General features: G+C 40.3%; 6 protein-coding genes and 3 long non-coding RNA genes across 15 annotated transcripts in view; 5 read left to right on the plus strand and 4 right to left on the minus strand.

Annotated features, from left to right (window-relative positions):
• Nucleotides 1–4,705, minus strand: part of LOC109630576 (hyaluronidase-1) — a 13,610-nt gene extending 8,905 nt beyond the window's left edge. The window contains exons 1-2 of one of the 2 annotated variants that reach the window (XM_020088840.2): nt 4,520–4,705; nt 4,030–4,222 (exon numbers count right to left, since the gene is read on the minus strand). The gene's annotated coding sequence lies outside the window, so the exon portion shown is untranslated. Of the gene's footprint in view, nt 1–4,029; nt 4,500–4,519 lie in introns of those variants that run through there. The other variant, XM_069526726.1, reaches the window with a different exon arrangement.
• A 7,968-nt stretch (nt 4,706–12,673) lies between these two features.
• Nucleotides 12,674–47,607, plus strand: LOC138410487 (uncharacterized). 2 transcript variants are annotated; one of them, XR_011243197.1, is made up of 5 exons: nt 12,674–12,819; nt 37,978–38,059; nt 41,298–41,452; nt 42,313–42,431; nt 42,914–47,607. It is a non-coding gene; the product is annotated as an uncharacterized lncRNA (long non-coding RNA). The 2 variants fall into 2 exon arrangements; XR_011243196.1 differs by lacking the exon at nt 12,674–12,819 and adding an exon at nt 33,716–36,359 and having other exon boundaries at nt 37,048–38,059.
• LOC138410488 (uncharacterized) lies at nt 29,923–37,117 on the minus strand. Of its 2 annotated transcripts, none has more exons than XR_011243199.1 (3): nt 36,953–37,117; nt 32,470–32,533; nt 29,923–30,881 (listed from the first exon to the last, which is right to left on the minus strand). It is a non-coding gene; the product is annotated as an uncharacterized lncRNA (long non-coding RNA). The 2 variants fall into 2 exon arrangements; XR_011243198.1 differs by having other exon boundaries at nt 29,924–30,874.
• Nucleotides 47,608–57,229: 9,622 nt separating the features above from the next.
• xpc (xeroderma pigmentosum, complementation group C) lies at nt 57,230–67,002 on the plus strand. The gene is made up of 14 exons (XM_020089517.2): nt 57,230–57,546; nt 58,263–58,559; nt 58,913–59,009; nt 59,330–59,414; nt 59,538–59,695; nt 59,816–59,936; nt 60,047–60,136; nt 60,806–61,630; nt 62,366–62,526; nt 63,732–63,813; nt 64,694–64,825; nt 65,025–65,194; nt 65,305–65,398; nt 65,706–67,002. The coding sequence occupies exons 1-14, from the start codon at nt 57,432–57,434 to the stop codon at nt 66,039–66,041; spliced, it is 2,763 nt and encodes a 920-aa protein (XP_019945076.2). The 5' UTR covers nt 57,230–57,431; the 3' UTR covers nt 66,042–67,002.
• A 1,133-nt stretch (nt 67,003–68,135) lies between these two features.
• arih2 (ariadne homolog 2 (Drosophila)) lies at nt 68,136–83,693 on the plus strand. 2 transcript variants are annotated; one of them, XM_020089245.2, is made up of 15 exons: nt 68,136–68,274; nt 71,560–72,114; nt 73,887–73,954; nt 74,260–74,332; nt 74,972–75,113; nt 76,625–76,746; nt 77,274–77,383; nt 77,512–77,629; nt 77,815–77,865; nt 78,362–78,383; nt 78,770–78,921; nt 79,190–79,333; nt 79,941–80,009; nt 80,229–80,354; nt 81,620–83,693. In XM_020089245.2, exons 2-15 carry the CDS (start codon nt 71,845–71,847, stop codon nt 81,689–81,691), a joined length of 1,539 nt encoding a protein of 512 aa, XP_019944804.1. In that variant the 5' UTR covers nt 68,136–68,274; nt 71,560–71,844; the 3' UTR covers nt 81,692–83,693. The 2 variants fall into 2 exon arrangements, with proteins under 2 accessions (XP_019944804.1, XP_019944805.1); XM_020089246.2 differs by having other exon boundaries at nt 68,137–68,274; nt 71,578–72,114.
• A 1,828-nt stretch (nt 83,694–85,521) lies between these two features.
• Nucleotides 85,522–99,216, plus strand: impdh2 (IMP (inosine 5'-monophosphate) dehydrogenase 2). 2 transcript variants are annotated; one of them, XM_020089171.2, is made up of 15 exons: nt 85,538–85,945; nt 88,913–88,961; nt 89,681–89,782; nt 90,103–90,177; nt 90,589–90,795; nt 91,098–91,185; nt 91,325–91,524; nt 91,963–92,053; nt 92,856–92,951; nt 93,868–93,939; nt 96,272–96,415; nt 96,752–96,896; nt 97,302–97,445; nt 98,600–98,683; nt 98,821–99,216. In XM_020089171.2, the coding sequence occupies exons 1-15, from the start codon at nt 85,848–85,850 to the stop codon at nt 98,840–98,842; spliced, it is 1,617 nt and encodes a 538-aa protein (XP_019944730.1). In that variant the 5' UTR covers nt 85,538–85,847; the 3' UTR covers nt 98,843–99,216. The 2 variants fall into 2 exon arrangements, with proteins under 2 accessions (XP_019944731.1, XP_019944730.1); XM_020089172.2 differs by lacking the exon at nt 93,868–93,939 and having other exon boundaries at nt 85,522–85,945.
• On the minus strand, nt 97,172–103,635 carry LOC109630786 (uncharacterized). Of its 2 annotated transcripts, none has more exons than XR_011243161.1 (4): nt 103,485–103,635; nt 101,866–101,973; nt 100,597–100,814; nt 97,172–98,621 (listed from the first exon to the last, which is right to left on the minus strand). It is a non-coding gene; the product is annotated as an uncharacterized lncRNA (long non-coding RNA). The 2 variants fall into 2 exon arrangements; XR_011243162.1 differs by lacking the exon at nt 103,485–103,635 and adding an exon at nt 102,148–102,912.
• Nucleotides 103,636–104,804: 1,169 nt separating this feature from the next.
• LOC138404794 (uncharacterized) lies at nt 104,805–110,037 on the minus strand. Its single transcript, XM_020089173.2, has 2 exons — nt 109,425–110,037; nt 104,805–107,277 (listed from the first exon to the last, which is right to left on the minus strand). Exons 1-2 carry the CDS (start codon nt 109,942–109,944, stop codon nt 106,988–106,990), a joined length of 810 nt encoding a protein of 269 aa, XP_019944732.1. The 5' UTR covers nt 109,945–110,037; the 3' UTR covers nt 104,805–106,987.
• A 1,639-nt stretch (nt 110,038–111,676) lies between these two features.
• dalrd3 (DALR anticodon binding domain containing 3) lies at nt 111,677–121,239 on the plus strand. Its single transcript, XM_069526215.1, has 13 exons — nt 111,677–112,118; nt 114,285–114,592; nt 114,874–115,184; nt 116,015–116,073; nt 116,162–116,263; nt 116,357–116,421; nt 116,710–116,768; nt 116,873–116,955; nt 117,257–117,383; nt 117,664–117,722; nt 118,097–118,213; nt 118,308–118,376; nt 118,694–121,239. The coding sequence occupies exons 1-13, from the start codon at nt 111,885–111,887 to the stop codon at nt 118,811–118,813; spliced, it is 1,713 nt and encodes a 570-aa protein (XP_069382316.1). The 5' UTR covers nt 111,677–111,884; the 3' UTR covers nt 118,814–121,239.
• Nucleotides 121,240–121,896: the final 657 nt, after the last annotated feature.

Consider the following 121,896-nt stretch of genomic DNA (forward strand, 5'->3'; position numbering starts at 1 on the left):
TTTCTGTTTTTAGATAAATTATATTTAACTCTGTTCTATGCTCCTTGATAAAGAACTGCAGCATTTTATGTTTTCCATCTTATCTCACATAATATATATATATATATATTCATATGTATAAATAAAACACTGCTTTTCAATTTCACTACAGATTAAACAAAGCATGTTAATTACTGTAGCTAACCAACCTTACCTTAGCCCGTCAACACAAATAGCTGCACAATTAAAAACAAATCAAAGGAATCAAAGGGGAAATGTTCCATCACAATATGTGACTATTGTCTGGAGTAAAGAAAGTACAACATGTTGAGAGATTTCTCCAACATGAAGAGAAAACTTCAGAACAAGGTCCTGCACATCCACACTGAGGTGTTCAGTTCTCAGTCTGGCTGAATACACCTCCGCTCAGGTGGAAGTTATCTGATGTGGAGTCAAATTACAAATAATATGCAACAAAACTGTGGTAATTCACTGTTAATCTGTACCAGGCCACACAGTCATGATGGATGTTTAAACAGGCAGAATGAGTGAGTGATAACTGCTGGTGGGTGGGACACGCAGGTGTTTTCAGGGACATCTTAATAAATAGTTTAATGATGAAGTTTGATTTGTTTACAAGAAGAGAGAAACAGTGATGAAAGCGGCTTCACTTCATTATTGGATTTCAATGTTGCTGTAGTTTAGTAAATTTTCTAGTATTTTGTAGCATTTTTTACTAAATAAATCTTTAACATGAATGCATGACTGACTGATTATAACACAGCACCAACTACATTGATTAATGAGCAAATTGAATGTAAAATCATTCAGTATAAAAACCTGTCACTACTTTTATATTTTCCAATACCTACATTGCACATTTGTACATTCATTAACAGTAATCCATCAGACTTCCACCTCAGTGCATTTTAAGCGTGTTCTTATCCACAGTGACTGGGTAGGAACAGTTGTATAAGCTACCAGATCTCCAACATAATAAGCCACTAATACTCAGGAGGTCAGAGGTCATAGAATGCACAGTGTTTCTGTTTCTAAAAAAAACTGATTTAGAATCTGTTGAGTCTGAGATAAGATGATTTGATGACTCTCTCAGCATGTTTCTTTCTTTATCCAGTTTTTAAACATCTTTAAGGAGAGTCTCAGCTACAACAGTAACTGTTGTGAAAGAATTAACATATAGTAATTATTCATTAAGGGCATGTTTCCTCCCTTGCTAGTACCTGTCGGTTCTCACTACAAATTATTTTAAGTGTGACTACAATGCTGTCAGAGCATATTTGCAGAAACACACAAATAAGAGAATAGATAGAAGTCCTATATTTCTTCTCTTGCACCATTCACACAGTATGATACCGTGTTCGTCTACAGACACGAGTAGGGAACTATCACTTCATGTTATCATCGCCTGCTTTCAACAGTGTTCATAATCTGGTCTTTATCTGTTACCTATTTTATTCCAATAGCTGTAATCTCATCATACTGTATGTAATCCTGCAGTTACTGTTAGTAGTGAATGGTAAACGTGATATGTGGATAATCTGGTCAGACTAAGCTGCTGGTCTGTGTTTACTCCTCTGTCTGGGCACAGGCTGATCCTGAGCCCAACGCCTCCACAGCTCACCGGCAAAAAACCCCCCACCTCAGCCTTATTAGTTACATGTAACCGATAACACACCCAATGTGTCAGCATGTATGTTACATAGAGGTTAAAAAAATATATCTCACTTTTTATTATATTTTCTAAACAGATTGATTATTTAAGTCCCTCAGCCAAGATGGAATGGTTGAATTTGTAAACACAGCAAATTCTTGTGTTCATCCCAGAGTTCATTTGTCTGCTCCTCGCCCATAATCGCCACCATGCTGAGCCAAGAACACAAAGAAAAATCTTGTTTTAGCCTGCAGGGACTCTGATTTGATCTAGTCGCCATCTGACAGTTTGTAAATATGTTATTTTGCACTTGAGGAGAAAAGTATTTTTGAAAAAACAAAAACACAACAAAGAACACAAATCACTTAAATGTAGACATTGAGCTCTTCCATCAAATGTAAGCTGCAGAATCACTGTTCCTTTAATGTTTGACAATGAGCACCAAACATCAACCAGATTGCCGTGCAACAGGTTTATTTTTCTTTTTTTGTGTATTCATAGACACTCTTTGAGAAAGTCTTTGCTGTACTTTCTCCCCAAACTTAGAAAACACAGGTTTGTTTTGTTTTCAATTGTCGACACTTCAGAGACCGATGCCTCCTGATTGTGGGCAGATTAAAGTGCTGCTCTGCCTCCTCATGTTCCCTCACCGTGCTGCTGCTCAATGAAGCGAGAGGAAACGGTGGTAGGATCCAATCAGTGAAATCAGCAGAGATTAGGGTGATACATGCGTCACTCCTATCTGATGCCCAGAAAAGAACCACTGCAGTCGATCTAAAGCAAATCACTGCTCAGGCTCAACAGTGGTTTCAGTTTTTAGGTGTTAAAAGAACATTTGCTCAAAGAAAAGAAACCTTCAAAGTGCAGAACTCACTTTACTCAGTGTTTTTGTCATCAAGTTGTGGACATTCATTCTTTTTTCTTCATGATGCAAAACCTTGAGCAGTGTGATAACAGTATACATAAGTAAGACAGATCAGGTATATTTAGGAGGGTGGTGGTCGATTGTGTTTGCTCTGAAGATTGTTGCCAAGTGGTCAAGACCATAAATAACTACAAGAGTCCCATTTTAATTTTGGCTATCTCTTTCTCTCCCTCTCTCTTATTTTCTGTCGATACCTACTGTGATTTTCAATAAAGCCTTAAACATGCAGATGAACCTCCCTGCAGTGACTGACATTAAAACACAGCAGTAATGTTCCTGTTTTCACCCAATCAAACACTTTTTGTAACCAAAAACAATGACAATATCAGATGCTGGTCGAGTCGCCTTCATTTCATATTTTCCTCTTTTCTTGCTCTCAGGAAATGTGCTGGGACTTTTCATGGCCTCCAGTGATGGAGTCCAAATTGTTTTCTGGTGACCCTCTGACCTTTCCTGCTCTGCCAGTAGCATCATCCCCTCTCTCCTCACATAGTTATCAAAACAACCTGAGATGAATCACTGGCACTTAGATGTGATTCAATATACAGGAGAAATACAGTACCAGCTAAGCTTACTTACTTCACACCTGTAATACTCATACATGTGTCGGTCACATCTGCAAGTTTAGTAAATCAGTTTCCTGCTGCAGAGCCACAAGACAGAAACGTGTAGATGTGTTGATGTAGTTGTGTACATCGCTGTATTAGTGATGAAATATGTTAATGTTTCATGTCAAAATGTTTTTCCACTGACTTTGGAATGCGGAAATTATTTATTGTATATACTAGTATTATTTCTCAGTCTTCTCTATAACTTGATTATCTTCATATAGAAACAATGATATTCGATATGATATTTTTGCAATTTGGACATTTTTTATTTTAACTGTCATATAGTTTTTGGCTAGAAACAGTCAAAAGTACAATTTACACCACAAACAGCAGGTTAGTTAAGACAGTCAACACAGTGATGTAGAAAGGTGTTTTGCCTAAGAAAACAAATGTGTTTTCTTTAACCTTCTCTGAGCTGTAGTGTGGCCATGTCATAGTTTTATAAGCTGAGGTTATACGCGATCCACAGCTTCAGCCTCTCCAATACAACGGTGCTCGAAATCACTGAACAGTCAGTTCAATAGTTCAAATGTAAAACCACTTAATACACTTTTTCTGAAGACAAGGTTTAGTTACTATCAGGAAGGTTTTCTTTACATCATTTGCTACAGTAGTTTTTTTTAGGGCTTGTTTGTTCATGTTTGAATTAACCACTACTGACAAAACACAAACATTAACTTCAAAAAAAAATCTCCACATCTCAGAGTTTTTAGTCATTCAAACTGAAAATGTTGCTTAAATTAGCTGGATTAAATGAAACCAAATCAAAAGTGCTAAAGCACTCAAACTGGATAAATGCTGATCGGAAGCCAAACCAAGTCATCAGGACAAGTGAAACTTACCGAGGCCGGAGTTGCTCCTGTATTTACTCCTCACAGTCCGGACACCGTCTGACTCTCTGCTCCTGACATTAAGATGTTTAATTCCTCTGTCTTTTGTTTTATTCTTCACTCGTCCATGTTGGAAATTCAAATCCTGTTGGATTTGCGAGGGCATAGATAAGCTTTGCATGTGAAACATGCAGCGAACAGGAGCCTGACATCCGGAAGAGAGAGATCGAGAAGGGAGGGAGGAGGGAGGTGTAGAGACAGAAATAGACAAGAGAATTAAAAAGAGAGATAAAATGTGACAGGAGAGAAAGAGAGGGAGGAGGAATGAAATAAAAGACAGAAATAGCTGCAAAAAGTTAAGTTAGAAAAGTAAAGAGTGGTAGAGGAGGCGATGAGACTCAGTTGGAGATAGAGAGATGGTTGGGCAGGTGTGTGTGCGTGTGTGTGTGTGTGTGTGTGTGTGTGTGTGTGTGTGTGTGTGTGTGTGTGTGTGTGACCTCACCTTCACAGCCAGGCTAAGCTTACTTACTGAGAGAAGGTAAGCAGGGTCAGTGTCGCCCCCGCCGGCTCACATGACCAACGACACTGACCGTAATCCCATAATCCTCTTCTATACTGCTGCCGCTCTTGGCTAAACAAACACCCGAGCTGTGGAGGATCACACCTGTCTTCCTCCCACCCCCCACCTTCACTCGTACTCACTTCCTTCCACCTCTTCATCTTTTTTTGTCTTCTCAGCCTCCTCTTCCGCTCTGTCACCTTCCTCCCCTACTTCATCTGTTTGTTTTTTAATCATCTGTGTAAATTTTAATTTCTTTAACTCTCCTCCTCCTTCTCCTCCCCCTCCAGCTCCTTTCTTCCCTCCCAAATCCCTTACTCCCTAATCTCTTTTCTTCCACAGTTGATTCTGTTGTTTTTCATTGACCTTTCCTTCAAGGATGCAGCTGCCACAAAAAAAACACACCAGCATTGTCTGGGTTGGTATGACACAGCAATAACCAATGCTCCCTCTTTCTCCATGTCCTTTTCTTTTTCTGCTCTTTATTTTACTCTCATGCATTTGTTTTTTATACCCTCTTTCATTGTTGTCTAATCATGAATCTTGTAATGTTATATTGAGTGAAAAAGAATCTTGGAACAGCCACAACATTTAATGGGCTCTATCTAATCATGTTCCATCCTTCCATCAGGTTTCATGGATTTTCATCTGTTTAGTTACTACTTGAGGTACTCTCTGTGTAATCGTGCTGACAGACAGACAGACAGACAGACAGACAGACAGGAGTGAAAACATAACCTCCCTGTCGGAGGTAAAAATGTGAACAAATCAGTGGAGGAATGTGTATCATGACACCAGTAAAGATTTAAGCCAAAAAGGAGTCTGTACAAATGTCTCCATGCTCAGAAACTACATGAAAGATCTTCACAACTTCTGGACAGTAATTTTCCACTAATAATGAGAAACATAAAATGTTTAAGTCACTAATGAAATGTGAGTTACATCCTCCGTCATGTGGCACAATCTCTTTATCACACAGTAATGAGTAAGCAATAATAAAATGAAGACATATGGAGTATTCTGACCTTTGTCAAATGATGTCAACATGTTTACGTCTCAATCACAGTACAACATCCTGTTCGATTTTTAGAAGCATTTTGTGACAATGACATACAACAGTTTAATGACATCATCACATTATGCTCTGCAACACGTAAAAGGGATTATTAATGTAATATTAATTATTATATTCTATTAGCAACTCATGTAAACATCATGATCCCAATAAGGTCTCATTCAGAATAAGGTCTAAAGCCAGATCCAAAACTTAATGAGATTTTTTAACTCAACACAGAATTCTGTCATCGGGTCCCTGCTCATTTATAAAAGCACATTACTTTAGTTTTACATTTACAAACTGTCCCTCAGGATAATACATGCTGCTGTGTTAATGGAAGCCTGCATGGGCCAGTCATACATCATATGAGTTGCACTGAAGGAAGGTAAAACTCCACCTTGTCTGTCTTTTGCATCAAAACACATTGATATTCTCCATGTACCTCAATCATTTCTGCCTATATTCTGTTCCCCCCGACATTATCTTTTTCTTCATTGTTTTTCTCTTTTTTTCATGTTTGTCTCTTATAGATTTCCATCCCAGCTCTTTATTTAGGCTCCATACCTTTTACATTCCATCTATCTCTTCTAAGTCATCTGTCATTTTTTCCATTAGAGCTGTCACTGCACATAATAGCTAATAACCTGGTCAGGGAATAACACCTGTGCTCTCATGCTTTTTCTATAAATTCACCTGTTTTCATCCCTCTTCTTGCTGCCGGTCTTTTCTTGAGATTTTTTTTACTTTCTTCAGTTTCTCTCTGTGCTCCATGTAGCCATTATGTGTATTAAAATTAGCAACCATTATACTCAATATCTGCTGCATATCCTTTCATGATGATGTTAGTGACCTTATGGCACAGCTCCCCCCCATGAAAATGAAAATATGCCGCTAGTGGAACAGGAATAAATTCTGTGTCACTCTCAATATAAAATGTAACTATTTTGCTCACTTTTTATCGTGCCAGATTTTTTATCAATTCCATCAATTATTCTCCTTGGAAATCTGTGAAAATGTTGAAAAATCTGACAATGCTTTAAAAAGGGAAAGAAAAAATTCTCGACCTGCTTCCTCATCCAGGTACTTAATTTTAAAAGCTTCTACACTGACCCATGCCACACCCTTCTGCTACATTTCGTGGACATCTGTCAAGTAGTTTTTGTGTAATTCTGCTAACAAACAAACCAAGTAACGAACAGCGGTGAAAACATTGGCGGAGGTAAAAATGTAGTTTACAGTATGAAGGCTGTCAGTCCTAAAACTCGGTAAAGTCGGTAACTAATTACTAAGTTATTTATTTTACCTTGCATGATTTATACTTAATATTAAAAATGTTCCATATGCAGTCTGATGTGAACAACATTTGTAAGCAGAAAGATGCTTTTATATCTGTGAGTATGCGTTTGTGGTTTCAGTGCGTTCCTCACTGTAGCTAATGCTCGTGAATCTTACATATTCCGGCCTCTTATTTTATTCCCACTGAGGCCTCACACACTATAAATACATGTTCATGCATCACGCCACAGGGAGTTAGAGATAAAAGCATCCAGCGCATGACAAGTGGCAGAAGACTACACATGAAAACTGTGTGTCTCTGTGGGGCATTTGTGTTACATCTGTGTGCTTGCATGTGTTTTCCAGTTCTCCAGTTATATGTACAGCATATGCTTTGTTTTCTCTGCATGCATCTGTGTTCTTTACAATTATCACTCAGATTGCATTGTGCATCTGGTTTATTTGCAGTTATATTCACTTTCTGTAGATGAAAAGTGTAAATTTACATCTCTAGATCTCTACAGCCTCAGATATACACACTCACATGGGGAAGTTGCCCACTTCAGCCTCAGGCAGGTTGTTTGTGCATGTACATCTTTTTGTGTGTTTTTCGTGCGTTCTGTGTTACACCGTCGATTGTTGCGTGCTCATTCCTCTTGATTCTGGTCTGGTGAGTTACAGGCGTTTTTACGCATAAAGGAAATTGTATGTACCTGTGCTATGATTGCGTGAGGAGGTCCCCTGCACTCCTTAAGGTAGAGCACTCAGAGCACATGGATTATACAAAGGTCACCAACAATACCTTTAGGTTAAACACACATGTGCCATCACAGACACACGTACACACCAATGCACCAGTCAGATTAAATGTATTCAATACCCTGAGGTCATCCGATTTGCTCCGAGGCCACGTTTCCCTGGAAACAGATCAGCGAGGGGATGATGATAATGATGGGGATCTCACAAGCCACCGCATTCGGATAGAAATAGGACACACTGGGAGCAGATAAGGGGACAGGGCGCAGATAAAGAGACAGGAAACAAATACGAAGTGAGGAGGCAGATAAGGAGCTTGAAGCCGTGGAGGAGCAAGGAGGATTTGCTCAAAGTTTATGTAAAGAAAAAGGTAAATCAATTCCCATACTGCTGGATGAGGACACCAGCCTTTGAGATTAACCCTGATTTTGATCCCAGCTATTTCTGTTTAATGGTAACATGTAGTTTGTACAGATACTCCTCAACAAATGTAACATCTGGACACCGCTGGGAGCCAGACTCAGTTTAAAACATGTGTTTTACCTTCTGCATCTTATTGATTATAAAAGGTGGATTAAGGTGATGGGAGTGACATCAAATCTTTTTCATGTCACGTTGTTTACTTCCTAAGTGCAGTGCCTCTAATTTCATAGAAACATGGTTATTGATTGTGACCCTTCCTGTCGATGGCAGTGATGTCATAGACTCCTCATCAACCACCCACACAAACAAATGGTCTCTTTCGATGTTTTTCTTTATCTAGTCGTACCTGGAGCTTGTAAAGCTTGTTAAGATCTCTGGGACCAATTAGGATTTGGGAATATGAACTAAACCTTTACTTTTAATAGTAAAAAGTTTCTGTTTGACCACTTTTTATCAGTTATCAGAATTTTTTATTTCTTTGTTTCTCTGATTTAGAGCTGTCATACTATCTCTTAGCAGAGTGAATGATGCCCGTAGGTTTAAGGTAAGATGAGATAAGATAAACTTTATTGATCCCACGTCAGGGAAATTCACTTGTTACAACACCCCATCATCACTTCCCTGACTGACATGTACTCTGTGTGATGCCAGTCAAACCAGATACTGTGTCACTGTTTTTATCAACCTCTTATGAAATGTATGGACCGTCTCTTATGTTCTCCACTAAGTGGATGTCTCAATTGAGCAGCACAGAAATGTAAGACCAGAGAAACGTTAGTCTTCACAGTTTAGTTCAATGACTACGTTTGCATGGACTCCGATTTCCAACTATTGACGTGATTCAGGATTAGACTTTATTTTTATTATGGTCTCTACATGAGTTACTAATGGAATATTCCATTCACATGTCTGTTAACATGTTGCAGAGCGTAGTCTGATTATGTCTCACGTCATCATATTATTCCACCAGTTTTAAAACCTCCACCTGAAATCGTTGAATGTATCATGCTACTGTTTACCCTTTGGGGTGTTTATTGTCTTATTTTGCTATTTTTCCATCTTGTTTACAACCAGGTGTCATCAAGCAGTTGGTAACTGCTGTATGTCGATGGTAGTATAGTAATATTAATAATAAAATACCCCACATGTCTTAATTTGATTATTGCATAAGCATGTTAACTAAATAGACTATTGTCTTAATCAGGTTAATATTGGAATATAGCTTTCCATGTCAGAAAAGCAGAAGGCACACACTGTTTAGAGGCAACCATGAAACATCATGTAATATGTTGTAATCTTTAATGATTTGTTGGTAATTTTCACACAGTGTGAACGCTCCCCTTCTGAAGCACCAACGACTACACAAGAACCAATCACTGGTCCTTAAGAAACAGTGATTGTGGGGAGTGATTGCAGTGTTTGAATTCAGCAGTTGGCTCCTATATATATATCAAGTTTGTAATATATGACAAGGACTAATAACTTTATCGATATAAGCTCTCTCCAGAATAATAATTCCAGTTCTGAAAATGGCAGTTTGCATCGTCTGAAAACGTGTATGCAATAAGAAAATCCTGTGCATTGTAGAGAGAAGAGTGGAATTGTGGAATTACATTTCAATCTTCTGTCACACATGCATCTTTTTATTTAACTGTATTGCCATTAGAGCCAGAACGATGTGGATTTTAGGGACCAATACTAATATTAACAAGAAAAAAAATGTGTAGTACTGATTGTTACGTGCCGTTTGTTTTTTGTTTCTCTCTCTATCTCATCTCCTCTTGGTGTGTGCTCTTGCCAGCCCCTCCACTGGCACAGCTGAAGCCACTCTGGGATCAGAGTGGAGGCATAAAGCCCTCCGCAGAGCTTCAGAAGTTGCCAGTGGGCCAAGCGGCCACGTGGAACAAGCTGCGAGCGAACGGTGTGGTAGTGTGCATTGGAGGTTTGTGTCTTTGTGAGTTTTAGAACGCTTCGATTAACTTTTGTTCGTGCTCTTTTGTTGTCCTGGTTAGTCTTCAGTTTGTTGGAGATTGTTTTCAGTTGGTTGTTCTTTGTTTGTTTAGTCCTTCTTCAGTTTTGTGCAGATTTTACATTTGTTAATAAAATACTGGATTTTCAACATTTAATCATGCTGGTCACCTGTTTTTCCCCCGGTTTATTTTTTAATTGTTCGTCCCTCATCTCCTAGACCTCTTAGGGACGTAACACTGATATATCGGCCGATATATATGTATATATATATATATGTATATATATATATATATTTAGAAATAGAAATTCTTAAGATGTCATTATCAAATTGTAATTGAGACATGCTATTTTACAGTTTAACCATAAAATAGAAATAAATACAATCAAATAGAGAAGGAACGTGAAGTAAGATAATGAACACATTGAAATTTAAATATAAACACAGATGCACATGTTTTCTGCATTGTTTATTCTGTAAAATGAAAAATTTAATTTCTGTACTTCACTTCTACAAACATAAGCACAGATAACGATATGATATAGAACTCTAGTTTATTTTTGTTTTGCAGACAACTACATCACCATCTTTAGATAAATCCTATAACTTACTGCCCATTCATAGTTGCTTTTCAGCCACCTATAAGGGATAGTGAAGACATGCCGCATTATAAGTAAGTATGAAAGTATTGCAGGCAGTATCTGTGACACATTCAGCACATCTTAATATTTAAGTGCTGTCACATTAATGCAAAGACAATAGTAAAAACCTAACTTAAGGATATTACCAGTAAGAAATTTGCAATTTAGCCATTGCATTTTATGCACATGAAAATATTTTAAATTATACATATATATAATTCTATGTGAGAATTCAAAATAAAAAGTTGCACAGGAGAGTTTTCAGCTCTGATCAGTTCATAAAAATGTGATTTCATCTATGTAATGCCTCAATAATCATTACACCATCTGTGTCCCCTTCAGCATTCAGTCATACCAACTGCTCACAGAATCCAATTCTTTATGTTAAGTGAGAATAAAGACTGAGATCCCGACCTTTAATGAAGACTATTTTATCTTATAATGATGATGCCAATCTGTAAAAATGTATCACTGATGTCGTGTTAACTGGATCTGTTTGAAGTTGTGGTGGTGCTGGCGCTGGTCATTATTGTAGCTTTGGAGATAAACACTCATTGAACTGGATCATTTCAGAAGCCACCAGTGATGCGAGCTGTGAGTGAGCAGAGAACGCTCTTCTTCATTCAGATGATTGTTCTGCAGCTCACCGCTGTTTTCCTGCAGCTCTGCCGCTCTCTCTCGCGCATCAGGTCCCAAATATTGTATGATCATCCATATCTGAACATTTATCGTACACCGAAATGCATGAGAAAAAAACACCACTTTAGCCGAGAGATGCATGACTGAAAAGTGAATTCAGCTCACTCTCAAGCATTTATAGTAAGTCAGTACACTGTTACATACAGTCAGATGACACATGAAAATGAGTGAAGAAACATGTTGACAGTACTTCCATCTGTGGCAGTCACAGGATCCTAGCTCAGTTTAACAATCCAGTACAGTTGTAGCATCAATGCCTGGAGGTCCGACACCTTTCTGGGTCCCTTTATCTTGATTTTTCCTTTAACTCAAATAGTGATAGTAAAGACACACATGGTGTCCTGAGCTGTACACTGAGGATTTCTGTCACCAGCAAGTTGACGGTGATGTAGATTTAGCTGGATTTGGAGTAATCTGGTTGCAGATAGAGGGCTCCCTCTGATGGTTAGAGCGAGAGCGAGAGAGACGTGCAGAGAGAGCAAAAGAAAGAGCAGGTAAACACACACACACACACACACACACACACACACAAACAGACACACCAGACTGGTATTACAGTTTGGCTGACGTTGCTGCTCTGAACTAAAAGATTTGCAGTGTGAAAGCACCTCTATTGTGCTCTTTAGTGTGACAGTATCCAGCAGGAATGTGAAGCTAACTGGTCTTTTTTACACACAATAGATATGATCGAGTTCAGCGGGGACACCAGCCGCACAGTTTAGAGCTGACGCCCAAAAAAAGATTAGAAAAGAGAGAAACCAGAGGAGGCGAAAGTGGAGCTTCTGTGTTTGAATAAATTATTAAAGAAATCACAACTGCACAGTCAACAGTTCAATGTTAGCATGTTTAACCCTGGCCGAGTGCTGAGGACCTCTTCTGAAACCCAATGTTTTCATACATAATCCTTCTAAAGTATTTTTTTTAATGACACATGAACAAAAGCTGCAAATTGGAATTTAAAGAGGAAAAACATCAATGATTCAACCTGAAAGAGGATATAGTTCTGAGGCAAATACCTTAAACTCTTAATCCCTAATGAGTTTAATTTGCTGTTGGAGATAATTCAGTGAGAGGAGAGAGAAAGTGAGGAGCAGAGAGACAGATAGCACTGGAAGAGGAGGTGAAAGGGTTAGATGAAGAGGGAAGAAGGAGAAAGGCAGTTGAGGTGAAGAAAAGAGGAAAGAAGGGTGGAAGGAGAAACAGGGGGGAGTGGAGGAAGGAAAATGCTTTGAGGTGCACCGGTCAATTTGGAGGAGGGAAATATGGAGGGAGGGAAAAGAGGAGGAGTCATTCGGGCCGTCTTTGATCTGTGTGTCGTTAAAAAGGAAAAGAATTAGTGTGTGTGTGTGTGTGTGTGTGTGTGTGTGTATACGTGTACCCATCAAATAGGCCTCCATCTTGGTTTGTCAAATCTGCAGTCGAAGTAAGTGACGACTTGAGGGTTTGGATGTGTGTGTTCCTACTTGTTCTGTGAGAGTGTGTGTGCATGTGTGTGTGTGTGTTGAGGCCTAGGCGGATGTTTTCCGAGCTCAGCATCCGTGTCGGGGTAAGGACACACAGAGAGAGAGGGGTAGGTGCAAAAGGGGAAAAAAAGGGTGGAAGGGAAAAAAAAGCGTGTCCCAGGAATTTACAAATGAAAAGAGAAGGTTTTTCTCTTAATGCGATTAAATTTTTCCATTTCACCGCTTCCCCGGCCGACAGTTTCAGCTCTTTAGGAGCACAGAGCCGCAACGCAACGCTGTCTTCAAGACGGGACGGCGGGTGGTGAGGGGGAGGCGGGGGGAGCTGGTGGGGGGTAAACAGGAGGCAGTGGAGAAACGCTCGAGACGGTGGGAGAAAGGCGAGACAGGCAGAAATTGTACATTTCATAAACCACTTTGGCAGTGTTTTGTCTGGTGAACAGTCGAGCCAGTGCAATGATTCAAGCTGAGAAATTAAATTGAGAGAGTGACAGACAGACAGAGAAAATAATGCTAAAGGATTAACAGGCCGCACATGTTTGCAGTGAATGAAGTTCTTTTAACTGTTTCAATCAGTTTTATTGAATGCTGAGCACCAGAGGAGGAGCGTGCAGTTTGAAGTTTGCTTTGGTTTATTTGATTGGACACAGTCACATAAACTTTATATTTGATCTCAGTGATGGAAAATACATTGTGATTACCATTCTGCACTTTCAAACCCCAACTGTGTAACAACCATGATCAATAAGCCCCATGTCATTAACAAAACTAGGGGAGATATTTCACTCCCAGCGCAAAGTAGCACCAATGCTAGTGTTTTTGCTGTAGATCAGATCTACACAGCTAACACTTGCACTTATCTGAGCACCTGTGAACATGTTAGTCCCAAAATGAGGTGTGGTCAGGCACAAAGTTGGAGCATTGCTGTAGTGAGGCCATGAAAAGAAAACCCTGGTCTAAAGTCAGTGGTGCAGTGTTAGTGCTCCTACAGGAACCTTTTATTTTCACCTCTGTGGACAGAAGCGGTGGTGTATCCACTGTCACCTGTCGTAAAAACCTTGGTCTGACCAGCTTGTGCGTTTTTTTGGAAGAAGTGAAAAAAAGACACAGCTGTGTGCAGGATGCATAGCAATGAGGTAATGTATCTTTGTGTTGCTGTATGATTGAAACTGTCGTATGACAACATTATAGTTTGTTTTAGTATCGCTCATACACTAACCCTGACATAAATCGTTTTGTCTGACCTCGCTGGTGGTCTGACTCAGACACTCGACCACAGGCATTGAGAATTGTTTATAGAAAAATGCCAATTTTCCCCCAGATTGTCTCCTTCGCTGTCCAAGCTCATAAAAAGCCAGTAATATTAAAATGAGACAGTTTCACAACCAGTTAAAAACTCCTTGGCGTGGGTCTTCCAGCAGTGGCCGCGGGTTCAGTTCAGACCGGCTCATTGCTGCATGATCAAATGTAAAATCCTGACACTCATGGAAACTGACAAAGGCTGCAGTTTATGTTAACACCAATTGGCGTGATCTCACCAGTAACACCCCACCACCCATACAATTAAAACCCCCTGTTGGTCAGTGCACATCAACAACACAATGTGAAGTAAGTCTAACACTTTTGTTGATGCTTTACACAAAGAGCTTCAGCTATCACATCTGTAAAAATGATTAAATGCTTTTAGATCAATCATGTTCAGGAACTTGTGCTGAGTGAGCTGTTTCATTGTTAAATACATTTTTACCAACATCAAAACACAAGTAATCATGGGTATTAGGAACTGGATATCAACATCTTTTGAAAAGAAATAAGCTGTGAAAAACTAGGGCTCGTGGTCCTACTTTCTCCTCCCCTGTGTATTTGCTCATTTTTACCTTTTTGTTCTGTGTTGCATTAAACATTCAGTGGATCAGATGTGCTGCTGTGAAGGGTTGAGAAACCTGCGTGTGCAACATCGTCAAGTTCTTCTTTGAAAACAAGAGTTCAGAATTGTTAAATGAGTTTTATGCAGAAGTTGCTACTGTGATCACTGTGGTGTTTCCATACGTCACTGCTCTGATGGTTTCCACACAGGATGTAGAGCATTGATTTTGTTCTGGAGAAAACACTGGGATATTTTCACTTTGAATTCACTCCTGGTTGGTTGGTAATTGTGTAACTGGGCCTAAATAAACAAATACACACAAACAATGAACTTTTTTCCCGTGCTTTTCATCTTTACTGACAGGACAGTAAGGGGTATAGTATATAGTACAGTATATGGGGAGAGAGAGAATGGGGGCAGACGTACAGCAAAGGGCCAGGTCAGAGCTGAACCTGCAGCCGCTGCAGGCTATATTCTTTATTCTTGTGTCTTCTGAGGAATTTATCCCATTTATTCTATATATAAAACTACATTTTTTGAGATTTTGGCCTTTATTCATTGCAGTGCTGTAGATATACAGGAAAGGCAGCAGAGAGAGTGGCTGACAAAGGACAAAGCAGCAAAGGACCTGAGCCCGATTCGTACCCAGGCAGCTGCAGTTTAAGGACTCAGACGTAATGGTACACACTCAACCAGACACCACACACACACGCAAGGTTTCAGAGAAAGCGAGAGAGAGGAAGAGCTGAGTTGAAGTGAGAACCTCTAGTTTCGACAGCAGCTGATATGTGAGATTTTTGAAAGGCGGTTCAGACTTTTAAGAAACAAGTACTTGAAGATGGAGATGAACGATGTGCCATCTGTGTGTTTCTGAGAGGTTTAAACAGCAGCAGACTGAAACCGCACATCCCAACTTTCTGATAGATGCTGCTTGCTAACAGCTCTCTAAAGTAATTTGTTGAAGTGTTGTTAGAAGCATGGAGTGAGAGCAGGAGAGTGTTTAACTGTGTGTTGGTCTTTCTCACTCATTTGCAATGATAACAACAAAGATAGGTAAATCAATTTTTATTAAAGGTTCCCTCAATGTGATGTTATTTTTAATATGTAGTAATATACAACACACAATGTTTTTCTTCACACTGAAATTAACCATCCTAAGCTCCACTCACAGTAAGTAGCATGAAGCCTGAGCAGTGCTCAGCTCCTAAGTGCCTGTTTGGCCACTTTCCCTTCCTCTGCTGCTATTTGCAGTTTTGGCCACAGCGCCCATCTCTGTTGTCAGACAGAAACCACTTAACTGTGAACAATACCATGTTTTTTATTTGGCTTTAAACACCAGAAAGGTCACACAAGAGGACATTGATTGAGGTTCCACAGGTCAATTCTGCATCTAGTGAGCTGCCAGCTGGCAAAGGAATGTAGACATTTCAAGTAACTGACTTCCTCACACACTGGCTGCATGTTGGTTTTATAGTTTGGGTTTGGTGCATTATACATGCAGAATAGATCAGGACCTGACTTATTTCTATACACTGTGTTGCATGAAGCAAAAACAAGCAAATAACTGTTCCCAGTCTGTAGTGAGCTCTGTGCATCAGGTGAACAACCCTTCATGCAGCTGCTATTAAAATGTATTTCATTACCGGTGGATCACGTGATCACCTGCATGTGACAAGGATCCCTGATGAACTAACAGAGAATGGTAAATGGTCTGTATTCATACAGCGCATCTCTCGTCTTCAGGTGCCTTGCGAAAACAGTTTTGTCATTTACCCATGCATTCATACAGTGCATCGATGTGCAGCACTTTTATTATGCAGCATTTTGGAACACCGAATGGAGGAGACGGGGATCAACCCACTCTCCCTTAAACCACCCCAGAATCATCACCTGACTCTAAAGTCTCTCACATCTCTACAGCATCCTCTAGCTCACTGCTGCTGTTTTGTAGTCTCCAGTCTATGATGCAGGACTGATCTGTTCCCCACTGCGTCTTTTAGTAATTACAGGCTGCTGCTCACCAACCTCTGTTTAAAAGACAGAGAGAAAACCAAGAGCAGGAATAATGGAGCCTGTCGGAACAGAACTGTCACAATATTTGAATCCATTTGTTGGTGAGTAAACAGAAAAGCTGCAGAGGAGCAGTCATCTCCATCCTTGTGCAGAGGCAGAAAATTTTGCCCGAGACTTTGGCAACATTGTAATGCATTGTTGCTCTTTAGTGCTCGGGACACAGCGGCCAGCAGAGTCCAGTCTGGGCCCAAATCCCCCAATTACTAACAGTCTGGTTTGGTGCCAGCATGTGGACTGGAACTCATCGTGCCAAACAGTGAGCGCCCACATTTGGCCCTCGTGGTGCTCTGTGGATGTTGCTCAGTAACTCCTGTGTCTGTGCCAGCTGGACGGCTGAAGTGGCACACATCGAACCATAGAGATGCCATGGAAAAAAAAACACTGAAGTGGATGAAGCCTGTAGTCTGTCTGGTCCAGAGAGGCCACAGCTACAACTGTTATCGCTGTGTTTGAAATGTATTTGACAGAATGATACTGGCACGGACTTATCAAGAGTGCGAAAAATACATCACTACCTGAATAAATGTACCCATACAGTAAATGAAAGGTTAAGCGATGTAAAGCGATGAGAGGATTAAATATGTGGATCACAATTGTACAAATATGCAACATGTATATATGTATGTGTATGTGTGTATATACATGCACCATCATACTATTTTCTTTCTTTCTTTCTTTTTTAGTTTCCTTAGTTGCCATTATTTTTATTATCATATATGTGAATATATATATTGTAAAGACTGCCATAAGTACGATTAACAATGTCATACAAGCAAATGTAAAATTACAATTTACAGTAAAGTATGAAAAAAAACATGCATCCTGTAAGATCCGACCTCAAGAAGAGTTGGGTGCATTCAGTTCTGACCTCAGGACAGATGTTCATACCAGGTGCTGGCGTCTTTAGTTTTGTCCTAGTTTATAAAGCAATAAATACACACGGTTAAAAACTGTTTTTTCTTTGCCTGTTTAAATCCTGCTCATCTCTCTCTAGCACATTACCTTGAAATCTAACACTTCCTCCACCCAGTGGTTTCATTTTTCTGAGTCTGTGTTAATGCAGCCGAAGACAAACTGTGTGTGACAAAAATGAAACAAACAAAATGTTTTGCAGTGGAATGAAATGAAATCTTTTATTTCAGTAAAGTGTCCGTACAAATGATAATGCAGTTTTCAAAGCACGGCGCAGCTTTCAGACCATCTCTGCATCTGTGAGTGATTTGTGGCACTCAAATACAAAACACAAGGGTCATTACCTCCTGAAGACAAGCCCCACTACGTGTTGTTATTGTGTGCAGCAGCATATTTCAGACAAAACAGACAAACTCACAATTGCATTTAAATTACAAGGTCCCTTTTTTGTCATTTGTTATTCTCTCACCCCCTGAGGCTTTTCCATGCCCAATTTTTTGGCATGTCTGTCCACTGGAGTGTAACATACAGCCATACAGCCAGTCAACCAGTAAGCCAGCCATCCTACCAGCTCTCTCCTCTCAGGCCGGCAGATAGTGGAGGACTGGGCTGGCTTCTGTAAGCTAATGGTTCATGCCCTCCTCCCAATGCTGAACGTGGACCGGAATGTTGTTTACCTTAAACGCAGCATGGCACAGCGCAGCAAAAAAGATCAAAATACAGACTCGTCACTCTGAGATTTAGGTAATCTTCTTCAAGGGTGAGACACGCTGATGTAAAACAATCTCATTCACTTTTTTACATTCGTAACAAAAGTAAACTAAGCATGACAGCAACAGAATAGGTTCAAATATAACACTGGAAACACAGTGTTGTATAGTCATCAAAAACAATAAGAGATTGAAAAGATCAGTCCCATTAAAAGAACACAGCCAACAGTGGAGTTGTTTGATGGGCAGATATTTCTTTTTGTTAAGGGGACAATAAACAGAACAATTTGAACACTTGCAAAAAGCGCCACACAAATATATGCATCTATATTTGTATATTATATTATTAGAGGAATGATAATTATTATAGTTTTACCAGTGTTTCTTAGAAGTCCAGTTGCCCTAGATTTTGTTTCATCGATGAAGAAGCAGATCTCTAATATTTTGCTGTCAATGTGTAAGAGTCCAAAACACTATGAGGTATATGACAGACAGAATGAGCCTGACAGCTCTAGTGACATGAACATTGAATTTCTTTGATTGACTGTTAGTAATTGTCTTCAACTGTGACGTTGATTTATTTTTTTGTTTTTCTGTCTTCCTTTGAGGACAGACGAAGTCCAGGTGGAGTCATCTTGGCGCCAGAAGTGACATTTGACTAAAATTCCTGACTTTCTTTTTTATTTGAAACACTGTAGACGTCCAGCTTGACATGTGTGATAGTTAGTGTTTGTCACTGAAGACAGGCAGTCTGACCCCACAAAAACAGAAAAGCTGACAGAGGGGCCATCGTGGCGCCGAAAGGGACATTAGATATGAGCTCCTTGTCTCAAATATAATTGGAGGAGCCTCAAGTGTCATTATATAGCAACCAGGGTGTTTTCAGAAAGACTGTTGATGTCTGTGTTGATGAATTTAAAGCCTTTCTGTGTCCATCATGCGATGCAGCCCAATGCATTCAAGATGGGGCCCAACAAACCATTGAGAGCCCGGATCAAGCCTGAGTGACAATAAAGGTGAAGTGAGAGGTCCATTCTTTTCCTTTCAAAGGCCTTTCAGAGCACACACAAGGGATCAAGCTTGATGATAAATGGTGTCACAAGGGTCAAAGGTGATTTGTAGAGCTGGAGAGATGTGTGTCAGAGCGAGGTCAAGGGCAAGATCATGAGAGTTCAAGTTCAAGTTTGACTTTGTGGTCGTCCGAGGTTGAGACAATACAAACACCAAAAAGAATCTGTATGTATAAGCTTTTTTTGTTGGAACGAACTGGTGCTAAAATCACAAAATTCATAAGATACAGACGTGCTGTTATTTGATCTGATAGTGATATAAAAATCAGGGAGTAATAAATAAAAGACACCACATATTTCTTTCAACATATCCACCAGTGACAAGCTAACAGGCTAAAGCTAAAAATAGACATAATTAATAATAATGAGTCCCACCACATCTGATCTCAGACCAAAGGTCTGTCCCATGAAGGATCTGATGCATAGACTGTTTTTAAAGATGGACAATGCCTTTCCAATTCCAAACTATCCCTGTTACGAACGCTGCCCTCTTGCACAATTGAAGTGAGAGTCTGTGCAGTAGATGTGTGATTGGGGGATGGGGCAGCAGGGTAGCGAGGTCCTGCAGATACATGTATCATGACGTCTCAGCCCATTTTTATATGATCGAAAACATGAACACTTGAACATACTTCAGGGTGAAAGAACCACCTAAAATGACTGAAATCAAATTTATTAGACTGCCATTTAGATTTTTAAGTTTGTTCCATGTCCCATCCACTAACGAGGCAGGATAACTACATTTATTACCCTCTTGTAGCAGCAGCAGGCAGTTGTCACAGGAAGCTAGCATGACTTTCAGCCGTTGTATCTAGCATTTCTGTCTTTTTTATGGGTGTGACTGTGCCGCGTAAATATTAGACATTTTTATGAACACTGCATGAGACATTTTTTCTTTTATTCTTTTAATACGAAACAAAAAGATTGAGGAAGGGGAACAGAAAAACTAGTTTCATACTAAGTAGAAAACAGTTAAATAGTTCACTTTTTCTTTGGCTGTTGTGAATTGAAGTGCACAAGTAGCTGATGTGTGAAAGGGTATGATGTGTGCCAGGGAGGTGAAAGTGAGTGAACAGTGCAACACTTAAATATTTACTGGAGTAGAAATCCCTCCTGAATGTCAGGTCAGAGCTAGAAAGGGCAGCAGGCTGAGTACTAGTGGTACCCGAGCTGACTCAACCAGGCATCCTGTGTATTGTCAGTGACCTTCATAACACCTCAGACCTACACAAGACTATCCAGGAACTGAGGAACCTGCTCCTCTCCCCCTGTTGATGTCTGTGAATTTAAATGTATGACCTTTCAGGAAGCCTTTTCAATAGGTCTGCTCTGTCCCCAGGTCATGAAACCTGTTAGTGTAGATGCATTGATTTGACTTAAGGGTACAGACGTAACATAGCCTGATCATTTATAGAAGGGACGTTCTTCTACTCAACGCCTCATCCTCTGAGAGGTCAGGCATCATTGTCTTCATCACACACCGTGGTCTGTTTAACAGCTCAATCACAGCTCCTCTGATTGTCAGGCTCCATGCGTCCTGCTGCTCATCAATTCTCTAGTTGTTTCAAGTGTCACTCAGAGCATCAAAATGCTGCTTTTTAACTTAACAAGAGCTCTCAAGCATCAGCTCTCTGCCATTGCTACACTGCTTCCTATAAGCTGCCATAACATCTGTGTGTGTCTGGCATCTCAACATTTTGAGCAGTAAGAACAGTCTGTGACAAATATGAGTCCTTCAGCTCATGGATTCTCATCACGTGTTGTACCAGCAGTCAGTGATGGCTTTTCTAAAAAGTGAATCATGGCAACAACTACATTACAACATTAATTATGATGTTTTACAGTAGTTGTATGAACCGAAACACACTTATTTTCTATTATTCTGTTACTGCGATGCAACACTTCCAGTACACCCTGAATACAGATAAAAGTTTCAGTTCATCCTCTTTACAATGACCATGCAAGCACAATAGATTACTTTATCAGGTTTATGTCTATACTGTCCAACCCTGGCAGAGCTGTTATTATGTTATCATGTTGATATAAATGTGTTGCCACTATGTCTCATGATAATGTTAATGCTACCATGGAAACATGCCATTACTATTATGGATAATTAACCAATTAGGAGCGAGCGTATTTATCATACACTGATTGTGTTGTCACTCAGGTGTTAAAATAGTGGCGATTACAGTTCCCGATTAACCTTACTGTGTGTGTAGTCCTCTACTGTGTCGGCTGTGTTTTTACATGGCTGCACACTTCAGTGCATTCACAGCAGGTGGGTGCATAGGTTCAAATGGGCGGCACATCAATAAGACACAAATAGTCACATGCATCCAAACATATTAGAGCGTGTTAGAGCAGTGTGGTGTGGCGTGTTTGTGGTGAGTCTGTGTGTCATGGTAACCGTGCGAATCGTGGTTGAAACCTAAATGTAGTAGAAAGACGCTGGGAAAGGAGAGGGGGGATTTCTTGCTTGAACTTCTGATTTTGTGCTCAGGTGAGCATGTCTAGAGCAGGAGATGTGTGTGTGTGTGTGTGTGTATGTGTGTGTGTTTGTGCGTGTGCGTGTGCGCGTGCACGTGTCTACATGTGCTAAACCAAAAGTCACAATTAGATTTGGGTGTTTTGTGTTACAGAAATGGCAGCACAGTAGCGCATGTTGGTTAACTTGTGCTCCTTGAGTACACACACATGCACACACAGCCTGGCACCTGCTTTTGGTAGCCTAATTCAAGTGACAACCTTGTTTTGTCTCCCCTCTGTGCCATGAACCTGTTTGACCCAGCCACACACACCTACACACACAAACAGCAACACACACACACACCAGATGCAAACATGTATTTGAATCCCCATAAGAAAGTAGATGGGATGAATTAACACACACTCAGTGGCTCTTTCACATTCTGACACTGAAAACACACACCTCTTTTCTTACCTCCTGAAGTGTAGACATTCACACCCCTTGGTGACTGTGACAACAGGGCTCATCTGTCATCACACACATACAACGGAGGGGGAGAAAATAATGACCAGTGTGTGTGTGTGTGTGTGTGTGTGTGTGTGTGTGTGTGTGTGTGTGCAAACAGCATGCACATTCCTGGAGCCGCTGACCCGGGCTCTGTGGGTAACCATGACGACCACTGCTTCACCATGGAGACGACTGTTACTCCCTTTACTCGCCCTGCACCCCCCCCACCCCCCACCCTGCTCTCCTCCCTCAGTGGTCTCTGTCCATCACTCTGTTGCTCCCTCACTTTCCATTTCTCCATGTCTTCCTTCCCCACACCTCTGTTCTGTCCATCTACTTTGAACTCAGTACTTTTTTGTTCACACGTTATGATCACACAAGATTATGATGATAGTCTGCTTAAAGGATTGTTTTTATTATATAACGTTGTAAATAGTAAACCTAACAATGAATGTATCCTACTAACCAATGTTTTATCTAAAAGTATCTAAAGCCTGATATAACTTATTTGAGCTGTGTTGTCCTAAAATCAAGAGCCACACTGTTGGGTTCAATGACTAATGTGTTTCTTCATTACTACAAGAACAGACACTTGAGTTTATTACATTGTAAATCTAATATTCACTAGAGCAACAAAACCTTCTTTTACCTGTTGTTAGTTTCTCAGTTTTATTAAAACAGACCCTGGGATTTAATGAGCAGATGAAAACCTTGCATAGTTTATTCAGATTATTCCGGTAACTCTGGATAGAAGCAGGTAACAATCATAGTTTACACAAACAGCCTCTTTATTCCTATCAGGCCACATCCATAATACATCTTTGTGTTAAAATGATGGTTTGCAACTAAAACCAAATTTCATCATGATTGACACATGAGAGTTATGATTGGTTGAGCTTGTGTATTGGCCGGACTTTGCTACTGCGGCTCCATCCCCTGATTGCTGCCATGCAAACTCCAAATGACATACTTGGCTCAAGATGGCTATATAGGATGTTTTGGCTTCATGCCTAGATAGTGGGAGGAAGTGGGGTCGCATCAACCATCTTTACATAAAGTCTATGACTGTAGCCCTTAAAGTTGCAACTAGTTCTTTTACCAACAACAGCAACTGTACTAAAATATTAAGCTTAGTAAACTGTAGCTATACTGGCTGTGTACAAAAACTGGCCCCATGTTAACCATTGAATACCCAGAAATCCTGCGTATTTATATGTGGACATAACATCGACATTTAGGCATAAAGCATCAAACCATCCCTTAATGGTTTGATCAGGATGATTGTGTAAACTCTGTTACGTATATGTGAACAAATCTTTTGGAAGAGTTATGTTCATCCCTTTCAGGAGAGATCCAAAGACTTAAGGAATCAATCATTCATCTATTATTACAGCTTTGTGTTGGCCTAACCCTTTACCAAGATACTTTCTATAGATTTTTAAATTTAATTTGTGTCCTATATGTGTTTTTTGCAACCTGGTTATGTATGAGAAAATGATGATTTTATCCAAAACTATACATTCACAGACTAACTGTGCTATGAACATTGCCTTCATGAGAGACGATTGCCCCTTCCTCTACACATGAACATGAGTGAGAGGGTTTTGTAGGTGAAAACGTCTGACCTTCACTCAGTGGATTCAGACAAATTATCCTAGAGATGTGTTACAGCACAGTCAGGCCTCGCTGTCGAGGGCGGCTCTTAATGATACAGTTATCAGTAGAATTCGTCCTTAGCAAATGTTAAATGAAAGGGAAGTAAATGGAGTCTTTCCTCCGCTGTCCCCTTAAATTGAATTGGTAAGAAAGAAGAGTGATGAGCTGCTCCTCCGTGTGTCTGCGGTGGTGAACACCTTCTCTCCTCAACTGCTGTTTGCTGCACTTTACAAAAGTCAATTTTTCAGAAATTTGGAGAGGCAGGCTCATTGTAAGATTGATGACTATGGATCCTTGAAATCTTATTAAGGATACTGAATGGATTTTGTTGGCCTTGGGGTTAGAAAACTTGCACCACATAAAAAATACAGCAGATCGAAGAAAAATCTGAAATCTGAGCAGCAACAACCTTTTTGTAACCTACAGAAGAAAAACAGAACAACTGCCCTTTACTAAACCTGTTGTTTTCCTCTTTGTTTTGTCACTTTAACTGAGTTTTATAAATTATTGTTGCTGCAGTGTGACACAGTTTGTGCTGTGTCTGCTGACTTCACACCTTCATGATGGTGTAGTAGGAAAATGTCACGGACTTTGTCAGAAAGTGAACAAGTCTTGTGTCATGGTGGGTCAAGGGTTCAAGGCCAGTGTTATGTCATGATTCCAGGCCACTTAGACAGAGTCACCAGGTCCTCTGGCTTCTTTTGTTGGAAAGTGGCATGGAAAAGACATAGGCCCCAGGTTGTGTTTTTTTAGGCATATTTTGAAAACTCTAGTTGCTTCTTATGAACATCTAACAGGCAAGTTCATTTTTTGACATTTATAATCATTGTTCTCCCCCATTGATTAATACTGTTTGCTTACAGCCTCACAAATAATGTCAGTGCTGTAGGCTGATTCGTCCTGCTATAAATCCCCACATGGGCCTATCCCACCAATTTATCTTTGGACCTGCCACCACTACTTCGTTGAGCAGCCCAGTGACAGTGTCACCCTGATTTTCTTTCAGGATGCCGATGAGGGATCTGAAGAACAAGCAGCAAGATTGATAGTAGCCAGAGAGGTTAAATAATAGTTTGACATTTTCACTCTTACCTTCTTCTCTCTTTCTCTTCTCACACTGTCACATCATCATCGAAATGAATCATGAGATATGTTGGGCCGGGAGATATCAACCCGGTGGAGCCTTCCTTGCTCGGGCGTGGAAGGACTCATGTTTCCGAGCAGCGTTGCTGTGACGCAAATAATTCTACGAATGCAGCCTACGAAGGATGAGACCACTAATTTGAGACACAGCTTAAATTTCTCTCTTAAACTTCGTAGTGTGGACGGCAGGTGTATCCACAGAAGAGTTGATGCATTTTCAAAACATGTATTAGTGTGGCTGTCGCCTCACTTTGTGTCATCCAATCTTTTCAATCATGTTTTGCTGCTTTTCTCAACCTGCATTTATCTTAAATTAGCATACATATAACACAATGATGTCCATATGATGGAAAATCAATGAATAGAGGTCAAGAGGATAAAATGTTTTCCTTTCTCGATTTGTAATCCTGACATTTCATATATAATTACAAAAGTATTCCAAAACCTTGTTATAATAAGCTGTCAAAAGGAAGACAAGTTAGAATGCCAAGACGAGGAAAATGTTATTTTGTGATCATAAGAAAACAAAGAAGATGAGAAACTTTAATTTTTGCACATCATGTTCAGCAGCTGGTGTTCATAGGTCGGAAGAAAGTGAGGGACCGGGACTTTTACATGGGTGACTGCCACCGATACGTTTGGTTGCCAACACCTACACAAGTGATCATAGTGTGAGGAGGATTAGTCAGTCCAAACTGGAGAGAAGGGGGAAACATTTCTAACTTCAGAGTTAGAATTTCTCAGAAAAAGAAAAATCAAACAAAACCCCCAGTGCTACTGCTGTGAAGCAGAAAATGCTGCAAAGCAAACGCGATCATGTACATTGTTTCCGTACCAGTGAAAAGGACGACATGTACCATTTCTGCAATTTCTCTTCACAAAGACTTTTTTCTTCACTCAGGCAGTTGAGAACATTATATCAGAATTCCCATTATACATAAACTCAGCTAATTTATTTCCTTGTGATTTGAGAAAAATATCTTTAGGAAAACAAGACTTTGCTCTAATTGTTTGGTGGTATTGATTGACCGGTGTTTCATTGATGTGCGTCTCAGCCTATCACAGTGTGTGTTGGTGGTTTCAACATCTCCTCTGCTGCGGCTCCTCGTTTTAAACCAAAATAAAGATTTTCATTCCCCTAACGTTTGATGTGTCAAACCCAAACTCATGGATTTATTCACCATTTCTCGCATATCTCCAAATCAATGGCTTCTCTTTGGATCCCTCTAGTTCTCACCACCACTGCTCTTTTCAAGTTTACATTGTTTTTCTTTTTAATCTATTTTCTGCAGGATTTTTCTTATCTCTTGTCTCTGTTCAACAATTACTATCGTTGGTTGCAGGAAATTAAAGGCTTTGTGTGTTTTATCCCCTCATCCCTCACATTTTGTTCCTGTATCACAGAATTTAAAATTCATTATGGAGCCACTTAAATGTTTGAAATTGTCTAACTGATGTGGCTGTTTCACAGAGAAATTACCTGTGTTTTCACCCTGTCAGTTTTTTGTTGGATTGTAAGCAAGTTTATACAAAAACTACCAGACAGATTTCCTCAGTTCTTGATCGAAGGATGTGGGGTCAAGGATTAACCCAATAAATGTTGGTGTGGATTCAGGATTCACTTTCCTTAATATTTTGAGATAGCTCATTTATTTTGACTGATTTCCCAGGATATAATTCACAGATCTTGATGAAAAGAGCAAGTGCAGCTTGTTTGAACTTAAGGGAACTTGATGGAGGAATGTGCTATTCCCATGGTGTTTCAAAATGAATGTGGCAATATTTTACTGTTGATGAAATGCAGCACAGCTGAAATGCAAAGATGTGGATTATATGAACTAAGACCTGAAGTCAAAGTTTCATGTCCCCAGTTGAGTTGCTTATTCCAAGGTCGAACAATCAAACATGTTTGTGAAATGACTTTCCCTCGGTTTAGTCCTGAACACTGTTCACTTCCTCTTCCTGTTTCTGTCTCTATCTGAGGCCCAATAACAATAAAAAAACAAAACACATATGCAGTAACTATTAATAGCACAGGTGTTTTTTGGGGATTCAAAGTCTTCATTTATATCATTGCAGAGTAGTGGCATCATGCACCAACAAAGTGACACCGCAGGTACTCTTCTTCTTCATCTTCTTCCTCCACTCGTCTTTCTTTTATTTCATCACCTCCACTTCTCATCGGCATTCCTCTTTCCCCGTCTGTTAATCTGCACCGTTTCGCTCCTCATCACCTTCTTTTTTCATCTCTTGTCAAATGATCTTTGAGACTGGTTTGATCCCCGACCAACTTCCTCCTCCCTCCCTTCCGTCAACCTCCCGTCAGTCTCACTCTGCTCCTGATTGTCTGCCATCCTATCTCTCTCTCTTTCTCTCTCACACTCTCTCTCTCTCTCTCTGACACACACACACACACACACACTTATTCTCATCTGGCTACCCTTTTTCACCATCTTTCTCATTGGTTCATTTTCTCCTGTAACCATTTTTTCCCCTCTTCTGTCCTTTCTTCTCCTTTCTGTCCTTTCTTTTTTCCCCCCTTTATTTCCCATTGCTTCCTACATGTGATATTACTAGGCTCTATTTCTTCCCTTCCACTTTTGTATCTCTCATCCTCTTTATCTTCAACATTTCCCTCCAACTGTCTCCATCATGTTACATTCAACTTTTCCTCTCTCTCTGCTCGGCCTCCAGACATCAACGATAAAAAACGGCACAAGGATCAAGACGATTTAACACGTGACAATCGTATGTCACAATCTTCCCTGTGTTTTTCCTGCACTGAAACATTAAACCACTTATGGAGAGCAGTTATGAAAAATCACATTATCTCCAGTTTAAATGTTTTTAAAAAGTGGCTTTTTAACTTTATCTCTGCTGCGGTGTGTACGGTTTTCAAGCCTCATCCCTTCCCATTTTTTCCTCTTTGACCTTCCCACCGTTTTTGTCTTGTAATTCTCTCTGTCACTCTGCCTCCTCTTTTATCTATCATTTCCTTTTGTCTAACTCTTTTTGTCTTCTGCCATTAGCTCACCAGTCCGTCTGTCCTGCCTTTCATCCGTTTTTTTCTTTCAGGCTCTTTGACCCTCCATCCGTTAATTTTCACTCCACTTTTTCTGTTCCTCTTCTCTTGCTTGCTGAAAATTTCTCTCTTTCTCAGTGTCTCTCTCTCTTTTTTTCTCTCTGTCAATTCTCTCCCTTTTTACCCCACCACCCTTTACACACATCTACGCACACTCACACACCTACACAAACGCTCTCACACACACACACACACACACACTTTATCCTCATTCATATTCCACCTGTCAGTCTCCTTGGAGTTGTCTGGGGGAATCAAAACCACCTTCAAATTCATCATTTTATTCTTGTTATCCACGCGCAGAGTCAAGGTCTTTCCTCTATTCTTCTCCTCCCTGTGGTGTGAGCACGTTTAATTATCTGCAAAGATTTTTTTTTGTTGAGGAAAACACATGAAAAAAAAAAAAACTCACACAAATGCTGTTTACGAATCATTCTCTGCAGACATGCATTCAAAATCTACACACTGAATTTCTCCTGAAGGGATCTATCACTGAAAAGAAGAACATATCACAGGCAAGGACAAGGTGAAACATAAGAAGAAAGCAGGATGAAAGGAAGAGGAAAATCCTGTTGAGTCTCTTTAGAGGACAGTCAAGGATGCAGGGAGCTTTAAAAGGTATCACCAATGTTTTCTTTTTTTACATTAAGAGGTACCTTTAAATACTTCTGTTAAAAAACAAAACTTAAAGTGGAGTGAGAGGACATTCATCTTTGAGATACAGTTTTCTTAAGGCCATGGAAATATGAAACAAAAAGAGCCAGAGGTAGTTTTTTTTAACCACAGCAGATCAAACAATAAGAGTTCATACGGAGAAGCCATCGTCTCGACTGTTGGTGCCCATTGTGAATGACCTCATTGATCTTCTATTGGCTAGTCACTGATATCACAGGACTAAAGTTCCACACTCCTGTGACATGACGTCTACAGTCTGATCTTTATGTATGCATTCTGTTACAGAAAACAGTTTCCTCTTCACATTTAGTTTGATTCATTCAACTGTAACTCACAGATTTTGCTTTTACTTGTTGATTTTTGCATAAGATTTGTGTTCACCACTGTCCTTGTTGTGGATATAACAGCAGCAGCATGATGGTGCAGCACTGTTTCCTCACAGCAAGGGACTCTTGGTTTGGTCGGGTCGTTCTGTTTGTCCTCAGTGTCTGTATGCGTTTTCTGTGGTAACTCCAGCCCCTTTCCACAGACCAACACATACAGACTCTAAACTGCCCATTGGTGTGAATGGTCATTTGTCTCTATGTGTCATCCCTGTGATACACTGGCATATAAGCTGATGACCTGGTATGTACCAGGGTGAATCCCCAGCTTTCGCCCAATGTCAGCTTGGATTGGCTCCAGCTCCCCCACAACCCTCTAAGGATAAGTGCTTTGGATAATAGATGGATGGACTTTGTGTCGTCAACAAATTCTATGTGCATTAAAAACCTGATGTAGTTTTCATGATCTATCCTACATTCAAGAACTGCTGACAAAGTATGAGATACTAGCAAAGTGAGTGAAGATGTGCATGCTATTGTAATTACAATGACTAAAGTTATATTGCATAAAGTGATCATGGCTCATTTCTTCTTAAGATAATTTATATCAGCAGCATTTTTCTGGAAGTTTTTCGGTATGATGATGCCTTAAAAGTGATTTCATGCAGGCTAGATGTTACAATATGTTTCTACTTTGTTTTCTTTGGTTTGAATAAGAATCGATCTGAGCATTGATGGGCACCACACAGGCCAGAGACAAATGACACCAGGTCAAACTTGAACAACTCAAAATTCAAGAAAAGAACCGACACAATACTACGTAAGTTGGCTCAGTTCAGTCCTTCGCAGTCTGCACGGCCCTTGTAGTCGCCTCCTTCAGAGGACGCTGCAGCAAACATGTGGCTTGCACTTGTATCATAGCAAAGGGTCTGGATATCAACCTTTTTTAATAAATCTGTGAAAAAACATCTAAAATCCTGTTTTCACCTTTTCATTGTGGGGGTTTTGTGTGGATTACTGGGAGGGTTCACATTTGGCTGCAACACAATACAATGTAAAAAAATTATGGGGTTGAAAGATTTTCTGGATGCACTGTATGTTTATTTTATCCAGCAAAGTCATGATTACACAGAACAGTTCGATTAGCATGGAGCGGCTTCTGTTATTCAGCCAGCTAACATGTGTTCAGTGTTAATGATAATAATTTATCTTGTTTCTGTCTGAGAACAGAAACAGGCAAATGTGTAAATGAGAACCAGTGAATAGTGAATTCAGGCCAGGTGGTCTCAGAGAGCAGGAGACCAGGCTCAGCAGAGTAACTGTCCTTCTCTTTGCCACATGCTCGCTGTGATGCATAGTTCAGATTCTTTATTTGTTTTTAATTGGTGGAGAATTTAAATGAATACAACCTGAAATCACATGATTGTGAAGTGAAGGGCATTTTTATATTTAGCTGGCTGAGTGTGGACTGTTCCATCATCCCTCCCCCTTCTCTCCGACAGGCTGCTGGGTCTCCTGGTGAGAGGTGACCTTTCTCCTCAAGGAGAGAGAAAGAGAGAGGGAGAAAGAGAGAGAGAGGAAGAACGAAGCAGTAAGAGAGAGAGAGGGAGCAGCAAATTGAGCAAGAGGGGAAACATAAATGAGTGAATGACAATTTAGTAGTAAAGAGAGGGGGATTGTGTTTTAAAACAGAGTTGTACATACGTATTGTGAGCGTGTGTGTGTGTGTGTGGCATGCGTGCATGTCTCCTTCTGTTTGGGAACATATGTGTGAAGGTGATTTGGGTTAATGTGTTCATGTGCATTGTATATGAGACAAATGTGTGAGTGAGAAGGAGGAAAAAGTGTGTGTGATTGTACGTGTGTGTGCATACCATATGTCCATTGTGGGTGTGTGTGAGTGCGCGCGTGTGCGGGTTTGCGTGTGTTTGGTGAACTGATGGTAAATAGAGATATCTACTGTATTGTCTTCATATGGTAACCATGACAATGTCCCAGTAGGAGAGGCTGTGTGTGTAAATGCTCAATGACATCAATGTTTAACTCGAAATACGCACCCACACATACTCACACACACAATTTACTGCAAATATATTGTCACTGACTACATCTGGTAAACACACACATACAGTAGCTGCTTGGGTTCACACAAACGTCATGCACTTAGTCAACATAAGAATACACACACTATGTTGAGGACATACACACAGACACACACACACACACACCCTCAAGTGGACCAGGTGGAAAACCTGTTAATACTCTCAGAGGTAAGCATGCTAGTCAGTGTCTCAAGTGCTGTGTGAACACACTGTTGAGTGGTAATACAGTGTGACTCTACCTGTAGTTTCTTACATTTTTGTAAAACATCATTATCTAAAAATCACTGGCCTGCCTTGTCCCTGACAGGAATCTGAACTGTTCACATTGATATCCAGTTCAGTTATTTTGTTTGATATTTTGAAACCCCACTTTGTCTCTGTTTTCTGGTTCATAGAGTCCACCTTTAACCATCATTATGAAAGGATTGCATCTATGGCTACTTTGTTAAGAGCAGGTGTAATTATTTTAAAATGGGGTGAAGGTTGAAATAACCAATCCGAAAACTGTGGGCAACACTGCACTTACTTATGTCTCGCCATGTTTACTGTCAAATCAGACAGACAGACAGAGATTTCCTGATTAATTCATAGAACTAGTAACTAAATATGCCAGTTGTTATGTGGCATAGCACTCACAACTCACAAAGCAACATTATGTGAGTGACGAAGAAACCCCCATCATGAAACTTTACTGAGGGTTAGAACATGGGTTACAAGGGTTACAATGATTATCAGGGTAACCACAACATGGATTTTCAGTCACCCATGTCATGGTGTCCTCATTGCAGGCACGTGCACAGATAGACCCCTATCTGTGCTCAAGCACCGGCCCTTTTGCCCTGGATGAGAAAAATGCCCTTTCTGCTGGAGCCCAATTTTTTACTTCATTCTAATTTTGGCGATGGGTGCCCTTTTTTTTTGGCTTGAGTACCTGCCCCCAAAAATGTCTGTGCACGTGCCTGCCTCATTGTGTACATGGGCAACTGGACTTTCATCTGTCAATCCATCCATTATAACACTTACCCTTGAGGGTCACAGTGGGAGGTTGCCAATCCCACCTGACGTTGGGTAGGAGATGGGGTACATCCTGGACAGAGACACACAACCAATCACTCTCACATTCACTCCTATGAGTCTATAATTAAACCTACCCCAATCTAAATGTCTTTGGTTTGTGGGAGGAAGTCCAGTACCCAGAGGAAACCCACACAGGAAGAACGTGCAAACTCCACACAGTAAGACCCCATTAAAACTGAGATTCAACAGTGCTAACGACCACAACACTGCGCTGCCTGCAGCTGGACGTATGTTCCTAAAGACAGTTGCTGCAGTTTAAAACAAATGCACAAGTTGTCTTGGGTTTCCAACAACCATCCAAAACTCAATAACCATTCTCATCCAAAAAAACCCAGTTGTCTCAGCACTTCCTCAGCGAGTCACCTGCCAACTTGAAGTGGATCAGATTGGACAGACAGGAAGACAGCCAGAGAGAGATTCCTCAACTTATTAATAGGACTGGTGAATGTGTTATCGCCCCTTCAAAATGTGCCTGTTGTTACATTGCACTGCAAACAGAGATTTCTGGATTTATTAGTAGAATAAATCAAGAATATTAAGGTAATGAAAATTTTATAAGTTCAGAACAGTTCACACATCATGGTTTATTGTCAACGAGGAGCCTTTATTATTAACCTTTAAGCTGTGGAACAGTCAATAGCTCAGTAAATGTAAGCTTGTAACCAGACTCTGGAGTATGTACTCTTAAGACGACAGACACGAGCAATCATTCCTCGACGTTCATCATTCAAGAGGTGGACATATACATTTTCTGCACCGACAGTTGTCTCAATGAACCAAAACGGCCATGCAGCAGTTGTTAAAATGTGTGGAGGTGCAGCTCTCACCTTTTAAAATAAACCTACACACTTTAACTGTCCTGCCACTCTAACTGTGGCTCTGTCTGCCTCTCGGTAATACAGCTGTGTGCCATGTCAGTGCTTTGAGCTACGTGCAGAAAATCACTAACTGAATTAAAGGAAGACAAAGAGGTAAAGGAGGAAAATAAATAAATCACACTTCATCAGAGAATAGTGTGCTGTGAACATCACAGACTGATGATTCCTAACGGTATAAAAGAATCTGAAGGAGGGTTTTTCCTCTGATGATACTGAGGTGATGTTGGGTTTCCAAATACTATCCATCACACCTGTGTGTGTGTGTGTGTGTGTGTGTGTGTGTGTGTGTGAGACAGATGACAGAATGTGTGAGATAGTGCAGGTGTGTGGGTGGTGGAGGGAAGAATTGAACGGTCAGAGAGAGAATGAGAAAGTGAACAAGAGAAAGAGAGCGAGTGAATCATTCCCTGAACAGACCACCTCGACAGCGTGATATCAGATGCATTATTCGATGATTGGATCGCTGGCTACAAAAGGTGATAGATCTCCGCCTGAAATTGATTTCTGTCTGGATGTGACTCACACACACACACACACACACACACACACACACACACACACACACACACACACACACACACACACACACACACACACACACACACACACACACACACACAAAACCAGGAGAAACTAATTACCAGTTCACTGAGTGTCTGAGAAACCTGAACCTCAATGAAAACACCTGAAGGACTGGCAGACTGGCAACTAGACAAAATAAATTGGGAAATTAATGTTCTATTATTGGACTGAGCGTGTGTGTGTGTGTTGGTATTTTCACAGGGTCTGATTTGATCACCTTTGGGGTAACGTTTGCTCCTTTTGTGGGGTTTTATTGAACCATAGAACATATTACAGTGTGTGTCAAATAGATGCAAGGCTAAGATGTCAATTAAGTCATTTAAATAACTGAAGGCCAACGTGTAAACAACAATGAGCTGTTCATTTTTATGTTGCTTGCGGCAGGTGGTGAAACTTATTATTGGATGTATTTGTGTCTTGGTCTGAAGAACCATCTTCGTTTGTATGAGCATTGTGTGAGTTTGCACATCAGCTTACCTTTGCAGTATGGATAATGGTGTGTGTGTTTGTGTGTCTGTGTGTGTGTGTGTGTTGGGAAGATGGGAAAAACATGTTCATAAGAATAAGAATGATAGAAGTCACCCCTTGAGATGGTTGATCCGTCTTTTTCAGTCAAAAAATTACATTTAACTTAAAGTTGAATGGACATTTCACTTTGTTTACTCTGAAGTGAGTCACACCAAACAGAAATAGCACACGGCAGAAACATAGTGTGGTTTCTAGTCTTTTAAAAAGCTGCTAAACTGACTTCAAGGTTCACCCTCTGCTCAGTGTCTGTCTCTACCCATGTATGGGACTAACATGAGTGGTCATGGTGATGTTGTTACTGGTGTGTGTGTGTGTGTGTGTGTTGGGGGGGGGGGGGTTACCTCTCTGTCAGAACTCTTCTGTCACACTCGGTAATGATCAAAGCTCTCTCTAGGACCCCCTACCGTACACACTCACACAACCAGCCAACTGGACAGGAATTGCTCAGCCATGCAGCCCTCGCTCCACACGGCTCATACAAGATCACACACGCACGCACAAATATACATAAACACATACATGCACGTTACTCCTCTCCTGTTTCGTGTCTTTCATCCTTCCAATTCCTTATTCTTTACATTGTGCTGTGAAACCCCTGCCTCCGTTACCAGTCAGAAGTTCTCCGTTTAATGTATTACTGTTTGGGGTTTCTCCTTCTCTTCTCCTGCAGGCATTTTTCTGTAATGTTTCTACATTTCATAATGTTGGTTCAGTTTCTTTCTTCAAGTTTATTCTTTCTCTGCTCAGTATATGATTAGATTTGCCGTTTGAGACTCTCAGCTCAATCTGTTTTGATTTTCTTTGTGTTCAGAGAATTTCTATGTTTTTGTCTTTTGTTTTTGATTATAATAATCAATGCCTTTTTGCAACTCACACAACCTTTAATTTCTTGTTTTGCATTAATATGTTCACTCTTCTGTCCAAGCATTGATTTTTCCTATTGTCACTTTTCTTCTCTCCTCTCTCTTTCCTTCATCATAAAAGTATAATTTATTATTTTCCTCCCTTATTCACACATCATTTATCTGTAACCTTTACAAATAAGAATTTCCATAACATTCACGTTATATTCTGAATATGTATCAAACAGGACGTTATATTATTGCTTATTGAAATAAACTGAAGGTTCAAGATAGGAAACTAAAACCACTTGGATAATGTTGCACCATAAGTAGATAGAGAGTAGATGTTAGTAACACTACGTTTCCTGTGATGTAATAGCGACTGAATTTTTTACTTTTCAACAGTGGAAAACCAGACTTAATGGTTCAGTGTGTATAAGATTTAGGTGAAATGGATCTTTTGGCACAAATTTAATAGAGGGTGAGGTGAGGGGTGTTCAGCTGCAACATGCAATTTCACCACTAGAGGTCACTAAATTCTACACACTGTACCTTTAAGAACAGAAAATAGTATTTAAAATTTGAAATGTGGCACCAATATTTACAGATAACCCTCTCTGGATGTTGGGTTCCTTTTTTTTTTACACACATTTCTCTCAAGATATATCAACACAGTATTCATCACAGTTCTTTCGTCACTCTTCCTCCTTCTTTCCTCCCTTCCATTGTTCTGTTATTCATATCATCTTCCTCCTTTTATCCTCTTTTCTTTCACTTATCCATCAAAGACAGACCTGATTTGATGTAGTTTGTTTTTCTGTGTTTTTTAAATTTTAGTCTCTTTCTGAATCTCCCTTTCAAGATTGTCTTCAGAGGATGGTGTCACTCTCACCACCAAATTATTAACTTTGCTCAATTATTACTCTTTGGAGGATTGTAATATAGAATTAATACTGCTGAGAGACAGTTTTAATAATATGGCAGCTCTGTGGATTCTGAACAAACCGTAATTGCTATTCATTACTTATTTTGTGTTTTTAATTATTTTATTATTCAATTATTTTTCTTTAAAGGTCCAGGGTGTGAGATTTAGGTGAAAGGGATCTATTTGCAGAAATTGAATATAAAACAATCCTAGTGATGTTTCCCTAGTGTGTTTCATCTAAACCGCATGAATGTTTGTTTTCCTTACTCTAGAATGAGCCCTTTCTATTTAAATACTTTATATTTACATCAAGGGGGTCCTCTCTGTGGAGGTCGCCATGTTTTTTTCGGTAGTCCAGACTGGACAAACTAAACACCTTTTGAGTTTTTAATTGAATTCTACCACAGGTTCTCTTTCATGTTTTGAAGCAGAGGGTGAGGTGACTGCAACATTTCACTTCACCACGAGATTTCACTAAATTCTACACACTGGACCTTAAAGTTACAGGAGTTTGGAATCAATAAAATACAAGCAAACCTACCTACCTACCCACACACCCAACCTACCTACCTATCTAAACAACCACCCACCCACCAACCACCCTACCTACCCACAATGTGTTAATCAATGTATTTTATTTTGTCAAGGGGTTATAAAGCTAGTGAAAAACTCACCCTCTGGTCCATTTTCCCTGCGATTACCAAAATAAATCCAACCACTCCCCTCATCATGAACCACAAATTCATGTTACGTCTCTTTCATTTGAAAGGAGAGCAGGCATCCCACCTCCCTCCATATCCACATCCCCTCCTGCAGGCCTTGCGACAGCCCACTGAGAGGGGAGACAGGAAATGGAGCAGAGAGACGCGACAGCTCAGCACGAGACTGGAACCAAACCCACTGACACACACATCTGCACAGATACACCGAAACCTCCAGGAAGCCCTATTTGTTTTCTAACTTGTCACCCCAGAGATGCTTTTCTGTTTCAATCACAAATGATTATTCTCCAAACAGACAGGGATATAGGTTTAAAGACTGAAAATGCTTAGGATCTCATGTCAGGAAATATTTTGACCTCTGAATCCGTGTGTGGTGCACTCGCCCCATTAGCTGCAGAGCCCAGTCTGTTTGTAATCTCATTTTTTCAGCATTTACTTACAGCTTGGGATTGTAGTAATATGTTTAAACATACCAGTGGGTTCCAGACACTTTAGTTAGCCTAAATTATCAGTATTATCAGTTTGGAAAACGGTCAAAATATAGAACCAACTAAGCTAACCAGCTTCTACAGGCTACAAAAGTTGGAATTATAGTTAACTTCAACTCAATCGTGACATGGTGCTCAAACTGAAATGTGCTCAGACTTATTTGAGCATAACATTTCATCTGACGGAACTGTCAGCAGTGAAGTTACATTGTGAGTCAGCAGACACCAGGTTTTGACAAGGAAAATGCCTTTGTGGAGTTAAAAAAATATTTGTATGCATTGATTTTCATGCTTTTCAAAAAAATCTGAATCTGACAGTGTCCTCAGACTGCTCTGACAAATCTCTTATCACTGATATTTTTGAAACTTGCTGAAATCAAATGAGTCTTTCAGTCATGACACAGACACTTGTGCTGATATAGACTGTCAACTTGCTGCCAGCTTGGTCATCATAATACACATTTAATATGTTTCATTTGTCAATCACAGAATGCACTGACGTTTCCACTAAAGTCTGCTGAGAAACAAAATCAACTCTCCACTCCAGGGCTGCCAGATGGGAAATGTTGAGGTAAGGATTAAACTATATTATATCTTATATGTTAAATATTATATCTGGGACTAGTCACCCAAGAAAAAATTCAATGAACAATATGTAACTTCAGTTGTTAGGGGTCTCTCAATCAAGAGACAATGAGCATTGGATCATGGTAGTTGTCTTCACCATCATTATAAATGTTAATCTGTCACCACTCAGGTGTAAATATTGTACCTGATGTAAAATATTAAAATTGTATTCACATTATGCAGCAAACGGCAATAAATAATCGGAATCCATTTTGCTTGACCAATACAAACACTGGAAGGAAAAAACAGCTGATGGGCTAACTGGCTAACTGTATGTTTTTCCCTCGTATTGTGGTGTTAGCCCTGGAAGTTATCGCAGAGATGGGACAGAGATGGGTTAGAAGGATATGACACAATTAAAAGGCGACAGAAATTAAATGTCCCATTACCTTGATTGGAAACTGGGGATTTCTCTGAGTTTCAACAAGTGGACACAATATGTCACATAGGTCTATTTTTTTTAGACATTTTAATGAAGAATTTGTACTTATTTGTTCTTATTCTTTAACACAACACAAACTTCAAATTGTTTGTATATCAGTATCTTCACAAAACACATAGCCAAGCTCTGTCTGGGTCTCCTCCACTTGTTGAGACAAGATGAGTAAAATGGTCTTATTCACCTAAATCATCACTACAAACATGCTTTAACACAGACATCGAATCCATATTTTAAGATACTGTTTATTATAACTCCTAATACTGTCTCTAAATGATATAATTATCATCAATTATTACCATACATTATAACATTATTATATTACAGAGGGCAAATACAATAATTATCTGGCAATGCTGCTTCAGTCATATAAAAAGAATGTATTATATGACCACCAGAGATTGTTGTTATTTTCTGAATACGTTACAGAATGCAAAAACCAACATTACTAATATGTTACTAATGCAAACACCAATCTGCCACAACAATGAAACTATCTTCTGGCTATATATATATTATGTGTACATGTGTTCTCTCTACCATCAGTGTTAATGCATCACCTTGAGACACTGCCAACCCACCTGAGAGAATCTCATTACTGTTAGTTTCAGCAGAGTCTTGTTTGATGTCTCACAGTCTTCGTACGCTTTCAGAGGCTTTTCCACGCAACGATTTGGGAGGGAGGAAATAAAAGGATAAGCATGGATTTTTTTCCTCACTCAACAAAAATAGCCAGCTCTAAACGAACGTGAGCTATTTCTGCTGTGCTTGTTAAGCAAGACAAATTTAAAATTAAACAATAAACCGCCTGCATACACTGTCATAAGCTGCAGTAACATGCTCCGCAGCATACACAGGTGTTACCCCTAAAACCTAGAGCTGGATCACCAACCTCAGTCGCTCAGAGATTACTACACTATAGCTGGCCGGGGCTGACTGTGCACTGTATCCAGAACAAAGCGGAGAGACAACGAGAAAAGACGGAGGATAAAAGAGGAAAAGAGAAAACCAGAGAGGATGATTAGAAAAAACCCTGCTAGTCATCGGCTCTGTAGAGCTGAAATCCCCTCTCTCAGCTCTCTGGATGGTGAACAAGCTGGGACCCACAATGGCCAGCAGATTTCCCCGGATTTGCAGCACAAAGGGTGGGCAGTTGTCCACCCAATAACCCTCAAAACCCCCACCACCCTGACACATGCATCTCTTCTCTCACCCCCCCACATACTCATTCACTCCATCAACAGGACCCTCCATCTGATCCGACCGCCAGTGGCTGCTGCAACCTCCTGAACCAGAAGCCAGTTGACTGAAACAATGAGTAATAACATGTGTGAGCTCATGTGTGGCCACACAAACACAAACCCAACAAATTCTGGAGACTTTAGCCAACTGTCACTTTCCTGCCAAACAGAAATCTCATACTGCAGTTGTGGTAATTGGAGTTTTGCTCCATGTGCCCATACAGGAGGATTGATTGACACAGCCACACATGGACTTTCCATTAGCTCTGAATAGGTAGAATAAAGTTTTAAACCCAGGATTTGAGTTCAGCTTCGTCCCAGTCTCATTAAAAGTTACATGATCTCATCACACATGGACCTGGTCCATGACCCTTTTCCAATCCCCACCCTTAGCTTAAAAAAGTGTGGCTTCAACTTTATTGCAGCCAGGTGTTTAGTGCACTTGAGTTTGGCATAATCATTAGGTTGGTCTCAGACAATTAAACAATGAGACGATTAAAGCTCAATTAATGACTAATGTCTAATGTCTCCAGCACTGTTATGTTCCTGCCTGAGCGACGGTACAGAGATGGCAGCAGGTGGCTGAGTGTAGCACAGCGATGGAGCATCCACTTAGCAAGTTACAACCACAAGCTCTGTGTGTGTGTGTGTGTGTGTGTGTGTGTGTGTGTGTGTGTGTGTGTGTGTGTGTGTGTGTGTGTGTGTATTTCCATGAGATTGTGTCAAAGCCTGACTCTAATCACTGGGATTGTGCCACTTGTGTCTGCCATGACAGTGATAGTAATTGCAGCAGTTTTTGGCTCCAGTGCTAATAGAAGAGAGACGATCAGCCAAGCGGCTGCTGGGACCCATCACCTCTTCAGAAATGGACATCAGAGGGTTTTTAATCTGGCTCGGTGGTGTGTTGAAAAAAAAGAAAAACATGTAATTATCGTTGTGATAGTGTTTTTCTCTCATTTGCAATGAACGTTCACATGGGATAAAAAGGTCTCAAGAAAGACAAGATAATGGATATACAGTATGAAAGCAGTGAATAAAACACCCCTAACACCCTAACATGCCTAACTAACACCTACTGTGCACTGTCCGTGCACTTGTCTACCTGATCTCCTACACTCGGGGCTCTATCTCAACAATCTAGGCACATAGTGTGCATTTTTAGACATCCAGATTTGAACTTGTTTCATGGCGGGGGAAAAAAAACAAGATCTAGCACTTTAATTCTTACCTCTCCTAAAGTTGTATTCATCTTATGCAGCAAATAAATAATTGTGATCTATTACAAGTGACCAATACAAACATCAAAAGGAAAACACAGCTATAACTGTCAGTGTGTTTTTGCATAGGAAGTTATAGCAGAGATGGACACACTCACGTGTAAAAGACATATGATGCAAAGTCACTTTGAAAATAATTGTGATTTCTTTGAGTTTGTACATTGTTGAAAACATTTTGGATAATGGACAATCATAATCCATTCTGCTTCTTTCATTTGCTGGTAGGTGTTTCGGTGTTAGAGAAGACAGGGTAGGGGTCTCAGAGCAGATGAAAAGAAGCAGTTGATTTTTTGAAGACTGAGCATCTAATCAGGATGGCCCTGTGGAGGTATTCTGAGAGGAGACCCTGGGACTGACCAGGAGTATCCAGCAGGGATTGTGTATCCACTCTTGTCTGGGAATCTCTCAGGATCCTGCAGGACAAGCTGTAGGAGGTATAGCTAGAGAGAGGAATGTCGGTACTGCTCTGCTTGGCCTGCTGCCAACGTGACCCGGACCAGGATATGTGGATTAGATGAATAATGGACTGAAAGATGAAAGATGGTTCCCTTCATTTTGCATCTTTCTGCCCATTAACTATGAATCACAAATAAGCAGTACATCATTTGTTTTCATTTCATTCTCTGTAATATATATATTTTCCTATTTTGAAATGTATTAATAATCTGATTGGAAAAAAGAGAGAGAGAGACCAATCACTCAGGTCATGCCTGAAGCACGTGCAGTGCTGTTTGTTGTGTAGATGCTGCCCTGTGATAGTGGACTATTCAAACAGAGTGAAGGAGATCGATTCACAGACAGAACACTTCACTTAATTCAGTTTCTGAACATTCTTGCTTTTCCCACCACAACCATCCTCTCTGTGTTCCAGGATTGACAGACTGAAGGCTGTAACATTACTGCCAACTGTGTCCCGTAGCAGCTTCCTGTGAGGAAGACATTTATTTCAATTTATTCCAAATTGTAAAATATGACAATTTGATCTGTCTCATTTTGGTTATGTACTGTTGTGACAGCTTCTAAGAGTTGCCTGCTGAGTAGCAACATTTATACAGTGAGACACATTTAAATTCTTATTTGAAAATCAGTCTTTTGTTATCTTTTAGTTGTATCACACCCAATGCCCAGTAGATGCTCAAATTAAGATTTTTACTGTACATTTGATGTTTGTATGTTTATATTTCTTTTGCCAATGTCCATGTTTTCCTTGACTTCTGGATTTGAATTGCCCACATTTCAGATATCAGATCTTCCTTAAATAATCCACCACAGAGTGCATCGAGAGAACCCGCTAGCTGACCTGATTCCAGGGGCAAATACGAAGGCTTGAGTCCTTAGTTCCAACCTGGCCCTTTGCTGGTAGGTTGGTATGCTAACATACACCTAAAAATGATAATGGGAAGTAATCAGAAGTAACAAATATTTATGTAAATGTGTATGTCTGATGTGCCAGAGCTGTTTGAAGTCTCTCCTCAAGTGATTTTTATGCTGTTCAGAGCAGATCATTGATCCTGTGTGTTTTTAACCCAACGTGTTGATTGTCTCTTGGATGAAGGTCATGTGTGTTTGGACCCAGAACCTTAGAAAGCATTATTTGATTAAATAGCAGGTAGATTTTGCAGACATCATCTGAGAATGACACAGTGAATATTTTACCACTCAGTCTTTCCTTTCCAGATTTGATATACACCCATTTCAATCAGCCCTAAACCCTCAGGTTAACACATTCAGAAATGTCATGCTATTTGTTATTACTGCAGTGGTATCAATCACAGCGTTGAAGGGTACAAGCTGTTTAAAGACATTTTATTACAATCCATCCCAACTTTCTTTTTTCACAGCTTTTATTTTCAAGGCTGTCTAAGCAGGGACGGGACGCCCGGCATCTCAGTCTGCATTGTTAAGGCAGCAGAAAGAGGATGAGCGGCTCAGCTAACCCACATGAGGTTAAAAATCAGATTTTCTGCTCTCTTGTAAATGTAACCAGTGACTCATTGCAGACTGCTTTCAAAGCTGCCTCGCATTCCAAACTGTTTCTGGGCAAATGACCAATACTATCAAAGAAAAAAGCTTTGATTCCCATGACATATTTATTGATCATAATACTGCCTTCTGATATGTGCTGCGAGAAAAGGGAGCCCTACCCTGAATATCAATGAAGCCCCACTGACAGGCAGATAGAGTGGGAATATCATCAAGGGCCTATTCATATTTCATGTTTTCTATTGCAGCCTATTCTCCTCTGTTCTCTTCAATTCTGACTCGCACTATTCATTTTCTGCATTTTTTTCCCCCTCTCTCGCCTATTTCAATCTTTCTTCAATCTCACCCTCTCTTACTCACTAATGTTTTGTGTATAATCATGTAGCGTAGCACAGTCAGGCAGCAGAGGCCAAGTTAGAGGAAACATAAATACCAAATTCAACCTGTTCTTATTTAAGAGGATCAAACACATAGGGAAAAGATCAAAAGACACCATTTTCTTTATTTTTTCTCCTTTGTCACTGTGGTTTCCACTAATGACCATTTGTAACAGTAGATGTACATGTGTTTATGCATGTGTAATCAGTGGAGTTAAGTGAAGTCTGCTTTGTAATCTATTTGATGGAAAGGCCAGATGATGAATGTCTTTGTTTATTCTGAAAAACCTGACAAACCAATTGAAAAACGAATCCTCCAGTTAAGTTTTACATGTGGAGTCTCTACACAAAATAAACATCAGAAGTACGTCAGCTTATGATACTGTAACAAGTTAAAACACAATAATAGAGAACCTAACTTACAAAAACTTGAATGACCGAATTGTCTTACCTCTCCCATGTACTAACTGTGTACAATTTTGTGTAACTGTAACAATAATAATAACTGCACATTGAATAATATATTTATATATATTCTTTGCTCACAACCTCGGATACCCCAATTATTATCAAGTATGATTAAAGTAAGTGTTCTTTGATTACTTTACTTATATTGCCTGCATTTTATCATAATCATCACTTGGGAGATTCCTTGAAGAAAATAAATCTATATAGCATATTGTACATCTTTTTTTCCAGCTCTGATAAGATGTGGGTACTTTTCTTTGCAGATCCTGAGAAATTAAGATTCTCATCATTTCCAGATCGACTGCTACATGTTTGATTGCAGCTGTAAAAGCTTGGTTATGCTTCACTGCTGCCTGATGCGTCGTTTTCACATCCATATTCAAAGTACAAAGCAGACATCTGCACGTTATGGCCCTTTTTACAACAGCTGCTAATGCGTGGGCTAACTAATAGGTTTCAGTCAAAGTCAAACAAAAAACTGGAGAAAATAGAGAAAATATTAAAGTCATATCGTAGTATGTATAGTTCTGTTGTCTGCTGTGCATATTTGATACGTCTGAGAACTCAGCTCAATGTGGCAGTCTGCAAGGTTTTCTCCAGTGGCATGACAAATAGAAATATGTGTCAGTCCCCCACTCTGGTCCAGACTGAACTATTTAGACACTTAGATGATCAATTGCTGTGATGTTTGGTACTGTGACGTTTGCGCTACATTTTGTACAGATGTTCTTGGATCCTTGATGACAAGTACTCCAAATTAATCAACTAAATACATCACTCTGCCCTCTACAGCCATGCTTATAATTCCCCTGTCAGCAGAATAACATTATTTGTCTGAGGTCTCCAAATCTGTTGCAAATCATTATTAAAAAATAAAGTTTGATTGTGTGGAAATGCATATGTTTTGGTCCAAGCACAAAAACAGAGGAGCATAGTTTGGGATAAAGTTATTCCCACGACATGTTCAAGGGCTTTGCCAAGTCAATGTAAACATAGGCATCTTTATTTTAGGGGATTTGCTGACACGATGGATGTTGTCTTTCTACTTGTGAGATCAGTCTGTCCCACATGATTTATGGTGAGCCATTAATTTTTCATCTAGAACCATCAGCTGCTAAACATTTTAATTTGTCCAATACTCAGTTTTATGACCAAATGCCTTCAAAACTAATGACATTCCAATGAGCCTCAGCTGTTCTCTGTTTTAAAGACAAATGTCAGCATGCTAACATGCACAGATACTGTTTACTGTAATATTTGTGAGTATATTAACATTCTGATGTCAGCATTAAGCTCAGAGCTTTGTATAGCCTCACATAGACATCTACTATGCTAGTAGATGCATGATTGTAGACTTTTAGTGTCTCAATCATAGACTGTATATAAAGATTAACAGCTCCCCAAAGGATCATCTGGATTGCCCCCCACAGACTTGCTGCAGTATAGGTCATAAGCCCCACCTCCTCCTTGTTAGTGGATAGGACATGGACCAAACTGAAAAGTCAAAGTACACATTACGTAAAATGTTTATCAAAGATGATCAAAATTTTTGCTTACAAGACTTTATTGTTGGGATTTTTCTGCACTACTCTCTCCAAAATTCCCCTTAAAATTCTTCCTTGGATTTTATTTGTCTCTGGGGTTTTTCTTTTCTCTATTCATGTTTGCTCTCGCTGCTCATGCTAACTTCCCAGTTATTCATTATTCCATAACTGTCTGTTATCAATTGAGATAGAGCCAGGCAAAGGACTCTCCAACAAGTCCATTATTCCTTCAAAGAGGTGATCAAGATGTGAAGTAATGGAGAACAGTATGTTTGCAGCCTTTGATGTATGATTGAACTGTGTTGTTTTGCACATGAATATTTCTGCTTGTTGCAGCAACTGAAATACTGCAGGGCATCTCCAAAATACAGTTTGTCCACCAATTCAGAATTTGTCAGAACTCATTGTTTAGTTACTTTAAGACATGCACTGACATTAGATATTTACCTGGGATGTTCCAAGAGGGGCTGTATGTGAGAACGCGAATGTTTGCATCAATTGCTGCTGACATCTTCCAGAACTTTTCTTGCCAACCACCTAATATAATGTTACCGATAGTGTCTGAAAGAGCCCATGTGAAAATACAGCAGGAAAATGTTGATGACATTTGAAAATGCAACAGACGCAAAACAGAAAAAAACCAAAAGAATACAAATATGTTATAATGACAAACAGGAGCCATACAAATAGAAGACGATGACAAAGATGTCAACTTAGAAAGACAACACAATTGAAGAGCTTTTGGTCATGAGTGCTGATGCAAGTGTGGATGTGATTTTCGCAGCATAGTTTAAAGGTCATTTGCCTCCTGCATGATCTACTCAGACATCACCCCCTCGTCTGAATGACAGACCTTGACAATCTCCTGCTGCATTCTTCATACGTGAAAGGCAAATTCTTGAAAATCTCGAGACATCATTTTCCGGACATTTTCCAGGCTTTGTGTCTGAGATCGACTTGTTTAATTTATGGATAGCAAATGTATTTGAGCTTTTAACACAACATCAGTGCTGTCACTCTGGGTTGTTAAAGTTACAGCTGTGCATAAAGGACAGCATTGTGTCCTCAGCAGGACCTAAATACACACAAACCTGTGGGAGTGTTTGAGTGATAAAATAAGATCTTAGTGGTGCCATCATTTGACATTTAGAGTTGAGTAGACGTCACCAACATGAGGAAAATCTCATCTCATCCTGTCTGCACACACCTGCTTCCCCCTGGTTAAGCTCCCCTGTCTTTATCCAAGGTTTGCTCAGCTGTATTTTCTCTTTCTCTATCCCCCACGTTGTGTTTGTCCCTCCATACCTCACAGCTTCTGTACTTTCTGTAGAGCGATGTGTCATTGGGCCTGATTGTAAACATCATGTGTCAGCTGCTTTATTGTGCTATTAGGATTGTTATTAGATGATGTTAGCCTGGTTTTCTTAGTTTTACTATGTTCTTGGGGTCTAAATTGTGTTTTAAATGCTTTTCAGCCCTGACATGAAATACATTCTGAATAAACCTGAATATTTCTCTATATTTGTCTTTGATAAACTGTAATTTCAATATAAAATATTGACGGAACAAACCCAGATGAAGTGATCATTAACTTCATCTCATTATCCCACTTAAAATCACCCCACTCCTCACGCATGTTGATCAATGCATACCACTTATAGTGATTCTGTTTGCAGTAACAATAATTTTCGAATAAAGTATCTCATTAGCAATTTTCAGACCGACTAACTAACTAACTCAAGAGTTTATAGCGTTTTCTGTTTATACAGACTTGAGAGTCAAGAGTTGTTTCGGCCCAAATCACTACTTTGACAGTGTATCTTAACTGTTTAAATGTTTCAAATTAAATTGTTTTTTTTCTTAAAATTTTCAGTTGGAACGGTTTCAGTATTGTTCAGTTTCGTCTCTAAACCTGCCTTTGCACTTTTGCTGTATTTCTCTTGAGGACACGTGAAAAAACATTTCTCATTTCTGAGTGTCTACAGTCTGTTGGTATTATCCACTGAATGTCTGGGATTTTACTGCCTCATTGTTCCTCTCTACCTGAAGGTGTGCTAGAGACAATAGTTGACTTCTGTGGCACATAGAGACCTATCCCATTACTAAGACCTTGTTGTTGTAGACTTGTTCACTTCCTTGCAAATAAAGTGCTGATCGACTGTGGCATTCTTTTAAAGCTTTCTTTATATTAACAATCACATGACTATATGAAAGAGTTTGCTCACAGCAATTAATCATAGACTGTATTTATAGATGGGTGACATCTCTCATCTTCCTCTCACTATCCAGACGTCAAGCCATCTTGTGTCTTGGAGTCTGTGCAGTAGCGATTTGGGGATGGAGCCATGGTTTTGAGGTCTAGTCGATACACACACCCGTCCAATCGTGAGTCAGTCTCAGCTGTCAATCATGAGGTTTCACCACATGATGGTTTTTTTATAGCATCAATAACTAACTCACTTGGTAAATGATTACTTGGACAAACATCAATGTGATAACAACTCCCTAAAATGACAGAAAACATCTTTTAAAAATGTATATAATGGTTACTTTGACTTCACAGTACAGTCCATGTCCCAGTCACTCACATGGAGGAGGCAAGGTTTTTGACCTATTCTGCAGCCAGCCACCAGGTTGCGATCCTGATGCTGTGGCTTCACTATTGGGCAACTGTCATGTATTCAATCTTTAAATGAAGTCTGTATGTGCTGAACCCAGAGAGAATTACAGAGCATGTTTCAGCATCTTTTAGTTTTAAATCCTGCAGCTTTTCTTTTTTGGTTCATTGCCCTGCACCACACAGAAGGTAGACAAGGTCAGTAGACAAGTTTCATAATAATTTTGGAAGTGGTAGTTTGTGATGTTCTTGATAGAATATAACACATTGCAATTAAACACTGCCACATACTACAGCTTTGTTAGAAACTTCATGAAAATAGTTTTAGTTGCAGGACTAATGTATCAGACAGTTTTAGCGAGGTGCACCGAGTTCACTGACAAGTAAAAGTGTGATGCAGCTACAGAGCCAGATATTTCCCTCGGGAGTTAGTGAAGACCACAAGCAGAGCTAGAAAAGATGGAATTTTGTACTTACCCTTGCCAGGCAGCCAGACACATGACTTCAGTTAAATGGTTTCTCTGTATCTGCTGGATGTGTAAACAGTTAACTATATACAATGAGTTTGACGTATCAACTTAAGAAGGGATCAACAATGTCAGTGTTGTATTCACACTGCATCCAAGTGGCCACTAAAATCTGTAATTGCTAAATCTATCAATCCAATTTTGTATAGCCCATATTCAACTATCACAATTTGTCTCATTGAGCGAAGTACATTCTCATTTTCAAATCAGGTTAGTCCACAATGTTCACAAAGTCAGAAAAGCCCATAGAGATATAGTATGTCAAAGAGTATCTCAGACATCTTGGGTCATTTTCATGGGTAAAAAGCATGGCTGGGGAAATGTTTGGAACATCCTATTAGCCGACTGTGATCCGATCTTGGATAAGCAGAAGAAAATGAAAGGTTGGATGGACCAGGCACAGAGAGTGTTTTGCTGTCTGCCACTGGTTACAAACAATATCACATCACATTTGATCTTTGCAAAAGAAATGATACATCTTTACTAGTATTTAGAGTTGGGTGAATATTACAATCAAACAAAATGTCACAAATATTACATGAAAGGTTCAGTGATATTACCCTGACTGTGAAATATTGTGCCAGGTAATAATATCCATGCCTTTGGCCATCTTATAGCCTACACAGGTGTTTTATTGGCCGATGTCCCAGCCGCCTGGTTTTGCAAGCAATTAGAAACAAACCGCCACGATTTTGCAAATTCAGCCATGTGTGCTGTGTCACCTCTTCATTACTCTCCTATCTTCTCTTTCACTCTATTTAACTCTACTTTATTGGACTTTATTAAAAAGCAGGCAGTTCAGAACAAACCCATCTGACTTTAATAGCCTCCAGAGAAGCAAATGATCCCGAACTGTGATTTTATACTTTAACTTTTATTGCAATCAGGAACGAGGGCTGGGGGAGAGAGATGGAGGTGTTATGACTTTTACACTCCCAAGCCTCTTCACTTTCTGTCCTTTGCTATTGCATCTCCTCTTTTTTCTCATCTCTCCATCCTTCTCTTCCACCAGCTCCAATCCTTTTTTTTAATCTCCTTCTCTTCCTCCCCATCCTTTCTTCCACTCTTGTGTCCTCTGTCACCTCCTCTCCCCACTCCTACATTTACTTCTTTACTGCCCTCTAACGTCCATTCACCTTAACCCTGCATTCTTCCTTCCTCCCTTCTCCCACCTTCACCTTATCCCTTCTTTTCCCTCTTATATCCTTCCTCATCTCTCTCCTCTCATCTCCTCTCACCCTTGATGCCCTCTCTCCTTCCTCTTACCCATTTTCTCATTCATCCTGCCCCCCCACTCTCCCTGAGGCACCCACCTTCACCACCACCTCTCCCCCACCTTTCTCTCTCTCTCTCCTCCCTCCTCCGCCTCCTCCTCCTCCTCTGCCCGACATGACGTGGGTCCAGATCAAGGAACAGTGTTGCCTGGAGTAGCGGGGATTGAGGGCGACGCGTTGGAATGCAACTCCAGCCGAGCCCCTGAGAACAGAAGAAGGAGGAGGAGGAAAAGAAAGGAGGAGGAGGAGGAGGATTGAGGGAAGGTCGAGAGCAAGTATTTCCACTTTATCCCTTTAAAGTGTTTCTCTCAAATTCTCTCGTTCTTTTTCTCACCCCGTCTCTTTCTTCGTGTCTTGTCTTTGACATTTTGGGCTTCTTCCTTTTTATTTCCTCCCCTCTGTCTTTGAAAGTAGGGGGCCAAGAGCTGTTATTCTCCCTCTCTATCCCTCTTATTGCTGTTCTATCTCTCCAAATCTCCTCTCTGACCTTTCACCCATCTCTCATACCTCATATTGCAATATTACAGCTTGATTTCACTGTTTTCTCTACCACTTCAGTTTTGTCAGCCGGTGTTCAGGCTGTACACTCAGCCGTTTGTTTGTCTGACTGTTCGCAATGTAAATGCCAGTGAAAGAGACAGAGGGAGAGATGGAGAGAAAGAGAGAGAGAGGGCTAAATACATGGAGATGCAGATGGATACACACTCAAACACATTCACAAATTCCCCAGCCACACACCCACCCACACCCACCCACACACACACACGCACACACACACGCACACACACACGCACACGCACACACATACTACTTTATCAGGAGAATGAAAGTGCTTTCTGGCGGTATTTGAATGAGACAGAAAAGAACCCTATTCAGCCCCACTGCCCGGCTTTTATTAACACTGCGTGTCACTGAGGCGACATAAGCCTCCCCTCCCTCACACCCACTGTCTGTTTCAACACGCACACACACACACATTCGTACTTCTATCTTAGTGAGGACACTCACTGGCATGATGCATTCCCTATAGACCTACCTAACTTAAACTTAACCATTAAAACTAAATGCTTAACCCTAACCTAAACCTAATACTGACCCTATAAAACCAAGTTTTAACCCAGGGTCAGAAAGTTAGGACTGGCTAAAATGTCCTCACTCTTTAAGGTCTGGGCTCAGAAAGGTCCTCACAGAGATATCTGTACAAGTACCCACACACGAACACACACAGGCAGAGGGAGGTCTCCTGTTCAGGTATGATGATGCCCCCTCCCTCCCCCCTTACTCGCTCTTTTTCCCCGTTTCTCTCATCCCTCTTTTTTTCGCTCCTCCTCACTCAGGGGCTTTTGTTACCTTACTCTCCTCCTCCTCTGCTTTTCCACCACACCTCCCTCCCTCCCTCTCTCTCTCCGTCTGCCTCCGCCGCCGCTGAATGGAAATACGCACAGATGCGTGAAGGGGCGGTCAAACTCCACATATCCACCGGTGGCAGCGGCAGCACCACCGACCCCCGTCTCTTTAAGGACAAGAGGAGCGAGCAGGGGACACCAACTCTACTCTGTCTTTTTTATTCTTTTGGACATTTGTTCAGGCTGCGTGCAGAAGCCAACACAGACTGGAGACCACCTGTTTGAAAGCGGGCTGTGGAGCCCCCGGCGGCAGGACGCACAGGACGCAGGGACTGGGCCGGTGCAGAGGCAGAGAAGGACCCGTGGTGTCCCGCCTAGGATGCGTGGATGATCGCTTCGTCTTCGTCATCTTCGTCATCTTCATCATCTTTTTTTTTTTCTTCGTTTTTTTTTTTAGCTGCTGTTGCTCGTCGCATCCAGAAATAGCAGCAGAGTCTTTGTGAGGACGCGTCTGAATGTGTTTATTTGCGCTACTTGTCGACTTTCCCTTAAATTCTCTTGCTTTCCTGCGTCGCTGTCTCTGTCTGTCGTCTCCCCCTGTGGTGGGTTTCCAGCGCTGATGCCACTTAGTCTGCCCAAGTCTCACTAATTAGCGACTTGATTGACAGCTCAGTAATTGGATTTATTTCATATCCGCTCCTTGAAGTTGTGAAGCCTCTTAAGGCGCGACAGGAGTGGTTTCTCAGGCTTTTATTTCTGCAGAAAACAATAATAACATGCCCACTTTAGATCTGCAAGGGATTTGTTTTGGAGGGGTTTATTCTATTCTATTTTAATGTAGGCACTTGGCAAAATTCGCAATCCTCCATCCTAATCCAAGCTACTTCTGAGGCCAAAGAAGGGGGGGGGGATTTCAGGCAGAAGAGAGGGATTTTTATTTTACATTTTACCTTTAAAGTGTACTGTGTCTTGTTTCAGGAATATTTGCTTCCACATGTGACACAAAACGTGGGAGATGGTACATGTGGTTTATGACTACTGATTGAATGGCAAAGCTAAAATAAGAAATAACTGACGGATTTTTTTTTCTTGACTGGTTTGAAGAAAGGTTCATGAAACTTGTTGATGTGGATGTGTTTGCAGGAGGCCAGGTTCCTGCACGCCTATTGGTGGAAAAGTTGATTCTTCCCCTGTTAGAGAAAATTATTTAAAGGGAGCAGGATTTAGCCTCCACCAAAAGAAGTGGATTTAATTGTGGACAAAAATCCTATATTTTAACAACCACCCAAAGTAAAGTCACCTTTAAATTTTAATTTTAATTTATTGAAAAATACACTGGCAATTTACGCTGACTTCAAATGTTTAGAATAGTAATGAATACTATATAAAGAGAGTAATTGTTTATAGTAAATACAGTTAGACCCAATTTGTAAATCATACACATTTAACTGTTTGCATAACTGAGTCAGACAGCTGAATGAGTCTTTCTTTCTTTCTTGATATGTATTTACAGTAAAGGAGATGGGGGTAGGGTCTAATGTTACATTAGGAAGGAAAAGTGTGAAAACATACAATAGTCACTTTCTATGACTATGGCGGTATCTGAAAGTTAACGGGTCAAGGGTCTTTAAGTTCTAAGGAAGAAATCGTGTACGTCACACAGCAGGGTAGGTCCGTCTGATCGTGACGAGCCAAGAGCTGCATGACTGGAAATCCAGCTGCCTTGGAGACAACACTGTGGGGGTAAAGAGCCCAATGCTTGGTGGACGTCAATCCTATTGCCACACCTCAGTGCTGGGTGGCATCACCAGTCACCAGGCTCTCAATCTGAGTCACACACTCACACTATCTGACTTATGGTCAATCAGATGATCACTTTTAAGCCCTGTATAATGCTGAATTCCCAGTAAATCCAGTATACAGGTCCCAGTATAGTCTTTTATGAGATCTCAGGGTGTCTGTGTCCCCCACCTGCTCTTATCCTGTTTTCCAGTTTTGCAGGCCTCAGGGGTTTTATTTGAATGTCTTTAATCTTAATCTGGGAGTGTGTGTGCGTGCGTGTGTGTGTCTACCCTAGCTCTTAAAATCCAGTCTTCCAAATGCCCAGTGCGCTGTATGGCTTTTTATTCCTATCTGACTCTACTGATGGTTCATATAGGGATGGAAGCCATGCACCGCGCTGGGAGCCCAACGCACTGGACCATGGATTTAACCCTGTCACCCCACACACATATACACACACACACACACACACACACACACACACACACACACACACACACACACTTTATGTATGGACACACTTTTAGGAGCACATACTTACAGAGGGCAATAAATGCATGCACACATCCAGGGGACTGTGAAGTGAAAGGCTCTCTGACAGAATATGGATACACGTGAACTGCACACATAAACATGCATTAATGTATGCGTATGCATGCAATAGATATGCATGTGGGGCCTGCTTTACAAATGCACACACACACACTCTGAAGTAAAACACACACATGTCTGCCACAGAATCTCAACGTGATCAATACGGATCGCAGCGGAGCAGAATGAAAAATTAGATTGAACTGGAATGAACCAAATTGATTCAGAGAGAAGAAGCAGAACTCGTTTCAGGGGGAATCACACAGGCCCATCGCAAAAATAACAAGATAAAGAATTCATTCAGTCATGGTCTTTTACTTCCTTAATTCTTTGTTCAGGCTGCCAGTGCGATGAAGAGGGCATCCCAGCATGCACTGGAGTCGTGGCTGGGAACACATTTATGTCAGAAGCCAGTTTAGTGTGAAATAGAAGACCCCTTTTGTTAATGATACATTTTCACCTTCATAACAGAGTAAACACACATCAGGCCTCTCATTGTTTCAGATGAAATGTTTTGCACAATAACATTTGGAAAAAGAAGGATTTTTTTTTCCCGCTCTGAAAGACGAAGCATCACATTTGTTTCCTGGTGTGTGAGGATCTGTTACACATCATTATAAGTAAAACAGAACGGGAATAGAAAGAGACTTAAATCTGTCACGTCTGCTTGATGACCTGAAATCAGAAGTGCAATCGGTGATAACTCAAAACACTTGAAAAGTTTTCGGTTCCCTATTAATACAAGTTTTCTGAAATGTTATGTTTATTTTTACTAATTAGGCATTTTCTAATTATATATGTGCTAATTTATACATTTAAGAGATTCAGAGCAGAATTCTGAACAACGAATTAGGTATTAGAGCCAAATATTTTTAAACAGGGGATTTCTTTCAGTTTCTCCATAAATAAGGAAAATACTGTCTACAGCTATTAAAACAATTTAAATAGCTCTGTAAGAACCTGCATAACATTGATATACACCTGGAAAGTCTGATGTTTGATTGTTGGGTTATGAGGTACCCACACAAATGGCCTCAAAGTTCTACATCTTAATTGAAATCTACACATGCAAATAAACAACATTTAGTGAAACACCTCATTTTATGAACGCGAAATAGCCCAACACCTCAAAAGTGTCAATCCTAAAAGTAGCTCCTCTATTTGACGACATGTTTTCAGAATCTGTCCCTGTTGACCAGGTGATTGTGTCACAGAGTTGACCAGAGTTGACCAATGGCCTCATGCTCCTGTGAACACTAAAAAAATCTATACATCAATAATAAATTACATTATCTATTGGTCTGATTGTTTCTTTATTTCCGATACTTTTTCAACTCTAAGTTTACAAAAAGCATCATTCTTATGAGAGTGTGACTCTGACCTTTAATGCTTTTATTCTAAAGTTTTATATCAAGTTTGCATTAACACCTAATATACCACCATTTACATTCATACCATTCATGGTGTGAAAATAACGTGATTAGACCATTGTGCAATTATTTCTTCGGTTGATCAATATGATGCATGGAGCAGCCTGCAGTTTAGACTGATTTGAAATGTCACAGTGTAATTGTGGAGCATTTATTTAGTAGAAGTAGTAGTGGTGACTTTTTATCCAGTCATGAAAACATTCTTCATAATATGCACATAGTCAACAGATTATGAGGTGAATGAAAAGACATAGGCAGAAGCAAGATGTTTATACAGTATACGCCTGTCCTACATCTAATCTGATCTAATGAATCCTCCAGATTTGAATGAACAAAGCAAAAACATACAACTATTCACGTTTGTAACCCTCAAAAAAATTGCTTCACAGACCTTTTTTTTAAAAACAAATATGGAGGTACACATACTTTTTTACCCCCTTTTTGTTTTTTGTTCCACAAAGTCACAAACATCTCTTAAATCATATTTACTGTCCTGAAATAAAAAAATACTTTGAACACAACTTGGGAGTGATTTTGATTTGACTCTTGATATTAATTGCATTATTTTACAATATAGCAAATTTCATCACATGGTATTTTACAAATAGTTAATGTGTGTGATTATTGTAACCTTTCTTATTTATTATACGTATGGCTCTTTTCTGTAGTAAAACAATTGAATTTAAAGTTGTTTTAAAAGTTGACCCCCACAGTTCCAAACAGTATGATAGATAAGGAACTATTAGTGAACAGTAAATTATATAGAAAGTGTTTTAATGTGTTTCCAGATTTATACAGTAGTGCTACTGACTATGACATTTTTTTCTTTGATACATCTAATATCTTATTTCCATGTTAATTTATGATTATTCACAAGCCCTAGAAATTTTAACCCAAAACCACTTCAGTTTTTACATTGCTTATTTAAAATTTCACCAGTAATGTCTGTTTGATTTCCAAAAACAATACAAATTTAGTTTTTGTATTATTAAGACAGTTTATCTACATCAAACCAAGCTTAGAGAATTTCGAGTTCCGTTTCAATAGTGCAGAGAAGTTCCTTCACATTTTTCCCAGAATTAAATATACTAGCATCATCTGCAAAAATAATACATTTCAACAACTCTGTAAATATACAAATATCATTAATATAAGGTACAGACTATTCACTGATAACTGTTTGTACACTGTAAACTTTCAACATGTTGTTTGCTCTTGAAATGGCTGTCAGGACTGAGAATCAGATTAGATCACTACTGAATGAAATTCATCATGTAGACTCTGGTGCAGCGTTTTGCATTTACAGAGGATGTAGAAGCTGGAGTTTTTCTGTGGTCGTCCAACCTGAGCTTCTCTTTAATGAAACCCAATGAATGTAGCTGTGAACGTGTCACTGAATAAACTGTCAGAGCGGACATGATGATACTTTAATATCAGGAGTATGAGCAGCTTCATCAGAGACAGGCCTCTCCTCAGCTCTGCACCTGACACCTGCAGTGCAGCCTCAAATGTGGCACAGCACCGCCCCTCAGTGTACAGAATGATGTATTACACCAGTATGAGGAAATTTTACACAGAGATTATTATTTTTTCTCTTTAATGAAGTATACTTTTTTCAATATATAGGCTCTACATAGATTTGAGCACACAATGTAGACAGCTATACAACTTAAATACAAGTAAGAATATAAATGAAATTACAATTAAAATCAAATAAATAATAGCTGAGGGTCTGTTTTCTTCTTCATATGCATCAATTATTTGTAATGCATTGCAAAGTCCTTTACTTATACTGTAAATAGTGGTCGTGCTTTCAAACATTTACACTTATGGATGAACATTTTTTTTCCCAAAATAAGTAAAGTGTTCAACAGCAAATCACAAGATGATTCCAAATGTAATATTCATTTAAAGAGATAGTTCACCAAAAAATGCCAACAGAGGGGTGGGTGTTTGAGTCCACAAAACACAATTGAAGTAACTAGCAACCACTTCTTCAAACGCAAATAAAGGAAATGCCAGAAGAAAAAAATGAAATGCCTCTAGGAGCAATATGGAGGCATGTCAAGTTTTTTTTTTTTTGAAGAATTGATCACCATTAACTTCAATTGTATTGGATTTGGCTGCAACACTGTTTAACCCTAAAACTCCATCGGTATAGTGGTGAGTAGATAATGAGTGAATTTTCATTTTTGTGTGAACTATCCCTTTAAGAAGAAGAGGATGCGGATGTGACGTCAAAGCCCTGCCTCCAAAACATCCGGAGCGGAGTTTCTCCTTGTGTAATGAGAAGTGTTGGATAAGCGGCGGGTTCCTCAGCTTACACAACAGCATGAGTTCGTCTGCAGGGCCGCTGCTCGGCTAGTTTGACACAGAGACGTTCAGAAAGAGTTTCTGGAAGAAGAAGAGAGAGAAGAAACATGGCGAAGAGGAGAGAGAGCGTTGAGACTCAGGTCAAAACAAAGAAACCGAGGCAGGTGCTGACGGTGAAGAGCAGAACAGCAAAGGCAGCAAGAGCCAAGAAGAGACAGGCAGGTAGGACAAGTTACTCATTATTCTACTATGGACAAGTCCCCACGGACACAACATGTCCCGCTATACTCATCATACTACTACTCTCTGCACATGCGACCACTGTGCATTCAAGATGAATGGGAAAACTGAGATTGTTCACTAAACTTGGTCCGATTACGTGTTGCCACAGCAGAGGGGCGTGTGTGTCTTCAACTCTGATCAAAGTTAGTTTTTACTTGAAGAAGACGTATAAAATATTCCATGCTAAAGTATTATTGTTTGTTTTGGATGTATACTTATAGATACGGGCTGATTTTCAGTGTAGATTAAATTATGCAGGTTCAGTGATACACATGATTAATATCAACTTCAGTAAATCGAGATATTATTCATTTATCATAGGGTTGGACAATAAATCAAAAGCAGTAAATGTGCCATTATAACTTTTATATATAATAATAAAGTTTAGCATATCGCAATTCATTGCTTGTGCTTTGTTCAAGCATGGGGAGGAGGTACAGCACAATTGATCAATATCAGATTTGCAAAATGTTTTACTGCTTATCCAGTGTTTTTAATTCTCTGCTCATTAAGACGAGTTTACAAGCAAAGCTGTCACACTGTAAACTTAAAAGAAATACAAATATTTTGACATTTGTGGTGAGAATTATCAGTATTGACTGATATGATCATTTTAACTGCAGCTTGAAGCCATTTCTTTATGTCTGTTCGTCCAGATAATGGCATCACAGAGGAAGAGGAGAAACTGGAGAGGAAGATCAAACCCAATTCACGTTTGTCCTCAAAATTGGTGGCGAAGAGAAACTCTCCCTCCAAATCCACCACCAGCACCACCACTGATGTCAACACCAGTAAATACTTCCAGTCACCAGTCAAGGAGGAGGACATTGGCAGTGAGGACGACTTTGACATGGTGACATCACCACCACCTGTGGTTACTGTAAACGCCAAGAAACCAGAGAAAGAGGAGGAGGACAGTGAGGAAGACGAGGATGACTGGGAGGAAGTGGAAGGTAAACATCAGCTTTAAAAAATGTGAGCCTGTTGTGTGTAATATCAGTTTCCCACTGGTTTGTCAATTTAGAAAATCTTGTAGGGCTATAGCATGTTGTCAGTATCTGTGTGTGTGTGTGTGTGTGTGTGTGTGTGTGTGTGTGTGTGTGTGTGTGTGTGTGTGTGGTCCAGGTATTACTCATGTTGTGAGGATGTAAATGTTTCTGTACATGGTTCTTAGTTTAGGTTAGGTTTAAGTGGTAACAATGGTTAAAGGTTTGAGTAAGTCTACAAGAAATCAATGTAAGACAATGTAATGTCCCCTGAAGTCATGGAGAAACAACTGTGTGTGTGTGTGTTGTGTGTTTTTCAGAGCTAGCTGAGCCACTGGGTCCAGCTGAAGCATCAGAACCTGTGCTTCCTTCTCAGCCTGTTGAGATAGAGATTGAGACACCAGAAGTCAGGAAAAAGTACGTGACTCTGTGTTACAGTGTGTACATACTGACTGCATATAATTGAAGTCAAGTTAATTATAGTTGTGAATAAAAACAAGCCTTTGAGAACATGAGGGTCTTCAGTTAAGTCTCAAATATGTCGACAGAAACCACTTGATTGTAAAACGTACCCTGTTCCGAAGCTTTGTGTCAGCTACAGCAATTACCAATTAAAAGATCATTTTACTGTGGTATTTACTACTAATGTTTGTTCGGCATTTACATTGACAACATGAGTTTTGTAGCACGTCCTGTGATCTTTCTTATTTTATTGATCATTATTTCTGATTTGCCAGGCAGAAGAGGCAGGCGGAGTTTGAGTCGTATCTGAGGCGGATGATGAACAAATGCAAGAAAGACCTGCTGATAGACACACACAAGGTGAAAACACACACGCAGCACTTTACCTCATCCCTCTTGCTGCTTCACAGTCTTTTGTCTGAACTGAATTAACTCCAGTTGGATTTTTTTTACCATCACAAACCTCTGATTGTGTCTCGTCAGGTCCACCTCATGTGCCTGATAGCCAGTGGAATGTTTCGCAACCGTCTGTGCAGTGAACCAGACCTGTTGGCCATCACTCTGTCACTGCTGCCCGGCCACTTCAGCATGGTCCTGAAGGAACGCATCGACCAAAACTACATCTCTGGACTGCTCAAATGGTGTGTCCCTTTAAATCAGACTGTTAAAACAATGTGTGTGAAATGATGGAGACAATAGAATTGAGCTTGAAATTGACAGGTGTGAACAGGTTAAAATAAATCACCTCTTTCTTCTCTCAGGTTTAGAGCAACATTCACCCTCAATCCCAGTCTTCCCTATGAGGAGTGTCCGGACCCCCGGGCTCTCCTGGAGAGGCGGCTAGCCAGCCTATCAGCCAGGAACCACCAGGAGATGACTCAGGTTGGTATTCTGGCACAAAACACAGTCCATTAAATGAAGTGAAATACAGCCTTTGTGTGAATTTACAAGTGGTGGAGGTCATTCGTTTCCTTGTTTTGTGTTTCCTACAGCTGTTCCTGTTAGTGCTGAGGTCTCTGCAGTTCTTCTGCAGATTGGTTCTTTCTCTGCAGCCGATTCCTTTGAAACCCCCGTCAGCAAAGGTACCGACAAACTGTTACTGAGCTCTTTAGAGTATTCAGGTGTTAAAGCAGCAGCTGTACCCAACCTGCACACACAGTTTATTGTAGATCTCTGTCTTCCACCCTTCTCATTAAGTGATCAGTATGTTGGTGTCTAGAAGTCACAAGAATATAAGAGATTACCTGATTAACATGCCTGTCTTTTTTTACTCCCCAATATTGGTAATATCTGTATTGCACTTATCCAACCAAGGTAACAAAGTGCTTCCCAAACAAATCCATGACAAATAGGGTGGCAGCCCCCAAAATTCCAGTCTACAAATGTCTTGTTTTGACAGAACAAACTTCTTTTATTGGAACATTTTGACACAAGCACGTTTGTTCTAATAATTACTCAACATGATTAATTTACATTTTTTAATAGTTCTTCTAACATTCTTTCCATGTATCCCCTGGAAACTGCAGAAATAACCTCTAGGGAACGAGAACACCTAGTTTGGAACTGGAAAATGTTATGCACTTAATCATCAACGTAGCAAAACTAGAGTAGTAAGACAGAAACTGCTACATACTGTATTGCACTATTGCTTTTATATGTGACTGCTCATTCCAATATTTTGATTATACAATATTTGCTCATGTTTGATTTTAAAAGACTTGTTTTTACAAATACTAAATGTCTTTCTTCAGGGCAAAGGAGCAAAAACATCTCCTGGTGCTTCAGGAAAGAGCTGCTCAACCCAAGAAACCTCCAAGACCACCTCCCCTCAGCTGAAGGTCTCTCCTGGCACGAAGAGACCAGCTGCAGGGGGAAAAGCCAAGGGAGACAGAGGAGGAAAGAAAGCAAAGAGAAAAGAAAAACCGGAAGAAGAGGAAAAGGCTGTAACATCCGGAGGACAGAGACCGAAGAACTCAAAGCGCCGCACTATCGCTTCAAAGGTCAGCTACAAGGAGGAGAGCCACAGCGAAGATGAAGAGGTACTAAGCGATGAGGACGAGTTTAAGGCAAGCAGCGAGGAGGACAGTGAGGATTCAGAGAGTGAAGCTAAACCATCAAAGGGGAAAGGGAGGAAAGTGATAAACAATAAGAACACTGGAGGGAAAAAAATGGTAAAAGACGAGGGGGACAAAGAGTGGGAAGAAGATGAGGAGGAAGATGAAGAAGGAGAAGGAAAGGTAAATAACAGAACAAAGCGAAGGAGTGGCAAGAAGACAAAGGGCCCTGGAGCGGACGAATGGATGGAGGTCTATCTAGAAAAAACATCTTCCTGGGTTTGTGTGGATGTTGAGCACGGTGTCGGAATGCCTCACCTCTGCTCCCAGAATGCAACATCACCAGTGACGTATGTGGTGTCGGTGGACGGGGATGGGTTTTTAAAGGACCTGGGAAGGAAGTACGACCCCACCTGGATGACATCATCCAGGAAGAGACGGGTGGATGAAGACTGGTGGGATGAAACGCTCGAGCCATTCCTGGGACCTGAGGACGATAGGGACAAAAAGGAGGACAAGGAGGTGAGACCCACATCTATTTTATAAACATGGTCAAACTAACACACCCACATGCATGAACTCACCTCTTAAAATCATTGTAAGGTTTGATTAATTATTGTGTCTGCCTGGTCTCTTCATGTCCAGGTAGTAAAAGATAATAAGCAGTGGGTCTTACATCAATAATGTTTGGGGAATTGGACCCCTGTAGCAGCCCAGTGTAAAGTAAACCATAGAATGTTTTATAAAGATGGACAACATTTCCTTACTTTCTCCCATCGTCAGAAATTAAGCCAAAATAGCGACCGCTGCCATCTTGCACATATAAAGCCAGAGTCTACGCAGTAGCGATTGGGGGATGGCATCAGTGTAGTGATGTCCTGTCGATATACACAAGCTTGACCAATCATGAGACAGTTTCAGCTGTCATTCAAGACATATTTTAAATGTTAAATATTTTAAAAGTTTGGTTTTAATTGGACAAACCTAAAAGTTTTGAGAGAAATGTATTTGATGTATACTATGATTTTTTCTTTTGTCTCTAGTTAGCCATCAAGACACTTTGGCTTCAGTTTTGCAGAGCAGTCATATCGTCCATCTTTATATCAATGAGTCTCTCAGTGAACATTTGAATTCAGTTAATATAAATGAGACATTAAAATGCAAAGTTTTACTCAACATGTTTAATCTCATCAGGTTAAAAGCTCAGCACCCTTTTACACTCACTGATACCACCCATCTCTCCTGTTCTCCATCCAGCTCCAGAATAAGCTTCTCAACAAACCCCTGCCCATCTCCATAGCGGAGTACAAGAACCACCCACTGTACGCCTTAAAGAGACACATGCTCAAGTATGAAGCCATCTACCCTTCAACAGCCACTGTACTGGGATACTGCAGAGGAGAGCCAGTGTACTCCAGGTCTGTGCTACATTGCATGATATGCATTTATGTCAGTATACATTTTATTTATATAGCACATTTAAAACAACTTGGTTGACCAAAGTGCTTCACAAGCACAAGGTACAACAAGAAGACTGTAACATGCAATACATAAGAGTAAAAAATAATCAGCTGTGATAAAACGTACTCAACTCCCGAAGCTCCCTAACTGGAGTGTGTGTATGGAGAAGTTCGGCTAAGTAAGGCGGTGCCAGTCCGTCAAGAGATTTAAAAATGAACAGTAACATTTTTAAATCGATCCTGTGATGAACAGGAAGGCAGTGGAGGGTGATACGGTCTCTGTTTTTCTTCTTAGTCAGGAGGTGAGCCGCAGCATTTTGGACGAGCTGCAGGCATTTAACAGATGATTGGTCTAAGCCCACATACAGGGAATTGCAGTAGTCAAGTCAATATATATAATATAATCTGTGTGACCCTAATTTATTACAAAAACTGGTTTGGAAAGGACTAACGTGTGATTTTTAGTGAAGTGAGTTTCTTCATCCCACTTCAGGGGCTGCATCCTCATTTCCACGTTTCTGGAACAAATATAAATGACTTCGTAAGAGTCATTCTAGATGTGTGAGGAATATATTCATCTTTGGTCTGAATTTGGAGGAGTCAACAGATGTATCCTCTGTAGGTCTCTGGATCCCTTTGTCCAAACTTCATGTGTTTTATTAACCTGGTATTTGCACTGATCCATCTGATCCATCACGTGCATCCATCACTTGAAAAATGACAAATAACAAAGAAACAGGTTGTTCTGTGAATCTCGGAGGGTTGTAGATAGATTATAATGTATTGGGATATCTACCATTAATCTGGTAGATTCTTGCCAGTTGTCTGTGGTGCTTCCACCCAAAAAATTATAAAGGTTTTTCAGGTTTACCACTGTTATCAACAGGGAAATGCACTTGCTATAGTTTTCAGTATCCACCTGGTGGTGCTGTATGCTTTTCTCACACTCTTGTGTTTGAGTTTTCATCTCCAAAAGTGAACTGCTGGCTGTGAGTGTTTGTTAGGCACTGTTCATGCTGAAGTAAATACATCCTAAATGAACTCAGAAGACTTTGGGTCTGCGTCTGGTGTTAGAATATCATTTAAATCATCTTTCAAATGGGAATATCAATATTATAAATGCATGTTTTATCTTTTTGTGATGTTTAAATCTTTCTCTCTAGGGATTGTGTGCACACCCTCCACTCCAAAGACACATGGCTGAAAGAAGCACGGACTGTCAGACTTGGGGAAGAACCATACAAAGTAAGAGAGAACACTTTGCCCTTCCATCCATCAAGTCTGTTTTTTTCAGTTTGCTTTAAGGAACATCCAAATTAAAACTTCAGTCTGAAAATTAACCACCACTGTCTACGATTGCATAGTTTTACCTCACTATGTGGCACCTTATTCATTTTCAAGGGGAGACCTGCTTATTTTTCATGGGTTATTCAGAAAAGCAGTTCATGGCGTGCAGCTTTGCCCCCTAAATACCTCTTAGAAGAATTTCCACAGCAGTCACTTAAGTATGAGACTCAGTGGAGCCAAATAAAGCCAGATACACAGTGAAGTTACTGTAAATGTTTGGTTTAGCAAAGCCCAAGTATTTTATCAGTAGCCTGAAGAAAGATTGATGTGCTGTTGGTCGATGTCAACGCATCAGTTTTTTAATAAGGCAATGGTATTTTGCTGAGTAGAAGTGTTTTGAATAATTTGAGGAGCAATGGTGCTAATAAATCTAAGTTTGTCTTAATTGGATCAATTAATATCTAGTAACATGGTGCATTGCAGTGGAAACCTTGTCAGCCAGCGCTGATTAGACACAAATATGATAATAATAATAATAATAATTATAGTAGATTTTAACAGTTTAAATGTAAAGCAATGATTAATCAAAAGAAGTGAAATACAAAACAAGTAATAAAATATAAAAGACAATGAAATGGGGGTTACAAGATAATGTGGTGAACATGGCCCCACTAGTTCCATATTTATTCAGTATTCACAGACATGATACTGTTGTTTTAGTTAATTCCCTAACCTGTCTGACTCAGTTGAGATTCAAAAGTGTTTGTTGGTCGTCTGAACTCAGTCAAGTAGATTGATAGAATATAAATATTCTCTCAATGGTCTCTCTTTCTGTCAGATGGTGAAGGGGTTCTCTAATCGTTCCCGTAAGGCCAGGATCATGTCTGAGCTGAAGGAGAAGAATGACCTTCCTCTGTTTGGAGAATGGCAGACTGAAGAGTACCTACCGCCTATAGCTGTGGATGGGAAGGTAGAGTCAATGTGGAGACAATTATTCTAATTTTACAGCAGAGAACTTTATCATCTATTATTTTATTTCATTTTGTTGTTGTTTTATCCTGCTGTGAAGCACTTAGTAAGTTTGTTTAGAAAAGTGCTATACAGATTAGAATATTATCATGATTATTACAATTATTTATTTACGTGTTGTGTGTGTTTGTTCCCATCAGGTTCCCCGTAACGATTACGGTAACGTCTACCTCTTTAAGCCCTGCATGTTACCGGTAGGCTGTGTTCATCTCAAGCTGCCCAACCTGCACCGCGTGGCCAGGAAGCTGGGCATCGAAGCCGCCCCTGCGGTCACAGGCTTCGACTTCCATGGAGGATACTCACACGCTGTGTAAGTCATCTCATTTTTATCTGATCTTATCTGCTTGAGTAAATCAATTGAAGTGAGGGAATATGATTATAAATAATCGTTCTCATACAAAATTAATTTTTGTGTTTCAGGACTGATGGTTACATTGTGTGTGAAGAACATGAGGAGATTCTCAGAGCTGCCTGGGTGGAAGAACAAGAGCTTCAGAGACAGAAGGAGAGAGAGGTGTGTGTGTGTGTTGATGATGCACAGAACTGCTTCCTTGTCCTGATAATTCATCATCGGAGGGTGAAGAAATGTATGCACTTGCTGCAGGAATTGTTTGCATGACTTTTCCTTGGCTACAGTATCTCCCATTGCTGCAGCAAAGCTTTAAGTTAAATATTTTTCTTCATCCCTGAAAGGAGCCTGTTGTGTTAAAAATGCATATGATTTTTCAATTGTTGATCATCTAAATCAAAACCAGTTATTTGAAGCCTTCTCTGGACATCCATGCAGTATGCACTAGCTTTTCTTCTCCTCCAATTTCCAGAAACTAGAAAAGCGGGCAGTCTCCAACTGGACTCTGCTGGTGAAAGGACTTCTGATCAGAGAGAGGCTTCGACAGCGCTACGGCAAGAAGAACCCTGGGTTGGGGAGCCTCGCTGAGGGAGACAACACCGGTGACCTTTCATCTGATGAGGAGGCAGGTGAGGGTGAAAGTCCAGGAGCTAAGACTGCATCTGAAACTCTGGCTATGTCCTGGCCTCAAAACAGACAAGCAGAGGAGGAGGACGGAGGGAACAGCAGCGGACTGAAGAAGAGGCAGAAAACAAAACGAGAAAAGAAAGGACAAGACAAACATTTGTTTCCCTTTGAGAAGGCGTAATATTGGAGATTAAAAACTGTTGATGAATGTTTTTGATGAATCATGGCTGATTACTCTGCTTCTGATAAGTTGTTCACATGCCTTTAAAGATTGGATAAAATGTGTGGGACAACAGATTTGAAATAGTTTAGGTTAATCTAGTCATCTCTGAAAAGTAGAAGAGGATGACAGAAAGAAAGGAGGCAGGAGAAGAGGAAGAGGGGAAGGATAAAAATGTTTTTCGAGAACTGATTTTCAGACTGTGTCCATTAAACCTTCTCCACTATCATTGTAAGTGTGCCCATTTGCTCATATACTGTCTTGTTAGTTTTCTTTATGAGAGCTTAATAGAGATACAGTACGTGCCAGTGTTGAAAAGAGGCATGGTCGATATTGAATCTGGAACAGAGAGACATGCCCTCGTGCTGAACAGTTATTCCAGGTTGTCTCGGCTTGAACGAATCAACATGAATGTGAGAACAGGGCTTACAGTTGTGTGTCTAACATCACATGAAGATGCACTACTGGTCATTTTACCCAGAAAGCTGTTCCACACAGCTCTCTTGCAAATGATCATTGGGTGTGCCTCAAAAAAACCTGTACAGGGCCTGATGGGCTCAAACCAGGCTCTGCTACTTTCTGCTGTTTCAGTTTACAATGAAGACATATTAGCAGGTTTCTCCGATCTTGCAAACATGAGAAGCACGCCAGGATGAACAAATGGAGCACCGCTGTCCATTGTGTTTTTAACTCGTCGCAGTCGTCGCAGCTCACACTTCTTTGTTGTTAGGATGCTATATACCTGGAGGTTCACTGTTTTTTCTGCTGTTTTCTGGTGTGTCATTGTCAAATTCATCCTCTTTATTTACACTCTGGTCAGTTTCACACTGTGTGTCTATATGTTTCACAGCAGCTGTAGTATTTAGCAGTTTTTGTATGAAAAGTATTTTTGTAAGAAATAGTAAAAGCAAAACAACCAAAATAATTGTTTGAATCTTTTTGAATTGACCTGTGTGTATTTTAAAAATGTGAATTTTTTTATGGTGAGTGTTGAGAAAAGTCTGTGGCCATCATTTATTTTTTCAAATTTCAAAATCTTTAAAAGCAACACATCCTTAGTTAAAAATTAAAACAATTTTCACTAGGAATCACATGTCCCTCATCATGTGGCCATGTGGTGTTTGGATGTGTGTTGATCTGAGATGTATCTACTCAGGCCCTCACTGACCCAGGGGTTCAGAGCTTGTTGCAGGATTCAGGGACACAGGAATGATAGAGACCAGTCAGGCTAATACTTAAGACCAAGTTTATATATTTCTCCTAAATTGAAAATTCCCAAAAATCCTAGTCTAAACTTTTATTTCCAAATAATCTGTATCTAACTTTTCATCTATATCTCCTGACTGGACTTGGTGAACGTTTCTTTATGAGCACAAACGGCACCATCAGGTACATTAGTCGATGTATCTCCCTCAACCAAGACCAATTACCAATGCATTAACCCCAGCAGCTCGACCCTCTGCTTCTCTTCGGCGCCGCTGAGAAGCGCAGCAGAGTGTCATGCATTATTTATGAAGCCATCGATCTATACCTTTAACCTAAAGCACTTTGAGTGCTCCGTTTAGATTTAGAGCCACAACACCTGAAGTTACAGTCCAACCTCTGCCACCTGCTGTACAGGCAAGGAAACTAAACCCTGAGCGATTTAGACCTGCAGACAATTTGCTGGAGGTAAATCTATGCAGCTGTTAAAAAGTGTTTTAAAGGAACTTGTGTGTTTATATCTGCCATGTGATTAAGATAAACTGTCATACAATAAGAAAGACTGTGCAACAGGGCTGGATTCCCAAGAAATGCCAATAAATACAACACTCAAACATTTAGGCACATTGAAAGGCTAAGGAGTAAAAATGTTTCAGATTACTTTTGAAAATCACTATTAAGGGGGAGAATCGTATGATGGGAAGGAGAGAGAGTGTTGGAGTTTTGGTGCAGCGGTGGAGAAAGAGCAAAGTGTCCCCGAAACACTTAGGGGAGAGGAGAGGAGGGGAGAGAGGAAAGGAAAGGAGAGGAGGGGAGAGAGGAAAGGAAAGGAGAGGAGACTGAGAAAGGCGGATGTGACGTCACTGATAAGCACCCTGTAACCGTCTATCTTCCGCCTACCATCCAGCCGAACACTGTGTAACTCGCTCCCTGGATCCCCCTCACTCTAAACCCTCTCCTGGCTGTCGCCGAGCCGACGCTGCTCTCACAGGTAAACACCTCCGACTTTAACCGGGGGAAACGAGCGCTGCGTCTGCTGAAACATGTCTGTTTACTCCTGCGCTCCGGCGGGCCTTGTTTACATCTCAATCCCCGGACTATAGTGCGTGCGAGGCGGAGGAGCAGTGGGAGGGAGCGCTGAAGAGGCTGGCTCACCTAGTCAGTCATTGATGTAGAAATTCTTGTTAGGAGGCTAAATTCACGTCTTTCCTTGAGAACCCCAGTAAGTTTATTATGTGAGCATCTCACAGTTTAACTCGCTGGTTTGCCATTCCGTTACTCCGCTGCTTAGTGCAAGTGCTAGCACGCTAGCCTGGAGGCTAATGTGGCTAACGGTAAATTAGCCAGTCGCCGTGTGGTTTTACACTTCGCTGCCGTCGTTTACTGCTTCGGTGCCGATGTCCAGCGAGTACCGAGCCGGTTTTTACTTAGTTTATTCCCGTTATCTCTTCCACCACCTACGTCTTGTTATCAAATCTGCCTTTGTGTCACAGTGATACATTAGCCTAGCAAGATGTGTGTCACCCAGTTTTCTGCCTATTTTTAGCCTGCACCGGGCGGAATGCGAGCGTTCGTCTGGCTCACACCGGGGCCGGCTGGCTCACTGGCTTCCCCGGCTAACCTTGTTTTCAATCTAGTTGATTATTCCCGTGAAGTCTCGGGTTAACCCCGGTGCCAATAAACTGCAATGATCGGTCTGCAGATCAGTGAGGAGATTAGTGTAACCTTAGTTTCATGGAGGGGGAGACAGGTATGGTCAACCTATTCCTCCCACCTCATTCATAAAAAAATAATGTGGATATGAAGACTCTGAGAGACAAGGAGAAGCCCATTATGAAAAGGACTTGATCAATGTCGACACGTCACTGCTGCTGCACATATATACGTGGAGAGAAATGTAATAGTTCTGCCAATTGGTTGGGTGATATTAGGAGAAAAGTAGAAATACATCCTTATCCTTATCAGGGTCGCAGGGGGAGCTGGAGCCAATCCCTGATGTCCTGAGTCTTGCATCACTGCCTTTCTGTTTTTCTGCACTTATGGTGTATTACTGCCTAGTTTGCGACCAAGTAAACTGCAGGTATGGTTTGTATGTCTCCCTCATCCCTGAAGCTAAAGCATCTTCAACTAATCCTCTAAACTGTGGTGCTAAGCCTTCACCCATGCCTTGTGTCCTTCACATGTTCAGTTGATAAACAACATTGTTTGGTAGAAAAATACAGATAGTTGAGCAAGAGCTGATTTCAAATGCAGTCTTTGTGAAGTTTCATGAAGTTAGAGGCAGGCACAGGGAGTAGACTGGTACACTGAAGGTACACTGAAGGGGAGACAAGTGGTAGAGTTGTAGAAATAATGGAAGGAAATAATGAAGAAGGTGTTAGTTTTTCATAAGTTAGAAAAGCACATAACATCGTAAGTGGGTCGGGTAGAGTTGTCAAGCCACACTATTTTGTAAGCAAACCAAATTCTGTTATATTCAGTGTTAATAGGACATAACAGTTTGGGTTCTGGTACATCATTTAATCTCTAATGAGAGGATGGATGAAACAGTCGACAGTTTTGTAGTAAGTGGCTGGTGGTGTTTGTGTCCCTGCTGCAATACCAGGCACTAGATTGTGTTTAAAACATCATACTTAAGAAGAGGATAGTTGATTAGTTTGTGTAATGTAATACTTTTTGACTGCACAGTCGATTTGGCTGCTTTGAATGGCACAACTCAGCAAACTAGCATTTTTATCCACATGTCATAGGTTGACTGAATACGTAAGATATTAGGAAATCAGTGTTTTAACGATTAATCAAAATGCTTTTATAAATTAAGCATTGTGATGCTATGCAGATGTCATGGCCTAAAAATCACATTCTCTGGACACAAAGGAACATGATGGTTTGGTATAAGAAAATACTACTGAAATACAAAATAACACTTCTTCCTAAAACTGTGACTCATGTGCAGTTCAGTGGCCTTCTTGGTCTTTTGAAAACTGAAGTAGACATTTTTGGAGGAGCAAGGGATGAGTCTGACTTCTTAAACGGATAGTTCACCTAAAATGAAAATTCACTTATCTAATCTAAAACCCCTTTTGGAGTTTCAGAGTTAAACAGCGTTGCAGCCAACTCTACTGCATGCCATCAAGTAAACATCATGACAATGAAGTAGAGTGGAGGGAGCATGATGATTTGGGGTTGCTTTACTACTCAACACAGTTGTGTTGCTTTTCACAGGAATTGTTGCAGAGTGCTCCCTCTTCTATGCATGTCAGCAGTTACATCATTGTAAATTGTAGAATTTAGCTGCACCACAGCTGTTAGCAAAGACAAAAGGGTCAGCATCACTTGTAATTGATTATCCATGTTGCGTTCTACACTGGTAACAGAGGCTAATGTCGGCCATATTTTCAAATGAAAATGTTGTAGTATGGATGTAGCCTTAGCAGAATTTGGGTGGACATTCTAAGAATATGCCTGAGCTGAAACAGTCCTGTAGGGAGAATGGTCTAAAACTTGAACATTACGTAACTCTGATCAATGGGTTCCAAAGCTCATGTCTGAGGTTATTGCTGTCAAAGGAGGTTCGGCCAGTTATTAAATCCAAGGGTGCACTTACTTTTTCCACCAGCACTGCATGCGTTTAATGGGTGTGTTCTATTAGACTCTAAGGATTATAACTGTCTGTAATTAGCTTTAACACATTATATCTATCTCCAATTAGTGCACAACAGTTCACTCCAAAGGGGTTTCTCAAGGTATTTCTTGCCCCTGTATCTGTCAAAATAATAGCATTTTTTTTTCAGCTTTTGAGTATTTTTTTGTACATTTGCACATTTATTTCACCCAGGGTGTCATTGAGTTTGGTATTTCAAGAATCTTGTTTGTCCAAGAAAAAAAGATGAGAACTTTTACGAAGTACAGTTAAATATATGTTATCTCTGTGCGTTAAAATGGGGCCAACCACTGATGATACTAAAATGGAACTAAGTACTGTACTACTCACACTTCTTTAGATGCTTTATATCTTGGTCTTTCAGACACAGTGTTCTGTGGGACCATCTCTGTAGTCATAATGCAGACGGCTGGGCTTCCTTTTCTTTTCCTCTTAAGAGCATTGCTAGCCTCTATGATCATTTAGAGTTTCCCTCTACTAGAACACACCGTCTGTGAGGTTAATATGAATAAGCTTATTTCTTACTAACTCCTATCACTTTCCCCCTTTCTTTTTCACCCATGTATCACATTCCTCTCCTCTCTTTCCCTCCTCCTCTTTCTTTTTCGCCAGTCTTTTTTCTCTCCTTAGATCACCCTTTAACCAGCTTTCCAAATGAGTGACGGGGAGTGTGACTTCTTTTGCTTCTTCCGTTGCTGCTGAGTGCGCCTCTTACGTGTCTCAGACCGACGAGAAGGCAGGGTGACTCCGAGAAGAGAGACGATCGGGTGGAGAGGTGGGCAGAAAGGAGCAAGAAGGTGGGACTTTAAAAAGAGCAATTTTTAGCCAACTGGACCACTGAGATCCGACAGGTGGGCAGGCCGTCTACCTGTGCGGGTGATTGATTCAGTCGACTGGATGTCTGTGGACATGAACAGCCAGGCGTCGGACAGCAATGAGGAAGACTTCGGTGTTAACTCTGAGGAGGAGGAGGATGATGACGACGATGGTGGAGAGGAGGACGACCAGGGCGACATTGCAGCCTACTATGAAGGCGTGGCCAGCGATGTGGAGCAACAGGGCGCTGACTCCTTTGACCCAGAGGAGTACCAGTTCACTTGTCTGACATATAAAGAGAGTCAAAGGGCGCTGACGGAGGAGGTTAACACTGTGGCTGCTGCACTAAAGGTGAGTGAAGCTGGATTTTTTTAATGCTGCACTAATGGCAGAAATACGATTACTTAAAATATTAGGTAATAGAGCATTTCACAGTCACATCAGTATCTGCGTTTTTTGTTTGCTGATATGAAAACCTTTATTTTACAGAATGAAGGGCACAGAAAAGTTGAGCATTAATGTTAACGTACATAACTATTGCTGATCACTAACTGCTGTTGAACAATATTGTAAGATGTTATTGTTTGTAAGTGTGTGCATGGTGGTGGCTCGTCCAGCTGTACCAGGTGAAGGAGTTCAGAATAGCGTGTCTTACAATTAGCGTCCGGCAATGGAGGTCCAATCCTCTCTGGTCTAAGGACAGTTAGTAGTTAGCGTCGACATAGGTCAGAGTAGATGGCTTCTGAAGTGAGAAGAGGTGTTTGAATGATGAGTGATGCTGCGTCTGGACTATTTAAGGTGCAGGACCCAGACCAAATTGTCCGAATGCCAGCCAATATGGATGTATTAGAATTCTCATCCTGAAGTAGTTACTATCTATATCTATCTTACAGTAATTTCACTCTTGCAGTGATAGTAACGTAAGCCTGACAGTTTACATTGATCCGTGGGCGCACATTAATATTCATGCATTATTCTTACTCTGGGAATGAAGGACAATGATCATGAGGTTACATAATTTTAAAATATTTTTTTTTTATGCTAAACAATTTTTTTACTCTTGGGTTAATTTGGTCAACTGAAACAATTGAAAACCAATGACCGTAATAAAAATAATACTAAAAATAAAAATCGCAGTTTCCTTTGTTTTCTAGGCTAGTAACTCAGACGGGTGTTCATGCAGTCAGTGCAGCATTTTGTCTTTAAAACTGTGTATTGTATGTGTGTGTGTAATATATTGAGGAATTTTGTCTTAGTATGCCTTGCTAGCAATCAATTAAAAAAAAAAGAAAGAAAGAAAGAAACAGCTGCATACAGCTCTGTATAATAGAACAGGCAGATATTTTCAGAAGATATATTTTATTCATTGTAATGGTGGCAGAGATTTCCAATGATATGTTGTCTTTTTGTGAAATAATCAATTAATCAAATACTTGTTTTGCTATTAAATTATTGTTCAGTAGCCAGAATAAATATCAGCAGTAAGAAAATTAGAAATGTTCCAATACCATTTTTTTCTTCCCAATACTGATTCCAATCTCGGCTGATGTTGAGTATGGAACCGATTCTAGTGCATTTACGTAAATTGTATGTTGTAATTGTCAAATTTGCATAACGTATTTTAACAGCTATATGCTACTAGTGCTAATGTTACACTGCCTTAAATCGCTATTTCTTCGCCACTCTAAAAAAACGCACCTTCCAGAAGCAGTACAACAACTGTGTGGCAAAGAAATGATTTCCAGGGGGAAAAATTGCAATTCGTCCTGGCGTAACTCTTTGAAGACGTTGTATCTGATCTGAAAATAGATTCACATACTCTCCGATGCCCGACTTTGAATTTTCAATGCTGGAATCTTTAAGAAAAATATTACTTTATCAGTGTTTACAGCAGGGTCATGATCATGATGTATTTCCTGCTCATCAGAAGTAGTGCCCGCTTTTTGTCCATTACAGTAAGAACAGGCAGACTGGGCAGCTGAGTGCAGATTAGCTGACTGTAAAGACAGCCAAGTGACTTATCTGTGAGTGAAGAAACATGTAATTGCCCTGACCTAAATGTCATTTGAGGCAGCTTCGTAGTCTCTTTGTCTCTCTGACTTTGTTCTGTCTCTGTCTCTCAGGTTTTGCCAGCAGTAGCAAAACTGATCCTGGTGCATTTTCACTGGCAGGTTTCACAAATACAGGACAGGTATGTCTCCTCTGCTCCTCCCCATTCCTGTCTTTTTTTTCCATTCTTGAAGTCGTTTGTTCTCATCACCTACTCGCTGTTTCTTTCTCCCCTTTTCTCATGAGCCTCTTGCACTTCCTTACTATCTTTCTTTCTATTATTCCCCTCTGCAACTACTGTATTTTGTCATATTCTCAGGTTCTTATTGTTTGGTCTTTGGTTTTGTCTTGTCTTTCTCTCTCCCCGTCTTTCTTCTGCGCTGCAGCTTCAACTGGTTAGATGTCTCATCCTCTTATGACCGATGTTCTGTCCGTGTTCCCCCACAGATTTAAGTCCAACTCGTCCCTGATGTTGTCAGATGCTCTGGTCCAGCCCAGCAGCACCTGCAGATCAGTCACTGTGAGTAACAGATCAGATGCGATAAATCAGGAATCTTTAGTAGACGAACAAAAACAACATGCACTTGCTTTGGTCTTACATCTATCATCATCTTTATTTTTACATCTTTCATATATTTTGTGGATAAAAATATAACCAATATAACCAGTATTTCTTGAGACATTGGGGAAACATTTCAAGCCATTCACATGTATTGGTATAAAAGCCACAATGGAGTATAATTCTACATTGTGGGTAGTTTGAAGGTGTAATTTATATTTATTGTTTTTTGTTTATTCACTGCTCTTTACATATTTGCAGCAAAATAACAAGTACAAGGGTTCTGGTTGTTATAATGCAGTGGAAAATATCAGATTTTATTTACATAACATTTTTATTATATTATTATTATATTTAATATACTTTTCTAATTCAAAGATTTAGATTTATTACATGATTGGTTCTATTTAGAAGGTTTTATATGACTATTAAATTAAGTATCAGTGCTACAGATGTCATTTCCCTGTTACCTTTTTGAATATATATTAATCTATTTCAAATGTAACATGCATGTGTGCAGACCCTTACCATCTCTTTAGTGCAGGGTTTTTCTGTTTGTGTTTGCTGGTATGTTGAGGATTTATGTACTTGTGTTTTCAGGCCTCTCAGTCCCTCCAGTGTGGCGTATGTCTACAGGTCGTACGGAGAGACTCCCTGCTGGCACTGCCCTGTCAGCACTCCTTCTGCAAAGGTTGCTGGGAGCAGCACTGCACTGTTTTGGTCAAAGACGGAGTGGGAGTGGGTGAGTAGTGTGTCTGCGTGTGTAGTCTTTAAAGCTGGTATTAGAGTTGTTGAGTCACACTTTGATCCAAGCTCCCAAGTGCGCGTGCTCAGGGTTCCATCACAGTTTCAGCCTCTGATCCTTTCAAACGTTTATCTCAGTCTCAGCTTTCCTGCCAGACCAGCAGGGTTTGCAGATTGCTATTTGATTTACCAAAGTTAGATTCACGGAATCAATCACTGAATAATCCTGTGTGTGATGACCAAAAACATTTATGATTCTTGCTTGGTGTCTGTGCACATATCCTCATTTGTGTGTCTTTTCATGTTTGTGTTAAAATTTCAAGAGTTGTTCTGACTTTGAAGACAGAAGATATAATAGGGTGAGATTAGTGTTTGCAAATATGGCCCCCTTTCCACTGGTCACAAAACTCACTAACACTAACTTACATGTGGCTTTTTGTCTGCAACGGGAATGGATACAATTGGCATTCATCCCAGGTGAAATGACTCTGCGGTAGACATGGCAGTGATGGAAACATGACACCTAGGTGAACATGCTGATTTGTCAAGACAGCGAGATGAGAGAGCCCCTCAGTTTTTGGTGTGTTCATGTTGTCAAACTTTACACATCCGAAAACTCCTCTACTGGCAATGGAGTTAATCGCCTTTTTGCTGTATTATCAATGTTTAAAAATCTGCGTCTGTATAATCGTTTTCAGACATGACCTACGGGTAAAAGCATCGTATCCTCTGCAGTAAACAGGCGGGAGGTGGAGCAGCAGTGTGCATCAGACAGAGGCAGGAAGCGATGTAATTAATTCCATCGCGTGATTTTCTTTACAACACACGGAAACCCCTGTCAGCGCTTATCACTGCAAACTCTTGACATCTCCGTCGGTGTCTTCTACGTGTCACCACTTCCTCCCCGGGAGATTTTGTTTTCTTTTAGTTTTCCCTTACTCGGGGTGAACCCAGCGGGGGATCCTCCGCTGTGTTCACGCATCAACTTCTCCTGGATTTGTATGGACATCACACTAGGAGGTCAGGTGGATTAAGTCTGCAGAAGCTGCGGAGTGTCTCACTCAGACATTTGCGTTCACACAGCACCTCAATTGCAGAAAATATAGAGGAATTGCATGTCAGTGCATATCTAAAAGCTGCTTATGCGTAGGTATTGTTATGAGGGCCAATTTTTGTTCAGTACCATCATGTGTGTGTGTCTGTGTGTGTGCAAGAGTGTATTTGTCCACACTAACCCATTATGTGCCCCTGTGCTAGTTTTGTCTCTCTGAAAAAGTCCATGTAATGAGTCCTTGTGGGTCTGATAAGTATTTCACTATCAGCTGGACGAAGGACACATTTAAGATGACAGAACCACTGTCCAGGTCACAGTAACTCTAGAAACCTTCACACGTCTACAGAGGAACTTTCTCAGATCAGGAGTGTAGTTTATTTGTAGGGCTTTGTGTGTATGTGCTGCTTCTCCAACATTCAGAGATTTAATAATAATAATAAACTCTGTGTTTTTAGGTATCTCGTGTATGGCTCAGGACTGTTCCCTGCAGATGCCTGAAGACTTTGTCCTGCCGCTGCTGCCGGGAGAGGAGCTGAAGGACAAATATAGACGCTACCTCTTCAGAGACTACGTTGAGGTTAGTGTCTGTGTGTGTGTGCTGAAGCTCTTCACTCAGATGCTGCATCAAGGTCTGCATGTGTAGCAAATGAGATGTCAGAGGCATGTGAAGAGTGAGTGAGAAAAACTCAGTAAGCCCTTGTGTTTCCACAAGTGACTCTTTGAATCTTTTTATACAGCAGTAAATCTGAGTCATCTCTCTCAAGCTTGTTTTTTATCTAAATTTATTTTTTGCATAAGTTATGATATGAAATATAAGACGTTTGTGTTTTCTTGATGGATCATTCACCCAAATTACAAACCAATACATTGACAGTTGTAGTTCCTCAGGTTCTTGATGAACCTTGATGGTTGTTGATGCTCACAATGTTGGAAATTAAATTTACACCTCTTCCCTGAAACTAGCCCGTAAAAACGATGTCAATGCTAAAGTTGAAAGTAAGATGGACAGTTATACACATCATCGTAATAGTTCTTCTCCATTTTGACATTCTTTGTGTTACCCAACTTACCTCACACATCTTGGTCTCTTTCTCTGACCTGCAGAGTCACTTCCAGTTGCAGTTGTGTCCGGGTGCAGACTGTCCCATTGTCATCAAAGTGCAGGAGCCTCGGGCGCGCAGGGTGCAGTGTAGTCGCTGCAGTGAAGTCTTCTGGTAGGAGACACACACAAATGTTCAGAATCAGTCCAGAGATTCTGTGCTGAGGGCTTTTGCAAATTCAATCCTGGTATTTAAATATCCCTGCAAATGTTGATGATTTAAATCTCTGATTCTGTTCTTAGTTTTAAATGCCGTCAGATGTACCATGCACCCACAGACTGTGCAACAATCCGAAAATGGTTGACCAAATGTGCGGACGACTCAGAGACAGCCAACTACATCAGCGCTCACACTAAAGATGTATGATGATGCATGTGAACACACACACACACAGGCGAATGCATACTAAACTTACTGTTACTAAAACATGTTTGCAAACATACTTATTCACATTTCCACACAGAACCTTACAGTTTGAAAACATTCATGTACTGTAGTCTGCAGCACAGATTAAAATCATAAAAATAACGTGCATTTCTCTCTAGTGTCCAAAGTGCAATATCTGCATTGAGAAGAACGGAGGGTGCAATCACATGGTGAGTCAGAACTGAAAACACACTTACCCAGAACACAGGAAACACTAAAAATGTTCACCTGCATCTTGTTTGTACTGAATCAATTTGTAGCAAACCTGTTGGAGTGAATTAGTCGGTGAAGAACCTGTGATATGTTGGTGCTGGTCTGGTTACAAGGAGAAAATTCAGGGATTTTTCCATCTGTTTAACATTGCAACATAAGGCATTATTCAACCATTTCATCAGTTTCTTTGGAAGTAGATTATGGATCCTGATGTAAAAAAAAGTCAGACATATTGGTTCGCCTTGGTGGAGGTATGCGCTCTATTGAGTGCTTCTCTATTATATTTTTCTTTTCCTCTAAATGTGTCAAATCAAGCACTAAATAGTTTTGTAGAAACAAATTGAGTTGACAGTTTGTTCAGCTTCATTCAAAGTCAGTGTAAAAGTCCATGGTTGTTAAATTAAGTTTCCAGTTCACCAGTAAGACTTCCTTTTCTGTCTTTGTTTCTTTCAGCAATGCTCCAAGTGCAAACACGGTAAGTAGTTTGTCTTTTATACCTCCTGCATCAGCCATGAAACATGAACTTGCTCTTCTGAGGCACTTTGCATCCACCTAGTGGCAAAATACATCACAATAAAAGAGACATGAGTTTAAAAGAGTAACTGAATTTTCCAGAAATTCTTAGTAAAAGATAAAACTTAGTTAGAATGAAAGATCAGGAATCTAAATTGGTTTGTCATCTGAAGAAAATAATTTATCAACCAAAGTTAATATCATCCAATTTGTAAATATGTTTTATTTGTAAATTTAGACCTGATAATTCAGCTGAACATTTATTTACCTCATATACAGTAAACAAGAGTCACCTACTGCACATGATGTTTGATACATGGGTCCACATGTGTTTGTGTCTCCTCACAGACTTCTGCTGGATGTGTCTTGGTGACTGGAAGACTCACGGCAGTGAATACTATGAGTGCAGTCGCTACAAAGAAAACCCTGATATAGTCAACCAGAGCCAGCAGGCCCAGGCCAGAGAGGCCCTCAAGAAATACCTCTTTTACTTTGAGAGGGTGAGTTTTTTTGTATTCTTGTTTATTTTTTGTTTTAATTTTTTGATATATTAAAAACATTCCTTGAGTAAACTGATTTCCCTGATTACCCTTTGCAGACCAACACTAAAACCTTTCTGCCGTTGCTGAGACCAGATTTCCATCATTGTTATAATTTCATCCTTTGGACTAGAGGGAGATTACAGATTTCCTTTTGCACTTTTGTAGAGACTTGCCTTGAGATCCACAAGAGGAATATCCTTGTTTTCTTTCTCTCTTTTTCCACTAGTGGGAGAATCATAACAAGTCTCTGCAGTTAGAGGCTCAGACGTACCAGAGAATCCAGGAGAAGATCCAGGAGAGAGTGATGAACAACCTGGGAACCTGGATCGACTGGCAGTACCTGCATAATGCTGCAAAGCTACTGGCTAAGGTACAGTAGATAGTGGCTGTGTGTGTGTCCCCTTTTCAGAGTTAGTGTGTGATTTAGGGAAGGGTGAATGGAGATAGGAGTAAAGGTCTGAGAGATGGCAGACATGGTACACAAGAAATGTCAAATTAAACTTTTGTATGGGATTTAGTTGGTAACTTTTTATGCAGTCAAACCATGAAGCCACTCTTATGAGTCAGTAAATAAAAAAGTTTGTTCAAATTAAATTCTTAATCAGTCAGATTGAAAAGGAGATGTGTGACTGTTCGGAGCAATTACTGAATGTGTCCTGTGTCAGAGTATTTCAATGAAGACACAGGCATAAATAAGTACGACAAAACTTTTTTCAGCACTTGCTTAAGGAACATCATCCTTGTCAGGCCTCTTTGGTTGTGAAATATACTTCAAAAGCCAAAAGTCTTCGCTTTCTTTTTCAAAAGTGAAGCTCATACCTGTAATGTTTGTCATGACTTAAACATGACATTCTTACCTCTGATGTTTATTTTTAACCATTTAATCTCTGATAGATATACACACGTGAAACCATGTTGAGACACTGTTTACTTAATGTTGACGCTGTCTTGAAGGAACATTTCCCTTGTGTTTCCAGTGTCGCTACACACTGCAGTATACGTACCCCTACGCCTATTACATGGAGTCTGGCCCACGCAAAAAACTGGTGAGTGACAAACCCCTCCCCCTGCCTGTTTTATACTGCAGAATCTATATTACAATGTGTTTGCTGTACTTACCATATCCAGATAGATGATGGTTTTATTTCACAGTTTTGTTAGTGTTTTTAATATTCACTGTGTCTTTAATCATCTTAGTTTTTCTCAGTCGGGGGAATTGATTTATATTTGGCCTGAATTTCCTGTTTTTTATCTGTCCCCTGCAGTTTGAGTATCAACAGGCTCAGCTGGAAGCAGAGATAGAAAACCTGTCGTGGAAGGTGGAGCGAGCCGACAGCTATGAGAGAGGAGTGGTGGGAGGCGAGGGGGAGCTCAGCGCCAGTGACAGAGGGGTATGAGACGATGACTAACATTAACTATGGTTCTGTTTTATACTGATTGTTTGGAAACCCTACCACTGTTTTGTGGGAAGTCAAGGTTTTGGGTAACAGTTAAAATCACCTGAAAGTAGATAAATACAGTTGTTTGTTAAATTACTTCAAACAAATAAAAGCTATGTTTTATACTAAATGAAGGAATTTTCATTAATTGTTTTTTTTATGTCAAGATTAGTCTTCTTTTTTTTTTTTCTCGCTCTCACAGAGGATAGCAGACTGTAAAGAGTTAACATGGTGATCCTTTGCTTTGAGCGGATGTTAATTGTTGTATTCATGAGATGCATATTAATATAATTTTATTAATTTCATTATTTATCATAGTTACTTTAAAAAGGAATTAACTGAGAATGTTTTTTTATTTAAACTTTAATTCAAATTTTGAATAGAATTGTCATTGTGCTGTGTTCAGTGAAATTCAGGTACATTACCTTAGTTGAGCTCTTTTAATATTGAAAATAAAAAACATTCAAGAAGAATAAAAATGTGCGGAGAATAAATAACTACATGCAAAACCTGCACACACACCAGAATGTGGATGCCTGACCCAAAAAGGGTCCAGATGGGCTGGGCATGGACAACATTTATGGAATGATATTCGGGGTTGGTCATGTTGGCTGGGCTGTATACTTGATTTACACTGCACATGCCTTTAATTTGGGGAAACATTGGGCCACAAAAAACAATACCTGTCGGGCTCGGTTAGATTTCTCTCTGGCTCAGACGTGTTGGGACAGAAAATTGCAGGGGGGAGGGCACTCTCTAACACACACACCTGTAGCAGAGGATATTTCACAGGGGCAGCTGTTGCAGTGAATTACTATTGTACAGAGGTAGATATTACACAGTAAAAAACTCTCTATTAGGAATTGTTCTTTCAGTGCCAAGTTCAGTCTCGATGTGGCCCTGTGGCTAGAAACTCTCCCTTCATCTTGAAGAGGATCTGCAGAGTTTTCCTTAGGCCAGAAGAGTGTCTGTGGGTTTCAGTCAGAACTACAGTGTTTGTTTGTGGTAATAAAGGAACAATTCGCCCAGTACAACAGCCTGGCTATTAGGCTAATAGGTTGTTTTTATTCATTCTTGGAGAACAGTGAAGCTAGTGGAGCTCTATGGCCCAGAGTAATAAGATCAATAACTGTTTTGGGTCTTTTTGTTGAATTTTTTTAGTAATGACTTATAATTTAGCTACAACGATTGTTTGTTTGTTTGTCTGTGTCTTTCAGGATCTGGAGAATCAGATGCACATTGCTGAGCAGAGGCGACGCACGCTGCTGAAGGATTTCCATGACACCTGAAGCTCCATCGTGACTGCAAAGCACCAGCATCTCCCTCCTTCCTCACTTCCTTTCTTCTTCGCCCACCTACCTTTTGCTTCTTTCAGTGACCATCTCTTGGTGCATTTGTACTGACCTCTTCCTTTTTGCTTCTTTACACTTGCTCATTTGCTTCTAACTTTCTGTCTTTCTCTCCCCTCACTCCTATAATGCTGCAGGGTCACAGAATGGCACGATTGTATCTCAACCTTCCTCCTCTCGTCCTCATCCCCATTAACACGTTTTGACTTCGGAGCATCACACTCACCGTGGTTACACTTGTTGCAGCTTTTGCGAGCTGATAATTAAGGGCAAATTTTGAGGTTTTCGTCAAGTGTGTGAAAACAGTGGGCATGCTTTTATTTCACATAAAGCATTTAGACGCTGATATGAGCAGCTAAAAGCAACATGTTTCTTGTTTGTAAAGAGAGTGAGAGCTGTTATTCTCCATGATTATTCTTGTGATGCTGGAATAATACACAAAGAGAGAGGCACTAATAAAAATGCTTTTGTTATTAAGCAGATGAAGAAGTTGTGGGAGAAATAATGTTATTTTTCTGTAGAGAGATGTTGCTGATTGTCGGCCTGCATTTGGTGGTTTTATATAGACAATCGTGACTAGCAGGCACTTGTTGGTAGTTGTAACTATAGAACCTATTCGGTTTGTCAGAACACGTGTGTAGATACTGAAATCTACACACGTTTTAATTTCACTTTCCTCTCTTGAACTTCAACAGTTGTTGAAATAATCCCAGATTAAACATGTCGCTGCCACAGATTGTTCATAGGCTTCATCCATACAACTACGTTTTTGTGTTTTTTCTGTGGATTCGCCTGGCCTTCACTCTACTCTGGAGTTTTAGAGCCGTTAAGACTGAGAATTTTAATTTGAAAACTCTGGATGGGCAGGAAGAGCAATGTTTGGAAAACAATGACAGACGCTCACAACCTCTTGCTGACTGGGTCTTTTCGGTCTCGATTTAGCCTTCACTGATATGTATATGCATATATGATGGCCCACTTCTGGAGGAAGACATCCAGCATTAGCCTTGGCTACCAATGATACTACTGCTTAAATGCATAGGAGACTAGCTATTATTCGAGCACAATATGCGTTTACAGGTATTGTAGTATGGACAGGGATTAAAACTAATGCAGAGCCAAAATACATTTTAACTGTAGTAGTATGGATGAAGCCATAGACATGAACTTGGTGTTTGTGTGGAAAAAAAAAACTTTGTGGTCCAACATACTCCCACATACAAAATAGTGTTTTCATACGTATGATGCATGTTCATATGTACAAGATGTTATAGAATAAGATGAATGTGTGTTAACATAACAACTCTATAGATTTTGTCGCCAGTGTTTTCATAATAAGCACACCTCCCTCCCTTGGTTATGAGGTGCTCCAGCCACAACTGACAGCATACAGTTGCTAGTCATTGTTAACTAAGTAAAACTACTGAAATCATGTCTCTTTACGTTCTCACACTGGTGCTTGATCGTGTTCAGCTGATGTCGATCGAAACAAGCGTGAGCCTGAGCCCCTCCATTGAATACTAGCACCTCTGCTGATCAGACGATGAAGTTATTTTGAAGCAGCAAGTGTAATCTCAGCCTTTCACTTAACGCACGCTTACAGCACCACCCACTGACACCAACACAGCATGCACATATCGACACACTCATGCTCAAGCACCGAACTGCAGAAAATAAAATGTCACCTGGTAATTTGCCTCCCCCCCTTCATCTCATGCTCTCCTCTCGTTTTCTATACATTCACCCCCTCATTTTATTTTTGCTCTTTACTTTCTCTTTTTTTCCTTCCCACATTGTTCACTTTTCTTCTGGAAAATGGCTGTTGATAGATAGATCGTTTAAAAAAAGAAAAAAACAAAGAAAAATACAAAAAAATTGCTGTAATTTTCAACGGTTGTACATTAATACAGAAATAGAGTTACTGAGAGTTTTTAAAACCGGACCCTGTGTCTCGTGTCTTCATTATACTCACACACCAAATATGAAATTGGGTGATTGTCTTAAGTGGTTTGTTTCCTTCATTTTCTTTACTACTACAGGAGTAAATGTGATGAGTTAAATGAAATCTTGAGGAGATATGTATTACTATCTTAACGGGAGGCTCATATAAATTTTAACTTCAACATAAAACCACCTTGACTCTGATTTTTCAAGATTAACAAATTTTTTTTAGATAAAATTCAACTGAGATTTATAAACACAACCTTTGCTGTAAGCAGTTACACACCGATTAGTAATTATGAGCTTCACATAACTGAATCCATATTTCATGCCCCTTAGTTATTATAAAGTTTTTTTATAGGAATCCACACCACACTGAAGCACTGTCGTAGTCCTTTTTTCACCTCTGTCCATTTGTTTCTTTGTAAACAAGATTATGCAAAAGCTACTGGACAGATTACCACAAAATGAATGTGGTATGGATCAGAGAAGAACCTATTAAATTGGTGCAGATCTGGATAAGGAGTGGATTTTCATTTTTCACTTAAACAGTGAGAGATCATGTTTTTCAACATTTCCCTTGATTAATAGAGCTCAATGAAAATAAATCCGACATGTTTAGCGGAGAGATATTATGTGTGTGCAATTAGTGCACATCCAAATCAAAATGGTTTCATAGGGGGACTATCTGGTCTTGGACTGGGGTATACATTCTACTGAGCCCCATTCTGGTATTACACTGATAGGACATTCTCCATTATACAATAGAGCCCTCAAACATAAGTGTTCAATGTGCTGCTCATGAATCTCAGGAACGTCTTGTCTATATTTGAGTCTCAAGCATCTTTGCTGCCTATGTGGATCAAAGAAAGAAGTGTGCTGACTCTGTATTCCTACCCTCACTTTGACATTGATTAGTCAATGAGTACCATCAATGTAAAACAGTAAAAGGAGTCCAAAGGTGCTTTCAGTGGATTTAAAGGAAATAATGGGATTACATAAAAGTCTGTAGAATTACTTGTATGTTTCTCAACACATGCTGCAGAAACCCACATCACCTCTGACATTATCAGATTGGCATCTCATTTTATGCAGGTCCCAGCTCTGCATCTGCTACGGCCTAATATAGTTAGGTGTGATAGTGTGCCAACACAGTATTAACTGCCCCACTGCACTGCCTGACCCTACGCCTGTGACCCAGTTTCAGCTTCACACAGTAGTGTGGAGCTTGGGGGGGAGTGCACCTTCAAGGGTTTATCCCAAAGCACAACAGCCTCATAACATAAAACATCTGCATAGTGCTGAAAGATGATTGAAATTTCTTTGCATTTCTTACATTCAAGTATAAAAGACTATTATCAAATCTATAAAAATATATTAAGTAGAAATTTAGATTTGTACTCTTTTACATACAAAGATTTGTTATAGGACCCCTACGGACCCTGAGTGTAAATCATAGGTGTAAATTAAAGATTCATTATTTACCAAAGCCCTCACAAACCAATCTGTGCAGTACAGAAACTAACTGATGACCAATAGATGAAACAGACCTTAACAGATTAATCTTAAACAATTTTGTTTAATCATAAATCATAAATTAACACCAATCAAAAATGTCAAAACTTCACTGCCACTAGCTTTTGAAAATGATTTGTAATGAAAGTGAACTCAACATCCTTGTTTTTTAATGTTGATAAATTAGACATTGTCAATGAATCAATCTTATCATATGCAATGGTTAAATCATGAATATTCATCAGTATGATAATGTGTAGAAAAATAACCATTCAAGGTGCTAATTATAAATGGAGGGGGCGTGTCTGTCGGATGTGACGTCGGTCTCGGAAACACTGTCACAGGATAGTAGAGCACGTGTGGACGGAGGAGCCGCAGCAGAACGTGAGTAACGAGCGCGCGCAGGAAGAGAACACCTCGGTACCAGCCGGTGACACGCGGTGCACATCGTCTCCGCGGCTGAGGAGCGCGGGGCAGGACGGAGGAGTGACCGTGGAGGAGCACAGCGACACGGACGAGGAGGAACAAAGTTGTCGGTGTCTGTCCCCGGGCCTCCGTGTGCGCGTGTGTTGCCATCGCAGCTGGTTGAGTTTGGTCCATCATCAGCCGGGACCGAACACAGGACCGGGCGGCGGACGTCATGGCGGACTACCTGATCAGCGGGCAGACCGGTTACGTCCCCGATGACGGGTTATCGGGACAGCAGCTGTTCAACGGGGGAGACGGGCTCACGTACAAGTAAAGAACCGACCACCCCCACCACCCTGCACCGAGCTAAGCGACCTACGCGCAGCTTAAACCTAACCCACACGCTGCTGTGGGGGTTAGCCTAGCGTGCTAACACTAGTAGTCTGGAATGGGGGCACCGCTCCCTCCGGCTAAAGTGTGAAATTCGTCATCAGTGTGACATTAGGCTAGCTTAGCGTGGCTAACACCAAACCAAGTTGTTTACTAGCTGAGAAACACCGCAGCAGCATTCGTGTAAACACTGGAAACACGTAACAGGAGTGAAGGGTCCATCAGACACTTATGCTTTAACCACACAGACAGTTTAGTCTTTTCAGAGCAACAAGATACAATATATGAGAGTTATCACAGGCGGAGCAGTACACCTGATGATGAGTCAACTGAGCTTCATCTTTCCAGCAAGTGTTCTTACATTTACATTAAATCAAGGCCCGAGTTAGGAAGTAAACATGGGGGGGAGCTAAAATCCCACAGCTAATGTATTTTGTTATTTAAAACAATGTTTAAAACGGTATCGTAATTTTAATGTGTGCTTGGTAATATAAGACATAAGACAGCAAACGCATTAGGGTCCACAATGTTTGATATTTGATTGTATTATGTTCAAACAATGAACAGAAATATTACAGTGCAGTTATTTCAGCAAAAGGTTTGGATTGATTCCTACACTAACTTTCTCTTCAGTCATCTTTTGTCCTCCTCTCCGCTCCATGGTCATAGCATAACAGTTTTATTAGTATTATTATTATTATCATCCGGCCAGTTTGCAATTCAGTTTATTGGGGGGGGGGGGGACAATTTGACCATATTTAAACTTCCCTCCAATGACTATTTTGACTACTGCCCTGCATTAAATAATGCCAGAGCTTCAAGTGGTGTCTTCATTTTAACTTAAATGTAAAGGTTCAGTGTGTAGAATTTAGTGATATCTAGTGGTGAAGTGTCATGTTGCAGCTGAACACCCCTCACCTTACCCTCCCAAACATGAAAGACAACCTGTGGTAGCTTCAGTTGTCATGAAAATTCAAAAGGTGTTCCGTGTGTTCAGTTTGGGCTACTGTAAAAAAACATGGTGGCCTTTGCAGAGAGGACCTACTCCAGATGTAAATATAAAGTATTTAAATTTAAAGGGCCCATTCTAGAGTAAATAAAACAACAATTGGTACAATTTAGATGAAACACACTAGTGAAAACCTTGGTAGGATATTTTATATTCTATATTGCCAGTAGATCCCTTTCCTTTCCATTTTACACACTGTACCTTTTAAAGTGAAGTTATTATCAGCCTAAAGAATGAAATTCATCAGAAGAAATGGAAATAATGTTTCTGTACTCTGATATATCTTCTTATAGAATATGATAACAGAAATTTCATGGTTGATCCACTGACAAATGTGAGTTATGAGGACAAAGTTCATCCATTGCCCCTCTGTAGAAATTTGAGCCACTGCATCACCAACTGAGCAGTGAAAGTTTTTGGCAGCAGAACTGATGAACACATTGTCTGAGTCAGCGGTGAAGTTTTGTTTTTGCTTTGAACTAAACCCACAGTTTGTATTTGGTTTCTATGTTTTAAATCGTACACTGTCCATGTCCCTAATAACTGAACTAACTGGTTTAGAAAGTGAAAACAGTCTCTTGGAAATTAAACAGGGACGCGTTCCTCTGCACACATACTGCTCCCATTTATGGGTCCTGGCTTACTCAGGCCTGTGTGTGATGTTGGCCTGCGTGGAACCCGGCTAAATTTGGCCCCTGCTTAGTATTTGTCTATGCACTAAACAAACTATTGATGCGATGTACTTCATCATGGTTGTTGACACTTGTGACCAGCAGCTAAAAACAGGTTCAAGTCACAATGACATGGGAGCGAAAGTTGAAAATCACTACATTTGGCTCTCCAGGCTGTAGCCAGGAAACGTTTGGTGTTGTGGCTATTTGTCAACAAATTAGTTGATCGACACAAATTGAGTTAATTCTTCTTTTTTTTTTTTATCATAGATCAACGTTGTTTGGAATTTTTTATGTATTCCTTGATAAATGCCAACACAGTTCCTGCCTATAACATCTCAAAGCAAGTTTTATGTCATTTGAAAATGAATATCTTTGGGGTAAGACCTGTTGGTTAAATTGAGCCTTTAGCCTGAAGATGGCACTTGGGCCTCTCGGAGAATATATCTGATGTTTTTCACTGTTTTCAGTAGTTTGACGTAGATGAAGAACTATCAAGAATTGTATTATGGCAGTGATATCTTGCATCATTTATCTGCTATTCAGCATGATGTCTCAAGTTTGAAATTAAGAAAAGTGAGTTACTCCGCGTGTTTGTAAAGCAAAATTGTTTTTACCTGATAATTCTATAAAGTAATGAGCCAATCAAATGTTCTGTTAAATAATTAATTAGCACTGTGTTATTAGTACTAAGGTACATTAGTGTCAAAGCAAATATATACTTAACACCCTGTGATCCAATCAACCCATGATTCTACTGACTGATTTGATGCTGTTGGCGGCACATTAAAGTATAATAGTTAACTGAGTGACACATGTTCGGTCTCCTTCTGGTCTCACTGTCACTAGGTGCTCACTATGACTCAGACGCTACATTGATGGTCATGCCTTGCATCTCTGCATTTTACACATACCCCTCGCACTGTAACGTGACTCCGTCTGAGGATTCCCAAGAAAGAAATTCATATGGGCAATACGTCTGCTCTGAGTAGTTGAAGTCACATTTTTTTCCTTGAATACAGTCTTCTATTTCTGAACTGGAAAGTATTTACTTGGACATGCTCACAGAGTTGCGTTTTGTAAAGTGCACGTTTCAGCCCATGAAACCTGAGTGTTTCCTGTCTTCAGTTATGATTGGCTGAAGCAGGTTCGAAGTTGCTGAGCTGGACAGGTCTCATAAGGACCCCAAAGTCTAACCTCTTCTATCTTTTCTTGTCTCTCCTGCAGCGACTTTCTGATCCTGCCAGGTTACATCGACTTCACATCAGATCAAGTGGTGAGTTGCGATTGAGGACAATTATTTTTTAATTTACCAACACACGAAATCCGATTAACGCTGCTGTTGTGGCATTACACTAATCTGAGCTAGAGATGATATCCAGGGTTGGAGCACATGAGGTGAGTGAGGATTACCAGTGCAAATATCATCTCATCATTTTGGCTGCTTGTTGTTCCTAAACCCAAATATCATATTTTTTTAGATGGGACAGATCAGTTCTGTTTCAAATCTGCACCTGTAATCCTGACACAAATACATAATCGAGAAATCAATAAAAATAAGACACTGGAAGAAGTTTGACCCAAGTGTCCTTGCAACCTCAAGCTAACAACACATTTATTCAAGTATAAAAGACTATAAGCAAATTTATAAAAACATATTAATAAGTAGAAATTTATATTTTTGATTTTTTATATACAAAGATTTGTTATTGGACCCCTACTGACCCTGAATGTAAATTAAAGTTTCAATATTATATATATATATATATGCCTTATATATATATATATATATATATATATATATATATGAATGAATATATATATATATATATTCTTTTTTTTTTTTTAAAACTTCTAATAGCAGATTTCAATATTAAATTGTCCCGGTAAGATATGACACAATAAGACTGTGACATGTTCGAGTTTTGAATAAAAATGACTCATTGAAAGAATAAAAGACTGAACCAATGTTTTACTTGTCTGTCTTTTATCCAGGACCTGACATCAGCACTCACCAAACAAATCACCATGAAGACCCCCTTTGTCTCCTCTCCTATGGACACTGTCACAGAGGCCAACATGGCCATTGCTATGGCAGTAAGTAAAACACCAGCACTCTGTCAAAGCTTCTATATCCACAAAAATAAATGTGTCCGTTTTAAACGCTGTAACAGTAACTTCACATATATCTGAATGGATGTTAAAATATAAGTGCATAAAACAGACATACTTCTGCCAAGAGGTCATGTTTTTGTCCCTGGCCCATGGTTGGTTGGAGACTTTCTTTTGACATTTCCATGTGATAATTGATAGAGCTTTGTGAATAAGATCAGGCACATTTAGAGCTAGTTGTCACTACTGAGTGACATTCTAGTTGTTCCTGTCATGACGAACTCTAATATTTTGTCTCCTCACAGCTAACAGGTGGTATCGGTTTCATCCACCATAACTGCACTCCAGAATTTCAGGCGAATGAAGTTCGTAAAGTGAAGGTAATGATGATCTGTGGTTTTTTTTACTTTTTCATTTCATCTCCTCACTTGTATCGTTATATCGCTGGTTATTTTCAGTCTATTGTTTTCCTGTCCCCTTTCCTGTCTTTAAGCCTCCTGTCTTTCTCATGTCAGTGTCATGACTTTTTCCCCAGTCTCATGTTCTTTATTTCTTCTGATTGTTTGTTTTCATCTCACTATCTTCTTTTTTTTTTTTTTTGTTGTTGTCATTTTAGTCAGTTTGGTTGTAGATAGAACCTAATAGAACTTTATTTACCCAGCATCCTTTGCTCCTCTGCTGTAGGCAGTGATTTCTTTTTCTCCTTTACCACTGCTCTTTCTCCTGACCCCCCTTTTCTCTTCCTCATCCCCATCCCTGTATTTCCTCACCTCCTTCCCTCTCTCCTCCAGCGTTATGAGCAGGGCTTTATCACAGACCCCGTGGTGATGAGCCCCAACGAGTGCGTACAGGACGTCTTCCATGCCAAGGCTCGCCATGGCTTTTGTGGCATTCCCATCACAGACAACGGCAAAATGGGCGGCAAGCTGGTGGGCATCATTTCTTCCAGAGACATCGACTTCCTGAAGGAGGAGGACCACTACCTGCCACTCAGCCAGGTGGACATAATAGTACTTTGTGAAGATAAAGAACAGTGTTTTCCCCAAAAGCCAGACGTGTTTGGTAATACAGTGATGATTAATCATGAGCATAAAAAAGTTTCTAGAATTCAGGAACTCACATTTGCTGATGCATTCATCATTAGAATTTAAATTGGTAGTGAATCATAATACATTTTATGCTGACTAGATATGAAACAAGGAACCACATAAAAAAAGAAAAAAAAGAAATACTAGAACTTTTCACATTCTCCAAGAATAAATTCTGCATTTACATGGTTTTGGTGACACCATCTTCTCAGGTGATGACAAAGCGGGAAGACCTAGTGGTCGCCCCAGCTGGAGTAACGTTGAAAGAAGCCAATGAAATCCTCCAGAGAAGTAAGAAAGGTGAGATAAGTATTTAATCTTTTTCTCATAAATTCAACATGGAATATAAAAGTATGACTGAATAAAAGTATAACTGATTAACCTACACACTAGATGCATTAGTCTATATGGGTTTAATCCATGTGATTTCTTCCTGCAGGTAAATTGCCTATAGTGAACGAAGAGGGATCCTTGGTGTCCATCATCGCTCGCACAGACTTGAAGAAGAACAGAGACTTCCCTCTGGCCTCCAAAGATTCCCGTAAACAGCTGCTGTGTGGCGCTGCCATCGGTACCCACAACGATGACAAGTACCGACTGGATCTGCTGGTGCAGAGCGGGGTGGACGTGGTCGTACTGGTAAGCAGGACTTAAAATCTATTTACAATAAAGACAGGAGATAATGAAGTCTTAGAAATGTAGGGGACAAGTTATTTGGATTGTTCTATTTGGATCAGTTTAAGTCTTTGATGCAGGCTGGACTGGTTGGTTTTTATTCCCAAACCAATACAAACTGGTTTTCATCTTCATAACTAAGGAATCACTGCTGTAACTGATGGTGGGGAACAGACTGGAAGTGGGCTCTTGATTAAAATCAGTGATGCATCAGTATGTTGTTAAATGTGCTTCCACTGAGCACATTAATTAGAGATTATCTTTTTTAGATGGAAATCCATGTGAGATGAAAACTTGGTCTTGATCAAAACTTGATGGGAGCACATTTATTGCAGACTTCTTATTTTTATGTGGACGCTGAGCTGAACAAAGTGATGATTTGTGTTCTCTCTCTACCTCCAGGACTCATCTCAGGGCAACTCGATCTTCCAGATAAACATGATCAAATATATAAAAGAAAAGTACCCCCAAGTACAGGTCATCGGAGGCAATGGTAACTATACCTACATATGCAAATATAACCGTAGACTAATATATGGGCAAAAATCTTATTTGAGTCCAACTACCCATCCAAAGTACCAGACAGTGTCATAGAATAGATGCTGTTTGAACATTATATCATCAGCTGTGAGTACAAACAGGCAAATAACGTTTCTGAGCCCAAAACTTTGTTAGCAGTGTCAGTGACTGGTTGAGCTTCCCTAAAGCTTCTGGTTACATCCATTCTAAAAGGTATGAAAGGAGTCGTTTTAAAACCAACATCCTTGTTTTTTAAGTGTTTAAGCTAAAGTAAAATACATATTATGACTAATTTCCCCCAAAATCGGTGACTGTACACTGGTTTTTTAAAAAGCGAGTAAAACTGCAAATAAAAGGAGAAGAGTTTGCCTTTCTGTTTTCCCCCCCGGTGCGTCACTTCATGGCCACAACTGAAACGTTTGAACGAGAGTGAATGTCGATTGAGTCCATTACCATTGCAGACAAAAGCTGGTAGTCGAGTAGTGACTGATAAGAACCCATCAGGAAGTGAATATGAGTGACTTTGTCAACATCTGCAAACGTCTGTCTCTGCCTGTCCATGCTACAATTCAGTCCCAGGGTTTTCAAACTAAAATGGGTCCAGGGGAGTTTCCAAACTTCTGTACGAGTAGTTTGGACAGCTCTTGTTAAAAAAAAAAAAAATTTTTAAAAAGCAACAGCGATACATTTTAAACTAAAACATAGTGTGAATGTAGCCCTAACATTGACTACAGTTGTGTTCCGTTGTTTACGTTGTCTCCCCCTGTCTGCTGCAGTGGTGACTGCAGCTCAGGCGAAGAACCTCATCGATGCAGGAGTGGATGCGCTCAGAGTGGGGATGGGCAGCGGTTCCATCTGCATCACACAGGAAGGTGAGTCACTGATCAGCAACCAGCAGCATCGCTAACTGCTCCTCAGCGACAAAGCTGTGGTTACTGAATGTGCCAAAGGGAAAGCAATACGACTGGAAATGTTTAAGTCCAGTTTGCTTCATTGATCCCAAGACCTGGATGAGACGACAGTGTCAGTTTGACAGTGGCACCAAACATGCTTGTTGTATTCTGTGAAGTTTGTGTTAGTGTCAGACAGCTGACTTTGCAAAATGCACGCAGACCCTCAGGTGGAAACATTAGCGTTTTGATTTATACCCTCTCTGACACTTTGGATGCACTTTTTTGAGATGTTAAAAGTCTCTAGATTATCTTGTCTGATTTGCTGTGGCCAGTTTGTTAAAGAATACGAGCTACGTCTGATTGTGGTTCAGTTCGCAGGCTGATATTTCTCTCGGTCAAGTCAAGAATTTTAGGTATTGTGATGATCTGATATTTTAACCCCATGTAAAGACGAGCTGAACAGTTTAGAAACGTTGGTCAAATTGCATAGTTTGGGTTGTTGTTCCCAGAAAAATAGTTTTAAACTTGTTTTGGTGCTGACACTGGATTTGGATTTAGTTGTTTTAAATTAGGATGGAGTTTGTGGTCTTTTTCCAGACACAGTGAATATAAATGAGTGTTGTTCCTGTCTGTGCTTCTTCTTTTTGTTTCTTCATCTTTTCCAGGATTCTTTTTAAATCAAAAGCTTTTTTCGTTCTTCATTTTCTTGTGCTTATTGTTTTTTTCTTAATTTTTGTCTGTCATCTTCATCATGTTGTCATCGTTCCACCTACCTCCTCCTCTTTTTTATCATCTCTCCTCTCTTCTTTCCCCCTCTCAAATCTTCTCCCCTACCTCCTCCCCTCCACCCCTGTGTTTATATGGTGTGTGTGTGTGTGTGAGATTTTATGTCCAGCTCCCCCCAGTGTACCACCAGCAATAAAGCTCCACAGCCCCAAAACCCCAACCACTGTTACGGGATACAGTGGTAAGTTTGCCTTCCCCCCGGGGCTCTCATTGGCTCCAATATCAGTGTGACACCCCCCTTCACTTCACAGCCTGCTGCATTGATTGGTTAACAGCTTTGCTTCGGTAGAAGTAGTGGGGGTAGTGGTCGTAGGGTTTTTGTTTTGTTTTTGAGAGCTGGCTTTAGGGGTTTTGGGGTTCTGGGGTTTGCTTGTTCCCGCATCCTCACTAATCTGTCAGTCATCCTGAGCGGCTGTGGCTCCTCCTCCCCCCACTGTACTGACCCACTGCTCTCTGGTCCGGATGGTGTCATCCAATAGAAACACTGTCCACTCATATGTTTTGGTTGCCTATAGATACCATGGGTCCGATGGTGGCTGGTATAAGTCCAAACCCACTGTATTTTTTCTCCTTATCCTGAATTGTGATTTATTGTCCCCACATCCACCACCCTCCACCATTGTATCTCAACTATTTCTATCGTCCATTCTTAACACGGCAGTGGAATGAGCAAACAGCAGAGAGTGGCTCAGTGGTGGGGCAGGCAGTCACAGAGTGTCTGTTTAAGATAAAATAATCCTTTACTAGCCCTAGTTCTGGGATTTACATCGTGTAACAGCAGCAAACTGGATCATAACAAAAAGAAAGACCAGTAAAAAAATAATGAATATGTAAACATAAGACAATCTGAAAAATGGTATGATATACAGTGTAAACAGGATTAATCATACAAGATATTAAAATTGCAAATACAAACAAGTTTTGCTCAGTTAAATGAAACAACATCTGAGTGAGTGAGTTTGTAATTTAGTCACAGACCCTGATGCATGTGGTCTAGTGAGAGCAGTGCTGGTCACAGCATCCTGGAACGGCCTGTGATACCTCTCCCTGCCCCTCAGGTGAATCAGTCTGTCACTGAAGGAGGTGGTAATGCTGGTTGAGACCAGGCAGTCTTGTGTTTTCAGGTGGTGGCTTTGCCTCAAGACTTGAGTAGTTGGATTAAGATGGAGGCCTTTTTTCATCCATCTGTGCTCCACTCCAATGTCTTTCTCACACTCTCAGACTGCACACTGTGGCCTGCCTGCACATGCCTGTGGTTGTTGCACTCAAAGGTGACACATTTTGGATCTGACCTACAACTGTGTGCCAAAATCTACATGAATGTGATGTATATATTTCTCAAATGAGATGTGAACAGTGAGAAATAGTACTGCATCCAGGCTCATCACTCACATGTAGAACTGATCTTTATAAAATGCTGAATTCAAATGTATGTTCCTTGATAAATGGGCATCGCTTCTTCTGCAACAATTAAGTTGAAACACTGTTATATCATAATCTGCAGGATCTCTCTCTCTCTCTCTCTCTCTGTCTGTCTGTCTGTCTGAAGATGGTGTGCTTGCCAAATGTTGGTCTTTATTTCAATGTGTTTTAATACGTTTCTAATAAAGTGCTGATGCTGGACAGTTTTTACAATGAGCTTTTCACCGTGGTAATCCACTGTGGTTATAATGATATCGTCAGGAATTTGATTGTGGTTAATTATAAGCAGAAAAAACCGGTAACTGTTTCATCCCTTACTGTAACACAACACGTGTTCACACATTCAAGCCTCTTTCTGAGCTACTGTGAAGTCTGTAAGTGTCTAGTGCTGTAACAGTAGTTAATCTTTTGAGTTTGTGAGAATCAGACTTGCTCTCAAATCCCTGAATAAGATGCTCAGGAAGATGTGGTGGATTTATCTGCTGATGTGACTCGTTTAACTTCCTCATTCTCACATTGTTTAACCAACGTGACAACACGAATGCACGTGTTCCAAGCCTGTCTGCTCATTCACTTTTTTTAAAATCAAACATCACCCACTGTGAGTCTCAGTTGATCGAGTTGATCACATTTTTAGTCAGCGGACAACTCCTGTTCCCAGAGCTCTTCGGAGTTGAAAGTAGTTGAAAGAACAGTAAATCAGAAGATTCTATGTTCAGACACGTTTACAACAACACAAATCTCCGGAACGTTCAGACGAAAGGTGGAGCAGGGGCAGGATGTAACATCAATTCCCCTGTAGAGATCAAATTTTTTTTACAGCACATCAACACCAGCGTCAGCACTTATCACTTAAAGCTCTTGAATTTCTTTGTGTTAGATAGATAGATAAGGGTTTTATTCCAGCATTAGTCTGTAGCTTTGTGTGGTGGTTAGTTTTAGTTGTGTGTCATTTGGCAGAGGGAGGGTTGATGTGTGTATATATAGTGCAACACTATCCTGTAGTCTCTGGATGAGACTATATATGTATAAGTTGACCAACCTCTTCAGCTACACACATTTTCTTACATCATCTTTCTTCCCCCCATCAGTGCTGGCGTGTGGCAGACCCCAGGCCACAGCTGTCTATAAGGTCTCGGAGTACGCACGTCGTTTTGGTGTGCCCGTCATCGCTGACGGAGGCATCCAGAATGTCGGGCACATCGCCAAAGCTCTGGCACTGGGAGCATCCACAGGTAGGATACATGAGTGTTTCAGGGTCAGTGTGTAGAAGAGTTTATGATTTAAATATCTGGACATCGGAGGAGACTGATGTAATTAATTCTTGTTTTGAGGATGTATTTTTTTGTATGTCATATTTTTGAATCCATGGAAACAGGGTTTTAATGTGAGCTGTAGATTTTCAGATTTGGATGATGGGGTTTGTGCCGCTCAGTTGGAAACTAGGATTACACCAGAGGGAGGTGTAGAAGAAAAAACAAAAAATGTCCTCCATTTCCCCTTTAATCAAATGCTTTCAGTTGTCATTTCTATGATCCAGTCATTAACCTTCTCTCTTTCTCTATGTCCAGTGATGATGGGTTCTCTGCTGGCTGCCACTAGTGAAGCTCCGGGTGAATATTTCTTCTCTGACGGCATCAGACTGAAGAAGTACCGTGGCATGGGCTCTTTGGATGCCATGGACAAAAACCTGGGCTCCCAGACCAGATACTTCAGGTGCCGAACATTTGTTCTTCTACGGGTGAAATTAGAACAAAGCAAGAGACTCATTCTTAACCCCAGAGAGAAGAAAATCTTTTTCTTCCTGTTGCCTTTGTACTGTCGAGACATCTGTTGGTTCTTCCCAGATGACAACACTTCCTCATTTGATTTTCAGTGGTTTTCAGAGCAGCTGTTGAAGGACGATGAGACTGCTGAGAAAAGACAGTGCTAGAAATTTAAAATGTTTGTTGGGTTCAAAAACAAATAAGAAAAAACCTCAAAAGAGAAAATGTTCCGAAGTCATCAATCATTTTATTCACTTTTAGCCGCAAGGTGGCAGCACACAGCTCGTAGACGATCATCTGGTTTGAATACACCCGCCACTCTCCTCACTTCTCTTCTCCTCCTCTCCCCTTACAGTGAGAGCGATAAGATTAAAGTTGCTCAGGGTGTTTCTGGAGCGGTGCAGGACAAAGGCTCCATCCACAAGTTTATTCCATACCTGCTGGCCGGCATTCAGCACTCCTGTCAGGACATCGGTTCTAAGAGCCTCACACAGCTCAGGTAAACAAATACATCTTTTACAGCAACATTTATGCTGATGTTTAAATGTGGATAAACCTACAACTGACTTTTTTTTCCCTGTGCCACGAGAGGAGTTTGCCTTTCTGTTTTCTTTCCCCCAGCGAGTCACTGAAAACTGAGGCTCTCACCTCGCTGTCTGCCAAATTAGTTCACCCGGGTGTCATGTTTCCATCACCGCCGATCGGAGCCAGAGCAGATTAAAACCCATGACTGCTGCAGAGTCCATTGACCCGGGAGTGAATGCCGATACATTGCAGATAAAAGCCAGATGTTAGTGGTTGTAGTGACCAGTAGAAAGGGGCCTAGAGACACTAGTAACTGTGTGAAATCAGCCTGTGTAACAGTGAGTTTAACTGAGCCCTCTGAGGACCAATCAAAATAATGGTGATGTGGAAATGAATGTGGACAGAAACGTACATTTGAGTGGAATTTGTTGGGGGGTTGAATTTGTTTGGGATGAAATCATTTAAATGGTTGATTTAGCAAAAGCAAATAACTGCTGAATAATCAAAAAGCTTTAAATATAATGCTGCAATATTTAGGGCTGCGCACACTTGGCATTTAGGAAAGCCCAAATCAAAGCAGCCACTCTGGCCTCCACGCTGGGGACAGCTGTGTATGGAGTCTCATGTTTTCAGGTTGTTTGTGTGTTTGTCCACTGTATCTCTGGAATGGTACAATAGTTCATTAAATGAACTGAGTCAGAGGTCACAGTCACCTCACTCACCATGACTTTGTTTCTCATGCCTCATATTGAAATCCTTCTAATTCCTTACCACATATAAGTTGGTTTAACCAACTAAAGAGGCGATTGAATTCTTTCCATTGCCAGTGGAGGAGTTTGCCTTTTTTTTGTCTTTTCATGTCCTCTGGTGACATGAGTCTCCAGGGGACGCACTGAAAACTGAGAAGCTCTTTCACCTCGTTGTCTTGCCAAATTAGCACGTTCACCCTGGTGTCCCGTTTCCATCGCTGCAGATCGGAGCTGATTAAAACTGCAGAGTCATTTGACCCGGGAGTGAAAACTGATTGAATCCATTCCCATTACAAACACAAGCCAGATGTTAGTGGGTGTTAGTGGATTCTTTGACCAGTGGAAAAGGGGCTTTACAGTGTTTCTTTCCTTCTTGCAGAGCCATGATGTACTCTGGAGATCTGAAATTTGAAAAGAGAACATCATCAGCTCAGATGGAGGGTGGAGTCCACAGCCTGCACAGGTACACACACGTTTTTTCAAACTACACCAACTCAAATAAGTAACTCCGAGTTCTGTGTTGCATTATGTTTTAAGTTAAACCGCACAAACCTCTGTCCTCATGGATATTTATGTGATCACTTCTTCTCTCTCCCACAGTTACGAGAAACGTCTGTTTTGAGGACGTTTAGCCTGAAGATGAGGAATCCTTCCAAAAGACATTATGCAAACTCACATTCAAACACACTACTTGCCAGACCCTCTCGTTTTCATACTCTACACATGCAGACTAACTTTTCTTACAAAGGAGTCTAAAAAGATCAGTCGTAACACACACTCTTCCAAGGATCATCGGTCTTCCTGCCAGTGCCATCTATGCATCGTCTGTGTTTTTATCTGTTTGTGTGTGAAGGAGGGAACTAAGCATTTCTGTGTATTTATCAGTACATGTGTGATTGAATCCTCCAATGCCTTCATGTCTCCAGTTTACTGCTGTGTTCATTTTCTTTGGCAAAAAATTGTCCAATGATAATAAAGCTCTGGTTTTTTCCACAAGCTGCTGTTTGTCATGTTGTTTACAATGAAAAGCAGTTTTACACTTGTAATGTATTTTGACAGTTTTCTCAGGAGTTTTCTCCTGAGAAAACTGTCGCCTGAACAAACGAGAGATTTACTTTCTGATGAAAGAAACCAGGAGGAAATCCCTTCTTTAAACATATTTGTTTAGAGATGTGACGACTGTCCATGATACTCTGAAACTAAACAGCCATTTCAAACTGATAAAATTATAAACAGCCACTACGCATTTGATTATTTTTCAAGGCAGAATTTACAAAGGCTAAAGGCAGAAATGTTCTTTTCCATGGTGGGGGTTGAATGTTTTTAGGCCAAAAAATATCCTGGAATTACTTAAAACACTTTCTATAGTGTTTATTAAACTACATGGGAATAATTTGTATTGATTATAGGGATCATACTTGGAGATGTTTGACAAATGACTGCAAGAATTGAAATTATCACACGTGGCTGAAGCTGCTGTGGCATTAATACAAGACTCTTGGTTGAATTAACATGTTGAGCAACCAAACACTTTCCATATAATTATTAGAAACAAAATATGTATTTATCCCAAAAAAACCATCAAAATAAAAGGGATACTTACAATAAAAAAAATACTATTTTAGTTTTTGTAAGCAGTGGTGGATGTAACAAAAACATTTACTTTGTTACTGTACTTAAGTATCTTTTCACTTTGAATTTATATTAGCAAGTATATTCTTTCTCCCCCAAAACATATTTTCAAAGCACTGTTACACCCACAATAGATTCAGCAGAGTCCCTCACTAAGACTTACTTATTAATGACAATGCAAAAGTTTTAGTCGCAAAATCTGCAGCATCATTTATTCATATTGCAGCGTCTGTTCTATTGCTGTATTAAACAGAATACATCAGTAGACATTTTATTCATTAACTCAATTAGAAAAGGTACTGTGGTAGTTTTACTTGAGTACATTTATCTATATGTTTGTAGTTTTACTTCAGTAAAATGTTTGAGTACTTCCAGTACCACTGTTTGAAGGTTATGGAGGACAACAAGCGTAACACAAATAGTTACGAACATTGTTCATTTACAGCTGGTACTATAGATACCAAACTGCACTACATATAATTTTTATACCAATTATTTCACCTGACAAACTATAAAGTTTGATTTTAGAGAAAGGAGTTATTTACCAGAAGTTAAAGTTACCGAAATGTTATTTAATGAACTTTAAAGTAAAACAAAGCAATGTGGCATTCATTTCAGAATTCATTACACGGAGGTACAAGCCAGATGTTGCCAGTTTATCCGATCACGCTGCAAAATTATTAGTTGATAAGTAAAGAACATTCAATGTCACAGTTCCTTCCACCTTCTCTCCACCTCCCTCACCTCGTTCCCTGGGGCTGATGAACGTCTCCTGGGGGGAGGATCACATGCTCCACCACCAACTTCACCGGACTTTCCAGGCTGAAACCCAGACGGACTGATGGGACTCTTGCGGTCACAGTCTGTTGGTCACACCTGTCTCACATCATCTCACCTCGTCCATCATGTCACATGCAGGTGTTAGTGATTAACGCTGAGCGAGCGAGTCGGTTTACAGGCAACTGAAAGATCAGGGATTTTACATGAGGAAACAAGGATCATATGGAACGTTCATAATGCTTCATCACTGCAAATACTACTACTACTGCTACTAATACTACTGTTACTACTAATACTACTACTACTACTACTGCTAGTGTCACATCTGATACCATTAGCGAATGAATCATAGTATAGGTTCAGGTCTCTTTATATACAGTCTATGGTTCAGGTGCCTGAGCCTGTTTGACAGGACAGACGTAGAGCTCAGTTCGCCGTAAAATTGTTCTGATTACATATATTAGCTCCTGATCATACAGTATTATTATGATTTGTTTGTATGTTTTATTTAAGCAATACTACACAAAAGCAACAGGGCAGATTAGCATGCGACTTGGGTGAGAAATGTAGTTTGTGTCAGGGAAGAACCCAGAAAATTTAGGAATTTCTTTTCTTAAATTGCAAGATAGACATTTTTCAACATTATCAATTATTCCAGGGACTATTTCATGGATCTTGTTGAAAAAATAGAATCAGGAACATTAAGAGAACTGATCTCTAAGAAATTGTGCAATGTGGTGCAGCTTGTTTTAATTGAAGGGGACTGTCGGGCCTTGGTGAAGGTCTGTGCTGTACTGAGGACCACAGTTGAGTTTGTGATAACTAAATCCAGTCCGTGCTGATTTTATCCTTCATATTAAAGCTGCACATCAGACTGAGGCTACAATAACATCACATTAAGATGCAGTTCAATTCTTATAGTTATTTAAAACAGAAGAGCAGAATTGTGCTGCTGCACCTGAGGCTCAGATTGACTTGTGTAATCAGTGTTGTGCAGTGTTTAGTATAATATCTCTCTGGTGTCAGACGGCTAAACATGTGTTAACATTCAACATGCTTAAGAACATGTTGAAAAGTTTGGGAGGAAAGAATTGGAGAAAAAACGACATGAAAACATGAACATGCTTTTCCTTGAATATTCTGTATGTTATGTCATTTCTGAATTACAGAGTAAAGTTTTAGAGTAGAAATTAAAAACTGTGCAGAGTTAGGGTTCGTTGGAGGTGCAGTCACCTGTGGTCTTGAGTTTCACATCAGGGGGCCGAAGGATCTGTCTGGCTCACTAAAGAGTCAGGAAGCAGTGAGGGGCGTCAGTCACAGCGAATCACTGAATCACTGAAACTACAAAAATAAATACATGAATGAATAGAATAAAACTTGTGTGTGGTGGTATCCAGCCACAGATTGGATTTATTTGTTCAGGTTTCTGCCTTCGCCAACAACATGAAGCTAGGAACAATTTCACAGCGTTAAAAGTTTACATCTGATTCTCAGAAAGTTTCCAGTGAAACTCACCACAGCGACGTGGGTTTTGTTTGTCAAACACACAACGGACGGCTGTGGCTCGGGAGGTAAAGCGGGTCCACTAGCCAGAGGATTGGCAGTTCGATCCCTTTCTCCTCCGTTCCACGTGCCAAAGTGTCTTTGGGCAAGACAATGAACGCTAACGGCTGTACTGGTAATGTGTGACAGAGAAAGTGCTGCACACAGATCTGTGTATAAATGGCAAAAACTGTGGTGTAGACTGCTTTAAGGGGCTATTAAGATTATAGACACTGTATAAATTAAGACTATAAGCAACATGTAAATAGAGACTATTACCATTGAAACAAATGTCTGGAACCATTTAGTTTTTTTCTTTTCTGCTTCAGTCAAACTGAGGCTTTATTAAAAATAATCCTAACATTTTATCTTGACGTTAACTAGTGTGGACACTGAGAAAAGTGACAGTGAAGGTGAACACACTGTATCAAAGACATACATACTATTTAAGTGTCTGAATATCTCATATTGGAAAGGTTACGTTCAAATTATACCAGTGTCAATTCAGGTTTGATAAATGAGATGTAAGGCTAAATAATAATAAAACAAAAAAAGAGCATTTATATTATTCTAATAACATTTCTAAGGTCTCACCCTTACATGTAAAGTGTCTCTAGATATGTATGATGTGATTTGGTGCTATATCAATGAAATGGAGTATTTTAGAGTTCATCCAGGGACAAAGTGAAGACAAGATAGTAGTTGTTGTCTCTCTCCAGAGGAGAGGGAGTGGATAAAGGAAGGAAAGGAGGAGTTTTGTGTGATCAGGAGAAGTGAAAGTGAAATGAATCTCTGGAGAATATTTAAAGAGGAAGTGTCGACTCTGAGCTGTTAGTGGACGGGACCACAGCGTGGGGACACACTGACCTGAGATGTTGGTGAGCTGGAGAAATTTTAAGACGCCATTTAATCACTGCTTATTCATAAGTGTTCTTTTCTCGGCTGCTTTTTAACTTTCACTTTGCTTTCTTTCATTCCTCCTGCTTTCTTTTTTCCCTCTGAACACATTTTTCCTTTTATTCAACTTCTTAACTTTTCCACAAGTTCTCCTCCAATCTGTCTGTGTCTGCTAGATTGTACAGAATGTTTGTTCCATCATTGCTGTCATTTTTTAGAAAACATTCAGGTTTTCTTATCAGGGGTTGAAGTCTCGATGACAAACTGGAAACATGTTAGAGCTTGTGCTGTTTTATCCAAGTCTTCTTTCTTTCTTTCATTCTGCTGCCTCACTAGTTCATCATTTTCCAGGTTTACTTGAAACTTTCTAAGGACACAAGAGTACGAGGCAGCTTCAAATCAGTGTCTCAAACCTGTTTCATTCTCCACAGGAAGGAATCCTCATATGTAAATCACTTCCTTCATATCTTTTTTCAGCTCTCTTCTTCCTTTTATCGTCCCATCAGCTATCCCTCGTCAGGCTGACCTCTCGTGCTCCATAGAGCTCACTCTGCTCTGTCTCTCTGCAGATGACACACAACAGGTTTTTCGAGATGGAGCCGCAACACAAAAGAACTATTTATAAAGTGTGAAACTGTAAGTGATCGGTGAAGATTTTCTGCTGCGGTTTGTAACGGACAGTCCTGAAGGTGGTTTGATGGAGATTTAGTTTCAGCATTTTGAAAGTTGATCTTTTTTTTTTTTTTCACGTAAGCTTTGTCAGTTTGTCGGTTCAATCCTGCAAATGAAAGACTGTCGGGTTTTAAGCGGTTGCGATGCTTTAAAGAGATACCAAATTGCAAATATGGTCAATCATATATATGGTCAATCAAATTTGCTCATTAATATTTGTTCTGTCTTCACTCTGTTACCGCTGAGTGAATGGATGACTTTCAATGGTCGTCTTGTTTTACGTTTTATCATCCAGTGAACTCAGATTTCTCAGTTCTGCTTCTGCCGATGTTGTAAAAGAGTAAAAATGAAGAGTTAGTGTTTGAACAACTTAAGAGTGATGCAAAGAATTTGAGCCAGAGGAAGCTGAGGTGTTAGAACAACCCTATTCTTTTTCACAGTCCCACAATGCAAACCTGAGGCCTGAGATCATGAACATAAAAACATGTTTAACAGTAAGAGAGAGATTCTTACAAAACTCTGGTGAACTGAACCTTTAAAAGTATTACCACACATTTTAGCTTGGTGTTCACTTTTTTGTGTGCTGTACGCAAAGTAGGACGCTGTTCAGGATAAACCATACATGTCATTATCTGGCTGGTATCTAATATGCTTGTGTTCTTTCATTTTTTTCTTCAAATGAATGACATGTCACTTTAAAAAGCTGCAATTTAAAGAACAACAACTATGAAAATGTTTTTGTATTCTGCTAACGCTGCCATAAATTCTGATTAATTTGTTGCTGATAATTCTTCTTCTTAATCTTTTTTCCTTTTTATAACAATTGTTCCCGTCTCTTTAGCAATGCTATGCTGCCCAGACCTGAGCCCTGACCCTTGTTTTGGTGGGTGGGATTGTAACGGAACCCATAATGCAGCTGTGATTCTTGACTTCAGCTGGTTATGGCGTCCGTTTCCATCCCACAATGCACAGGAGCCAGCAGACGGGCTAATCATCATCGTCACCAAGAACATTTGTGAACAAACCTCAGATGTTTTTCTTAAATCAGATTAAAATTCAGATTATTTCAGCTGAAAACTTTATTGTTCCTTAAAAGAAAAAAACAATGATATATTTAAACAGTAAAACACAAGTTATAATATAGGACAGTATAAAAGTATAATATGTATACACATCCCAGCTGACTGAACCACACGGACACACCAAGGCCTGATTAGCTTATACGTAACGACTTGATTCACAAGAGCCAACGTTAAAGGGATAGTTCACTGAAAATTTTTTATTCTCCCATTATCTACTCACCACTATGCCGATGGAGGGGTGGGTGAAGTGTTTGAGTCCACAGAACTTTTTCAAACAAAGTTTCAGAAGTAAACTTTGTTAGAGCAGAATCCAATACAACTGAAGTCGATGGTGACCTAGACTGTCTTCCAAGTGTCCTCAAGCCTCCACATTCAAATTCGACTCAAAACTAGGTCATTTACACCACGGTTTAAGCCTAATTTTCTTTTTTCAGTGAACTATCCCTAAGAGCTCACCACTGTAGGATTTCACTTTTGTTTCTATTAAATCAGTAAAGAAAGTGAAACTAACATTAAAGCACTTTATTGCTGTGTTGCTTTTCTGTAAAAGGGCATATTTGTGTGTAAAGACTGAATTTTGGTTTGACGACTGAATTTTGGTTTGACTACAGGTGTTTTTTCCTAAATGACACGTTTTCTCCCGGATTGCTGAACACAGTAAACGCAACCGGGAATTTCGTGTCAGCCAAGAATGACACTTCAGACATCGAGTCGCAAATAACTTTATATTCTTAGACTGTGAAGTCTACCACAACATTTTTACTCAATGTAACCGCACGGTATATTTAAATAATAAATCTTGTAATTTTCTACCTTTACCAGTTACTGAGTATTTTCTTTGCATCACCATGTGTCTTTGACCTGTGCTACAAATAGACCACTGAGGAGCAACATTTCCCCCACCAGTGTTTGAGTTGTGTCTGGAGCTTACTCTGGCTTCCTCTCCCTCCAGGGGGCACTGCAGCACCGTGACGGCTGAAACACGATATTTACATCAATGTTTGACACAGCAGTGCCTTCTTTAAATGCCAAATTTCTACAGCATTACCTCCTGTGTAGTGCAGCGACTGCCATCTCTACTGAATTCATGCAGCTCTTTCTGCATATGAATGATCCCAAATGAAAGCAAACGCTTACTAAAGCATTTCCTACTACAAAAGGCCACAGTGGCCACAGATTTGTTTTGCTTCAGCCTTTGGTTCACTGTTCACACACCAACATGCTCAGCTGAGGTGGTGGGAGGGGCACAGCACGTCCATCCACACGTCACATTCTACTTTATATGTTGGTTTTTTTGACACGTTTGTCTCCTTTCCTGCAACGGAAAGCTGTGTTCACACTGCAGGTGTTGAAAGTCTCCAAATTTAGATTCATCATCCTCCCACCGCAGCTGACATTTTCTGTTCAACCCAGTTTACTCTACATGAACCAGCAGTTGATATACGCTAAAGAATAAATGTTGTGAATGGACGATTAATGCAAAGTCTTGTTCAACAGTCTGTAGGCGTCTGTGAGAACACACACACCATCTCTTGCTCACATGATTTAACTTGACCTGTTGCACTGCTATTAATAAAAAACATTGCAAAGCTGTGTGCAAATGATGTTTTCTAAACTAAAACTAATACAAATGATTAAAAATATACATGTTCGTCAAAATCGAAACCAGTTGCCAAAACACTGCAACACAATTATCCATTTAGTATAAAGTCATCAATTCACAACTGACTGATTATATATACGATTTTTGGGGAATAGTGCATAACAATATGCATTTAACAAATGATTTCTGATGGTGCTACAGTGGTGCAGAGTCTCTGTCCCTGTCAAGTTAGTGTTTGGTTATTGTTCCTGTATATTTGTGTGTTTCACACCACGGCCAGTTTACAATGAAATAATAATTTAAGATAATACAGATAAAAACACTAGCAGTGAATCAGTGGTGTGAGCCTGGTCTGGTTTTTAACCTGAATCTGTATCAGCTGCAGGCCATTGGGGCTGAGGTTAAATGCAAAATGATCTTTTTAAATACAGTGAAAATAAAAAAGTAAAGGGGTCTCAGGCACTAGTCAGCTGGTGGAGGGGAGAGTCAGACATGTTCCCTACACCTCAAAAAAAGAAAAACCCTGTCGATCACCATCTCCACTCACACAGGAAGTCAGTCAGCGGCCTGATGAGGCTGAAGATGAAGGGAACCTAGAGAGTATCCTGTCAACGAGTTCCATGTGTCTCTCATGGTTTTCTTGACTGACCCGTTCATGCATGACTGCGAGCTGATTCATTAGATTGTTCTGCATTTCCCTCTCGTGGTCCATTAACCTCTGAAGCCGGGCATCTTCCTGCGCCTGCATGGCGGCGTCCATCTCTCTGAGCTGGGCGACTGTTGCCGACACTAAAGCAGAGACTTGGTCCATGACCGTTGTTTTCCTTTTCTTCGTTGGCACCTTGTATGCTAGAAAGACCAAAGACACAAAGCAACCTGACAGTGACAGGCTTCTTGTATAGTTTTGTCTCTGTGAATCCAAATAAAGTAAACTGTGTGTTTACACCCACTAAACATCAGTCATTTCCTCTTTTCTAATTCAGAGCAGAGCCAACAACAGCAAAATAACACAGTGTTTGTGGTCTTGACAAACAGAAGCTATTTTAAGACATAAACTCCAGAAAATGTCTGGAAAATTGGGTCCAGACATTTTCTGAATTTTGCCTTTCACAACTGAAGAATGCAGCAGGAAATTGTCCGGGTGAGACGGGTTCACAACAAAAGGAAACGTCTGGAACATTCAGACAAGGGGTGGCCCTAAGTAGAGCATGCAGGAGGCAGAACATGATGTTTAAATTCCACTGCAGAAATCATGTGTTTTTGTTTATAGCACATCGACACCGGTGTCAGCCCCCAAAGCTCTTGATTCTTCCTGAAATATTTGTACTCCTTTGTTTTTTCCCCTCACTTCTGCATCCATCATGTGTTAGATGGTTAAAACACACCCACTTGCTCACCGTGACATTCTCTCGCTGAATTCTCACATGGGCTCACCCTGACATTTTCCAGACATTTTACTGGGGGCTGGCAAGAAAAGTTTTGGAAAATGTCAGACGCAACTGACTCTGACATTTGCATTCTCACATACAGCCCCTCTGGAAAATTCCAGGAAAATGTGAGCAAAGTGCATGTTGTCTGAAAGCGTGTAGACACAACACGTGCACAATAATGTAATACAGATTTGTAATGCAGAAGTGCATTTGATTAATTTGCATGGTTGCATTTTCTAATGGCAACAAGAGGGTGTGTGTTGCAGAAATGTAATTTAAACATATAAACATTAGGATTTGACAGCGTGTTTACCCACCACTGATCTGATGGTCAGTTTGAGGGTCTTTACATAACAGCCATGATGGAGAAGTGGGTTAAATAGTCGGCTGTGACCGACAGTGCACTGATTAAAGCTGAGCATAAACAGACCCCGATATTCGCCATAGGAGAACAAGAATGGCATTAAAGTGCAAAGTTTGATCAGGTTGAGGGATGTTTTAAAGTAAAACCTTCTGGACCAAATTATAACTGGCTCACATATTTAAGACCCAACTCTCCACAGTAAATTGCTGCCATAAAATATTATTTAACTTTATAACTGTTCAGAGAAGCTCAGACATTTTCCAGACGGGCTGCATGTGAGAACGCAAATGTCCGAGTCAGTTGCTCCAGACATGTGCCAGAACATTTCCTGTCAGCCCCCCCCCCCCCCTCAGTAAAAGGAAAAACGAGTGAGTGGGTGCGTTGATGATGGAATGTTCCAGACATTTCCTGTTGTTGTGAACATGTCTGACCCGGACAATCTCCTGCTGCGTTCTTCATATGTGAAATGCTAAGTCCGGAAAATGTCCACACCCATTTTTGCAGCAAAACAGCGTAATGCCTCATCGAAGTCAGGAGAAAAATTCAAAACTTTTCTATTCTTTAAAAAAAAATTCTGTTCTTTATGCAGAACAGAGTCTTTAATAGTAGGGGAAGCAAAGTTTCATGTCTTCAACAAAGTATAACAAATGCTTCCTTTTTCTGGGGTCTATTTGTGAGAAGAGTCAGTCGCTTCCCTCTGGAAGTTCTCTATTGTTTTGATGTGTCTGTTCTTGCACAGTTTCCCACACAGGGGGCTTGTAGGAAATGCTGCTGCAGTAAACAACGCATCTTGGAGGTCGACGCAGACACAGAGCTCAGCAACCAAGCAATTATTCAACTGAGAAGGTCTCAGGAGCTGTTCAGGCCCTCTGCTCAACTTTCAGTCTGCTTTCAAATTGGGAAAAGTTTTATAATCTGATGGTTGACAGATCTTTTGAAGAATGATCTATCATCTCCCACCGTTTCATTCTCTAAAGAGCATTGTAGAATGTTCGATCTGGTGAAGCTCAAAGTTAGAAATACTTGACTCTTAATCTTTGAGACGTACAAATGTCCATCTACAAGTTGTATCATTTCAAATGGATTTATTATGAATGTATCTAACAGAGTTCATACTATGGAAATGGACTTGATGTTGGACAAATGCCCTCGGTGCTCAGGACCCTGCAGGTCTTCACGCTGTCTATGACACATATACTCACTGGTGTTGATGGTGTGCAGCTGCTCTGGTGGACTGTACTGGTCATCGTCGTCCTCCGGCTCCACGGGACCCAGATGCTTATCGACCTCGTCCCAGAGGCCGACCACGACCTCATGATGCTCGTCGCTGAGGGCAGATGGCGGTGGCGGAGGAGTCGGAGGCGGAGGAGTCGGCGGCGGCGGCGGTGAGGGCGCCAGCGGGGGTGTGGGACTCCTCTGACGCTTCACCGCCACGGGGGGGCAACCGAAGACCCGGTGGCACTGGTCGTAAAACGGCCAGTCGACGCGGTCGCTCCCGCAGCGGATCTTCTGCTGGTGGTACTTGAGGTACTGCTTCCTCAGCGCCTTCAGCTTGCTGATCACCTGCATGTGGGACCTGAACACCCCCCTCTCCGCCAGCTGCTTGGTGATCCGGCTGTAAACTACCGAGTCCTTCACGGTGCCTGTGATCTGGTTGCGGATCGCCTCCGTGCCCCGGATGTTCAGAAGTTCTTTGATTTCGTTCTCCTGCCAGTTGTGCATCTTCTCTCGTGAGGAAAACGCTGCAGCTCGAGCGTCTCAACTTACTACAAAGACCTCCCTTGTATATTTGCGCCCTTTACGTCACATTTCTGAGCCGGAAGAAGGCGAGCTCAAAGATGGTCTATTGTGGATGACTCACTCCGTGGTTAAAAAGATGGCTGTGGCTTATTGGACTGTATCTACGATGCTATTACACTTTGCTCTAAGGATTTAATATTCGGTTTCTGAAATTATAAGAGAGAGTTCCAACTATGTTTTCTTAGCAAGCTCATCATGTTACTGACCAAGTTCCACATCCTCAAATGTTAAGTACTGAAATTAAACCCAGTTTCAGTGTTTATCATCTATGTCCTGTAATAGAAAAGCAGTAAAACCCCTCAACATTTGCACCAAATTTAATATAATGATATGTTTTTAATACATACATTACATTTTCTTTCATAATTAGATCTGTTGATTTGATCAGTTTGTATGCATTTGTGGATCTCTTTACAACAACAATAATAATTCTTGCTTGATTATCAATTACATTAAGCAACCATAGGGGAGTTCATTCATTGTAATATTGTACTATCATTATTATTACTTTTCTATAATAGGTCAAGATCACACTTTATTTACAGCAGGACAAAACACAACCCCATCCTCACTGAAACATCAGTATGTGCACTGGAGGACTCAGTTTTCCACATCGAGGCTCCCAAAACAAGTTGTTATGTCACTGAACTTGTTGTACGTGCACGTTTTACACTGATAGAGGGTGAATACAGGAACTCCTTCTGTAAAGTGAAGCTTCAACATGCATGTGAAGTCACAATAAGCAGCACACACTTTGGAGTATCTTTCAAAAGATAATGCAATATAACCAACTAGAATTTCTTAAAGCCTAGGAGACGTTAAGAGTGCATATTCAGGTACAGTTTACCATAATACAAACTGTAGTGTATAAACAACTTCACATTTTGGAAGCTGGAGCTGATTATTGGGGATTTTTTTCTTGAAAAACATCTTGAATTATTAAAAAATAATCAAAATTGTTAAAGATTATTTGCTTTTGTTTGATTATTCAAATAATGTACCATGTTTTAAGTTCTTTAAAATGCCTGATAACAATTATCAGCCATTATTAAAACTTGAGTATTTGTTATAGTGATAGTGGCAGTAGGTGAAATTACATATGGCATTACTTCTGATTTAAATATTTATGTGTATACACTTCTGGTGAAAGGATTCTGGGCAGACAAACATAACATGTTGCTGTGTGTTTGCTGAACTTCTCATTCCAAACTAAACTGCTCTTGTGGTTGCAGAGATTTGCTCCCGTTCAGCCATGAGAGTGTGAGTGAGGTCAGGCCCAGATGTTTGTTAATTCTCCACTTCATCCAACAAGTGTTTGAGATCAGAGATCTGTGCAAATCAATCAGACCAAGAGGAAACATTGTTTGTGTTTCACTTTGTGCACACATGTAGCGACATGTTGAAACAGGAAGGAGCCTCTCTCTAAAAGCATGTGGCTGTTTATAACATCACTGTATGATTTAAGATTCTCCTTGATAGGAGCTAAGAGGCCTCACCCACACCAAGCACAGGCAGTATGTGTCCGCATACTTTAGGCCATGTAGTGCAGTTAAGGTTGCAGTTATTGTATCATGCATTGGAGGGCGCTATTAGATGCCATTAGAGCCCGCCCACTGGTCCAACACAGAAAATCTCCTCGGCAGAAACACGGACTGCACTTCACTAGTTCCGCAAAGGAAAAACAGCCAATGCAGTCCTCCCTCACAGTCAATATCGATCAGGGATCGAGCGTGTGACTGGGATGTAACTCAGCCTCCATCAGCAACAACCGGAGTGACCGCATTTCAATGGCCGACCACAGCGCGATGTGGATGTGTTGATATCCCGGTAGCTAGCTCGCGTGTTAGTGTCGGAGGCTGGTGATGGAGAACATCGAGGAGCCTTCGCCCCTCCGGATCACCCCTACCGTCCGGGCGCTGAGCTCCGCACTGCGGGGGAAGCGAGAAAATGTCCCCGAGTGCAGCCGGAGAAACGGCCACAGGATCTTCCCGGAGCCGGAGAAGCTGTGGTTCAAGGAGAGCAGCGTGAAGAACCTGCGGAACAGAGACTTTCTGTCGCCCACCACGATGCTCAACACGCTGTATGCGGACGGACAGGTCGGTTAGACTGGTACCTGCGGGGCTGGCGGCATTTTAACGTCGCTCATTTAAATGTGTGTTTTGAGGCTAAACACAGAGAAGCAGAAATATGATCTAAACACAACAGTCACTGTATCAACCTCACGGTCACAACACTACTTCCACGAAGAAGTACCCCTTTTACTCTTCCGCTAGGCGCTATAGTTCCTCAAGGAATCATGCTAGCTAGTCTTCACCGCAGTAATATTAATTGTAATTATATTATTATTATCATTTAATAGTGGGATTGTCCCAGATAACACATGTCAATAATAATCGTTCTCCACATTTATGCTGATAAAGCATTCTGCGGTGAATTGGACCTGAAATGTGAGGTTTAATATTTAAATGTCAGGTTGTGTCCAACCATCTGCCTGAACAAAAAACAAGAGAGAGAAAAGAGCAGACCGGACACAGCTATGTAAAAACACTTAGAATAAAAACATTGGGATAGAAAAACACCAGAGGTTTGGCTGATGATGATGATGATGATGATGATGATGGCTGTCCCATCATGATCGACCAGTCGAGGGCAGCCAGCGGCGGCATTATTAACCCATGAGTGGCATATGGGTCACACACACACGCACACATGCACAGCTGCAAGTCAAGAAACACAGAGGCACAGACACACATAAATGCCTTTTTAAATGCATGTTTGAATCAGTCAATCATGACTTTATAAAGATGCCTGAATGTAAATTATTAAAACAAGTGCATCTGTCAACCCCTTCATGCATCCCTGTGCAGGGTGATGTTTCTATATATATATATATATATATATATATATGTAAGGCAGTTCACTGCAACATGAGCATGTATTATTCCATTCAGATTCATTTTGCAAACCGCCAAATCACTACATTCAATGTGTCACAGCACTTGACCCATTAAGGTCAAGATCCCCAACAGGTCACACAATGAGCAAACAGTTGACTGGGGAGGATAAAAAAGTTTTTAATGGGAAGAAACTTACATATCTGTGAGAGAAGAGAAATAGGGAAGAGAGGAGATGTGAGTGGAAAAGAGAGGAGAGAAGAGAGAGACACCAGGGATTGTTGTGTACGATCCTATTCTGTCAGACTTGTTCTTATAGGGAAATAACATGACTGATAAATATAATGATGTGAATAATAATAACATCACCCGTAGCAGGAATTACTATAACGTTATTACGATCATTGTTTATGAACTGTATATGCACTGATATGAATCATTGAAGCAGAAGCTAATAAATTGTATTTCTAGTTATTCATATCTTAAAAATTCAAACTCAAAACAATCCCATTTACTGTGTTTCTAATTTGAAAGCATTGAGTGTCACACTACTAGAAAAAAAAGTTAAAATGAGATAATCTTACAATCAGTCGATATCAAGTTCTTGCCAGTTCATGTAGTCAAACCACAATGTCAAAACAATAAAGAAATAACAAACCAGACTAACAGGGCAGCATGGGTAAGCAGGTTAACAGGGTTAGCACTGTGTCACATCATCAAGGTCCTTTGTTCGAATCCTTCTGTATGGAATTTGTATGATTTGTGTTTGCGTGTGATTTCTGTGGGTACGTTGGTCTCCACCCACACTCCAAAGACACACAAATTGGATGTCTGCTGGGATTGGCTCCAGCTTCCCCTGACTCTCAAAAGGATAAGTGGTATGGATAATGGATGGATGGATGAAACTAACATGTATAATCCAGACTGCTACCACAGTAACTTTCCACACCCAACCTCCCTGAACTAGATTCTCAACCTCAAAAACACATGACATCACTCACCCACCCAATTGCTACTTTAACATATTGCCATACAGACATAGATACAGGTCAATAAGGTGAAATATGCAGCCATAGCAGCACTTAATGACATTTCCTGTCACTAATGCAGCTTTTTTCTGTCTGTCAGTGTTTCATGTTAATGAGATGAGATGTCCTTAGTTTTTGTTAGTTAACATTGTGTACTGTTTGCGAGGGCTAGCCCAGTTTGTTTGGACGTGGTTTCTGGGGCTGAATGTGCAGTGCTGTTAAACTAAATCTTTCTCATGCTTGGCTTATATGCAGATGTCATTACCTGAAATTCTGCCTTTTCTCCCCTCGTGTCTGTCTCATCCATGCAACAGTCTGATCAGTCTCTGTATCCACCTAGGTCCCTCCGTCAGTGATGTCCAGGGTCCTGTCCCTTCGTGGCAGTGGGGTTCTCCCTGTGGCTGGGGGGGAGGTGATTGGTGAAGGGCTGAGGGTGAGGGTGGACCGGCCCGCAGCCTTCAGGGCCGTTCTGGCAGGTGGAGCCACAGAGTACCTGAAGCCCTCCAGTCAGAGGCAGAGCTGTGTAGTGCTTAACTGCCCCGCGCTGCACCCTAAACCCAACACACCCACTCCTGATACACTGACTCTAGGTCAGCTGAGGACTGTTCTGCTGGCTGACCACATGGGGGCGCTGCTGAGAGGACAAGGGTGAGTGTGAGAGTTAATTTCAACATGTCTCTCTTAAATCCATTACATCAGCTTCCCCTGATTTACTCTACATCAAAAAAAATCCTTTGTTTTTTATATTTAACCACTAATTAACAATGAATTGGTAACAACAAATAACAACTGACAACTTAAATGAGCATATTCAATATTTTCTGACCTTTAAAAAATAAACCATCAATTGAAAAAAGTTAAAGATAGGTGACCTGCTTATGAAAACAACTGTTGCTGTAAGTGTGACATGCCGATGTCACCTCTCTCAGATTTGCAGTGTCCTATTGCCCCACGCTTCCCCAAGACAGCGACATCAGCACCTTTCTGCAAGCTCTAGGAATCGATTGGCCGACAGCCCCCGCCAGCTGGACCAATGAGGAGCGGGAGGAGAAGATCCAGGAGGCACTGGAGAACTGCCCGTATAAAGAGAGGGAAACGGAGAGAGGCAGGAGGACCAGTGGTGGCGGAGGAAGGAAGGCAGAGGAGGGGGAGAACGAGGGAGCGCTCAGGGTCAACCTGACAAGAGTGTTCCAGGAGGAGGGGCTGCTGGGATACGACCCTAGCCTTGGTACCTGCACAGGTAAGTTAGATAAGATTTTTGCTGCAGTTTATGGTTATATTGTAATGGCGTGTTTGTGCCGTGCTGCTTTTCTATTTCATTCAGCATTTTTTGAACGGATAAAAGTTTGTCTGATAACAACTTTGTTCGTGTTTACATTTGGCAATAATGTTGGTCTTGGGTGATCTGAAGTGGACAGCTGACCCACATCACAGTTAACTCCTGTGTCTATCATAATAGTGAATCAAATTCTTATCTTATTTGTATAGCCCAGATTTACAAATCACAATTTGTCTCATATGGTCTTAACAACATCTTCTGTCCTTAACCGTAACAAGAGTAAGAAAAACTACCAAAAAACTATAAGGGGGGGGGGGGGGGAGTGCAGACAGAAGTGCAATAGATGCCGCTTGTAATTCAACACATCAACAAAATAATAGTATTTACAACATTGATTAGAAGAAACAGATTGTAAGATAATGAAGAAGTGTGTCAATGTTTAAAGTATTTATACTTAAGACAATGTTCCTTCTCATCCATGTTTTTCTTCAGACAAAACAAGAAACACTGCATATTAATTAGTGATTGTGAGCAGTGGAGTCAGGCAGTTTGGAGATGGCCAGGCTCACTGTTTCACCCAGATTTCCATACTTTATTTAAAGCCAAACTAATGTCCTGGCTCCAGCACCATCACATTACTCCTCATTCCTAAAAAAACTATTCCTTTCATACTTTGGCAGTGTTTCATGTGTTTACACATGCCTATGTAAGAGAAAAGTCTCAAGGGTAACAGATAGTTATATCAGCTATACATTTACTGATAAGAGTTCGTTGGTTTATATCTGTTTCAGTACAAAGAGACAGTGTTTCACATCTGGCACAACTGGACCTAGCCACAGCCGACTGCACAGTAAGAGAGACACACGCAATTTCCTAATTTCTCATCAACAATAACAGTCAAAGCATTGATTTGTAAATCCTTTCTGTATCCTTCATAGGTAGCCATGGCAACAGCGTTACATGTGACTTCCTGTCAGGATGAGTTCCGCCAGCAGCAGATAGCAATGTTGTGGAGAGCCAGTGGAGCGACACACACGCAGGTGACCACACACATGCTGTACACACACAAACTCACACGGCCATGTAGTGCATAGTGTTCCTATTTTCAGCGTCTCTGCTCTATGTGTCTGCAGAGACATCTGGTGTGTGGGCCTGTGAAGACTCCTGGTTCTCACCTCACTGCTGCACAGTACCTGCAGTAAGACACATCACTTCCTTTTATCTATATCTCTTCGCATTTCTTTCCTGGTCTCCTTTTCCCTCTCTATCACTTCTGTTTTTCCACAATACAGATGTTTATTATCATAAAAGTCATTATTACCAGGATCCCCTCAGCACTGATGAGATTGAAGTTAATGAAAAGTACATTAAAATAACTCTAGTGGGCGTTGATGGGGCTTTTCTTCATCTCTGTGTTATTGCAGTGTATTTTTAGCCCAGCTGTCTGAGTAAACAAGGCCTCTATTGTCTTCCTCCTCTGCTGCAGGCTGAGAAGAGGACAGATGAAGGAAGCCTCAGAGATGAAGTATGGAGATCAAGTAGAAGGTTTGTGTGTGTGCACATATAACAGAGTTTGTGGTCTCCTTACTTATCAAACTGACCTGAGATGATGAAGGGAACAAACTAAATACCTTCTCATCCTCCTCTAGGTCAGACGTGGGATGACATCATCAGGGTCATGACCTCTGCCACAGTCAGATTTGAGCTGCTGTCTACAGTCCACACTAGTCCTGTGAGTTCTCACCAGTAGACCAAATGATGGAAAACATGGTAAAGAATAGAGTTGAGATGTGGTTAGGTTAGGGTTTGGCGTGAATTGGTCACTGTTCATTTAGAGACAATATCTTGGTTGAAGGTTGTACATGAGTCAAAGCAAAGTCCTAATAAGAATAGCTGCACAAACCTGTGTGTGTGCTTTTAACATTGACTGGGTTTGACTCGGGAAGTTTGTCTCTGTTCAAAGTGAAATCCATGACAGTTTACTCAATGATGTAATTGGTTGAGTCAGAATGAGTGACAGCTGTCGGTTGCAGGTGACACTGGACGTCCAGAGGGAAGGGGGCGTGTCCACCAAAGGGCCGAGAGGAGGCGTGTTTGTGATGTACAACTGTGCCAGACTTCACACTCTGTTCGACAGCTATGAGAGAGGAGTGGAGAAGGGTGAGAGCTCATTTATCCTTTCAGACAGTTTCTCCGGCTCGTTAAGCAGTTTTCATGCTCTGATTTGGAAGGAGCTGTGTCGAGGTGCTGAAACGGAGTCACGTCAGAGAGAAACTGAAAAATCGAAACCATCATTTCTCATTTTCTCACAGTACTTAAGCTACTTCACAATCTTTGTATGTTGGTAATCATTGCTTTAAAGAGTCCAAGCTTATTATTTTTAGTTATTACTTATAACAAGTGAATATGATTTATATGTGTGTTCACTGTTTGCCTACAGGTCTGTACCCAGAAATCCCTGATTGCTCCCAGCTAGACTTCTCTGCTCTGAAAGAGGAGGTACCACTTTATTGTGTATATTGTGATTATATGTTTCCCCGTCCCACTGATTTCCTTTTGTTTTCATTTTTCATAATTCATTGGTGGCCAATAATATCAGCAAATATAAATCTTTAACAGACATAACTGTCTAAAAAAAATATTTTCCGAATTGAAGTTCTATATATTTGTTTGTATTTATGATAAAATGTATGCTAAAAACTGTAATACAGATTTCATAAAGACAATTTAGAAATCATTGCCAATTTTCTTCAATATAAACATTGGCTGATATATCTGTATCAGAAATGTTTTGGTATCGGCCCTGTCTCCACTCACAGCAGCATTTCAGTGGGGTTCCTGAACCCTGACATCTTGTCTCTGTGCTGTGACAGGGCGAGTGGCTGCTCCTCTTCAATTACCTCATCCCATTCTCCGAGCTGCTGGACCAATCGGGACAAGCGCTAGATGGGGAAGGAGGAGGAGCCAGAGTCAATATAAAGACTGAACAGGTAGATGAACAGATAAGTGAAGTAAATAGTGTCCAAAGTCTGCTGTTGAGAATTGAATGTTAATGTAACTCTTAAATGTGTTTGTGTTCTTCAGATCTGTAAATTTCTCGTGTCTCTCAGTAAAGACTTCAGCTCGTACTACAACAGAGTCCACGTGCTGGGGGTAAGGATCTTTTTATATCTGTGTGCCTCTTTTACAAAACATATTATTTGATTTATTCACTGAAGTGGATTCTTGCCTGGAAACATATTTGTTTAGATGCGTGTGTTCCCTTCCTGTTGTGCATCATACAGAGATAAGTGTATTAAGAGCCTGCTGCACTGTCTGGTGACTTTGTGTGTTAGGTAAACAATATTTCTCTAAATCTCTCTTCGGATCTCTCCCTTCACTTTCTCTGTCTTCCTTTTTTTTACCTCCCACCCTTGCCTCCTACCATATTGTCTTTCTTTCTCTTTTTGTCTTTCTTTCTTTCCTTTCAGGAGCCGTTGCCTCATCTCTTTAACCAGATGTTTTGTCGCCTGTATCTGTTGAGAGCCTTGAGAGAGCTCTACCACAGCGCTCTGGACACCCTCAACCTTCCCCCCATCAGACAACTATAGCCTTGATAGAATTCACTCTGGCCATCAGTGTTAGCCCTACCTCCAAACCCACCACACACACACACACACACACACACACACACACACACACCCACACACACACACACACACACACACACACATGCTTGTAGCTTCATCATATAAACACTTTGCTTGGATATTAAATGTGTCCATGTGGCACATTGTTAGCTTCCCCTGTTTTGGCGTTGTTACAGCCAGTGACTGTTTCACCTGCTCACTATGTAGCTTCTACAGCTCAATGTGAATGATTTCCTGTAGCTGAACATACTGTAATACAACATTACTCATCAATCCTGTAATGTGACAATGGTAATGGTAAGTTCAGCTTGATGTGGGTCGACTGGTTTTGTTGGAAAATGTGCAAAGATTTTATATTGTTAAAGAATTGATAGTTTATATTTTTGGAAATCCTCCTATTTGCTTTCTTATCAAGCGTTAGATGAGAAGGTCTATATAATTCTTATATAGTTTTCAGAGGAACACAATCTCTCCACTAGCTCCTCTAAAACTCACATATTTGCACAATAGAGCTTGGTTATATAATATAAACAAAAACCAAAGTGTGAAAACGATAATCTGATATTTTATGGGGCATTACGTGTTAGACTATTTCCTATCTTGGGCCAGCTAACATGCCACCAGAGGAGACCCCAAGAAGTTACTGATCCCTGGCAGGAAATAGTCTGACACAAACTGCCTTTAGCAGTCTTCATGCTAAGCTAAGCTAACCAGCTGAATGAGTAGTATTGAGCTTCTCCTCCAACTCTCGTGAGAATGTGAACAAGCTTTATTTCCCAAAATGTCAAACTATTCCTTCAAGTTTGGATTAACTGCTCCATTGAGGTGAAAGGGATATTTGTCCATCACACAGACCAGGCAGCAGAATTTTAACAACCTAATGTGGCAAATGTAGAGCGACTCAGTTAATGAAGATGGGACATTTGTTCGGTTGAAGCTTGCAATTATAAATTCTACTCTTGTCATGTAACCATGTCGTGCATTTTTATGCCTTTTAACCCAACAACCTAAAAAACATTCTATCTTGGTGCCGTAATCCCAACATTACTCTTGTGTCCCACCTGAACTGTAGATAAACTTGTTCATCTTTTTAAATGGCCTTATTATAATCTTGGTACCCCCTGATTTAGGATGCTTTCACACCTACCGTGTATGGTCTGGACCTTCTGAGGTTTCAGTTTTGTCCGAAACAAAATAATAAAGTCGGGCCAAAAGAGGTGGTCTCGGTCCAGATAAAAATAATAAGTTCTGTTCATTTGGAGAGTGAAAAAACATATTTTTGGACTGTGCACACTTTCAGACCAATTGCAAGAAGGAATGAAGGATTGCTGCAGTCTTTGCGTCTGACATAATGTTTAAATGATGAGGACGTTCATTTGGCACATTGGAAATTGGCTGGAAATACCGTAATGATCGTACTGAGGTAGTGAATTTAACAAAATGAACCCTTTCATTAATTTAACTACGAAAAGACAACTGCCCACCAGATGACGACAGGATGTGTTTATGTCACACAAAAATTTCAGACCCCTCCCTAAATTACAATGTGATAACAAATCTAACTGGATCAAATGTAAACAAGATAACAAAGAATGAACCTTGGTTCAGACTTTCAGGTGTGAAAACGTCCATAATGTCTGTGTCTCTCTTCTTTGAAACAATGCCTGAAAACAGTCCTGAAAGTCTTACTCTATATGACGCTTTGTGGTAGAGGGTCCAGTTTCATGTACGTTTGCCACCTTGCATTAATCAATGCCATATAAATATTTATTGTCAGTTTAATGTGTACAGAATATATATATTCTGCATACTAAGTCTTAACTGCTGTGTTGATATGATTATCCAGAACCCTCAGATTAGTTGTAGTTATTGTGCTTGACAAATCACAAATGTTCAGTATCAAACATGTACCAGATAAACAGGTGCAACAACAGCAGCTTCGCAGCATCTAGGACTTTGTGCCAAAATGTTAGCAAATGCATGAAGTGGCATGAAAATAATATATATGAAGAGTTTTATGAGATAAGATGTAATTTATAAACTGTGGGAGGGGAAAAACAATGAGCCTAAGTGGAATCTTCGGTATCTCTGACATGGGGAAATGTGTTTGTTGCAATTTCAGTTCTGGTAAAACGTGCCATAACTTGTTTTTTTTAAATTGTCTGTCGTTGAAACAAAACTGTTGTATCGTACACAAAGATCAAATATCTTACAAATTCTCTTCTCACTGCATGAAATGTTGTCTGTTCCTGAATTGTCAGATTTCTTTTCTTAATGGGACGAATTTTTTTTACTGAAGAAAAGGGAAGGAGAGGTTTGCAATAAGCTGATTTGTTTACAGTAACTGTTGTTAACTGCCATAGTAATTATACAGCCGTAAAGCAGCAGAGATGATGGACTTTTTTTTGTACCTTATGCTGGATAATGTATAGATGCCATTTGTTCACTTACATATACACAACGGTGGGACTCTCGTGTTGCCATGTTTTCACCCATGAGACCTCAGCATCTCTGACCTTCCACCATTTCTCTTTCTTCTCTCCTTCCCCTTTCCTGTTCCTTCTCCAATTACTCTCATCTTCATATACAGAGCTTAACTTTGCTGTTCCTAATTCAGGGCCGCATGTTTTGGGTGTTCAAGTACTTGTGATTCATTTTTTAAAAGCTAATTTCTGGAAATGCTGATAAGAAGCATTGTTTCTGTGTAAATCAAACAGCTACAACACAATTAAAAAATAATGCTTCTAAATTATTGTTAATCCACCCAGCTTTGAATTGGACCTTATCAATATTAAAAGAAAAATTGTATTTCATCAGTCCTGCAACAATAAGAAGCATTGCCACAGCTTCTAAGGATATTCCTTTGTATGCTGTAAAATCTCCCTCTCTGACCCTTGAGTATATCCACTCATCTGAAAGTATTCCTGCCAAACGTCCTCCAACACACATCTGTCCACCTACAGTTTCTGTGTCCTTCCCATCTGCAGAATGAAAATAACTAACACTGGCTCCCTCGCTGTGTTCTCCTCTGCGTCAGACTGATA

This window comes from Paralichthys olivaceus, chromosome 6 (assembly GCF_024713975.1).
Source record: "Paralichthys olivaceus isolate ysfri-2021 chromosome 6, ASM2471397v2, whole genome shotgun sequence".
In the NCBI taxonomy this organism is placed as follows: domain Eukaryota; kingdom Metazoa; phylum Chordata; class Actinopteri; order Pleuronectiformes; family Paralichthyidae; genus Paralichthys; species Paralichthys olivaceus.

Excerpts from the sequence above, each read along its gene's own strand:
- impdh2 (XM_020089171.2), top strand. The coding sequence starts at position 85,848 with ATGGCGGACTACCTGATCAGCGGGCAGACCGGTTACGTCCCCGATGAC. Across the intron at positions 85,946-88,912 it reads GGAGACGGGCTCACGTACAA|CGACTTTCTGATCCTGCCAG; the intron begins GTAAAGAACCGA and ends TCTCTCCTGCAG. Across the intron at positions 96,416-96,751 it reads GGCACTGGGAGCATCCACAG|TGATGATGGGTTCTCTGCTG; the intron begins GTAGGATACATG and ends CTCTATGTCCAG.
- xpc (XM_020089517.2), top strand. The coding sequence starts at position 57,432 with ATGGCGAAGAGGAGAGAGAGCGTTGAGACTCAGGTCAAAACAAAGAAA. Across the intron at positions 59,010-59,329 it reads ACACCAGAAGTCAGGAAAAA|GCAGAAGAGGCAGGCGGAGT; the intron begins GTACGTGACTCT and ends CTGATTTGCCAG. Across the intron at positions 59,696-59,815 it reads ATCTCTGGACTGCTCAAATG|GTTTAGAGCAACATTCACCC; the intron begins GTGTGTCCCTTT and ends TTCTTCTCTCAG.
- dalrd3 (XM_069526215.1), top strand. The coding sequence starts at position 111,885 with ATGGAGAACATCGAGGAGCCTTCGCCCCTCCGGATCACCCCTACCGTC. Across the intron at positions 114,593-114,873 it reads GCGCTGCTGAGAGGACAAGG|ATTTGCAGTGTCCTATTGCC; the intron begins GTGAGTGTGAGA and ends CACCTCTCTCAG. Across the intron at positions 116,264-116,356 it reads GTGGAGCGACACACACGCAG|AGACATCTGGTGTGTGGGCC; the intron begins GTGACCACACAC and ends ATGTGTCTGCAG.
- arih2 (XM_020089245.2), top strand. The coding sequence starts at position 71,845 with ATGTCTGTGGACATGAACAGCCAGGCGTCGGACAGCAATGAGGAAGAC. Across the intron at positions 77,384-77,511 it reads CGCTGCAGTGAAGTCTTCTG|TTTTAAATGCCGTCAGATGT; the intron begins GTAGGAGACACA and ends TTCTGTTCTTAG. Across the intron at positions 80,010-80,228 it reads CTGGCCCACGCAAAAAACTG|TTTGAGTATCAACAGGCTCA; the intron begins GTGAGTGACAAA and ends TGTCCCCTGCAG.
- LOC138404794 (XM_020089173.2), bottom strand. The coding sequence starts at position 109,944 with ATGCACAACTGGCAGGAGAACGAAATCAAAGAACTTCTGAACATCCGG. Across the intron at positions 107,278-109,424 it reads GCTGCACACCATCAACACCA|CATACAAGGTGCCAACGAAG; the intron begins GTGAGTATATGT and ends TGGTCTTTCTAG.